At 46.2% G+C, this 121896-nt stretch overlaps 1 protein-coding gene across 1 annotated transcript; it reads right to left on the minus strand.

Moving 5' to 3' along the window:
• Nucleotides 1-4848: 4848 nt before the first annotated feature.
• Nucleotides 4849-101813, minus strand: LOC141091562 (uncharacterized). Its single transcript, XM_073577227.1, has 5 exons — nt 101684-101813; nt 56927-57265; nt 36479-36584; nt 8435-8489; nt 4849-5513 (listed from the first exon to the last, which is right to left on the minus strand). Exons 1-5 carry the CDS (start codon nt 101739-101741, stop codon nt 5430-5432), a joined length of 642 nt encoding a protein of 213 aa, XP_073433328.1. The 5' UTR covers nt 101742-101813; the 3' UTR covers nt 4849-5429.
• Nucleotides 101814-121896: the final 20083 nt, after the last annotated feature.

The raw sequence follows: 121896 nt of genomic DNA on the forward strand, positions 1-121896 counted from the left end.
CAAAGATCTTACAGATCGAAACGCGTTGCCGTGTCCGTGTGTATGGCATTTACTATGAAGATGACATAATTTTAATGTTGAAATAAAGAAGAAATTTTTTACACGCAGCTGGAACTAATTGCTTTTTCCTAGTGTTTAGTGGTACCTTCTGGTCACTTCAGGCTCATTTCAGGCATTATTTCAGATATTATCCTTAGACGACATCCTTGGACGGACAGACAGACCTTAAGGGCATGTCACACTAAGAGATGTCGCTAGCAATATCGCTATAACGTGTGACGTTATAGCGATATTGGTAGCGACATCGCTGTGTCTGATACTTACCTCCGACCCGCTCCCCCGCTGGTTATCTCTGATCGCGCGAGAACTTTCAGGACTGTTTCTCGTCGTCAGCTTCCTGCGGCGCTTCCTGTGGAGAGACGAGCGACACGTGGAGCCGGGCGGGAGGACGCAGGATCGCCTGGTGTGACAGGTAAGTAGCGACCCCCGACCCCAGCGATGTCGCTGGTGAGATCTGCCTGTGACCAGTTAGCGATGTACCAGCGATCCTGACAGCGTCATATCGCTGGTACATCGCTAAGTGTGACAGTACCCTTAGAGTCTGAATTTATAAGAAGTCAATTGCACATCAAACAAGCCAGGTGTGATCTGAAGGAGGGAGGAGCAGTAGGGAGACTGGTCAGACACAGGAGACAATTAGTTAGAACTCAGAGAAAAAAAAAAAAAAAATAGCCAAATGGACAGATCTAAAAGGACAGATAAAGCATTGATAGGAAACAGATACAGGGGTGATTGATTGGGGTTCAGGAGAGATGGGTGATGAAGGTATTGCAGCTAGGACACATAGAAGCAGATCGATTGTCAGATTGATAGTAATAGTGAAGTATAGTAATAATAATAATGAAGCATCTATAGCAGGGAGATATTTTTCAGGCATTATTTCAGATATTAACCTTAGACGACATCCTTGGACGGACGGACAGATCGAGGCAATATCGCTGCTGCGTCACAAAAATCAGCGACGTTATAGCGATATTGCTAGCGATATCACTTAGTGTGACAGTACCTTTAGTCCCTAATAGGGTCACTTATTGATAGCCAACATTGAGCGGGGACGCCGTGTTGAGATTAGGGTGCCCACATCTGCGGCAAGGTAGAGCGAATGAGGGCGAGTACACTTCCACCACCCTGTGAATAGCAAGATATTTCAATAAGAGTTATAATTACAAGTGATCCTACAGAGTGTTTTTTGATTATATGGTAATATTAAGTGTATAAATAAAAGTTCTATATTAGGATTTTTTGCCCCTTTGGTTATGGTTATCACTATGTGAAATGATGAGAGGTTTTACCATCAATGGTTAAGTAATTAATGCACCTTCTTTGAATAAATGCATCTTGAAGTCCCTCTATGCTCAGTTAATTTTTTCCTAATGGATTCAGGATCTGATCTTTTATTTTGCGGCAGGTAAAGAATTCAAATATTTCAATTCCTGTTCTTCATGAGACCATCGACCAGCCCGTAGGTTGGAAACTCCCTAAATATCCTCTAGTTCTACTTAAATTAACAGAGAAAATACCAAAAACATGAAAAAAATAAAACATTAAAACGTATTAAAAGGCAAAAAATATTATTAATAGATATAAATGAAATATGACTGCACAGATTTAAAAAACAAGACATGAAAAGAACTGTTCAAACCTGCAAAAATGATGTATTCCTGAAACATCCGCCAAGGATTTACTTTTATATAACCGATGAGCAGTCACTGAGGGCGCTAAAAGGAGCAAAAATGAATGAGAGGGGACACTTTCTAAACTCATTTATCCTATAGCCAAAAAATGCATATCGTCTCATGGAAAGCAGCCTACTAGATCAATTGTCAATGGCACCAGCTGCTTGGTATTACGAGCTCCTACAATTGCTGGCATGTGCATTGTATATCAGTGCAGTGGAGCCCGTGTGTTGGTCACATCACCTCTAGGTCAATCAAGTCTTCAAATTAAGTAAACCAAGAATAAACAGACAGTTCTTTAATTAGCAAGGCCAGTGATAATTCACAGATACAAAGAAGTCAAGTTATTAGTAGGAGTCATCTGGCATTTGAACACCACCACTAAAAGGGAAGAATTCGAGACTTCAATGTTGAGCTCCAGTTCACTGACTGTTCTGTTCACCAAAAGTTAGGAGATGGGGCAACCAATGACACTGTTAATTCCTAAATGTTACCGAGGATTCCTGTGTCGCGAACCAGCCTTAAAACCATTAATGAGGTGTACTACAAGGACAGCTGCAAATTATTGCTGCCATTTTGATTCTCACATTCTGATATTATATTATTTATGTTGAGATGTTTTTATGAAAAGATCAATAGTATTTAGGGAGCAACGATGGGTGCAACACCCACCCCCTCAGTTGAAGCAAGGTACTGAACATTGCGAACTGCATGTTGGAGACTGTCTGTAGGCTGGACTTTGACATTGGTTCATACATCAGCCTTAACTATGGGTATGAATTTGTGGCATATATGATGATTTATTCCTCTTACCAGCTTAAAAATTCATGATTACTATAACTATGATGTCTTTTATAGGTGCCCTATGTGTCTACTGATGGGGATTGTTATACTTGTAAGCTATATTTGGTCAATGTACTGATATTACGATACATAGACTGTGCTATACATTCAACTGATCATTTGGTCTAAGACAGCTTAAGGCTATTTATATACTTATATCAATCTGTTTGCGTCAATCAATATGGCTCACCTTTTTGTACTGCGTTTTCTCCTTTTAGAATGAGTTTTTATGTATTTCACTTGACACTTTATAGTATGTAATAAAATGAAATGTGATCATTAAATCTTTGTGTTGATTTATGATGCCTGTGTACTGGCCCTTTTATGTTTGCCCTTCTCTTGAGATATTCTGGTATCATTGTTACTGTTTGTTCTGACTTTTATGTGGTTATCATGTTGGCGTTACTATAGATGAGCCGTCCTCTGTCGCTGTGACACGCACTAACTTACCAGTACCTCAGATCATATCAGCGCTGTGTAGTCTTTACTCAAGTCGTGAGGAGGCTTCCTGTGGTGACTTCTTATTTTCAGGAAATGGCCATCACAAAAATAACAAATCCTCCGCAATTTTTAACCCATTTCTTACTGGTGATTGTCAACTTCTTGCATTAAAGATAATGATATCATCATTATCTGCCAGTGGATAGAATGAAAAATTAATTATTACAATCAAATATTTCTGAGTATGATTTATTTTGTAAACTTAAGACATAGAGTTCCTTTATATAACTAACTTGGGGCCGAATTAGAAAATCCTGGGCTCCACTGGAAACTTTTGAAAAAGTCAAATAACAAATAAATAATATATAAATCCAACAATGTAGACCAGCTCACTGCCAAGAACTGCTTGGACCATTGTATTTTATTTTAATGGATTTATGAATAAAAAGAAAGAAAAATTTTTTAACAGCATCCTGGATTGCTCACGTTATTGCTGGACCTTGCTTTGCCGTTGAACAAATAAATAATGTAACAAATAATGTTACAATAGAGTGCCCAAAAATCAGTACTAAAATAGTGCCCAAATAATACTGTGTCTAAATAATGCTACAATAGAGTGCTCAAACAACAGTACTAAAGAAAGCCCAAACAATACTGAGTGTCCAATAATGCTACAATAGAGTGCCCAATTAATACTGAGGTTGCCCAAATAATGCTAAAATAGAGTGACTAAATGCTGTTAAAATGCAGTACCTAAATAATTCCACAATAGGTACAAAGTAATACTGAGTGCCCAAATAATACTAAAAAAAAGTTCCCAAATAATGTCAAAATAGAGTGCCCAAATACTACTAAAACAGAGTGCCCACATAATACCACAATGGAGTGAAAAATAATACTGAGTGCCAAAATAATAATGCGATTGTGTCCAAATAATTATTAGAGTGCCCAAATACTGCCACAATAGAGTGCCCAAATACTACTAAAACGGAGTGCCCACATAATACTGAAAGAGCCAAAATAATACCACAATGGAGTGAAAAATAACACTGAGTGCCAAAATAATAATGCGATAGTGTCCAAATAATGATTAAATAGAGTGCCCAAATACTGCCGCAATAGGGTGACCAAATAATACTGAAACAGATTGCATACTACAATAGGGTGCTGGAATATTACAATGAGTGCCCATATGAAATTGTCATACAGCGTCCACAACAATAACCGAAACAGACAATACACATAAACCTTGTACACGGACACATGTGCGCTACACACATACAGTGTGCATAGCCACTGCATACATCACTCCAAACATGTAACACACATACAGATAGCGCTTATAGATACACATGTATGGCCAGCACATGCGCACACCCACCCATGAGCACTTTTGAATACATGCACACACATACACACGTTCACCTTCAGACTTATATCTGTCCATGACAACCTTCTTCCATGCACATAGACCCTACATAGTTCATTATATGCAGTCACTCACTAACTGCAGGGGCGCGAACACCCACACATACCAATATTATCTCCTCTATCTCTTTCTGCTGAAAGTTTTGTTGTATCTAATATCTCACCTCTCTTTTCTTTGCTAAATTGTACAAAGGCCATAGATCCAACCTTCTGTAAACCAGATCTCCAAAGAAGTAAAAAGAGATATTATATGGCTCTTTGGGGGTGGTCTTGGACAGAGCAGAGGTGGGGCTTACACTTACATATCTAGATTGAGTCCATATGTTTTGACCACGATCAGATGTTCTGTACGTCCTGCATGTGCTCACGACGACCTTCAGCAGTGAATTGATAACCACAATGGTGAGCAAATTGCCCCATGGTTTAATATTCACATGAACTATAGTTACAGAATATATTATAGAACATATAATACAAACAGTGATGTGTAAACCTTTTAGTACAGGGTGGTTGTGGCGCATGCCCAAATCAGGGATAAAAGTTTCCAAAATAGGCTCATTGGTGCTTCCGCAGGCACCAAACACATGGGCCACGTTCCCTCCTCATTACGCCCCTGAGGGTCACCTTTTCCAGTACATACTCTGCAAGATCATGGTCACTCAGAAAAGTCAAGGAGCTCATGAATGTTCTTGACCTTCTTGATGTTCTGTGCCGTCTTCAGAGACTTGTGGGGACATTACCGAGTCACGATGGGCCCCCGGTGTACTTAACATTCAGTACAGAGAAGGCTTTGTCTCAACCACCCAGAGCGGCATGTAGAGTTCCTGTATTGACCAATTTTTTAAAAAAAAAGTCAAGACTCACATCCCAGAACATAATAAATATATAATCTTCATGCAAATGATTCTCAGCATGATGAGGATCCTTCTGTGGTTCACATTGCGGCTTCTATCGTCTCTTGCGCTATGGGTCGTTCGGTCTTCATTCCATCGGAACGGCCGGTGTCCGATCGTACAGAGTGTTAAAATGGAGGAAGTAATCGTCCTGGATATTATCATACACCGGCTGGGGGGAGAACACAAAAACACACATTTACAGGGGCAGTGCATTATAGAGTTTTATATGATGAGTTAGTGGTGTAAGCGTTAGGCCCGGGACAACCTCTAGAGTGACCTAAGCGGGAAGTCACCACTAATACATAAGTATCTGTCTAAGTAAATGTCTTGTGTGATTAGCTTCAATCATCGATTCAATTTAATATAAAAACAAATTAAATTTACAAATACTTTTCATTATAAATCTCCTCCTTTCATGAGTATACAGCTCATATGCACAGCTGTGTGTCCCCATGGTTACAGACTGCAAACGATTCTTGTGTAGTCTGATCTTACACTTTATCGAAGCAATCACGGAAAACGCGCGTCAGGGGTCGCAGGAAGGCTGTTTTTGGTCCGGACTTATCATGCAGGCATTCTATCCTATGACGTTACATTATGGTGGAATGTAGGAATACCTTACAACCATCCACAGCATCTGCCAGTCTGTGTTACTTCTGTGCTCACTTACTGTGATTATTCCTTTTCCTGCTTGCCCAAGTCCTATTCTGACCTACAGCCTCTCCCTTGCCTACCTTCATGTCTCCTCTTTTTCCCTTATATGTATTTGTTGTCAGGAACACCGCACTGCACTTGTTCACTGAGCCAGTGCGCACGTCCTGAGTACAAAAACAGTGCTCAAAGATACCTGTGGAGCGGGACAGCAGTGGTGATGATGCATGCTTCAGACTATCAGGACCTGAAGCACATGACTGCTGGGGGCGTGGCCTAAGCTCCACAGAGCTAGGAACTGAAGGAAAACTCCTAGAAAGGTAACTACGGGACAATGTTACCAAGGGGCATAGACAGGGACGAAAACCAGAACAAGCCAAGGTCAAAGCACGAGATAGCAGGACAGTACCAAAGGGATAGACAGAGTGAATAGTCAGGACGTAGCAATAGATCAGAAAACCAGAATGGGCAATAGACGGTACAATAGGGACAAACTGCAACGGAGTAACAAGAGCCAAGCCAGGAGGTCAGAACTAGAAAAGACAATAGTACCAAAGCGAGAGACGGAGTTCAGAGTGAGGGGACAGACTGGGTCATACACGGGAAGCAAACAAGCAATGCAGTATACACGCACACCAGGGGGGTCAGACACACAGCCAGAATAACAGTATAGCTGACAGGGAATCATAGTTTGGAGTGAGTATAAATACCCCTCCCCGATCCAAAGAGAGGCCAGCAAAAGTTATCCCTGTGAGAACAGGACATTAACCATGTCCAAACCATGACATTTGTATTATGTCAAGTCTGATTTTATGTGTTTAGTCAAAAAACGTTATCTATTTATTTGGTGTTTTTCTTGCTACTCTTTTTTGTTTTGGACTTTACTGTATATGTTACACTCACATCTGTCTCCTGATGTCTGTAGACTATCGAAGTGTATGGGAGCAAAACATCACTGCAGGATAAGACTACAGGGCTGGTGTGTAGTTCATTACCATGGAGACACATACGTAAGCAGAGGGGCTGTAAACACAAAACGGTAGGTGATGGTTACACGGTCATCATTGTCAGGTATGTTAATCCAACAACCTGGACCTTATTTACCCCAAAATCTGCAGTCATTGAGGCGTAAAAAGACCTCCATACACATTAGATGATGGATCAGTCTCTCAAAAATCCTCAAGTTTGGCCTAATTGGATCTAATTGGATTCTTCCTTGAGATTAAAAGAGGTAGAGCGCCCCCTCTGTCACCCTATTGCTCCCCCTATACCCTGCATTTATAGGCCTGATAATGGCTTCTCGGTCTACAAGGAATGGACACATCAGATTCTACCACAAAGAGCATCTAATAGGCTGAATGTCAGTAAATCACAGATAGTCAGGCATGATACAGTGCACTATATAGGTAGTGCAGGGCATTATCTAAGGGTCACATGCTAAAGTCGCATTATTACAATAAAACATTGTAAAAAATTTCAAAAATGTTTTAAAAAGTGTCCAAAGTATAAAAAAAAACCCTCAAATGATTTATATTCAAAAACAAGAACACATTCCCTAAAACAACAGATGCAGCACTGCCACATCCGTAACGATGCATCGTATAAAGTGATTTCATTATTAATTCAGCACCGTGAACGCTTGCGACAAATTAAGCAAAAAGTAATCAAAAAGTCACGTGTATCCCAATAATGTACAGATTAAAAGATATATCTTAACTTATGCAAAAAAACAAACAAACGAAAAACAGCCCCTCACACCACACCGTAAAAAGAAGAACAATAACTTTACGGCTCACAGAATATGGAGACTAAGAAATAAAAAAGATTTGTTTTAGAAAGTACGTGTCCTCATGCAAAAGTAGTAAAAGAAAAGTTACAAATTGGGTTTTACAGTAATTGTATCAACCTCCAAAATAAAGTGGAAATGTTAAATACGCTGCACTGTGAATGCTGTAAAAAAAAAAAAAAATGAAAAAAATAACAGATTTATTACATTTTTTTCATCCTAAATAATAAAAAAAGGGAAAAAAGTGATCAAAAACTTGTCAGTATCCAGAAATCGAGCAAGTGAAAATGACAGATTGTCCTGCAGGAAATGACACCGCTCTGTCTGCAGACACTGAAGAGAGGATCGGTCTCAAAAAGTGATTTCTCTCTACAGTGATCCACAGACTGAGGAAACAATGAACGACGGAAGGTATAAAATATAAAAATAGAAACAGGGCAGGAACGCAGATCGCAGTATTTATAAAGAGTTAATAAATGGTAATAAGTTACATGGATCCCAATACTAAACCCCCGACAAACACACAAGAGAAGAAATCATCAGCTACAACCACACAGATAATAGAAATGAATGGCTTCTGGAAGGCAAAGATAAGAGAAGCTGCATTTGAAAATGGGCCTGAACCGAAAGGGTTAATGTGTAATGTGACTCACCTCCTCCTTCTCATTATTATCTGTGCTTGTTTGGTGAATCTGAGAAGGAATCGTCCTGTAAAAAGAGAAGAAAACATAAAGGAACAGGAGAGCGAAACGTATCACGTCTAGAGTTGAGCGATACCGTCCGATACTTCAAAGTATCGGATCAGAATGGATCGGCCGATCTTTAAAAAAAGTATCGGTATCGCCGATTCCGATACCGGAAGTCCCATTCAAGTCTATGGGACTTCCGGTATCGGAATAAGAAAAACCCTGTTTTTGCCTTGTACAGCCTCTCTGGGGTCTGTACGGGCCTTTCGGGGGGCTGTGCCGGCCTGCCAGGGGGTCTGTGCAGGCTCCGGTGGTCTGTGCCGGCCTGCCGGGGGGCTGTGCCGGCCTGCCGGGGGCTGTGCAGGCTCCGGGGGGCTGTGCCGGCCTGCCGGGGGGCTGTGCCGGCCTGCCGGGGGGCTGTGCAGGCTCCGGGGGGCTGTGCCGGCCTGCCGGGGGGCTGTGCCGTCCTGCCGGTGGTCTGTGCAGGCTTCGGGGGTCTGTGCAGGCATCGTCCGATGGGACTACAAGTCCCATCGGGCGATGCCTGCTACCATGACAGTGATTGACACATTAGCCAATGATGGGACAGTAGTAGTCCCATCATCCGGCTAATGTGTTGAATGTAAAAAAAAAAAAAATACTACATACATGCTACATACATGCTACATACATACAACATAAATACTACATGCAACATACATACTACATATATACTACATACATACTACATATATACTACATGCTACATACATACTACATGCTACATACATACCACATATATACTACATACATACTACATGCATGCTACATACATACCACATACATACTACATACATACTACATGCATGCTACATGCATGCTACATACATAACACATATATACTACATGCATGCTACATACATACTACATGCTACATACATACCACATACATACTACATGCATGCTACATACATACTACATGCTACATACTACATATATACTACATGCATGCTACATACATACTACATGCTACATACATACTACATATATACTACATGCATGCTACATACATACTACATATATACTACATGCATGCTACATACATACTACATGCTACATACATACTACATATATACTACATGCATGCTACATACATACTACATGCTACATACATACTACATATATACTACATGCATGCTACATACATACTACATGCTACATACATACTACATATATACTACATGCATGCTACATACATACTACATGCTACATACATACTACATATATACTACATGCATGCTACATACATACTACATGCTACATACATACTACATATATACTACATGCATGCTACATACATACTACATGCTACATACATACTACATATATACTACATGCATACTACATACATACTACATGCTACATACATACTACATATATACTACATGCATGCTACATACATACTACATGCTACATACATACTACATATATACTACATGCATGCTACATACATACTACATGCTACATACATACTACATATATACTACATGCATGCTACATACATACTACATGCTACATACATACTACATATACACTACATGCATGCTACATACATACTACATATATACTACATGCATGCTACATACATACTACATGCTACATACATACTACATATATACTACATGCATACTACATACATACTACATGCTACATACATACTACATATATACTACATGCATGCTACATACATACTACATGCTACATACATACTACATATATACTACATACATACTACATATATACTACATGCTACATATATACTACATGCTACATACATACTACATATATACTACATGCATGCTACATACATACTACATGCTACATACATACTACATATATACTACATGCATGCTACATACATACTACATGCTACATACATACTACATATATACTACATGCATGCTACATACATACTACATGCTACATACATACTACATATATACTACATGCATGCTACATACATACTACATGCTACATACATACTACATATATACTACATGCATACTACATACATACTACATGCTACATACATACTACATATATACTACATGCATGCTACATACATACTACATGCTACATACATACTACATATATACTACATGCATGCTACATACATACTACATGCTACATACATACTACATATATACTACATGCATGCTACATACATACTACATGCTACATACATACTACATATATACTACATGCATGCTACATACATACTACATATATACTACATGCATGCTACATACATACTACATGCTACATACATACTACATATATACTACATGCATACTACATACATACTACATGCTACATACATACTACATATATACTACATGCATGCTACATACATACTACATGCTACATACATACTACATATATACTACATACATACTACATATATACTACATGCTACATACATACTACATGCTACATACATACCACATATATACTACATACATACTACATGCATGCTACATACATACCACATACATACTACATACATACTACATGCATGCTACATGCATGCTACATACATAACACATATATACTACATGCATGCTACATACATACTACATGCTACATACATACCACATACATACTACATGCATGCTACATACATACTACATGCTACATACTACATATATACTACATGCATGCTACATACATACTACATGCTACATACATACTACATATATACTACATGCATGCTACATACATACTACATATATACTACATGCATGCTACATACATACTACATGCTACATACATACTACATATATACTACATGCATACTACATACATACTACATGCTACATACATACTACATATATACTACATGCATGCTACATACATACTACATGCTACATACATACTACATATATACTACATGCATGCTACATACATACTACATGCTACATACATACTACATATATACTACATGCATGCTACATACATACTACATGCTACATACATACTACATATATACTACATGCATGCTACATACATACTACATATATACTACATGCATGCTACATACATACTACATGCTACATACATACTACATATATACTACATGCATGCTACATACATACTACATGCTACATACATACTACATATATACTACATGCATACTACATACATACTACATGCTACATACATACTACATATATACTACATGCATGCTACATACATACTACATGCTACATACATACTACATATATACTACATGCATGCTACATACATACTACATGCTACATACATACTACATATATACTACATGCATGCTACATACATACTACATGCTACATACATACTACATATATACTACATGCATGCTACATACATACTACATATATACTACATGCATGCTACATACATACTACATGCTACATACATACTACATATATACTACATGCATACTACATACATACTACATGCTACATACATACTACATATATACTACATGCATGCTACATACATACTACATGCTACATACATACTACATATATACTACATGCATGCTACATACATACTACATGCTACATACATACTACATATATACTACATGCATGCTACATACATACTACATGCTACATACATACTACATATATACTACATGCATGCTACATACATACTACATGCTACATACATACTACATATATACTACATGCATGCTACATACATACTACATGCTACATACATACTACATATATACTACATGCATGCTACATACATACTACATGCTACATACATACCACATACATACTACATATATACTACATGCATGCTACATACATACTGCATGCTACATGCATGCTACATACATACTACATGCTACATACATACCACATATATACTACATACATACAATACATTCATACAATACATACATAGACATACAGTACATATAACATAGAGTAACATACTTACCAATACTTGTCACATTGTTCCCCGAAGCCATTGTCTTTTCCGGAATAAATATTAACATAACAAACCACAAAAATACTCACCCACGATCCGAAGCAGTCCACGAGTGTGTCCCATGACGATCTTGGGTAGAGAACTGCAGCATCAGATGATGCTGCCGTTCTCTACGGGCTGCAGGAATCCAATGACGGAAGGTAGGTATCCTTCCGCACTGTATTCCTCCGCCACTTAAAAAAAAAAAAAGTCCCTAGTCTCACTTTATGCCATTGCTGCATGGGACATTCCCACACAGCAATGGCATAAAGTGAGACTAGGGACTTTTTTTTTTTTTAAGTGGCGGAGGAATACAGTGCGGAAGGATACCTACCTTCCGTCATTGGATTCCTGCAGCCCGTAGAGAACGGCAGCATCATCTGATGCTGCAGTTCTCTACCCAAGATCGTCATGGGACACACTCGTGGACTGCTTCGGATCGTGGGTGAGTATTTTTGTGGTTTGTTATGTTAATATTTATTCCGGAAAAGACAATGGCTTCGGGGAACAATGTGACAAGTATTGGTAAGTATGTTACTCTATGTTATATGTACTGTATGTCTATGTATGTATTGTATGAATGTATTGTATGTATGTAGTATATATGTGGTATGTATGTAGCATGTAGTATGTATGTAGTATGTATGTAGCATGCATGTAGCATGCAGTATGTATGTAGCATGCATGTAGTATATATGTAGTATGTATGTAGCATGCATGTAGTATATATGTAGTATGTATGTAGCATGTAGCATGTGTGTAGTATGTATGTGGTATGTATGTAGCATGTAATATGTATGTAGCATGCATGTAGTATATATGTAGTATGTATGTAGCATGTATGTAGTATGTATGTAGTATGTATGTAGTATGTATGTGGTATGTATGTAGCATGTAGTATGTATGTAGCATGCATGTAGCATGCATGTAGTATGTATGTAGCATGCATGTAGTATGTATGTAGTATGTATGTAGTATGTATGTAGCATGCATGTAGTATGTATGTAGTATGTATGTATGTAGCATGTATGTAGTATGTATGTGGTATGTATGTAGCATGTAGTATGTATGTAGCATGCATGTAGTATATATGTAGTATGTATGTAGCATGTAGTATGTATGTAGTATGTATGTAGTATGTATGTGGTATGTATGTAGCATGCATGTGGTATGTATGTAGCATGCATGTGGTATGTATGTAGCATGCATGTAGTATGTATGTAGCATGCATGTAGTATGTATGTAGCATGCATGTAGTATGTATGTAGCATGCATGTAGTATGTATGTAGTATGTATGTAGCATGCATGTAGCATGCATGTAGTATGTATGTAGTATGTATGTAGCATGCAGTATGTATGTAGCATGTATGTAGTATGTATGTAGTATATATGTAGTATGTATGTAGCATGCATGTAGCATGTATGTAGTATGTATGTAGTATGTATGTAGTATGTATGTAGCATGCATGTAGCATGCATGTAGTATGTATGTAGTATGTATGTAGCATGCAGTATGTATGTAGCATGTATGTAGTATGTATGTAGTATATATATAGTATGTATGTAGCATGCATGTAGTATGTATGTAGTATTTTTTTTTTTTTTTTTTTAACATTTAACATATTAGCCGGATGATGGGACTACTACTGTCCCATCATTGGCTAATGTGTCAATCACTGTCATGGTAGCAGGCATCGCCAGATGGGACTTGTAGTCCCATCGGACGATGCTTGCACAGACCCCCGGACATCAGCACAGCCCCCCGGCAGGCCGGCACAGCCCCCCGGCAGGCCGGTACAGACCCCCACAGGGGGCACAGACCACCGGCAGGCCGGCACAGCCCCCCGGCAGGCCGGTACAGACCCCCACAGGGTGCACAGACCACCGGCAGGCCGGCACAGCCCCCCGGCAGGCCGGTACAGACCCCCACAGGGTGCACAGACCACCGGCAGGCCGGCACAGCCCCCCGGCAGGCCGGTACAGACCCCGGGCAGTCCACACAGCCCCCCGGCAGGCCGGCAGAGACCCCCGGAAGGCCCGAAATGACGGCGCATCATGATGCGCACACACCACGCATCATGATGACGTCAGGCTGTCAATCAACTTTGAACTTCCGATTCCGATGCCGAATTCCGATATTGAAAAAATATCGGAAGTCGGTATCGGAATTCCGATACAGCAAGTATCGGCCGATACCCGATACTTGCGGTATCGGAATGCTCAACACTAATCACGTCCCATAATCCACTCACAGCCAAACAGGAGGTAACTCAGGATCAGTAATGTATGTACACAGTGACTGCACCAGCAGAATAGTGAGTGCAGCTCTGGGGTATAATACAGGATGTAACTCAGGATCAGTAATGTATGTACACAGTGACTGCACCAGCAGAATAGTGAGTGCAGCTCTGGGGTATAATATAGGATGTAACTCAGGATCAGTAATGTATGTACACAGTGACTGCACCAGCAGAATAGTGAGTGCAGCTCTGGGGTATAATACAGGATGTAACTCAGGATCAGTAATGTAATGTATGTACACAGTGACTGCACCAGCAGAATAGTGAGTGCAGCTCTGGGGTATAATACAGGATGTAACTCAGGATCAGTAGTGTAATGTATGTACACAGTGACTGTACCAGCAGAATAGTGAGTGCAGCTCTGGAGTATAATACAGGATGTAACTCAGGATCAGTAATGTAATGTATGTACACAGTGACTGCACCAGCAGAATAGTGAGTGCATGTTATGATGAGTCACCGAAGGAGGAAAAAACAAAATACCAGCTAAGTCCAGAAAAAACAGAGGTTGGCAGCTATCGGATTGCAGACCCCTGAACCTATCCACAACAACTAGCAGTAGCCGTGGGGGTTCCTACGGTGCCCTAGACCCCTCAATCACAGCCAGAGAACTACATAGCCTAATGACAGAAAGGGGAAAAACTAAACTGCCCCAGAGCAGACCCCTAAGCAATAGGCAGCCCCCAACATATAATGACGGTGAAGCAAGATGAAAACACTAACACAGATAGAAAGATAGGCTGAGAAAATGATGGGGCCCAAGCTAACTAAATAGGACAGGATAGGAAAGCCGCTGTCTGCCATCCGCAAAAACCCTATCCAAAATGTGCCAACCGACTGATAGGAAAAACAGGCCCTGAAGTCGCTAGGCTTCAAAAAACTATATCAGCACTCAGGTATATTCTGAAGACAGAGCAAAAGATCAACAGATCAGAGACAAAAATGGAATTCAGCTCACCCCCGGCCGGGGATGGCAGAACTCCCAAAAAACAAGGCAAAACAAAAACAAAACTGAAGTGTACAAAGCAGAGCAGAAAAACTTAGCTTTGAGACGCAGGAATTAGACTGGTCACCAAGAATCCAGCAGGATCAGCAGCAAGGCAGAAGGGCGTCGGCGGCCTTATATCCAGTCCTCAATTCCAGCCACCCAGTCATCATCTAGCTGCCCAGGTGTCTGATAATCAGCCTCACTACCTTCCTTCACCAGAGGAGGGAGTTCATCAGACCTCAACGGTGAAGGGAAAAATGAACTCACAACAGTACCTCCCCCTTGAGGAGGGGTCACCGAACCCTCATCCATGCCACCAGGGCGATCCGGGTGAGCCCGATGAAAGGCACGCACCAATCTTTCGGCATGAATATCAGAGGCAGAGACCAAGGAATTATCCTCCTGACCATAACCCTTCCACTTAACCAAATACTGGAGTCTCCGTCTAGCCAGACGGGAATCCAGTATCTTCTCTACCTCATATTCCATGTTACCTTCAACCAATACAGGGTCAGGAGGTGCCACCACAGGAACTACTGGTTCAACAAACCTCTTCAACAAGGACTTATGAAACACATTATGAATTTTAAATGTGACAGGAAGAGCCAACCGAAAAGAGACCGGATTAATAATCTCCAAAATCTTGTAAGGTCCAATAAATCTAGGCTTAAACTTAGGAGAAGCCACCTTCATAGCGATATTTTTTGATGACAACTAAACCATATCCCCCACCTTAAACTGGGGACCAACGGTCCTACGCTGGTTGGAAAACCGCTGGGCCTTTTCCTGGGAGAGAGACAACTTATCCACTACTTGGTCCCAGATCTGGTGCATTCTCTCCACCACAGTGTCAACACCTGGGCAGGCAGAAGGCTCCACCTGCCCTGAAGAAAATCGAGGGTGAAACGCAAAGTTACAAAAAAAAGGTGACATCAAAGTGGCAGAACTAGCTCTATTATTTAAAGCAAATTCGGCCAAGGGCAAAAATGAAACCCAATCATCCTGATCGGCAGAAATAAAACATCTCAAATACGACTCCAAAGTCTGGTTTGTTCTCTCCGTCTGCCCATTGGTCTGAGGGTGAAACGCAGAGAAGGACAACTGAATTCCCAGCTTGGAACAGAAAGTCCTCCAAAATCTAGACACAAACTGAACTCCTCTGTCAGATACAATGTTCTCAGGAATCCCGTGCAAGCGAACCACCTGTTGCAAAAACAAGGGCACCAACTCAGAGGAAGATGGCAACTTAGGGAGTGGTACAAGATGGACCATCTTAGAGAATCTATCACCCAAATAACAGTCATTCTCTGAGAGACAGGTATATCAGAGATAAAATCCATTGAAATATGGGTCCATGGCCTCCTGGGCACCGGCAAAGGCATCAACAACCCACTAGAGCGAGAACAAGGTTTAGACCGGGAGCAAGTCCCACAGGACTGCACAAAATTCCTGACATCATGAGACAAGGAGGGCCACCAAAAAGACCGACTCACCAGATCTCTAGTACCAAAAATACCTGGATGACCAGCCAATGCAGAGCAATGAACTTCAGACATCACTCTCTTCCTCCACTGTTCAGGAACATACAACTTTCCACTGGGACAACGCTCAGGTTTGTCCTCCTGAAACTCTTCCAGAGCACGTCTCAAATCGGGCGAGATGGCAGAAAGAACTACCCCCTCGCCTAAGATGGTAGCAGGCTTAGTCACAACAGGAGAATCAGCAAGGAAACTCCTAGAGAGGGCGTCTGCCTTGACATTCTTAGCGCCCAGAAGAAAAGAGACCACAAAATCAAAACGTGTGAAAAACAAGGCCCACCTAGCCTGTCTAGGATTCAAGCGCTTGGCCGACTCCAGGTAAATCAAATTCTTGTGGTCAGTAAGGACCACGACTTGGTGTTTGGCTCCCTCCAACCAATGTCTCCACTCCTCAAATGCCCATTTCATGGCCAACAGTTCCCGATTCCCCACATCATAGTTACGTTCGGATGGGGAGAACTTTCGGGAAAAGAAAGCACAAGGATTCATTTTAGATGTCACAGGATCTTTTTGGGACAACACCGCTCCTGCACCAATCTCAGAAGCGTCCACCTCCACCTGAAACGGGAGTGAGACATCAGGTTGCCGCAAAACTGGAGCAGAAGTGAATCTTCGCTTCAGCTCCTGAAAGGAAGAAACAGCCTCCGGAGACCAATTCAGCACATCAGCACCCTTCCTAGTCAAATCAGTCAATGGCTTGGCAATACCAGAAAAATTAGCTATAAATTTCCGATAAAAATTAACAAAACCCAAAAACTTCTGGAGGGCCTTCAAAGAGGTGGGCTGAACTCAATCATAAATGGCCTGTACCTTGGCCGGGTCCATTTCAATAGTTGACGGAGACAAAATAAATCCCAAAAATGACTATCGACTATGAGACGCAGACTCATTCTCACTAAATACATCATAAAAGTCAGCCAAATAGTCAGGAATAGAGTTGAGCGACTTTTGGTTTTTTAGGGTCGAGTTTCGTTTCGTGAAACCCGACTTTTCCAAAAGTCGGGTCGAGCAAGATCGGCCGATTATAGGGAAAAGTCGGGGTCGTCCCGAAACACGAAACCCAATGTAAGTCAATGGGGAATAAAAGTCGGCAGTGAGAGGAGGACAGGAAACACACCTACAGTGCTCATTTGAATGCCAAAAGCATCAATTCTTCTTACTTAAGCTTGTCAACCTTAATTAACTTCATAATACAAGTTACGCACTGAATATGGAGGTTATTTGGCTAAAGTTGTGGGGGGGTAGGGCTGGCTCCAGGTTTTCATGTGCCCTGGGCGAAAGAGCGCCCCTTTAACACATACCACAACTCATCATGCTCCGATACGGCAGAGAAATAGCGGTTTAGTACAATGAAAAATGCTTCACTTTTTACATCTCATGACGAGGCCCATCTATTTCTCCATAAAGAATCATTGGTCCCATATAATGTTTGAAACAGTATATGATGAGCTCCACATAATGCTACAGTATATGTTGGTCCCCATGGATGAAGCTCCACTGTCTTATGGGCCCAAATAATGCTCCAAACATAATGGGCCCCATTTCTAATGCTCTAGTGTATAATGGGTCCTGTAAATGCTGCTCCAGTGTCTGATGTCCACCTTTGGAATGTTCCAGTGTATGGTGGGCCCCATCTATCATTCTCCAGAGTATAGTGCTCCCCAAAAATTGCTGTCCCAACACTGAAAACAATCAAATAAGTCTCCTCGCTAGGGAATCCCTGTACTAGTCTGGACTCCTCGTCGTCCCCATCTTCCATCTCACTGCACAGTATTTCAACCTTGCAAGTGCTGTGATCCTGAGCAAGCAGGGGGGGCCCACTCGTTGGCGACGGCACTGGCACAGGGCCCCTGATAGTACGGTGGTGTGTCTGATGGCGGGTGGGCCGAACCTGCACTTTCATCTGCAGCTTCCTCTTTGTCACCGTGTAAGATGGAACTGTATATGGGAAGGGTAACCTGAGTTTCATCAGGGTCAGATTCAGGCCGTGTAGCGTGCGAGGGGAATGTAGTCTGGTCTGGTCTGGTCTGGGTCAATGTACCAGCAGATTCATTGAGCAGTGGCTGGGCATCAGTGCACTTGTGTCGCCCCCAGGAGTACGGTCGCCACAGTGGCATTACCTTCCTCCTAGGGAGTGTGATGTCATGCTTGGGAGCAACGAAGGATCTCTCTAGCAGGTTAACTGATTGGGCGGCGTTATTCCCACGAGTCATGACCCTCCAAACAGCGTTCATGAAGGCAAAGTGTTTGTTTTACGTGGGCAGTATGGTTGCAAAGCTGAACCTTAAAGGAATGTCCAGAAGGGCACCACCAGGAGTGGAGCCTACGGTTAAATTCGACTCCACCTGGGAAACCTCAACCATGCCAGCTACAGAACAGATGCACACATTGCAAGCTTAATTCCGCTAACGAACGAGACTCCGTCATGCCCCGCGGTCCGAGTCCGGCTTACTAGAGGGACACGTGTTGTGAGTTCATTTTCCCCTTCATTACTGAGGCCTGAGGAACTCCCTCTTCTGATCTATTCTCCAGAGTTAAAGGTGCTTGCTGGTTTACCAAGCTTGACCTCAGGGGGGCGTATAATTTTATTCGCATTAAGCATGGGGATGAATGGAAGACGGCGTTTAATACTCCGGAGGGACATTTTGAGTACCTGGTGATGCCTTTTGGGCACACTAATGCCCCTTCTGTCTTCCAGTGCTTCATGAACGATATTTTCCGAGATTTTGTCGATAAATTTTTGATTATCTATCTGGATGATATTTTGATCTTCTCCAAGGATTGGGATTCTCATGTGGAACATATTCGGACTGTGTTCCGGATCTTGAGGGAGAATTCCCTGTATGTCAAAGGATCTAAATGCCTTTTTGGAGTACAGAGGATTTCTTTTTTGGGATTTATTTTGTCCCCGTCAGCTATTGAAATGGACCCGGCCAAGGTACAGGCCATTCACGATTGGGTTCAGCCCACTTCTTTGAAGGCCCTCCTGAAGTTTTTGGGTTTTGCTAATTTTTATCGGAAATTTATAGCAAAATTTTCTAGTATTGCCAAGCCATTGACTGATTTGACTAAGAAGGGTGCTGATGTGTTAAATTGGTCTCCGGAGGCTGTTTCTTCCTTTCAGGAGCTGAAGCGAAGATTCACCTCCGCCCCGGTTTTGCGGCAACCTGATGTCTCACTTCCATTCCAGGTAGAGGTGGATGCTTCTGAGATTGGTGCAGGAGCTGTTTTGTCCCAAAAGGATCCTGTAACATCTAAAATGAATCCCTGTGCTTTCTTTTCCCGAAAGTTCTCTCCATCTGAACGTAACTATGATGTGAGGAATAGGGAACTGTTGGCCATGAAATGGGCATTTGAGGAGTGGAGACATTGGTTGGAGGGAGCTAAGCATCAAGTCGTGGTCCTCACTGACCACAAGAATTTGATTTACCTAGAGTCGGCTAAGCGCTTGAACCCTAGACAAGGCTAGGTGGGCCTTGTTTTTTACACGTTTTGATTTTGTGGTTTCTTTTCTTCCTGGAACAAAGAATGTCAAGGCAGACGCCCTCTCTAGGAGCTTCTTTGCTGATTCTCCTGTGGTAACCAAGCCTGCTACCATCTTAGGCGAAGGGGTAGTTCTTTCTGCCCTCTCGCCCGATTTGAGACGTGCTCTGGAAGAGTTCCAGGAGGACAAACCTGAGCGTTGTCCCAGTGGAAAGTTGTATGTTCCTGACCAGTGGAAGAAGAGAGTGATGTCTGAAGTTCATTGCTCTGCTTTGGCTGGTCATCCAGGTATTTTTGGTACTAGAGATCTGGTGAGTCGGTTTTTTTGGTGGCCCTCCTTGTCTCGTGATGTTAGGAATTTTGTGCAGTCCTGTGGGACGTGCTCCCGGTCTAAATCGTGTTCTCGCTCTAGTGGGTTGTTGATGCCTTTGCCTGTCCCCAAGAGGCCATGGACCCATATTTCAATGGATTTCATCTCTGATATGCCTGTCTCTCAAAGGATGACTGTTATTTGGGTGATTTGTGATAGGTTCTCTAAGATGGTTCATCTTGTACCACTCCCTAAGTTGCCGTCTTCCTCTGAGTTGGTGCCCCTGTTTTTACAACAGGTGGTTCGTTTGCACGGGATTCCTGAGAACATTGTATCTGACAGAGGAGTCCAGTTTGTGTCTAGATTTTGGAGAACTTTCTGTTCCAGGCAGGGAATTCAGTTGTCCTTCTCCTCTGCTTTTCACCCTCAGACCAATGGGCAGACAGAGAGAACAAAAAAGACCTTGGAGTCATATTTGAGATGTTTTATTTCTGCTGATCAGGATGATTGGGTTTCATTTTTGCCCTTGGCCGAATTTGGTTTAAATAATAGAGTTAGTTCTGCCACTTTGATGTCACCTTTTTTTTGTAACTTTGGGTTTCATCCTCGATTTTCTTCAGGGCAGGTGGAGCCTTCTGCCTGCCCAGGTGTTGACACTGTGGTGGAGAGAATGCACCAGATCTGGGACCAAGTGGTGGATAAGTTATCTCTCTCCCAGGAAAAGGCCCAGCGGTTTTCCAACCGACATAGGACCATTGGTCCCCAGTTTAAGGTTGGTGATATGGTGTGGTTATCATCAAAAAATATTGCTATGAAGGTGGCTTCTCCTAAGTTTAAGCCTAGATTTATTGGACCTTACAAGATTGTGGAGATTATTAATCCGGTCTCTTTTCGTTTGGCTCTTCCTGTCACATTTAAAATCCATAATGTGTTCCATAAATCTTTGTTGAAGAGGTTTGTTGAACCTGTTGTTCCGGGGGTGGCACCTCCAGACCCTGTATTGGTTGAAGGTAACATGGAATATGAGGTAGAGAAAGTACTAGATTCCCGTCTGGCTAGACGGAGACTCCAGTATTTGGTTAAGTGGAAGGGTTATGGTCAGGAGGATAATTCCTGGGTCTCTGCCTCTGATATTCATGCCAAAAGATTGGTGCGTGCCTTTCATCGGGCTCACCCTGATCGCCCTGGTGGTGTAGTTGAGGGTTCGGTGACCCCTCCTCAAGGGGGAGGTACTGTTGTGAGTTCATTTTCCCCTTCATTACTGAGGCCCGAGGAACTCCTTCTTCTGGTAAAGAAAGGTAGTGAGCCTGATTATCAAACACCTGAGGTTGATGATGATGACTGGCTGAGTGGAGTTACTGACTGGATATAAGGCTGCCGACGCCCTTCTGCCCTGCGGGTGATTTCTCTGTGGGATCCTTGGAGACCAGTCTGAATTCCTGCTCCTCTAAAGCTAAGTTTGCTGCTCGGCCTTTTGCTTTGGTGCTTTGACTTTGTTTTGCTTTGTTTTTCTGGATTTCTGCCATTCCCTGCTGGGGTGTGCTGAATTCATTTAGCTCTGTCTTCTGAAAATACCTGAGTGCTGATTTAGTTTTTGAAGCCTAGCTGCTTCAGGGCCTTCTTCATATCAGCTTGTTGGCTTATGTTTTTGATAGGGTTTTGGCAGATTGCAGACAGCAGCCTTCCTGTCCTTTCCTATCTAGGTAGTTTTGGGCCCCGTCTTTGCTCAGTTTATCTTTCTGTCTGTGTTAGTATTTTCATCTTGCTTCACCGTCATTATATGTTGGGGGCTGCCTATTGCTTTGGGGTCTGCTCTGGGGCAGTTTAGATTTCCCCTTTCTTTCTTTAGGCCTATGTAATTCTCCGGCTGTGATCGAGGGGTCTAGGGCATCGTAGGAACCCCCCACGGCTACTGCTAGTTGTGTTGATAGGTTCAGGGGTCTGCAATCTGATAGTTGCCAACTTCTCTGGTTTTCTGGACTTAGCTTGTATTTCTGCTTTTGCCTCCTACGGTGACTCATTCATAACAGACACGTGAAGCTCTGGCACATGAGATTGGCCAATAACTGGTGTGTCATGCCCTTACTTTTCCGTGGCTGCATGTGCGCTACACTGAAAAGGCCAGCGTTTGTCGCTTACAGGTGCAGATAACCCGCTGAACAACGTTAGTGATGGGGATCACTGATTACAATTATTACCCGCGAACGATGATTTCCCAGTAAGTGCAGGTCAACCGCAGTTCCGGAATTAGGCCTAACCGTCATTCCTGAAAAAATGAAAAACTTACGTGTGCAAACCACAGGTGCTGTAGCTTGCTTAACAGCTCGCCAGCCGTTCTCACGCCCAGTATGGATTACACGTGATTGCACAAAGGTGAGAAAGGGTACCGCATCCCCGGATAACATGTATGGATAGCGTACACATTCAAAATATATGTCTATACATCAGGAGGCAGGCTCAGACGGTGTTAGGCCCAGTATGGCTTGCACGTGATTGCACAAAGGTGAGAAAGGGTACCGTATCCCTGGATAACATGTATGGATAGCGTACACATTCAAAATATATGTCTATACATCAGGAGGCAGGCTCAGACGGTGTTAGGCCCAGTATGGATTTGACGGCCCAGACTACACAGTGGAGGAGCAGGGAGAGGTAAAGATTGCAAATGCTGGGGCCCTGCCCAAGCAAGGGGGGCCCACTCGTGGGCGTCGGTACTGGCACTGGGCCCCTCATAGTACGGCGGTGTGTCTGACGGCGGGTGTGCACCACCACCGTCAGAGACACTTGATTGCACTATGAGGGACCCTGTGCCAGTGCCCGCGCCCAAGAGTCGGCCTACCCACCTGTCCAGGGCAACGGCACTCGCACGGTGTCGTGCGCTAGGTGGTGACCCCGGCCATGGGGGGGGGAGGCAGCACAGTTAGGGAGTTTTAGAAAGTGGCATATGTTGATGTTGGACATTCAGCTGATGCAAAAGGCGAAATAGGTCAAGTCCCAGGAAGAGGTGGACCAAAGCAAGCCATTTTTCTGTCACCCTATGTGTCATCAGGGGAAGGTGGGACAAAATCCTTGGAAACCCATGCATGGTTCATTTTAATGAAGGTTAGATCATCCACATTTTGGGTTGACAGACGGGTCCTTTTTTCTGTCAGGATTGATCCAGCTGCACTGAAGACTCTTTCCGATAGCACACTTGCAGCTGGGCAAGCGAGCTCCTGTAAGGCATATTGTGCCAATTCAGGCCAGGTGTCCAGTTTAGCGGCCCAATAGTCAAAGGGGAATGACCTGTGTGGGAGAACATCGATATGGGAGGAAAAGTAGTTTGTAACCATAGTTGACAACTGCTGTCTCCTGTCACTTTCCATCGATGCAGTATTACCAGTTGTGTGAGCGGTATTTGAAAAATCAGTCCACAACATTGTCATGAAACCCCTGTCTCCAATGCCACTTCTGCTGTGTGCACCATGAACACCTCTGCCAAGCTGCCTCCTGCCCGTACGGCTCGTGTGAGAACCATCACCGCTGCTGTGTGCTGGGAATGCCTCAAGCAACCGATTTACAAGAGTTGCTTGTTTATTAGCCAATATTAGGTCAAGGTTCTCCTGTGGCATGATGTTTTGTAATTTGCCTTTATAGCGTGGATCCAGGATGCTGGCCAACCAGTAGTCGTCATCGTTCATCATTTTGGCAATGCGGGGGTCCCTTTTTAGGATCTGCAAGGCATAATCTGACATGTGGGCCAATGTTCCCGGTGTCAATGATGCACTGCGAGTGCTGGTTGGAGGAGCACTTTCTGGCAAATCCACATCCCTCCAGTCACGCACAAACCCTGTACCAGACCTTGCCACGCCAACATTTTCACTTGCCCCACGAGATGCATCCTCCTCCCCTAAGTAATCATCCCCATCATCATCCTCCTCCTCCTCTTCTTCCTCCACCTCATCCAGGAGAGGTCCCTGAGCAGACAATGGCTGAATGTCATCAAGGATTCCCTCCTCCTCAACATTGGCTGCAGACGCCTGCTCCTTAAGGTGCGTCAAAGTTTGCATGAGCAGACGCATAAGTGGGATGCTCATGCTTAGGATGGCGTCGTCTGCGTTTACCAGCCGTGTGCATTCCTCAAAACACTGAAGGACTTTACAGAGGTCTTTCAGCTTCGACCACTGCACACCTGTCAACTCCATGTCTGCTCTCAAAGTGCCTGGCCATGTATCCTCCCACAAATGCATTATGGCCTGCCTCTGCTCGCACAGCTGCTCCACCATGTGCAGGGTGGAGTTCCACCTTGTTGCAATGTCGATACTGATACAATGTCGGACTGAGAGAGGGTTGATGATGGTGATGGAGTTGGTGTTCTTTCTGATGGCCTAGAATCAGTCTTTCGTTGATATAACAGTGGGATTCCCTGACTGCTGTGGTCTTGCAACGACACCTCAACAATTGCTGCTGTGCTAACCGGTGGGCTTACAGTGGGGGAAACAATGTAGCGTTGCTGACTACCTTCGTTGTGATCAGTTGCACATGTGGCACTTGAGGTTTGGTGTTGTGTCCACGCTTGCAAGTGCATGCTGGTTAAATGTCTAAGCATGCAAGTGGTATTCAAATTTTTCAGATTTTTCCCTCGGCTAAAGGTCTTTGCGCACTTCTTACAGATAACCTTGGCCTGATCATGAGGATTTTGTTCAAAAAAGTGCCACACTGCACTCTTCCTACTTTGGCAGACATTTTGCGGCCTAGCACGCTGTGATCTTTTGACCCTCTGGACAAGCTGTCCAGCAACTCTTTTGATTTTTGGAACCTGTCTTTGGAGTGCTCCGGGCCTGCCAGATAACAGCTGTTGCGATGTCGATGTCTGCTGTGGATGCTCCTCATCTGAGCTATTGGAAGCAGCACCCTCTTCCCCCAATGGATGCCAATCTGGGTCAACAACTGGGTCATCCATCACCTCCTCTTCAATGTCATGTGCACCTTCCTCTGTGTCACCGTGTATGGTGGTATAGTGTGCGGGAAGGGGCACCTGAGTCTCATCAGGGTCAGAATCTGGCTCTGTACACTGCGAGGACAATGTAGTGCTCTGAGTGAATGTACCAGCAGAATCATCTATCAGCGGCTGTGCATCAGTGCACTCCATGTCAGATTCATCTTGGCCTGGGTAATTCACCATTTCACTTGATAATCCAGGCATGGTATGTGAAAACAGCTCCATGGAGTAATCAGTAGTATGGCCTGCGTCATCCTATAATCTTGGTTGGGGGTGAAGGACACAAGGAAAGGTGTGGTTCATGAACATGAGCCTCCAATGACGACTCAGTGCTTTTATTTTTTACAACTTCAGAAGAGGAGGCGTTAGAGCTGGAGGCTGAGTCAGCAATGTAAGACAAAACTTTTTCCTGAAGCTCTGGCTTTAAAACCGGTTTGCCAACTCCTACAAAACTAAGCCTTCGAGGCCTTGTGGAGCCAGACGATGACGCAGGCTCAACACCTCCTGCATTCGGTCCTATTTTGCTTTTGCCACTACCATCAGATCCACCACCAACACCATCATTACCAGCTGCCAACCCCCGCCCAATTCCACGGCCTCTTCCTCCAGCCTTCCTCATTTTTGGTAGAAATGTAGACAAAATCCAACAAACTATATAGTAATGTAAAACAAGGTACAAGGTGTCTATAGGACAGGGGAGATTTTGAATTTCTGCAGACACTTGTGGACACTGGACACTTTTGGATTGTGTGAGGCCCACTGAATATCAGAGCGCTATGTCACAGGCTCGATGGCACAGGTGTGAAAAAAGTGACTACAGGATAAGGGAGATTTTGAATTTCTGCACACACTAGTGGACACTGGACACTTTTGGATTGTGTGAGGCCCACTGAATATCAGAGCGCTATGTCACAGGCTCGATGGCACAGGTGTGAAAAATGTCACTAGAGGATAACGGAGATTTTGAATTTCTGCACACACTAGTGGACACTGGACACTTTTGGATTGTGTGAGGCCCACTGAATATCAGAGCGCTATGTCACAGGCTCGATGGCACAGGTGTGAAAAATGTCACTAGAGGATAACGGAGATTTTGAATTTCTGCACACACTAGTGGACACTGGACACTTTTGGATTGTGTGAGGCCCACTGAATATCAGAGCGCTATGTGACAGGCTCGATGGCACAGGTGTGAAAAATGTCACTAGAGGATAACGGAGATTTTGAATTTCTGCACACACTAGTGGACACTGGACACTTTTGGATTGTGTGAGGCCCACTGAATATCAGAGCGCTATGTCACAGGCTCAATGGCACAGGTGTGAAAAAAGTGACTACAGGATAAGGGAGATTTTGAATTTCTGCACACACTAGTGGACACTGGACACTTTTGGATTGTGTGAGGCCCACTGAATATCAGAGCGCTATGTCACAGGCTCGATGGCACAGGTGTGAAAAATGTCACTAGAGGATAAGGGAGATTTTGATTTTCTGCACACACTAGTGGACACTGGACACTTTTGGATTGTGTGAGGCCCACTGAATATCAGAGCGCTATGTCACAGGCTCGATGGCACAGGTGTGAAAAATGTCACTAGAGGATAACGGAGATTTTGAATTTCTGCACACACTAGTGGACACTGGACACTTTTGGATTGTGTGAGGCCCACTGAATATCAGAGCGCTATGTCACAGGCTCGATGGCACAGGTGTGAAAAAAGTGACTACAGGATAAGGGAGATTTTGAATTTCTGCACACACTAGTGGACACTGGACACTTTTGGATTATGTGAGGCCCACTGAATATCAGAGCGCTATGTCACAGGCTCGATGGCACAGGTGTGAAAAATGTCACTAGAGGATAACGGAGATTTTGAATTTCTGCACACACTAGTGGACACTGGACACTTTTGGATTGTGTGAGGCCCACTGAATATCAGAGCGCTATGTCACAGGCTCGATGGCACAGGTGTGAAAAAAGTGACTACAGGATAAGGGAGATTTTGAATTTCTGCACACACTAGTGGACACTGGACACTTTTGGATTGTGTGAGGCCCACTGAATATCAGAGCGCTATGTCACAGGCTCGATGGCACAGGTGTGAAAAAAGTGACTACAGGACAAGGGAGATTTTGAATTTCTGCACACACTAGTGGACACTGGAAACTTTTGGATTGTGTGAGGCCCACTGAATATCAGAGCGCTATGTCACAGGCAGAAATTTCTCTAGTGTATCACAAACTGCAAGGTGTATGTAGAATTGGGCAGAATTGGAATCTCCCTAGAGTGTAGGTCTGTAAGAACGGAACAAGTCCTCCACTTATCCTTCCACAGTGACACACAGATAGCTTCACTGTGGCTGTGATAACAGCCGTTACACGGTACTGTGTGAGGAGCGTACACCGCTGTATGGTGTGAAAAAATGCACGCTCAGTACCTCAGCAGGACAAAAAAAAAATTGGGATTGCTTTTAAAAAAGCATTTTGCAGAGCAGTGGGTAAACAGCAATGCAGCTGTCAGGAAGCCTTAGAAGGCAGCCTAACAACCAACACCGCTGATCCACCACAATATAGCCTCCCCTTGCACTGCACACACAGTGACTGGTGTGTTGTACAGGCAAAATCGCTAGCAGCAGAAGCAGTTTTTTTTTCTTCTTCCCTGCCTAACGCTCTTCCTACAGAATCAGCAACCTCTCCCTATGCTAAGATCGGCAGAAGTAAGATGGCGGTCGGCGTGCACGCCCTTTTATAACCCCTGTGACGCCCACCAAAGCAAGCCAATCACTTGCATGCCCTTCTGAAAGATGGTGGTGACCCCTGCCTATGTCATCACGTTGCCCACAGTGTCCGTGGATCCTGATTGGCTGAAAAAGAGCGCAAAACAAACTTTTGAAACGCGACTTTGGCGCGTAAGTCGCCGACTTTGTGGCCGACCTCATCCTAGGGTCGGGTTTCGTTTCATGAAACCCGACTTTGCCAAAAGTCGGCGACTTTTGAAATTTTTCGACCCGTTTCGCTCAACTCTAGTCAGGAACATCATGCGACTGGGGAGAGGTGGAGAAAACAGGAGCATCACTAAGGGCACACCGACAACCCCAACTCACCACAGACAAAGATTTCCAATCCAGAACTAGATTATGGATTTGCAACCAGGGAAACCCCAGAACAATGGTATCATGCAAATTATGCAACACCAAAAATCTGCAATTTTCTTGATGGTCTGGGGCGACCCGCATTACCACCTGGGTCCAAAACTGAGGTTTATTCTTCGCCAAAGGAGTAGCATCAATACCCCTCAAAGGGATAGGCGTCTGCAGAGGTGTCATAGGAAATCCACAACGTTTAGCAAAATCCAAGTCCATCAGGTTCAGAGCTGCTCCTGAATCCACAAAAGCCTTGGCGGAAAATGTGGACAGGGAGCAGATCAGTGTAATTGCCAGAAGAAACTTAGGTTGAACAAATGATGGGGCCCAAGCTAACTAAATAGGACAGGATAGGAAAGCCGCTGTCTGCCATCCGCAAAAACCCTATCCAAAATGTGCCAACCGACTGATAGGAAAAACAGGCCCTGAAGTCGCTAGGCTTCAAAAAACTATATCAGCACTCAGGTATATTCTGAAGACAGAGCAAAAGATCAACAGATCAGAGACAAAAATGGAATTCAGCTCACCCCCGGCCGGGGATGGCAGAACTCCCAAAAAACAAGGCAAAACAAAAACAAAACTGAAGTGTACAAAGCAGAGCAGAAAAACTTAGCTTTGAGACGCAGGAATCAGACTGGTCTCCAAGAATCCAGCAGGATCACCAGCAAGGCAGAAGGGCGTCGGCTGCCTTATATCCAGTCCTCAATTCCAGCCACCCAGTCATCATCTAGCTGCCCAGGTGTTTGGTAATCAGCCTCACTACCTTCCTTCACCAGAGGAGGGAGTTCATCAGGCCTCAACGGTGAAGGGAAAAATGAACTCACAACAGTGCAGCTCTGGAGTATAATACAGGATGTAACTCAGGATCAGTAATGTAATGTATGTACACAGTGACTGCACCAGCAGAATAGTGAGTGCAGCTCTGGAGTATAATGCAGGATGTAACTCAGGATCAGTAATGTATGTACACACTGACTGCACCAGCAGAATAGTGAGTGCAGCTCTGGAGTATAATACAGGATGCAACTCAGGATCAGTAATGTAATGTATGAACAGTGACTGCACCAGCAGAATAGTGAGTGCAGCTCTGGAGTATAATACAGGATGTAACTCAGGATCAGTAATGTAATGTATGAACAGTGACTGCACCAGCAGAATAGAGAGTGCAGCTCTGGAGTATAATACAGGATGTAACTCAGGATCAGTAATGTAATGTATGTACACAGTGACTGCACCAGCAGAATATTGAGTGCAGCTCTGGAGTATAATACAGGATGTAACTCAGGATCAGTAATGTAATGTATGCACACAGTGACTGCACCAGCAGAATAGTGAGTGCAGCGCTGGGGTATAATACAGGAGGTAACTCAGGATCAGTAATGTAATGTATGTACACAGTGACTGCACCAGCAGAATAGTGAGTGCAGCTCTGGGGAATAATACAGGATGTAACTCAGGATCAGTAATGTAATGTATGTACACAGTGACTGCACCAGCAGAATAGCGAGTGCAGCTCTGGAGTATCCTACATGAAGAGGCGGAGCCTGCTTGCCGTGTGCTGTGTGTGTGCGCGCTGTCTGGAGAGAGCTCCTGGGAAGGGTGGTAAAGTTTTCCATCCAGGACTTTTTGTCTGCCCCCTTCCCAGGAAAGAATGCTCATTTTGGGACTGGTCTCTGGGGCTGGGCCCCCAGCACCCACCTCCCGGTCCAAGCCAGCGGGGTGTGGGATGACTCCCATTCCGGCTATAGTCACAAGATCTAGCCAAATATCAGGCAAGGGATCCAGCATGAAGACCCGCAGGACCCCGGAGGCCATGGCTGCGGCAGCTCCTTCCCCCGGAGGCATGCCGAGTACGAGCAGGGGTGCTGCAGTGGTGCACCTTGATTGGCGCCCCAAGGTGGTGAAAGAATCCACCATGGGCTATGGTTCCCGCATCCACAGGCACCTCTATGAGTATGAGGACACCTCAAGGAAGCCAAGCTCCCTCGGGGGGAGTTGAGGGTAGTTAAGGAGAGGTTGGACAGGGCCTCCGGCAATGAGAAGGCTGAGCTATCCGCCACGGTCAGAAAGATAAAAAAGAGATGTGAGATCCCGGTTTAGAGCCATGACCAGTGGGGCTCCGGAAGGGTCACGGAGCTCCGGCCAGGCGGTGGAGGAAGATGAGGAAGAGGAATGCGAGGAGGAGGTCGTGCCCTTCCACCGCCTGGAGATCTCCAGGCGTCGCACAGTGGGATAGCCCCTGAGCAAGTGGCTCTCCCGTCAGATTCTGGCCCTTCAGAGGGCAGCGGAGCGAGAGGGAGGATGAGGATGGTGGTAGTAGTAGTAGTGAGGGGGGCTGCCTCGTCATGCAGCAGATCCGGCAGATTGAGTCCCCGATCCGTTTTAACCAGCTTAGGTTCGGGGATGAGATCTGCGAAGATGAGGCAACCAGGAGGGAGATGAAGAGAAAGACTAAGAAAAGGAAAGAAGAAAATATCTATTGTGCAGAAATTTATGTATGTTCCCTTGTTTAGGGCCCCCAGTCCCACTGTGCGGCACCCGCTACCCACCCCGGCTCAGGCTCTGTGGATCCGCAGCAAGGGAGCGGGGAGATTACATGCCATGACACGCAAGGCGCTGCCTCTGTGGTAATGGAGGGGATAGTGATGTGTCTGATATGGAGCATGATGTGGAGGGTGGTCCGGTGGTGGGCAAGAGAGTGACAGCTGGGACCGCATCTCCGGCGGTGAGCGCTGGGGTGTCTGGGTCCCCCACTTAAAACTGGATCGCTTCTAGGGACCCAGGCACATAGTAAAGTGAAGGGGAAGGGGCCTGTGGCTCCGGCAGAGCCAGCTCATAAAAAGAAGATGGTGGAGCCTGCTCCCCTGAAGGGGTCTACGTTGAAGTCGTGGCTGGGGCCCTGCCACCGGTGGATGCTAAGGAGGATTGGCCTAGCCTGGGGCCAGCCACCGGAGTTGCTGTGGGCAGGTTGTTTGTGGCCCAGAGTGTGGTGGTGGGGGGCACTGTGCCCCAGGAGACTGGTACCGCTGGGGGGGCCCCTGGGGGTGGACCCAGCTCCGGGTCAGCTCTGGGGGGTCCCGCTGTGGCCGGTCTCGGGGAGCGTGGCCTCCTTGGCACCTGCTGCCCATGTGGGTGTGGCTGGAGGCTGGGGGTGTGACTTCTCAAGCAAAGGAAAAAAATTTATCTTAGCTGCAGTCAGCAATGCAGCAAAGACTGCAGCTGCAGCAGACAGCAGCAAGGGCGCTTGCATGGCAGGGCCCCTGAGTCTGGGGGCTTACCTGCGGTGGGGGCGCCAGCGACAAGGCAGGATAGTTGGAGGTGGGACTGCTCCTGGCTTCATCCCTGCCAGTGATGGAGGAAGCCCTGTGCATGCTGTGGGGGCAGTGCTGCTTAAACCCTATGGCAGCATAATTCTTAAAGGGACAGCAGCACTGTGTGTGCAGAACCCCCCCCTGCAGGGAAGATGCCACCAGTAGATGGCGGTAGCAGTGGGGAAACAATCAAACCTGGAAATACCCGAAAAGTGAGGAAAAATGATATTGACCCCAGTGTGCATGTGAGTGAGAGTGGGGTGAGTAGGGTGACTGATGGAGTGGATGAGGAGGGTGCGGATATGGAAGTGTCTGTGGTTGAGGATGCAAGTGGCAGTGTGTCTAAGGTGGCAAGTGTGAATGGGGTGTCGGATGGTAGTGGGAGCATGGGGGAGGGGGCCGGTCCACCTGCCCCCCTGGCCACCGGTCCACTGAGTTATTCGGGGATGGTGGCTGGAGCCTCAGGGTCTAGTCAGGGGCTTTCCTCACCTCTGGACCTCGGGGATAGCGTCTTGCGGTGCCGTTTCCTGGAGGCCCTCAAAAAGGGAGAACGGACGATCGAAGTAGAGGGTAGAGCGGTATGGCCTGGCTGCCTTCCAAGATAAAAGGGAGGGGGAAGCGGTTTGGTCCCTCCTGACAGCCGGGCAGGGGGTGGCCAGGCGAAATGTGGTCCATCTTCGGTGGAGGGGCAGTGAAGCGTGCCCGCCAAGGGCGAGGGTTGTGGAGCTCCTTCTGAAGATAGACTTCAGGGCAACAGACATCTTTGCCCTGATTCATCTGTTTGGCACCTCCTTCTTCGATGTCAGTTTTGTTTGACCAGAGGGCTTAGAGCTTTTCTGGTCGGATTTTGAACTGGCAAAGGGGGAGCCCAGCTGCCGAGACTTTGCCGTACAGGCGGTGTCTCGCCAAAATAGTGTAAAGAGGGTGACCGTTCTGACAAGTAACGAGTCACTCTCTGGGGTCAACATCATGACGTGGCTTTCCCATTATGGGGAAGTCACGGAGGTTCCTAAGAAAAATAGGGACGAGTTTGGCATTTGGTCAGGAGGCTGGACCTTCATGGTAAAGTTGAAGGTTTCAGGAGGTACGTTCACCCACATCCCCTCCTCAGCATTTCTGGGGAGGGACAGAATCCAGATCTTCTACCAGGGGCAACCAAAGGTCTGCAGGCTGCTATCTTCCCATGACCTGTGGTGACATTACGTGTCACCTGTGTGGTGACCTAGGTCACCCGTACAGCTGCTGTCCCCTTTCCTTTTCCAGCACAATCTCTGGCCCAGCAGGGGGAGCCAAGGGGGGTCCCCGGTGGTGCAACTTCTGCTGGGGCTGAGAGTGTAGGCGTTAGGGGTCAGTGAGGAAAGGCGAGGGCTGGTACATCTGCCCACCAGTGGCAACAGGTGAGGTGCCGTAAGGACAGGATAAGCCTCAGGCAACTGGGGTGATGGCTGCCCCCACCCTGGAGGCGGCAGCAGAAGCCTCTGAGGCCCTGGGGGAGAAGGCGTTGAGCGAGAAGATCCGGAGGATAGAGAGGGAGGAGATGGCTACTTCTGATAACTCTTCCCTATGAAAATCTGGATGAAGAGGTGGAACAGCCTAAAAAAACGGGTGACAATTGTACCGGTAGGAGTCGGAAGAAGAGGAAGAACAAGGCTAAAAAATCTAATGCCCCCCCCGACCGCTAGGGTGACTACGGAAGGGCTCACCGGCTCCCCTCTGATCCCCTTCTCAAATCCCTCGATGGCTCTGCTGTGTCGGGGGGTGAGGGGCCGGACGCATCATCTGGGGTGCCTTCAGAGAGTAGCCAGGTCCATCCTCTGAGGGATTCACATTCCTCTGCAGGGGGGAACTACCTCGGGGTCCAGGAGTGAGGAATCTAGTTCTGAGAAGGAGGTGTCCAGTGTTGTAAAGGAGGATATGGACACCTCTGTGTCTTTAAAGCGGAGGGGTGAGTCGTGCTCCTCCTCAGGTGGGGAGAGGAAATCGGGGGGTACGGTTAAAAAACAAGCCGTCTAACTCAATCACCCATGATGGTGGAACCTACTCCGTTGACTCTGGTGTCGATTAATGATTAATGTCGCCAGCATAAAGTCGAATATGGCTAGATTTACAGCCTTTGATTTTTTCATTTTTTGGGTTGAGGCTGATATTTTATTTTTGCAGGAGACCAGACTAACGGACCTGGGGTCCATCTACAAAGCAAAGAGGGAGTGGAGGAGTGGGCCCTCATACTGGTCTGTTGCGGCCGAGCCGTATAGTGGGGTAGCGGTCCTTTTTAAGACCGCGGAGGTGGAATGCAGATCGGTGATCAAGGTAGAAATGGGGAGATGTTTGGTCCTTGACGTCTTTATGAGGGGACAGAAGCTTCGGCTCATCAATATCTGTGGCCCGCAATCTAAGTGGGACCATAAGTGTCTCTTCCTGAGGATCAAGCCCTACCTTTTTACAAGCCGGCAGGTGGTCTTCGGTGGGGATTTTAATAATATAACCAGACTCCGTGATAGGGGAGGTTCACATTTGCGGTTGAGTGCACAGCGTATCGTCCGCAACCGCATGCAAGCGTTTGTGGTTGCGGACGATTGGCAAGTGCTATTTTCCCGGCAAATTTTTTAATGTACACAAGCCACGCCCAATGGGCGTGTCTTATGTAAATTATTGCGTATGCAAACGCAAAGCGTACCCATGTGCTTGTGTATGCATGCGTTCCCATAGACTAATGCGTTCTTTAGACGCATTCCTTCTGCAAGCGTTAGGAAGCGGCAAATTGTTGCGTTAGCCACGCCCCGCAACAACGCATGCATAAGCATAAGATTTCTATACCAGCCTCTCATGTTAATATTCTAATTCCTGGTTTGTGACTGGATCATGGTGACTACCAATGAATACATTATTTTTTCTCTGAACACTCTTTGTGTAAACTTTCTTTCTCATAGCAAATATACAGTGTCAGGCTGCAATTTGGCATCTCCCTTCAAAGGCACCAGAAGGTGTGAAATGTCTCCAATTCTGTGTTATAAGTTTATACTAGAGTTCTATGAAGCCCGATGACGTGGGTCAGAAATTAAGACAAAACACGGTATATCACAGTTCAAGATGTATATATCTATTGAAGAAATAGGCACTTCAGCTGACAGATGCAAAGCAGGCAATAAGACAGTCTCAGTAGTATGCACAAGTAGTGGTACAGATCGAGGGTGCGAATACCAATCCAGCAATGGGGAATCCAGGACCCAGAGCCCGGGCCTAATGGAGGGCAGACCATGGCAGAGGTGGGGGCAGAGCAGGTATAGCAGCAGAGTCCTTCCGTGCTACGTAGATCCGGAAACAAGCGGGGTATCCCGAAGAGTAGAAGAGGCAAGCAGGTTGCTAGTCCTTCCAGCTTGGCAGCAAGTAAAGAACAAGATACACAAGCTATGCATAGTGTGCAGAGTTCCCTTATGTATACAGCAAACAGGAAACAAGGAGTCTCAGACAGGAAACAAGATGGCCCCCGTGAAGCCAGCAACTCCATTTTGGTTAAGGGCAGAATTCATCAGAAGTAAGGGCAAGACTAGACAAAACCTAGACAAAACAGATATGCAGTCCCAGTCCTTATATTCTGTGTGCTCTCAGGAAGGCACCCTGGGGTCTAAAATTGCCTTTTCTCAGGATAACATATGCTATCACCTTTGTGAGACCTGCCGCCTAAGGACAGATGCTAGTTAACTGCCGGTCATACATTGCCTACAAATACATATTTCCACTACAGGTATTGATGTTTGACTTCGTAAAAGTACAAGTGGCTCCATAGTGGCTGTAAATTATGCCACGTGGAACTGGTCCTATCGTCCGATTTCTTGTCGGGGAGCCAGTGCGTGCTCGATGTACACCGCTTACTGGTATTTAGAAATGTTGGAGGCCACTGGTTATTTTCCCCTTTAGACCCCTCACAGGTATGATGATTAGGGGTTCACTTACTTGTGGTTTGTGCAGAATTTCCAATAAATGATGCCAGCTATGATAACCAATATAATTGCTCCCGTTACGGAACATAATATAGATATGAACTTGTAGCCGGACGGCTCTGGAAAAAAAAAAAGAGAGAGCAATTAGACACTTGTTCTGCAGAGTGGAAGCTACAAGGAATCAGACGATGTCTCCCGGAATGACCGGATACCAGCCCGGTCCCCTCCGCTATGTGGTCGGTACGTGCAGCAGAGTCTACACGGAAGGGACAAACATCACAACGTCCCTGAGAAACCACAGAAACCGCTCATACACGCTCTGACCATGAAGACTGCCATCACCGACTCCATCCACTGCAGGCTTCTACAAACCATTTGCAATTTTATACCACATAGGCAGTAGCGTAGTTATTGGGGGGGAGAGGGGGAGCAAGGGGCCCACCCGGAGCTACGCTACTTCTACGCTTCAGAAGACAAGCTGGCGCTGTGGAGACTAGAGCAGCGGAGGAACGGAGAGGAGAGGTGAGTATTGTAGGCCTTTTATGGGATAGTGTTAAATCCCCCTAGGGTTCTGCTGTTATATTGCAACGCACCACCGTCTTTGCTCTTCACTGGTAGTTGAGGGGCTCTCTTAGTCACGCCATTTTCTTCTTCTTCCCTATTTTCCCTAATCTATTCCTCTCCTCCTTCCAATCTCATGTTATTGCTTGAATTGTTCATTTGGTTACAGCTCATGAGTGTATTTGTATAAGGTTTCCAGTCCCGGACGGGAATATATGACAGAATCTTGTGGCTATCCATTGTGTCAGTGCTGGTAGGAGATTGTCAGCTGGATTTGTTATGGACAAGCGCACTGGATACTTTCCGGACTTGCTCTCGAACTCTCGATTTTTGGACTAATTTTGACCCAATTGATATAACTACTCCATTGATTCATATTTGAAAAACTGAAATATGATCTTTAGGTGGTGATAGTAACCAAAGGAGGAATGTTCCAAGGACGTGCATATCTTGTAACCTTGTGTATATTTACATTGCTTGTCTTCTTTTGCTTGTTGTATTAGAACCAATAAAAGGAGGATTGAAAGAAAGAGAGGTGAGTATTGTATTTTATTGGTTTTCAGAACACTGTGTGCGGATAAAACTATTGAGGTCTGGCACTTTTCCACTCCATGTTAAATCTGCATGTTTTAACCAATAAAGGATATTAAAGGACGGTGAGCGCCATTTTGCCACTTTTTTTTCCTGCTCAGGATCTAAAACTGTATTGAGGGCCATGGGGGGGGATGTATTATACTGTATAGACAATGAAGGGGGGGTGCTTTATACATGAGGAGGATGCTTTATACTGTATGGACCATGGGTGTGTATTATACTGTATGGACCATGGAGGGATGCTTTATACAGTATGGATATATTATGCTGTATGGACCATGGCGGATGCTTTATACTGTATGGGCCATGGGGGGATGTATTATACTGTATGGACCATGAGGGTATGTATTATGCTGTATGAACCATGGGGGGATGCATTATGCTGTAGGAACCATGTGGGGATGCATTATGCTGTGAGGACCATGGGGGGGTGTATTATGCTGTATGGACCATGGTGGGATGCATGATGCTGTGAGGACCATGGGGGGATGCATGATGCTGTGAGGACCAAAGGGGATGCATTATGCTGTATGAACCATGTGGGGATGCATTATACCATATGAACCATGTGGGGATGCAATATGCTGTATGAACCATGTGGGGATGCATTATGCTGTATGAACTATGGGGGGATGCATTATGCTGTGAGGACCATGGGGGGATGTATTATGCTGTATGAACCATGTGGGGATGCATTATGCTGTATGAACCATGGGGGGATGCATTATGCTGTGAGGACCATGGGGGGGTGTATTATGCTGTATGGACCATGGTGGGATGCATGATGCTGTGAGGACCATGGGGGGATGCATGATGCTGTGAGGACCAAAGGGGATGCATTATGCTGTATGAACCATGTGGGGATGCATTATACCATATGAACCATGTGGGGATGCAATATGCTGTATGAACCATGTGGGGATGCATTATGCTGTATGAACTATGGGGGGATGCATTATGCTGTGAGGACCATAGAGGGATGTATTATGCTGTATGAACCATGTGGGGATGCATTATGCTGTATGAACCATGGGGGGATGCATTATGCTGTGAGGACCATGGGGGGATGCATTATGCTGTATGAACCATGGGGGATGCATTATGCTGTATGAACCATGGGGGGATGCATTATGCTGTATGAACCATGGGGGGATGCATTATGCTGTATGAACCATGGGGGGATGCATTATGCTGTATGGACCATGGGGGAAAACATTGTGCTATATGGGACATTCGGTACATTATGCTGTATGGAAGACTAAGTGGTGCTATTAAAATATTTGGAGGCTTACGTGGGAGTCTTTAAACTGCAAACTATTAAACAGTGTGAAAGTTTGTGCAGGGTCCATCATACTGTGTGAGGGCAATATACAGTGTTCAACTGTGTGGAGCCATTATACCATGTGGAGGGCTGTATGGGGGATCATACTGTGTTGGGGTCACCATACTTTTCCGGGACAGTTGCGGGGTGGGGTACACTAGGGTCATCATACTGTGTGTGTGGAGAGTACTGTGGAGGAATTCACTATGGGGGTATCTTAGTGTTTGTGGGCCACTTGTGTTGACATCATACTTTACAAGAGCAATGAAAGGGAAATCTAGGGCTTCAGTAGGAGGAAAATTAGAGGACACACAATACCACACAGTAGGTGCAGTAATAGGGACACATATGGCAGCAGTGGCTCGGCATTGGGATATCAGCAGGATGAGGAGGTTGTGGATAAATCAAGATAGTGCAGTAAATGTGAGACGTCTCATGTGTCTTTGTTGCAATCTCTGCAGACGAGTGCTGGCTGGAGAATTTGTCATGTTGGTCTGGGCCAGATGGAAAAGATGGGAAAAGTGAACAACTCCACCAGAAAGATCGCCACCTCTAAGTCACCATTGTGAGGCAGTGACCAGTATCACAGGTAGGGGTAGCTGTTTGTGCTCTCCAGGGTGCGCACGCAGGCATATTGAGGTCATGAGGGGGTATTGCAGTTGCAGGTGTAGCTGTGATTGCAATGGTTAAGCAGTGACTGATGTCAGAGGTAGGGGTCACTGTATGTTCTCCCCAGGTTTTGTATGGTGGCATATGAAGGTAATAGGAGTGCATGGCAGTCATGGGCGTAGCAGTGGCTGCAATATAAACTAGAAGTAATTAAAATAAGTGTGGTCTTGGGCATGCTAGTGTCCAAGGTGGATGTAGGGAAAACCTGCTCTGGGATGTTGTGTTGTGAAACAGACTGCAGGATGGTAGTCGTACGGTTTGTTTCATCCCAGGCCCTGATTTTCCATGTGGCTGAAGGCCACCGGTTTCTTTGTTAAAAGCCCTGCAGTAAAGGGTATGGGTGTGTGAGTGTCAGGTGTAGTGTCAGGGCCAGTTTCAGTTTAATATAGGTGAGAGTGCAGAGCAGAGGCTCTGCAGACCTTTGTGTAAAGAGACACAGGACAGAGTGGAGCCAATAGGCCTGGCACCCGCAGCGTACACAGCGGTGCTGCTGTCCACGGTAATTGGACTCGGAGATGGAGGTCTTGTGCCCAGAGGTGAAACGGAGGATGGACTGTCCTGTGCCCGAAGGAGGAATAGCATGTGTAACAGCTGCAAACCTAGGGATATCAAGGACTGTGTACGGCTGTAAGTAAAAGACATTGACACGGCAGTGCAGTCGCCCATGGCTACTGGTCAAAGGGAAGGCCAGCGTGTTTGATGACTGTGTAACCCAGAGTATATGTGTCTGGCTGCTATCCGGAGGATACTGGGTAGTATATAGTGCTATGAACTGGACATCAATGCTATGCACTTTTGTGAACTGAATAATATTGCTAAGCAGTTGTGTGAATTGGATCTTAATGCTGTGAAGTAACTGCATTAAAGAGACTTGTGTTTGAACTTTGTTGGGTCACTGCCTCCTCACTGCATAAGTGTGCTACTGCTGTACTACATATGGTGGAGAATGCGGGCAGTGTGAACTGAGGCATACCACAAAGCGTGCTGCAGATCAGTGATCAAGCCAGCATCGCTACAGCTCAAGTCTGTTGGAGAAATGGAGGAGCTTTTGAAGGAGTTGGTCCTCATGCAGCAGCACAAGCAAGAGGTGCTGCAGTGGCAGCAGGAGAAAGACGCACTGGTGTTCCAGCAGCAGCAAGAGGTGCTGCAGCAGCAAGAGGCCTGGCAATTAAGTGGCAGCAGCAAGAGGCGCTGCAGTTTCAGCCGCAGCAGCAAGAGGCGCTGCAGTGGAAGCTACCAGAGCTTCAGCAGTATGAAGCGGAGACCCCTAAGGTGAGGGGCGGTCAGTAGGGTCAAGAAGAGACCCCAAAGGTAAGGGGTGATCAGTGGGTGTACCAGTGGTCCTATATAGAGTCAAAGTCCGCCAGGTCTCAGGCAAATGACTTGTTGCAGTTGGTGGAGAAGTGGCTCCAACCTAAGTTTTTGACCCCGACCGAGATGGTTGAGAGTGTGGTGGTTGATCGGATGGTGTGGGCTCTGCCGGCCGCCATTGTCACGATAATCTGGAATACGAGTTCCATTCCTTACACTTTTTCTAGAACTTTCAACTACGCAGAGGTAAGCGACCCCCCTCCTTCCTCACTTCCCAGCCTGCAAATTTCTTTCACTCACTGCCTGCAACCTGAAACTACCACTCACTCCTTCCTCTCGCCCCCACTTCAGGAATGTCATTACCTTCAGACCATGCGGGAATGTCCCATAGCATATAATGGGAATTTATTCATTCGGACATAATGCAATGTGAGATTGTGATAGAAAAAATAAAAACTACATATCTGTGATGTGCCTCGACTAAGTGTCCTAGCTCATGTTTTTTCCGGTTCCAGCGCTAACCGAACCAGAGAAATGGATTTCTCCTGAACCGAGGGGAACCCACAGCGCGTGTTTGGAGTCATCACAAAGCTAATTTCAATATAAGATGACTGATAGGTCTGCCGTTAATTTGCTAGGTTCTCAAGCCCAGTTAGATAGCCGAGAAGGTTTCAGAACCAAAATTGCAACTTAGAGACAAGAGGAGGACCCCGGTAACTCAGCCCCTTTTATGATGTCACGACCCAGAACTATAGAGTACACCCACTCAGTCGGGAGGTCAGTGTGCAGAGGGAACCTGAGATACACAGCCACACTGACATGCATGGTGACATGTGGCCCATTCCCTTCCCCCAGCCTGATTCGCCAGAATGATCTAAGTACCATGTGAGTGTTTTCTTCTTTAACCCTGTTTTATTTTTAATTGCTTGTACATATTTTAATTGTCTCAGATTGTTACATCTTTTTTATACCTTGTAAACACTGCCTACCTTTTGGAGTAAAATATATAAAATTACTAGCTCTGTCTCTATGCTCTAAGAACGAATATACACGTGCCTGAAGTAATTACGCAACTAATTCAGGTTTGCTATGGACCCTCTTAATTAAATTATTGATTAAGAGAATCGTAAGCTGGTGGCAGCGAAGTGTGGTCCCGGTTGGGTGGGTGAAGCTGGCAGCGACGGAAGGGGTTTTATAAGCTTTTGTGTGGCTGCGGCCAGAGCATTTATAATTCCCCTCGCTGCAGCGCGCCTAACCGCCAGTCCACAGTGAGCGGCCCTTCCGGCGACCAATTATCCCAGGTGTAGTTCCCTGACTAACCTGAGGGTAAGGGGGGACGCCAGAGAGCTGCGAGTTCCAAAGTGGAACCAGAAAGTGGGATATACATAAATTCCTGCAGTTTGTGGTATATTGTAGCAGCGGTGGGATAAATCAAATAAGCCCCTGCAGTAAATTGATAGGTCAAGACTAGCTTGCTGTTTTTTCATCACATTGTTGGCAGCAGTGGGATAACTAAGATAAGCCCCCTGCACATGTGATAGCCGCGTGCAGGCCAAAAGGGTCAAAACCCTTGGTCCATGACAGCCATGCAGCGTTGGGTCAAGCTAAGGGACTTAGGCACCCTGGACTTGTTGATAGGATTGATTGAGTGGTATAAACCCACTCAGGACATTGTACCAGAGCATGGTAAAAGTCAACAAACCACTGATGGGGCTAACCAGGACATAGCCTGTGATGTGGGGTAACCCAAACTGAGGGTGACAAAATTCCCGTTTCCCCTAAAGCAACTTTAAGGTCTAGTCGGGCTGCAGTTGTTGAGTGTTGGCAGTGTCAAGAGCCCGGGCATGGGGTTATCAACTGTTCTGTGACATCTGAGCCCATGGACTGTGGGAATACTCGCCATGTATCTATGTATGCCCAGCCAGTCTGTACCATCCCTATGGGCACTGCCGGCAGCGAACCGTGGCTGTGCCAGGTACTCGTGAACGGGTGCTAAACGGACACTCTCCTGGACTCGGGGAGCTTAGTGACTCTGGTACATGGGTCCCTTGTTGCCGGGGACAAACCCAAAGGGCGGAAAGTGGAGGTGATGGGTATCCATGAGGAAATCTAGGAGTACTCGATGGCAAAGGTTAATTTTTCCACACCATGTGGGGACTGTAAACATGTGGTAGGAGTGGCAAAGACCCTTCCATATGGGACTGTGTTGGGATGAGACTTTCCTCTGTTCTGGTCCCTATGGGAGAACAAGGGTAACCCTCCCATGATAAATGTTGTTCTGGGTGTAGAACCCAAAGATGTCGAGTCAGAGATACCTGCCATAGGGGTCGCCAACCTAGAGTAAGAATGTAATCCCGATAGGATCCGCCTAGAGGTATTGGCAGGAAAGGTAAAAAATGTTGTTTCGGGTGTAGGACCCAAAGATGTTGAGATATCTGCCACAGGGGTCGCCAACTTAGGGACGAAGTGTAACCCCGATAGGCTTCCCCTAGAAGTTGTGGCAGTAGAGGTCATGGAGACCCCACTGAACCCAAAGCTGGAGGTGTCCCCTGGTAAGTTCGGGACAGATTAGTTCCAGGGTCCCACGCAGAGAAGCAGGTGTAAAAACCGCAGGTTTAAAAAGAACGCCGGGAAGAACCAGGAGTGTATGGTCACGAAGATGACTGGGGACATACGCTCGAGGAACCCTCTGGCACTAGCCAAGGATGTGGCTGGGGGTCAGGGTAAAATAGATAGAGCACTCGCTAGACAGCCATGTCAGGAGACTCGGGTTCGGGTGCTACGTAATGCGGATGTATGCTCGGAGTTGCTGGGGAGGACTGCGGCGTTCCAGCATGACGTAGTCACCGAAGCATGGGTAAGGGTACGGAGGAAATGGTACCAGAAGGCAGGTACTTAGGTGACAGGATGAGCTGCAGGGTTGTTGAGCCCAAAATAAACAAGGTCGAGACCACCCAAAACCGGCCCAAATCTACAGTTAAACATGAAAGTGGGCATGTCGTCCGCAACAGAGAAGGGGGAGGTAGGTGGTCCCGTAATGAAGTATGGAGGAGAAAGGCAAAGGAGAGGGATGCATGTGCCGATTGATGGTTCCAGTCCCTGCTTTGGTTTCTTAGTGCAGTGTCGGGCGGGGATGTCACAGGGTCATGCGAATGCCCTGTCTCACACGCATATGAAGTGACAAGTGTTCAACCCCACAGGTATGAACAGGGGGATATGTGAGGCAGTGACCAGTGTTACAGGTAAGGGTCGCTGTTTGTGCTCCCCAGGATGCACATTGAGGTCATGAGGGGGGCATTGCAGTCGCAGGTGTAGCTGTGATTGCAATGGTGAAGCAGTGATCGATGTCACAGGTAAGGGTCACTATGTGTTCTCTCCAGGTTGTGCATGGTGGCATATAAAGGCCATAGGATTGCATGGTAGTCACGGGCATAGCAGTAGATGCAATACAGACTAGAAGTAATAAAGAATTAATTGTGGTCTTGGACATGCCAGTGTCCAAGGCGGATGTAGGGGAAACCTTCTCTGGGATGATGTGTTGTAAAACAGACTGGAGGATGGTAGTCGTGCAGTCCGTTTCATTCCAGGCCCGGGATTTCCTTATGGCTGAAGGCCACAGATTTCTTTGCTAAAAGCCCTGCAGTAAAGGTTATGGGTGTGTTAGTGTCAGGTGTAGTGTCAGTTTCATTTTGGTATAGGTGAGAGTGCAGAGCAGAGGTTCTGCAGGGTTTTGTTTGTGTAAAGAGACACAGGACAGAGCGGAGTCAATAGGCCTGGCACCTGCAGCGTTCACAGAAGTGCTGCTGTCCACGGTAACTGGTCTCGGAGGTGGAGGTCTTGCACCCAGAGGTGAACCGAAGGATGGACTGTCCTGTGCCCAAAGGGGGAATAGCAGGTGTAACAGCTTCAAACTGAGGGATATCAAGGACAGTGTATGGCTGTGAGTAAGAGACACTTACACAGCTGCTGGTCAAAATGAAGGCCAGCGTGTTTAGTGACTGTGTAACCCAGCGTATATGTGTCCGGCTGCTATCCGTGGGATACTGGGTAGTATATAGTGCTATGAACTGGACATCAATGCTAAGTACTTGTGTGAACTGAACATAATTGCTAAGCAGTTGTGTGAATTGGACCTTAATGCTGTGCAGTAACTGCATTAAAGACTTTGTGTTGGAACTTTGTAGGGTCACTGCCTCCTCAATGCATAAGTGTGCTACCGCTGCACTACACCATCTATAACTGTGCTGTAGTCTTTAATGTTCTGCAGTGCTGACATCTACCACTGTCACCATATGGCAGTAATATCAAGGTTTGTCTTTGTATAGAGATTTTTTTTCAGTAACAGCGCTTTCTTTCTTCTGACTAAGTGGCTGCCGGATCAGACGGAAGTCAGGAGACAGTTCCCGGGGAACTGACAGAAGGCGTGGTAGTCTTGTCTATTTTGGCCACGTTCAGTCAGGAGTTTCAGGGAGTGTTGGAAACTGACGACAGCCTGTAAGCTTTCAAGGAGCAGGCAGCACAGCCTCACTCGGACTCAGACCTCGAGAGGTTGGTCTGGGACCAATGATGGCTGTACCCGGTAATGGTCCAGCAGAGTTCACCGGAGGCATGTCCTAGGGACCGACAGTTGGTGGTACCCTATCCATTCAGGGCGGAGTTGTTGTAGATTGCACATGAGATTCCAAAGGCTGGACATCTCGGGATCACTAAAACAAAAGCCGGGCAAGCCTAGCATTTCTCCCGGGGAAGGCGGAAGGCCTTCCATGTGAACATGATGAAGGCACATGATGAGCGGGAGGCCTGCAACCTGCCAGAAGATAGAGAGCCAGAAACCATCCCTTATATGCTAGCCCAGGCTAGGGTGGGTGGGACCATCTGTTAGGCGTCGGGTTCCTGTGACTGCACAGCGGGAATCCAGAGCCTTGCATCCAGCGGTCTCCCATTCTCCACCGACCGCTCAGGGGCCTGCACAGCAGTCTCGGCATCCCAGGCGCTCTTCTCAGACCAGCTCTGTAGGACTGGTTGTTGCTGCCACCTCTGGGTCAGCAATAGCAGCGCAGGCTGCCCTGCAGCAAGCCACTCCAGTGGCTAAGTCCTCTCGTCACGCTACTGGGCATGCTCATGAGACGATCACCCATTGGAGATCGGGATGTGGGGAAGGTGACTTGACGGACAGACGTGACTGGTAGTAGGAGGGGACGGTTTGTGCACTAGAGACGGAGATTGACAGGATAGAAGGGTGACAGCTGGAAAAGGTGGAAAGGAGAGTGCAGAAATTAGAAATGAACACAAGATGGCAGGAGGGAGTAGCTTAGGACTTAACATCAGCTTACGGCTTGAGAAATGCTTAGTCATGGGGGGCGGGGAGATAGGAACCCAGGAGGGGAATTCCCGGTGAGAGAGAGGGGATAAATAGGACTGGTTAGGGTTCCAGACAGGCTAGTCCCGGGAGGAGCTCGGTAGAAGACGGTGAAGAGAGAAGAGCTCGACCAGGGGACGGACAGCAAAGAGACAGTCAAGGGGGTGGCCATGACCCGACGGACCACAGGACAGACGAGGCCCCGGGGGTACCGATTGGACGACGACCTCGGGCAGGTGAAGCGCTGGCGGTAGATTGGTCTAGGACAGCCCCAGCGAAAGATCCGCGAGGGACGTTACTTCGACTGGAGCAAAGGTGGAGGTACCCAGGCCTGGAGACAAAGAACTGTAAAGAGGCTGCGGTGCATGGTTGTGGTCGTCAGGAGGGCGACGAATAAATCCGGAACTGTTACAACTGAAATCTGTCTCCGCCTCGTCCTTGCATCGCCTGGTGTCTGTGTCATCCGGACAGGGAAAGCAGTGGTCCACCCCCCAATCCCGGCCCCTACCACAGGGAGTTACGTGCTCAGGTCCTTCTCCTGATCTGATTGGTCCATCCCAGAGATCTGGAACGTCCCGCACGGCTATAAAAGGTCCGCATGGCCGCTCGGCCATGCACTAGTATAGACTTTTCTTGCTATATGTGTGAATGGTGATGGATGTATGAGATTGGTGACTGACTCATTATGATTCCCCTCCCTCTGATATTACGCATGTGGATAGGGAACTAGAGAAAGAATCAGCGCCAGCCGGTGGCAAGCCATAGGCCACAGTGGAAACCGCACCTCTACACTAGCGTCTGGTGGTGCCACGTCTCACACGGCACTATCGCATTGCGGCCGTATCTGCCGCCGCGCCGCAGCCAGCATCACTTACAGGCGTCCGCGGTAGCAACGCCGCATGCACTGTAGGTCTAGACAGACATCGACCCCAGTCTTGGGCCCGTGTCCTGTGACCGGACACCGTGCATGCAATTCCGCTGAGACCTGTGAGTCTTACAGGCTCAGCGTTTATGTTTATGTTACTGCGCCTCTGTGAGCTAACAGAGTCCGCTCAGCGCACATCGGGTGACGTTGAACCCGTGCACGTTATACCGCCATATTGGGCGTCTGCCATCTTACTAGCAGCAGTTTAACACCTCTGCACGGTGGACCCCGGGCGGCGAACGCACTTCCTATTATTATTAGTGCGTTCTGCCGTCCCTAACATTATACTAGCGCCAGGGTCTGGCTAGTAATGGCGGACCTGCAGCAGCTACAGTGGTACATTCGGCAGCTGGAGAGCAGGTTGGTGGCTATTGAGAGCTCCACCTCAGCTGCGAATGCTATTATGGCCGCTGCCCAGACAGTCGCTGAGGCTGTCTCGCATGTGCCCACATCCACGCCTGTGCCGACAATGTCCCGCCTCCCGTTGCCCGATAAATTTTCTGGTGACAGCGCCACCTGCAGGGGTTTCGTGAGCCAGTGCTCTATCCAGCTTGAGTTACTGGCCGAGTAATTTCCTACAGACCAGACGAAAGTGGGGTTTATCGTCTCCCTCTTGTCGGGCAGGGCGTTAGAATGGGCCACGCCGCTGTGGGAGCGTGGTGACCACGTGGTTCTGAGCGCTGCTCAGTTCTTAACCTCTCTAAAACAGGTCTTTTTGGGACCACGGGTCACTCACGACACCTCCCTCCAGTTATTAGCTTTAACACAGGGCTCCCTCTCGGTTAGCCATTATGCCGTCCGTTTTCGGACACTGGCTTCCGAGTTGGAGTGGCCTGATAAGGCACTCATCCCTGTGTTCTGGAGGGGTTTGGCGGGGCATGTCAAAGATGCCTTAGCCACTAGGGAGGTTCCTGTAACTCTGGAGGAGCTGATTGCTATCTCCACCCGCATTGATCTCCGTTATACTGAGCGTGGGTTGGAGCGAGCTCAATCCAGACAGAAGGTTAGGTTGGCTCCAACCTTCTCTGTACCTCTTATACCCACGGAAGTGTCTCGCACTGGCTCCAAGTCGAGTTTGGCGCGAAGCTTCACACGCTGTTACCAATGTCGACAGTTTGGTCATCCGGCTAACAGGTGCCCGCAGCGCTCGAAAAAAAAAAAAGAGCATGTACCATGGTAGTAGGTGGGGGGCTACCTGATTTGAAAACCTTTTCCCCAAAACCAATATTCCGAGGGACGTTAGATAGCGGTGCTTCCACCTGGGAGGTAGAGGTCACGGTGGACTCCGGGGCAGAAGGAAACTTCATGTCCTCATCCTTTGCCCAAAAGCACGCTATTCCACTGGTACTGATTGGTCTTCGGGGAGTATGCTGGGTTGGAGCAAGGACTGTGAGGGAAGGCGCTTGAGGGGCAGTGTTCAAGTAGCATCCACGGAGGTGCCCGCGGATCTTTCCGCGCTCCCTGGACACTACCGGCAGTACGCGGACATCTTCTCCATAAAAAAAAAAAAAATCGGAGACGCTTCCGCCGCATCGTCCTTACGATTGCCCGATAGACCTATTGCCAGGCGCGGAGCCTCCTAGAGGCCGCGTGTACCCTCTATCTCTCCCAGAGACAGAGGCCATGTCACAATATATCCGGGAAAACCTGGCAAGAGGGTTTATCAGAAAATCGGTGTCGCCGGCTGGTGCAGGGTTCTTCTTCACGCAGAAGAAGAGTGGGGAGTTGCGTCTCTGCATTGACTACAAAGGTCTCAATGCCATTACCGTAAAAACAAATACCCTCTTCCTTTGATCTCTGAGTTGTTTGGCAGGTTGCGAGGGGCCCGGATCTTTACAAAATTAGAGCTACGGGGGAGTACAACCTGATCCGCATATGCGAAGGAGACGAGTGGAAGACAGCCTTTAATACCAGGGATGGCTACTATGAGTATCTGGTCATGCCCTCCGGCCTCTGTAATGCTCCTGCTGTCTTCCAGGACTTCGTAAAGGATGTCTTTCACAATATGCTTTCCACCTCGGTGGTGGTCTATCTGGATGACATTCTCATCTTTTCTCCAGATTTGACCTCTCACCGGAGAGACGTGTGCAAGGTCTTCAACCATTTGCGGGCGAATTCTCTCTTTGCCAAGCTGGAGAAGTGCCAGTTTGAGCAGGAGTCCTTGTCATTCCTGGGCTATATCATCTCAGTCCAGGGGTTGGCTATGGATCCTGCCAAATTGCAAGCGGTAATGGACTGGCAGAAGCCCCATTCTCTACTAGCGGTGCAGCGCTTTTTGGGGTTCGTTAACTATTACCGCTAGTTCATTCCCCACTTTTCAACACTGGTAGCTCCTTTGGTTGCTCTCACTAAGAAAGGAGCCAATCCTAAGGTTTGGTCAGAGCAGGTCTCCACTGCCTTTTTGTCTCTGAAAACCCATTTTGCTGGCGCTCCCATCCTCCACCGTCCCGATGTGGATAAACCCTTTATCCTAGAGGTAGATGCCTCGTCCGTTGGTGCAGGAGCAGTCCTTTTCCAGAAGGACGCTCAAGGTCGGAAGCATCCCTGCTTCTTCTTCTCAAAGACCTTCTCACCGGCGGAGAGAAACTACTCCATCGGGATCAGGGAGTTGCTGGCCATGAAATTGGCCTTTTCCGAGTGGAGACATCTCCTGGAGGGAGCCCGGTTTCCCTTCCAGGTGTACACTGACCATAAAAACCTGGTTTATTTGCAAACGGCCCAGCGCTTGAACTCTCGTCAAGCTAGGTGGTCGCTCTTCTTCTCCAGCTTCCGCTTCACCTTGCACTACCTGTCTGGAGAGAAGAACGTCCGTGCAGATGCTCTTTCTCGCTCGGTGGTCTCAGCAGAGGAAGAGGAGGCTGAGCCTCGGCTAATTGTTCCCACGGAGAGCCTGAGGACCGTGGCTCCGGTCGCTCTTGAGGCAGTTCCAACGGGCAAGACCTTTGTCACTCCTCGCCTGCGGACGGAGGTCCTCGCGTGGGCACACGCGTCCAGGGTGGGTGGTCACTTTGGCATTAAGCGGACCACAGAATTCCTGGCAAGAACTTATTGGTGGCCGCACATGGCTCGGGACACGAAAGAGTACATTCAAGCATGCGTCTCTTGTGCTCGGAACAGGTCCTCTAGGCAGAGGCCGGCTGAGTTACTGTATCCCTTGCCGGTGGCAGACAGACCCTGGGAGATGGTCGGCATGGACTTTCTGGTCGGTCTGCCCAAATCTGGTGGCAACACGGTCATCTGGGTGCCACTTGCGCGGCTGCCTTCCTCTCGTGGTCTCACCGCACTGTTCATAAAGCACGTATTCCATTTGCACGGTATGCCAGACAAAATTGTCAGTGACCGAGGTCCCCAGTTTGCGTCTTGATTTTGGAGGGAGCTCTGCAGACTACTCAGTATCGAGCTCAATTTGTCCTCCGCATATCATCCTGAGACGAACGGGTTGGTTGAGAGAGCCAATCAAACTCTGGTCACATACCTGCGACATTTTGTCTCTGCCAGGCAGGATGACTGGGCATTCTTACTACCGTGGCCTGAATTTGCCCTGAATAACGCAGTGGCTGATTCCACTGGTCAGACGCCGTTCCTTCTTAATTACGGCCAGCATCCGCGCATCCCTGTCCCGATGCCAGTGTCTTCCACTGATTCCAGGGTGGCAGACTGGGCAGTGGAGGCTCGCGACATTTGGGATCGCACCCAGGATGCTATTCGTGCCTCTAAAGAGAGAATGAGAGCATCAGCTGACACACATTGGCGTCCCGCTCCAACTTTTGCCCCTGGCGACTTGGTGTGGCTACCTGCTCGTAATATCAAACTGCGGGCTGAGTTCTTCAAGTTCGCTCCGCGATACATTGGTCCCCTCAAAGTCCTCGAGCGCATCAGCTCAGTGGTCTACCGTCCGGCTCTTCCACCACACTTGGCCATCGCTGACGTCTTCCACGTGTCCCTTCTCAAGCCTGTTCACATGGCTCGGTTTTCCAAGTCATCTGCCGGGACACCAAACTTGTCCTCGGATGAGTTTGAGGTCAACACCATTGTGGGACGCAGGATTGTGCGTGGCAAAAAATGTTATTTGGTGGACTGGAAGGGTCATGATCCAGAGGCCCGGACCTGGGAGCCAGTGGAGAACATCCATGCCCCGCTCCTGATTGCAGCATTTGAGCGTACCAAGGCTCAGAGGGGAGGGGGCCCTGGGAGGGGGGGTAAAGTTAGGCGTCGGGTTCCTGCGACTGCACAGCGGGAATCCAGAGCCTTGCATCCAGCGGTCTCCCATTCTCCACCGACAGCTCAGGGGCCTGCACAGCAATCTCGGCATCCCAGGTGCTCTGCTCAGACCAGCTCTGTAGGACTGGTTGTTGCTGCCACCTCTGGGTCAGCAATAGCAGCGCAGGCTGCCCTGCAGCAAGCCACTCCAGTGGCTAAGTCCTCTCGTCACGCTACTGGGCATGCTCACGAGACGATCTCCCATTGGAGATCGGGAGTCACGTGCTCAGGTCCTTCTCCTGATCTGATTGGTCCATCTCAGAGATTTGGAAGGTCCTGCACGGCTATAAAAGGTCCGCATGGCAGCTTGGCCATGCGCTAGTATAGACTTTTCTTGCTATATGTGTGATGGATGTATGAGACTGGTGACTGACTCATTATGATTTCCCTTCCTGATATTACGCATGTGGATAGGGAACTAGAGAAAGAGTCAGAGTCAGCGCCAGCCAGTGGCAAGCCATAGGCCACAGTGCACACCGCACCTCTACACTAGCGTCCGGTGGTGCCACGTCTCACACGGCACTATCGCATAGTGGCCGAATCTGCTGTCGCGCTGCATTCAGCAGCACTTACCGGCGTCTGCGGTAGCGACGCTGCACGCACTGTAGGTCTAGACGGACATCGACCCCAGTCTTGGGCCCGTGTCCTGTGACCAGATACCGTACATGCAAATCCGCTGAGACCTGTGAGTCTAACAGGCTCAGCGTTTATGTTACTGCACCTCTGTGAGCTAACAGAGTCCGCTCAGCGCACATTGGGTGACGTTGAACCCGTGCGCGTTATACCGCCACATTGGGCATCTGCCATCTTACTAGCAGCAGTTTAACACCTCTGCACGATGGCCCCCGGGCGGCAAACGCACTTCCTATTAATTATTAGTGCGTTCCGCCGTCCCTAACACCATCGAGGATGTGGAGGTTTGCAACCAGCTCTTGTTCGACCAACGGTCCCAGCTGTGGACAACTCTACACCCCTTCCACGATTTGTTCAGCAACAAGCCCGGAAGGACAGAGTCGGCCATCCATCATGTGGATGTAAGAAGAAGGACCGAGTCGTGGGTACCTCTTTTACGCCGGGTTCGGAACTGTCAGGGCCATCTCCTTTGTTGTCCGGGGGAAATGTTAGAGGCCTGAACCGACCTTTGAATTTATTTGGCAGGGGGTGTGGCTAGGTTTAACAGGAGAGAGCATGCGTGGAAGCGTTCAGTCTTGGCGAGAATAGACAGCGCACGGCAGGGAGAAGCAAGTGCTGCGTCCCCTGAGTACTGGAGCAGTGCAGGCCCGCACCGCAGCATTCTCGCTAGCATTGCCAGAGACTGTGATCGAGACCGTGCTTAGCGTACGCCGCCTCCCAAAAGGCGAAGTGACAGGGACTCCGCGCCGCGCGCTTGCCTCCTAAAAAACACTGGGCCCGCTATTGGGAACTGTACCCTGACCTTAGGTTTATACCATCCAGGCCACGTTAAGCTCTGGTCAGACGCTGAACTTTATTCCTCTGCTGACCCTGCTTTCCCGGAAACTGGAACCTGCAACAGACATCAAGGACTCGCTGCTCCCTCTGGACCCTGGGATTCAAAATTAAAAGCAACAGATGTGATATACACAATAAAATGGGAAAAAGATCACCTATTAAAACGGACAAAAAATGGTTCTACACCATATTAAGACTTAATCATATGAAAGAGGGGATGTATAAATGAACCAATACAAAAGGTATAAAATATATATATCTTTATTATTACATGTAAATTCAGATAATAAAATGTTAAAATATTAGTCCTCACAGTGAAAAATCAAAATTTAGCCACAAGATGGCGCCATAATTAGTAAAAAGCACAATAATATACAGCCTGATGGTAACACAAAAAAATATATATGAGCGTGAATATATATAAAAATATCAACAATTGCATATAAATATATATAAATAAATCACCTTGTACTATCAATAAGGTGCATAAGTTTTCAGAAATGTGCAATAGAATCAACAATTGTGTAACATAAGCAACTGTGCAAAATAAGCAGTGAAAAAAAGTGGCGTGCACAATGTGCTACCAACTGCTCCTTTAAGGAGATGTGTAACTATGTGAACACTCTGCAATAGAAACGCAAATAAGCTGTGAAAGTGACAGTGCTCAAAATAAATATATATAGATATAATAAAAATATAAGAAAGCATAATCAAATGTAAATATAGTAGCTATATGCAATATATGGTGCAAAAAGATCATGTACCTCTATATATAATTGCGCAGATACAACATTATAAATAATAAAAACAAAAAAATATTAAATATATGATAATATTAATTAATATTAAACCTATATATATACAAATATACAATAAATATATCAATGATAATTAATTACAAGAAATCCAAAATGTATATTTATATATTGATATCACACCAAATACAGAGACACAGGAAAAAAATATATTTTTTCATAAAATTGTGCGATGATAAATCCACAATAGGACTGGTCCAAAAAGATGAGGAGAAGGTCCGGCAATATATATACTGTAATCTTAAAAGAGAAAGAGTATAAAATTTTTAAACATAGATAAAATATTGTAATACACATGCATAAGCGTCACATGACCGGGACACCGCCGTGACGCTTCAGCGGATGGGGGCGACAGGCTGTGATGAGTCACACATGCGCCCTGCACAATCCAGCGCATCTGCGAGCAATTCCTTTCATTGGTCAGCCATACACTTAGATGCAGCTCTGACGCTCTGCACATTCCCCTGGAAGAAGGCCGTCATCGGCGAAACGTACCCAGGGAAGCCAGGCGCCATAGCACTTTGCAGGTATTGTCCTTGCCACAGCCGAATTGCACTTTATCTGCACTTTGCTTATTTGCACACTCCCTCAAAGGAGCAGTTGGTAGCACATTGTGCACGCCACTTTTTTTCACTGCTTATTTTGCACAGTTGCTTATGTTACACAATTGTTGATTGTATTGCACATTTCTGATAACTTATGCACCTTATTGATAGTACAAGGTGATTTACTTATATATATATATATATATATATATATATATACACACAATTGTTGATATTTTTATATATTCACGTTTTTTGTTTTTTTTGTGTGTGTGTTACCATCAGGCTGTGTATTATTCTGCTTTTTACTAATTATGGCGCCATCTTGTGGCTAAATTTGTGGCTAAATTTTGATTTTCATTGTGAGGACTAATATTTTAACATTTTATTATCTGAATTTACATGTAATAATAAAGATATATATATTTTATACCTTTTGTATTTTGGTTCATTTATACATCCCCTCTTTCATATGATTAATTCCCTCTGGACCCTGTTCATCCACATCTGGCGGACCACGCTGGAATTACCACATGCTGACCGTCGTTGGCGCCATCTTACTGCTCGTGGATATTCCCCTCTGGGAGTTTCCTGAGCCGGCTAAGTTATACGTTTAAGAACTGTTTGTTGCTCCCCTTCCTACCTGCATCATACCCTACTATTGCACACCCATACTCTGCCTTACTCCTATTTACCATACTTCTCCCTGCCTGGAGTACAAGTCTGTTCATAGTAAAACTGTTAACCCTTGCTCTGCCTCCTGTCCGTTACTGCATCCCGCTCACACTGACACCTGGGATCACCCACCAATCCGCGTTCAGCATATCGGGTCTCCCTGGAGGTGCAGCAGCACATGCGCCAGGAGACTGATGAGATGCGGAAGCTGGGCGTCATACAAACATCAAGCAGCGCTTGGGCCTCGCCTGTAGTCCTTGTCCCAAAGAACCAGACATTCCAGTTCTGTGTGGACTACAGGGGGCTAGACGCTGTCACGGTCATTGATGCATACCAATGCGACACATCAATGACCTACTCGATCAGTTGGCCGGGGTCAAGTACCTGATCATCATGGATCTGAGCCGGGAATATTGGCAGATTCCCCTGACCCGCGATGCGCAGTAATGTTCTGTCTTTATCACCCCATTTGGACTGTACGAGTCCACAGTGATGCTATTCGGCATGAAGAATGCCCCTGCCATTTTTCAGTGGATGGTCAAAACGCTGCTCAAGGGACTCGAAGTGTACGTGGCTGTGTACCTGGACGCCATTGCCATTTTCATTTCCACCCTAGAGGATCACCTAGAGCATCTGGCACAGTGGATGACGCTGTGTTATGAGGAATCTGGGGATGATGTGGGTCGCCCTCCCAGGGCAGTGGGGTACTCGGTACCGGGCCGGTCTCTCAGATGGGAATGTCACAGCAGCGGTGACCCGGTCCGTGGCCCTGGGCGCCCAATGTAAAAAGGGGGATTGAATGGTGGAATGTAGTGGATTAAATGAACAGTTCGTGACGCCACCTGTGGTATTTGGCAATAGAGATGTTAAGCCGATGCTGCAGACAGATCCTCTGGGACAGATGGTGTGGTGCATCAATGATGGTGTAGCCCTCCACAGGTAGGGCTGTAGTCCCAGGGCAGAGTAGGAGAAGTGACACTTAGATGGTGTAGTGTCTGGCGCAAGGGATGCAGCAGTGCTGGGCAGGTTGGCGCAGGAATAAGTGGAGGACACCAGGGCATGTAGTTCCAAAGCTTTACTCACAGTCTGTTGTACAAACAGGTGCCGGCCTCCGTGCCGTGTCCTCCGAGTCAGGGACTCAGTCAACCTCCAGGCCAGATGGAATGCTCCTTTCTAGAGTTGAGCGACTTTAGTCGGATCGGGTTCGATGAAACAAAATTCGTTTCAGATGAAACTGGTCCGACTAGGGCAAAAAAAGTTGGAGTTTCGTCCAAAACACGACCCCAATGCAAGTCAATGGGAAATAAAAGTCGGCATTGAGTGGATGAATGTCGACTTTTATTCCCCATTGACTTGCATTGGGGTCGGGTTTCGAAAAAAACTCTGACTTCTTTTGCCCTAGTCGGACCAGTTTCATCTGAAACGAATTTTGTTTCATGAAACCCGATCCGACTAAAGTCGCTCAACTCTCTCCTCTCCAACTCTCTAACCAACTGACCTCCTATCCTAAACTCTTCCCGCTCCTTGTAATGTAAACTCCACCCACCTCCCAGCACGTTTCATGTTCCAAGCAGGGAGCCACCAATGGGTGCTTTGCTATACTCCAAGCAGGGAGCCGCCGAAGGTGCTTTGCTACACTACTTTGCGGTGTGGGGTGCAGGTGTTGGAGTGTGGTCAGGAGTCTCCACCTTACCTGGATGTGGGGTGCCACACCTCAGGAGGAGGTGCAGTACCTCTGTGGCGAGTGAGCCTCAGGGGTGCCACAGATGCACTGTTATGGGGGATCTTCGAATGATGCACTGTTATGGGGGATCTGTGGATGATGCACTGTTATGGGGGATCAGTGGGTGATGCCCTGTTATGGGGCATTTGGGGTTCTGTGGATAACATACTCCAATGGACGATCTGATATTACGGTGTTCTGGGTGAACCTGCATTTAAATAGTTATAAGATACCTGCAATGTGAAGTCTCCAGGATTTGTGAAATATTCCAGTAGAGGATGCAGTAATCTCACAGGTGTAATTCCCGGTGTCCTCGGGTCGGGCGTCTCTTATTTGGAGCATCGGGGGGATTTCAGCGCTCAGGAAGGAGATTCTGGAGTCTGTGAAGTTTGATAAATGTTTTCCTCCGTCTGATGTAAAACGTAGAACGTGAGATCCGTTTTCTTTCCTCCAGACGATCAGTGAAATCTGTGACACATTTCTGATTGTGTTGTCTTCAACTGAGCAGCTGAAAGTCACCGAGTCCCCAGAGGAAAATGACAGAACCGGAGCGACGGAGGCGGGAGAAGAGTCTGGAAGAGAAAAGGAGATCAGCGTCACTGCCACACCTTATAGATAATGGGGTCATGAAATGTGACATTACTACTGAGTCTCCTGTACAGTGCCAGCCACGCGGTCCATATATATATGAGTGAATAGTCTATATGCGGATCTGCAAGAAATACAGCGGTCCCCGTGTCATGTCTTCGCTTACCGAACTTATCCCCTTCCCACTGAAACCAGTTTTCACCTTCCTGAAAGAGCCAAATTTTTCTTAAACCTGACCTGTGTCCCCCTATGTGATAATAACTCTGAAGCGTCTATGTATCCAGTGATTCTGAGATTATTGTTTTTTGTCACACATCGTGCTTTATGTTAATGGTAAATTTAAGTTAATATGATTTATTTATGAAAATAGTGGAAATTTTTGAGCATAATTTATATGACCTTACACCAGATAGTCATACCACAGAAAATAAAAACTATATTATTTTTAAATATCTTTTTCTTCAGTAGGATGATTGAAGGGTTAAGAGTTTAGCAGCAATTTTCACTTTTTTTTTTTACAGAAAAATTTTGAAAATGTGTTTTCCTAGGGGCCATTTCATTTTCTAATTGACTTTAGGGGCCTAAAAGTCAGAAAACTTCCAAACAAAAACCTATTTTACAAACTACACTTCTGAAGGTATTTAAATGGCATTCAGAACATTTGTTGATCCCTCATGATCTTCACAGGAATTAATGCAAAGTGGAATAACAAAATGACAAATTACCGTATTTTGCAGTTTATAAGACGCACCCCAAATTTTGAGGTGAAAAATAGGAAAAAACACTTTTTTTTAAGAAAATGATTGTGCTTCTTACAATCCATACGTCTTATTGCTTACCGGGGGGGGTGGCTGCGGTGAAGCGGGGTCCCAAGGTCACTGCTAGCGGAGGCAGAAGTGGGGCGATGCTGCTGACCCCAGACTGGGAGAAATGGGTGCTCGGATGTGCGACGCTGCGGGTATTCGGTGGTGCAAGGGGCTCCACCGACATTTCGTGAAAGCCTGAAGTCCTTCCATGGTTTACTTTGTGGTGGACTCTGGGAAAATGGCCGCCGGGGGCAGCGCATACGCAGATGGAGATCTTGGCGCTGAGATTTCATCTCCCGAGATCTTGGTGCCAAGATCTCCATCTGTGCATGCGCTGCCCCCAGCAGCCATTTTGCCGGAGTACACCGCAATGTAAACTATGGAAGTGTGGGGTCCCGGGCTTTCACAAAATGTCGACGGAGCCCCCACTGAACACCCCTCATCCCAGCCCGCAGCCTGTAGAAACTTGCCGCTCTTGCCTCCTCTGCGACCCTGCTCCACCGTGGCCAGTAAATTCGAATTAAGAGACACACCCCCATTTCCCCCTCAAATTTGGGGGAAAAAAGGTGCCTCTTATAATCTGAAAAATACGGTACTTTTTTTTCACAAAAATGTTACTTTAGCTCAAAAATTTTCATTTAGTACACGAACACCCCATATGTGGTCAGAACACAGTCAGGCTTGGAAGGGAGGGAGCGCCATTTGAATTCTGGGGCATAATTTTAGCTGTAACAGATTGTGAATGCCTTGTCACATTAGTAGCGCCCCCGAGGTACCAAAACAGTAGAAACCCCCAAACAAGTTGCCCCATTTACATCCCTCAAAGAAGTCACCTGAGGGTGTGAGGAGCATTTTTAACTCACAGGTGATTCACAGAACATTTTTAACATTGGGCTGTGAAAATTTAGAAAATATATATTTTTTTTTTACCAAAATATTATTTTAGCGTCAAATTTATCATTTTTACAAGAATGAACAGCGCAGTTTGCTGAGCGGTGTCTCCTGAGTACACCTATGCCTCTTATATGGTCGTAAATTACTGTTTGGGCGCAGGGCTCAGAAGGAAGGGAGCGCCAATAAATTTGGAATATAATGTGGATGCTATGTTGATTTACAGAGCTCCTGAGGTGCAGAAGCATCAGAAAACCACCCACAAATTACCCAATTTTGGAAACTCCACCCCTCGAGAAATTCATCTATGGATGTAGTGATCATCCTGATCTCTGTAATGAGTGTCTTGAACCTGCAGGCGACTCATTTACTTGTATAAGACTTGAAAATGAAAAATTGCATTTTTTCCACTAAAACGTTGCTTTAGCTCCAAATTTTCCATTTTCACCAGGAAACCCAAACCCTGGATGTGGAAGGCGATGGAAAATAAAATAAAAATTATATATAAAATAATATGAAAACAGAATGATGCATGGAAAAATGGGGGACAATATTAATGAGGATGAAAATGCCTTTATTAGAAGTGAGCTGGCAAAAACATTGGCACTACATGCAAAGGTGCCCACACACGTAAAAAATAACAATAAAAGATAGAAAAAACACATGTGAATAAATGCAACAAAATGGGGACCACATATAAATTACTAGGCATAAGGGAACTGGATTTTTAATAGAAAATATTAATAATGCATCACAGTAAAACTGGAAATATCAATTAGGTCCCACATGATACCTGGATATTGTACCACACTGATTATATAATCAATAAATACACTTAGGGATTAAGTATCCAACACAATATATATAGTATATTATAATAACATGGCTGCCGCTCAAAATCTCATGATCCACGGACAAAGTCCCATGGAATAATACCAGGAGTCATGGACTGGACTGGAAATATAAGAGAGATTATATGCGTCAGTATGCACAAAAAGTGACAAGGAGCGGTGTTAGGCCGGTTTCACATTTGTGCTTTTGAGAGCAGCAACGGCCTGTGCACAGCCGCCGCTAAGCCCCGCCCCCTGCCGGGCCTCCGCCGGTAGCTCCGCCTACCGGCGCATGACACTGCATGCGTCCTGCATCCCCTATCTTTATCACTGGGGGCGCAGGCCGTGCGCAGTATGCGTTTGGCGGCGCATGCGTCCTTTTGACGGTGCGCCGACCAGCGCTAAACGCATACTGCACACAGCCTGCGCCCCCAGTGATAAAGATAGGGGACGCATACAGCGTCATGCGCCGGTAGGCGGAGCTACTGGCGGAGGCGCGGCAGGGGCAGGGGCACAGGCCGTCGCTGCACTCATAAGCGCAAATGTGAAACCGGCCTTACATGTCAAATAGAGTGGTGGTGGTCCCGGAAGAGGTGCGGTGAACAAATTTAACTAGACTTCATTTTTAGTGCCAGAACAGCAGAAACACCCCCTCAAGTGACCCCATTTTGGAAACTACACTCCTTTTGGAATTCATCTACGGGTTTAGTGGCATTTTTGGCCACATTGGTGACTTCCATACATAAACAGCAGTGGAATACTGCATATATACTATGGTATACATTGTAGTGCCCCCATACATTGCAGTGACCCCATACATTGTGGCGCCCTTACATTATAGTGTCCCTATACATGGTGCCCAGCTTGTGTTTCTGGAGACACGTATCCTGTAAATTAAGTGGGCTCTCCCAGTTACAGCTGTAGCACTGCTACCGGTGCCCCTGCATGGTGTCCCCTTCTCGCTCCATGCAGGGACACCGACTTCCGTGCGTGCGCCTAGCAGGTTCGTGCTTGCACTTCCCCGTTCTTAGAGGGGCAGAGCACGCATTTTGCTAATTGCTTTTAGCTTGTTGCTCAGAGACATTTAGCATAAGTAGTGCACCTACAAGATGGCTCCCAGCTAACAGCTGAGAGGTATAATGTATAAAACAAACCCCCTCTCCCATAGGGAGAGGTCAAGCAACGAGTAGAATCATTAGTCAGTAAGGTGTACTACTAGTGAGTTGTTAGATCCCGTGTTCCTGGTGTGGCTAATGTCCCAAACCTGTATCCCTGATCCCGGTGTGTGGCCAGGCCTGTATCTGTAGGCTCCTAGTCCCTGTGTGGACAGTCCTGTATCTGTAATCCCCTGATCCCAGTGTGTGGCCAGTCCTGTATCTGTAGACTCCTAGTCCCTGTGTGGACAGTCCTGTATCTGTAATCCCCTGATCCCGGTGTGTGGCCAGGCCTGTATCTGTAGACTCCTAGTCCCTGTGTGGACAGTCCTGTATCTGTAATACCCTGATCCCGGTGTGTGGCCAGGCCTGTATCTGTAGACTCCTAGTCCCTGTGTGGACAGTCCTGTATCTGTAATCCCCTGATCCCGGTGTGTGGCCAGTCCAGTATCTGTAGACTCCTAGTCCCTGTGTGGACAGTCCTGTATCTGTAATCCCCTGGTGCTGGTGTGGCCAGTCCTGTATCCATAGTCCCCTGATCCCGGTGTGGCCAGTCCTGTATCCCCTGGTTCCAGAGCAGCCAGCTCCTGAACCTCGTCTCCTGGTCCGAGAGCAGTCTGTGCCTGAATATTGTCCCCTGGTCCCGGATCGGCCAGTGCCTGAACCTTGACCCCTGGCACTGGCATGGCTCATTCACATATGGGTTAAAGGGGTTCCTATCACATCGGACCTACAGGTCTTCCTGGTGGCCTTCCATAAGTTCTTCGACCAGCCAAACCCAGAATCTCCTAAAAAAACATCCCTTCCCAGTTTCCAGGAGTAGACCAGACGGGTGACGCATGTAAGGAAACCATCACGTTTGGCCCTCTCCTCTCAAAGACTACCCGTTTGCCATCCTGTTGAGGTAGCTACCTGTGCAGAGTCCATGAAGGGCGACCTTGTTTGGCAGGCTAAGCAGAAAGACCAAAAGAAAGGATGATCAAAGGGCAATATAATCATGTATAAAACACAATTTATTAATACAAGATTAAAATCATATAACCAATTACTGGTACAGATAGATCAGTGCAAAGTGTGAATCACTCAAAAACACTCAACGACGCTTAGGTCCGAGGTAGTGGACACCCCAGATGAAGCAAAGGGGTTAAACAGGCACTGTAGTATAGCATTTATATCTATTAACCTCGGTAAACACCATATATTTTTATTGTCAAATAGTTATAAAGTGCTGCTGTATGGCTAGATTGATACATACATCTCATAATGGCCATAATCTAGAGAGCACGCAGGTAAGGCACAATCATCTAAATAATTTATAAGTACAAATTAATGTCACCATCATATAGTGCCTATATCCTGTGTCATGCAATGATTGAACAGCCTAGCGGTGCCCAGTAAAAACACTCATACCAATAACTGACATAACATTATAGCATATTGCGTGGTATCACCTAATGGTGTCACGTATAGGGTGCCACAATCCTCAGGCCAGCGCATCCTCCCCGACGCGCGTTTCGACTCCTTTCTCAAGGGGCTTAACATTCAGCAGTGTCCCTCCATTATATATCTCCCGGCCGTAGCGTGCATAATCACCCGGCCGGAAGTGACGCGCTCTGCTGCCTGGCTACCAGCGATGCCAGTGGGCATTGGCGTCACAAGGTGGGCGAGGCCAAGGCAGGCCAGGTCCACTGATTGACGCCGAGAACCGGCAGGCATGAAGGCAACCAAGCGCATGCGCGTGCAGGATGGGAGCGCAAGGACACATAATCATACATACAGTGAATAGACAGTGCACATGCAAATTTAAAAACATACGTTCATAGTGGGACCTGGAGGGGACTTAGTCACACATGTAGTATCACCAAAAGAAACACGACTATGTATCAATACATCACCTCTAAAGATAAAGCGGTGCATGTTCAAAATCACACCTAATTACCACATCAAACATCACTAACACACATGTGACAGGATATATTAATATTGGCGGTAAATACAAATATTACAAGCAATGATCATTACTAAAAATACATATACATATTATGAACACATATATATCCATAAATCTCATATCTTGAAAGATTCAGTAGAAAATATATTGAAATTTCTTGATCATTCCGAAAACTTCATCAGCATCCGTATGACATCCATGACATCACCACCACCAGGTCTCCGAAAAACAGAGTAATAGCAATGTTCTAAAAGCAACAATCAAAAAATAATAAAAAGTTAAAATAGAGGTAATTGAGTGAAGCACACATACCCCAACATAGGGTGGAAAACCGTGATGGAAATTACAAGAATGGAGTGAAACTAATATTTTCATTGAGTCCAGATGGATGGACCGTGCCAAGGGTCCATATCCGCCTGGACTCAAGTTGGGCCAGCCTTTTAGAACTACAACCCCCACGTTGTCCCAAATCTCACATATCTATCCCCCTAAACCTAAGGAGTGTCCCATCACAATCATATAAGAAATATAAGAGGTTTCCATGTTATTGGCAGCATTCCAAATAAAATCCACTGACATCTTCACTCCCAAGTACAAATTCCCCTTCTAAGGCTACTTTCACACTTGCGCCTTTTTGCACAGCGTATCGAGCGCACATGCAAACGCTTGTAAACATTTGTAAACGCTGCGTTTTTTTGTAGCATTATTGTGCGCATTACAACAAAAAATTGCAGCGTTTTTATGCGTTTGCATTTTTTATGCGCAATGGTGTCACATCACAGGATGAAAAATCCTTGAAAAATTCTTGCAACACACTCCACCAATGGGACACCAGTGGGCGTGTCTTCTGGAAATTCTTTATATAGCCCCTCATTTGGCCAACTTCAACGGATGACCTGAGAGGGTGCTGAGTAAATTCTGGCAAAGGATTAGGAGCATCATCATCAAGATCTAAGTTCGGGTGCTCTCTAGCAATTACAAAATTATGTAGAACGACACACGCCTTCACCACCTCATCCACTGTTTCCAGTTTCAGATTAATGGCTGTGCCAAGAATGCGCCATCTCGATACAAGTATACCAAACGCACACTCTACTGTTCTCCTGGCCCTGGTCAGCCTGTAATTGAAAATTCTTTTGTGGAGGTCCAAGTCCCAGCTGGAGTAGGGTTTGAGGAGGTGTTGGCACATCTGGAATGCTTCATCACCAACCATTACAAATGGCTGTGGCGGACCTTTGGTGTTGGGAAGAGGCCGTGGCATGGGGAAATCGAAGTTGTTGCCATACAACCTCCTGCCCATGTCCGAGTTCTTAAAAGCCTGGCAGACATTCCCATGGCCAAATGCCCCAATGTCCACAGCAATAAACATACAGTCTGCATCCGCAATGGCCATCAGTACAGTAGAAAAGTACTTTTTATAGTTGTAGTACTCTGATCCAGTTCTTTTGGGCTTGATAATCCGGATGAGTTTCCCATCCACCGCTCCCAAACAGTTAGGGAAATTGCAGACAGTCCAGAATCTTTCGGCGATTTCCAACCACTTTTCTGTGGTGGGCAGGGGCATGAATTCAGGACAAAGAACGCTCAACAAAGCCCGACAGGTGTCCGCTACAATTCCAGACAACGTGGAGATTCCAATCCAGTACTGGAAGTGCAGTGAGGAGAGGGTCTCTCCAGTAGCCAGGAATCTGTAACACAAAGAAAAAAAAAATTAATATTCGTGTATAGGGATTTTTGTACACACCTAAAATTCAATAAAAATGTATATATATATATATATATATATATATATATATATATCTGTAGCCTTTTGTTCAATACATGCCATAAAAAAATTACCGCAGCCTTTTGTTAACTACATGGCAGATCTCTAATTCTGCCAGATTTGGAAGAGTACATGTCACAACAAAGAAAATTCTGCAGGCATTGGTTTTGCAAAATGACATACCGTAATGTGACCAGGAGCCGTTCCTCAGGAGTAATCGCACGCCGGAGCTGCGTGTCCTGTCTCCGGTTGACTTCTTGGACACGACCAAGCAAATTGTTAAAGGTTTCTTTGGTCATCCGGGTATAATCCGTAAATTTCTCCGGGTTTGCCTGGAGCTCGCTGTAGAGGGTGTGGTACGCTCCACGGCTCTCCCGGAGTTCAATAATGGGATGTATCCACATACGCCGCCGCTGCCGTCTTCACTGTCTCTCTCTCTCCCTCTGTTCATGGCAAGCAACTGCATAAGCCCGAGCCGTCCTCATGTCCAGATCCAAGTCAAAACTCTACCAGCGCAGATCCATGTTTCTCAAGTCAAATGCAAGCAAATGTGAAGAATTCAGCTGGAAACAGGGGCTATATAAAGAATTTCCAGAAGACACGCCCACTGCTGTCCCATGGGCGGAGTGTGTTGCAAGAATTTTTCAAGGATTTTTCCTCCTGTGAAGTGACACCATTGCGCATAAAAAATGCAAACGCATAAAAACGCTGCAATTTTTTGTTGTAATGCGCACAATAATGCTACAAAAAAACGCAGCGTTTACAAATGTTTACAAGCGTTTGCACGCGTTTCATGTGCGCTCGATACGCTGCGCAAAAAGGCGCAAGTGTGAAAGTAGCCTTAGAAGGGGAATTTGTACTTGGGAGTGAAGATGTCAGTGGATTTTATTTGGAATGCTGCCAATAACATGGAAACCTCTTATATTTCTGTAGCAGATGAACCTGCGTGGGGGATTTTTTTTGTGGGTTCAGATGAAGCTTTTATTGGTCTAATCTAAATCATCATCTTCTTCATGTGACTCACCTTCATCACACCTTGGCTTTCTGAATTTTTCAGTTCTAGTTCTGTTTTCACTGTATTCTAATATTCCACATAATTGTGGCTTAGCAGCTGTGGAATTCTTTCTATCTCAAGAGAATCTATGTCCTTCTCACAGATTGTATTTTTATTAGGAGGTATACGTTTCATATTACATCATAAGGTTTTTTCTTTTGACAAAGTTATTTTGCAGCAGACAAGGGGTGTGCAATAGCAACTTGCTTCTCCTCTAGTTGCGTAAATTTATACATGGCGCCTTTTGAGTTCCTTTTCTCTGCGCAGTCACCTTTAGCTGCCAGACATATATTATTTTATGAGCGATTTATAGACAATTTATTTTTATTTGGTCATTTGTTGATTCATATTCCTGGGCCCTTTAAATTACTTTTAACTACTGTGAAGCAGTGACTGATGATACATGTGAGGGTCACTGTATGTTCCCCCCAGGATGCACACAAAGGCCTAGTGAGGCCATAAGAGGGAATTGCAGTCACAGACGTAGCTGTGGTTGCAATGCAGACTAAAGTGTGTATAGGTCTTGGACAAGCTAGTTGTCCAAGGCAGATTTAGGGAACACCTGCTCTGGGTTTGTGTTTTGAAACAGACTACAAGATGGTAGTGTTGCAGTTTGTTTCATTCCTGGCCGGGTTTTCCATGTGCCTGATGGCCACAGGTTACTAGTTAAAAACCCTGCTGTATAGGGTTTGGGTGTGTCAGGGTCAGAGTCAGTGTCAGTCTGGTGTTTGTAGGAGTACAGAGCAGTCGGCTATGCAGCGCTCCACCTGTGTGAGGCAACACAGGCCAGCGGAGCCAAACAGCCATGGGAGCTGAAATGCCTGGTACCCACAGCTTGCACAGCGGTGCAGTCGCCCACGGCAACTTGTCTCGGAGGTGGACTGTCTTGTGCCTGACGGTGAATTGAAGGTAGACTATCCTGTGCCCAAAGGAGGACTGGCATATGTAGTGACTGTAAACTTGGAGGATATGGTTCCCGGCTGCGATCCGGAGGATATCGTCTGCTGTGTTTATATGAGTTGAACATTAATGCTGAGACGTAAACGCATTAAAGAGACTTTTGATTGGAACTTTGCTGGGTCACTGCCTCATCACTGCAATAGTGTGCTACCGCTGCACTACATATGCTGGAGAATGTGGGGAAGTGTGAACTGAGGCATGTCACAATAATGTAAATATGAAGTATGGTTTTCTTTATCATCACACATTTCTAGAACGTTCCATGGCTTTTTCGGAAACAGACATGCTGCAGATTTGACCCCCCCCTCACAGCCCCCTGCACCAGGGGAGCTCTTCTTCACACTATGCCTGCGTGTGTAATCCTATACTCCTTCCTTTCCCTCCCTCAAGAATGTGCTGGGGGATCAGAATACAATCCTTTGTCTGGAGACATGTGCTTTCTGTGTATGTGGGAGGGCATAGCTTGACCCCAATTAGTGATATAAGTGTAAAAGTTACATATTTGGAGCCTACACTTACCTAGATGCGTCACTGGTGAGTCAGTGTGTTACCTGTACAATGACACTATACACAGAGTGCCTTTGCACAATGTCACCAGTGATCACTGTATTACCTGTACACTGACACTATATACAGAGCTCCTGTGCATAATGTCACCGGTGATCACTGTATTACCTGTACACTGACACTATATACAGAGCTCCTGTGTATAATGTCACTGGTGATCACTGTATTACCTGTACACTGACACTATATACAGAGCTCCTGAGTATAATGTCACTGGTGATCGCTGTATTACCTGTACACTAGATACAGAGCTCCTGTGCATAATGTCACCGGTGATCACTGTATTACATGTACACTACATACAGAGCTCCTGTGTATAATGTCACTGGTGATCACTGTATTACCTGTACACTGACACTATATATAGAGGTCCTGTGCATAATGTCACTGGTGATCACTGTGTTACCTGTACACAGACACTACATACTAAGTACAGATCTCCTGTGTATAATGGCACTTATGGTGATAGTAGTATGTTTTTTTTTTTTATTAATAATCAGTATTGTAGTATCCAGTCACCATGTGCTGGTAATATGTGGTCTAGACATGGTGCGGTGGTATTTGTCCCTTGTATGTGCTATTATTCTGTCACTGGTGGTAATATGTGGTCTGGTCATGGTGTGGCTGTATTTGATCCTTGTATGTGATATTATAGGTCACTATGTGGTGGTAATATGTGGACTGGACATGGTGCGGTGGTATTTGTCCCTTTGGATGTGATATTATTGGTCATTTTAAAAATTAATAAAAAATATACCTAAATTGTATTGGATATTTTAGCAAATGTTTAATAGCTTAGAGTAGAGTAGGGCCCGACCAAAAGAGTCTACCTTGTCGTGGTGGCAGATTTAAAAAATCTTTTGGCCAAAACAAGAGCTGCTGGCTATGTGTGTGATCTGGAGATGGGAACTGTTAATGTGTGATTGGTCAGAAGTGGTGTTTTTCCAAGAGAGCACGGCGGGGCTGTGGACAGTTCAAGGGGTGGAGGGCGGGGCTGTGGACAGTTCAAGGGGTGGAGGGCGGGGCTGGGTGGAGCCTGGGCAGAAATTCCTAGTGGCAGCCCTGCGGTCAAACATAGAAAATGAATAAAGGTATATTTGTGAATCCTAATTTCAAAGGCGTCTCAAATCTTGGGGAGATAATACCTTAGAGAATGCTCAGCTTACCCATATTTCCCTGCCAGTGTGTGTCCGATGCAGCCCCGACATGCGTTTTGCGTGGTCTTCCTCGGGGGGCTGTGACTATGTGTATCCCCTGCGTGCTTATAAAGAGATGTACTAGGTGTTTGACATCATCAGTGAGGTAACCGGCGCATGCGCGCTGCGTCGCAGGTTCACAATGCCACTGCCACGGCCTCTCATGTGATTGGACGGGTAAGAGGGAAATCCCTCGTGACGTCAGAAACCAGCCACGTCACTTCCGGACGCCGAGAGAGATGCACCACGGACACTGCATGCCCACGCCGAGGACACCATTTTCGAAAAGGGCATATGAAGAGGCAAGCTATGTACAGCAGAAGGTAACTTATGCCCCAAACTATCGTCCAGAATACAACAAGTGCATGACTAAGTGTATCTCATCCCCAATGAGCCAATGATTTAAAGTGACATGTGCAAATATACAGTACAATTCAAGCATTACATTAATAAAATTTAAAGAGAAAATAAGTGAATTGGGAAAAACAAAATGGGGACAATACAAAATATATATATAAATATTATCCTATGCAATACCGTGCCATATATGAAAACAAAAATAATAAATAAAAATAAAAAACTATTTAAATAAATCGATAAATAAAAATAAAAATAATGACTAATATTCATAATTATATACAAAGTGCATAATATATATCAATTAGGCTGCTGCATCAATATAGGGCAATAATCACAGGAGGACTGCTTGTTCTTGTCATCAGAGGATGTAAGAACGTTCTATAGATGGTATAGCATCACTTTTCCAGATATTCACACGCATTCCAGAGGACTAGACAGTAGATGGAATAACACAATGAGAAGATAGTACTAGATTAAATTAAACATAAGACACACAGAATTAAAATATAAAAACAGGGAAAAGACCTTATTAAACAACCAAACAGTAATACGTATTACAAAAAGGATGCAAAGCTCAACTGCTCGTTCAGAGCCTTCGGAGTCATAGTGTCACGGTCCATGCTGGATTGTGACAGATAAAAGCACATGTAACCTTTTTTGTTCCTTTAAGCTGTTTGCTTAAAGTTAGTTTTGCCCCCAGTGACCATTAGGGTCATTACACAGTGGTGTCTTTAGTTCTAGTTTTGGCCCCGGTCGTGGCTAGTATTACACGGGAATCACTAGCAGGTGTGATGGCTCTGGCTCTTGCCTATAAAGAATAGTCAGGTGGTCTCACTCACTGTTGGTGATATTGGTCATTTCCAACCATCCTTGGTGGAGGAAGGAGCTAGAGAAGAGTTCCTTGCAGCTCAATCAGAGTCCTGGTGGTGAAGGAGCAGCAGTGAGGAGTTCCTTGCATCTCTGACAAAGCTTTGGTGAAGTAGCAGCTATTCAGGAGGAAAGCTGCACTCAGGTGCTGGACTCTGTTGCTGGGAGCAATAGCAACAGAGCAAAGCTAAGTGGTCTTTCCCTGTTTGTAACTTTCCTTATGTGTGTTTTAGTGCAGTGGTGGGATTAGTTTCTGCACCGTCCAATTCATTAGAAAGGGATAGGTGCAGGGCGAGCTAGGGTTTTTAGGTATCCTGCTCGTTGCCAGGTGCGGAACCTGCCTAGGGACCGTCAGGAGTGTAGAGACACTGACTCAGGGGAGTGCAGCAGGTCTCCACGTCCCCTTTCCCTTTTGCAGGGCCCTCCATTGTATCGGTTTCCCTGGCGTTTCCCTTAACTCTGTAAATTCGCCCTGCTGGAGGCGGTGTATCCAGGGTCACGGGTGTCATAGAAATTCGCCCAGCTGGAGGCGGTGTAGCCAGTCATCTGTGACATCACACATAGTACCTAAAGTTGTTATCCAGCGGCATTCGAGCTGTGCTAAAGTGCATTTTGTATCCCCACCCCTAATGCCACATCATACCCTGTCAATGCCAAGCACCTGGAGATCTTTTGGGTTACATTTATGGTGTAACCTAAAGTGGCGGGGGAATGGTCTTTAAAGAATAATAATAATAATAAATTTTATTTTTATAGCGCCGACATATTCCGCAGCACTTTACATTTCAGAGGGGATTTGTACAGACAATAGACATTACAGCATAACAATAATCACATACAGTAGATTATAACAAATAACAAGAGGAGTGAGGGCCCTGCTCGCAAGCTTACAGTCTATGAGGAAAGAGGGAGACACGAAAGGTGGGTGGTAACAGTTGCTCTGATTGTATGGACCAGCCATAATGTTAAGTGTGTAACAGTACAGACACAGAGGGCTAATGGATGCATAAAGCATGTGGGAACATGATGCTGGGAACCTGGTTATGGTAAAACTTTTGGCTGTGCCACACAGGGATAGGTTAGGTTAATGTGTTGAGGCGATAGGCCAGTCTGAATAAATGCGTTTTCAGGACACGCTTAAAATTGTGGGGATTGGGGACTAATCGTATTGACCTGGGAAGTGCATTCCAAAGAATTGGCGCCGCACGTGTAAAGTCTTGGAGACGGGAGTGGGAGGTTCTGACTATTGAGGATACTAACCTCAGGTCATCAGCAGAACGGAGGGCGCGGGTAGGGTGGTATACTGAAACAAGGGAGGAGATGTAGGGTGGTGCTGAGCCATGGAGGGCTTTGTGGGTGAGGGTAATAAGTTTATACTGAATTCTGGAGTGGATGGGTAGCCAGTGTAATGACTGGCACAAGGTAGAGGCATCGGTGTAACGATTGGCGAGGAATATGATCCTGGCTGCAGCATTCAAGACAGATTGGAGAGGGGAGAGTTTTGTAAGAGGGAGACCGATTAGAAGAGAGTTACAATAGTCGAGACGAGAATAAATAAGAGAAACAGTAAGAGTTTTTGCAGAGTCAAAAGTAAGAAAAGGTCGAATTCTAGAAATGTTTTTGAGGTGCAGATGACAAGAGCGAGCCAGTGATCGAATGTGGGGGACAAAGGAAAGCTCGGAATCAAGTATGACCCCAAGACAACGGGCATGTTGCTGGGGAGTAATGTCATCCGCATCGCTTGCGGACAAAATATCCCTGACGTGTTCACGGGTACGTACCCGGAGTTCTCGTGAGGTTAGTCCGATAAAGGACATTTTGCATGTGCATCAAGCCATGTAGACCACATAGGTAGTGCTGCACGATATGTAGTCAGTAATTTTAAAATCTCTAAGGCCATCAGCAGAGGCGAATGACATTGCACACAACGTAATTGCGACACGCCAAACAGTCGCCACATGGGTAAAATCCCCATTTACGTTTGCCATCTCAAAACACATCAGATGTCTTTGCCACATAGTGACTCCTTACCAAAATGTCCCTCAAATTTTTGCCCCTTCTGGCTGTCATGAGGGGTGAATCAGAGAGACCATCACTGATTGTGGAAACTTCACACTAGACCTCAAGCAGCTTGGATTGTGGCCTCTCGACTCTTCCTCCTCATTTCCAAGGTCTAGTGTGAAGTCTCCACAATCAGTGATGGTTTGGAGAGCCATGTCATCTGCTGGTGTAGGTCCACTGGGTTTTATCAAGACCAAAGTCAGTGCAGCCGTCTACCAGGACATTTTAGAGCACTTCATGCTTCCATCTGCCAACAAGCTTTATGGAGATGGAAATGTCATTCTCCAGCAGGACTTGGCCCCTGTCCACACTGCCAAAAGTACCAATACCTGGTGTACACACAACAGTATCACTGGGCTTGATTGGCAGCAAACTCTCCTGACCTTAATCCCATAGAGAATCTATGGAGTATTGTCAAGAGGAAGATGAGAGACACCAGACCCAACAATGCAGACGAGCTGAAGGCTGCTATCAAAGCAACCTGGGCTTCCATAACCCCTCAGCAGTGCCACAGGCTGGTCACCTCCATGCCACGCCGCACTGATGCAGTAATTGATGCAGAAGGAGCCCGACCAAGTATTGAGTGTATTTACTGATCATACATGTCAGTAGGACAACATTTCAGATTTTACAATCATTTTTCAGGCTGGTGTTATAAAGTATTCTAATTTACTGAGATAATGACTTTTGGGTTTTCATTGGCTGTAAGCCATAATCATCAACATTACCAGAAATAAACCCGTGAAATAGATCACTCTGTGCGTAATGACTCTATAGAATATGAGAACTGAAATAAATTCACTTTTTGATTATATTCTAATTTTGTGAGATGCACCTGTACATTAATTATCAGATTTGCATAGAGTCTACACACATTTATAACACAGCAAAAAAAAATCAATTATAATTTTTTTTACAATTTTTTTTCAGGATTTTTCATAAACGCAAAACATGTTTTTTTTTTTAAAGGGGTTGTCCGGGAACATTTTCTTTTTTTTCCTCATGGATTTAACTACATGTCTGTTGTGCCCTGCACCGACTCCGCATGATCACAGTCAATGAAGCAGCTCTTCCTCTTCCAGGATACTCTGATGACAGGGCAGTCAGGCAGTGAGGAGCCGGCTGTCAATCAATAGGACGTCGGCAGTCTCGGACTGTCAACAGCGCAAATCGGAAGAGAAGCAGCTGCTCTCTAGAAGTGACGTCTACAGAAGCCACAGAATCAGCACAACTTGTGACAAAGATATTGCCAATTTGCTTTGATGTGAAAATTAGTTATTCCCTGAAATATTCACATATCAAATATATAAAGACTAAAAGGGTCCAAGGAATCAGACAAAATCACCTGGAATCACTAAACTCTGCTCACAAAGTGGAAGAAGCAACCAGATGTGCACAAAAATCAGATCTCAGAAAAGGTGCAAAAAGTAGAATGAGTACGGTGCAAAACACACAAAACTGGAGAAGAACAGGTGCAAAGGCAATGATGAATCGGGGCCATGGGGATAAAGCCCTCCCGGTGTGGAGGGATGGGCATGAGTAAAGTGTGGGATGAAAGCAGGGACGGGCTGGGCAGAGGGACAAATGCCCCCCGGGGCCGATCTGATAGTAACAGTGCATGGCTGCCGGGAGCTTCAGCGATGCTGTACAGTGCATGAAATCACCTTCCTTCACTATTTGTAAGATGCTGTCATGATGCGATCACGGGTGATTTAACGTAAGGTGCCACACGGAACCAGGCGACCCCGAGCAGGGACGTAGCATTCTTTGTTGCGCAGGGTGACATTAGCGCCTATTTCACTGGGATCCTTGGATCCACATTTGCACTGCAGAAACCTAAAGCTCCCAAATGTGACGCTCTGTAGCCCCATCCTGGATGGAGTAATGGAGTAAAGATGCGCATGTTCGGCCTTTGCTCCATTCATCGTCTATGGGACTGCCGGCAATAGCCGCGCGCTGTACTCCACAATCCTATAGATAAAGCATGGGGCGGAGGCTGCATGTGTACACCTGAGGGTCACAGGCACAGGATTTTTTGGCACATGTGTAGGGAAGGTGACCTGACGGACGGACGGACTAGTCAGAGTGAAGAAAGATAGGTTTGCACAGTGTAGGTAGGAGACAGTGATTACAGTGGGGAAACAACTAGAAAAGTGTAGTGGACGTGCAGTACCTTGGGATGACCATTAGATGGCAGGGTGGAGTGTGAGCAAAGGACTTTACAGCAGCTTAGGGCTTTAGAAACCGTTGGTCATGGGGGGCGTGGTGACAGTTAGAGTGACAGTTTCAAGGAACCGGGGAAGTTATAAATACTGAGGGAGGGTTCCAGAAAGTTCCAGTCCCCAGGGGGAGCCCAGGTGACAGGAGGACTACGCTAGTCTGTGTGCCCTGAGGAGAATTCGACCAGGGGGACTGAGGAGAGGAAACGTCAGGGGGGTGGTCCTGACAGGGAAGGACCGCAGCAGAGACAAGGCTCTGGGTGGAAGACACCGTATGTGTTACGACGAAACTGACCAGTAAAGTGCTGTTGGTGTACGGGCCTAAGGCGGCCACAGTAACCGAGCTGTCAGGATTGTCACAGTGTGAGACGGGACGTGACGTATAAATACGTCCCTAGTGTAACATACGGTGTTGGAGCGGCCCTGAACACGGAGGGCAGAGAGAGATATCGCGGTGTACCGCGAGGACCGTCAGTCGGACGGTGAGCAATAAACTTGGACCTGTTGCACCCAGAATCTGCCTCATCGTGTCTCTGTATCATCTCTGCGCGGTAAGAAGTGGGACCACCCCCTATTACCCCCCAGCTCGGCCCACCGACACTACATTTGGCGTAGTCGGCAGGATCACCGCCGCTAATACATCATCTTCTGCAGCAGACCTGCCTCAAAAAAATGGAAAAGGACTTAGTCTACTCAGTCTGGAATATAATTACCGGTGGATTACAATTTGTTTACCAGTGGATTATAAATGAGGAGTGCAGTGACGAATCTGTGTGGCCAGTAGAGGATCCGGGGCGGTACCAGAGACAGTGCAGTATGGCAGCGCTCCTTCAACGCAGAGGTGAGGTCCGGGTGTTCGCAGTAGTTCCGAATGGATTGGGACCCCCTCCAACGTACCCCCGTGGACAGCAGTATGTGTCCGGAGGCCGACGTTTCCAAGCATTGGACCCTGACAGGTGGGTGGAGAGGCCTGCCAACGCTCCACCCCGCAGAGGGAGTGACACCGAAGAAAAGCCTGGGAGCGACTGTTTGGCGCCCTTCGAGTGCTGCCCAACGGACGGTATGAGATGCTGCAGGTGTCGGGGCATCGGCCGCCTAGAGTGGCAATGGCGGCGAGAGATGGAGCTGCACCAGAAGTCATCTTCAGATTTACGGGCAGGCAGCGGGATGCTGAGCCGGGGAGCGGAGCCTGAGGGGAGTCAGCGAGAACGGCTGCCACCAATACCAGCAGAGGACTTCTCAGCGGAGCCCCCGAGTCCGGAGGGAAGGCCCGCAGGACAGTGGAGCAAGGAACGGAGGCTGCGGGGGAAACTGCGTGATGATGAAACGGAGGCCGCAGCGCCGGGGAAGGTGAGAGTACCCCCGGCCCTACCAGTGCCTCCGCAAGCGGCCCCCACCATTCTGCTGCAGCACGCGGCCCCCTGCGCACCGGAAGGCCTAGTTACCACGGGCACCGTGGTGTATGCAGAGCTGAGCGAGGTCCCCGCTCATATCCCCGAACTACCCCGCCCGGAGTCACCAGTGCAGAGCTCACCCAAAGAAGATGCTGCTGCGCTTTCCCTGCTAATAGCAGCTGCATTGTTGAAATCGGCCATTACTCCGGCTCCGTTGGAAGTAGTGGATGCGGCCTGTCCTGAGGCCGCGGTTATGCCGCTGCTGGAGTCGGCTGCGACTGATTTAGCGGGCCCTGTGATTCCAGCCCCCGAGGACCCGGTTCTCCCCATTTGCCACCTGACCCCAGCGGCTGCTGGGCCGCAGAAATCTTCGGCCGTTTCTGTCTTGCGGTCTTTTTCAGCGGAGTCCCGCCCACCGGACTCCAGGGCCCGTGCTGTACCCTCCGTGTGGGAAGCGGAGGTGATCAGGAAGAAAAAGGCCCGGGAGCAGGAAGTGTGGAACCTGCTCCACACTCAAGGAGAGGCCGTCATGGAAAAGAAGAGGACTTGAATGGACACCCTCAGTATCCCCGTGGAGCCCTCACCTCTGTCCATTGAGAGTGGTATAGACTGTCAGGAGTTCGATGCACCGTTGTGCAGATTATAAGGACAGTTGCATTTAGAAAAAAGTTTTGTTGTTGTTTAACTGATGCAACTATTTTCTCTCTCTTTCTTTCTTCTTTCTATGTTCTTTATATACGAAAATATGTTTACCTGACAGAACGGGGATACGGAAAAGTGGAGGAGTGTCCAGGTCCAAGGAAGGGGGGGAGGAAGAAAGAGGAAATGCAATGTTATGTTATATTTTGGTTTTAAAAGCAAGAGAAAATGAAAAAAAAAAATTATAAAAAAATGGGTACTTGTGCTATTATAAAGTTGTTTATTGTATGATATGCCAAAGTAAAATGCAACAGGTCCGGGTAAGGGAAGGTCTGCGGGACCAAAGGAAAGTGTGAGATCCGGTAGGGATCTAAGAGTTGAGGAGGTCTGGGAGACCGGGACGCCGACCATGACATGTAATTGAAAGAAGGAAAATGAGTTGGAAGACGTGAGAAAGACAGCCGTCCTAGGTCAGGTCCCCCGACACCACGGACACCCCTGAAGAAGGAAAGGCGGGCGCCGGCAATGATCTGGTAGGTGAGTGGCCTCGATCATGGCGTACCGGATAGTGAAAGGTAACAGTAGGGGAGAGTAGGGGAAAGATACACGCCGTAGAGAGAATACGGGTGTACCTTGCCCAATTTGAAAGACGTTGTCATGTGGCGTGCGCGCTGGTGAGTAGCAGTAGGCTGCTCAGAGCATAGTGCTCCCAGTATAGTTCGGCCCCCGCAGATAGTGGGCTTGGCTCAACTTCTGGTCCGACAACAGAATGTAGGTGTAGATTCAGAACGACGAAGGCAGGGATGACGATTGTCGAGGACGACAATGGACAAAGGAAGGAGGAGTGTAGGGAAGGTGACCTGACGGACGGACGGACTAGTCAGAGTGAAGAAAGATAGGTTTGCACAGTGTAGGTAGGAGACAGTGATTACAGTGGGGAAACAACTAGAAAAGTGTAGTGGACGTGCAGTACCTTGGGATGACCATTAGATGGCAGGGTGGAGTGTGAGCAAAGGACTTTACAGCAGCTTAGGGCTTTAGAAACCGTTGGTCATGGGGGGCGTGGTGACAGTTAGAGTGACAGTTTCAAGGAACCGGGGAAGTTATAAATACTGAGGGAGGGTTCCAGAAAGTTCCAGTCCCCAGGGGGAGCCCAGGTGACAGGAGGACTACGCTAGTCTGTGTGCCCTGAGGAGAATCCGACCAGGGGGACTGAGGAGAGGAAACGTCAGGGGGGTGGTCCTGACAGGGAAGGACCGCAGCAGAGACAAGGCTCTGGGTGGAAGACACCGTATGTGTTATGACGAAACTGACCAGTAAAGTGCTGTTGGTGTACGGGCCTAAGGCGGCCACAGTAACCGAGCTGTCAGGATTGTCACAGTGTGAGACGGGACGTGACGTATAAATACGTCCCTAGTGTAACATACGGTGTTGGAGCGGCCCTGAACACGGAGGGCAGAGAGAGATATCGCGGTGTACCGCGAGGACCGTCAGTCGGACGGTGAGCAATAAACTTGGACCTGTTGCACCCAGAATCTGCCTCATCGTGTCTCTGTATCATCTCTGTGCGGTAAGAAGTGGGACCACCCCCTATTACCCCCCAGCTCGGCCCACCGACACTACACATGTAGTGCACTTGTTTTTTCCATTGATGTCCTTGGGACAGGTGAAAGAGATCAGTGGTAATAGTGGGTATGTGGTGCAGTATATGTGAGTCTATAGGACCCTCCATGTATCTCTACTGTTTGTATGATGTTGTATAACTGGTAGGACGTGTTTTGCCTCATTTATATGTTGATGGGTCATAATAAAGACGACCTCTGCTAAGGCCTTTTCCACCATAATCGGAGTTGGTGGTTTTGGAGGTAGGAAGTGGTAGATGCTAAACAAGTGATAAGTAAATGGTTGAAAAGAAAAGGGGAAGACAGGGCGCTTCCAATGCGTAGGTCTGTATGAAAAGTAGATGAGTGCACAGCAAGTGTTAGGCTCACCTGATAGGGTTGTGAGAGTCACAACACCTATAATCACATAAAACAGCTGCAGCAGTCTGCACGAGGTCCAAGGACTTGGTACAAAGAGAAGGCTGGTAGTGCAATAAGAGACTGCGCTGCTGTGGTAGAATTCAAGATATCTTTATTGCCAACGCGTTTCTTGAGCCAGTCGCAGCTCACTTCATCAGGGCATCAACACCGACAGAAGAGGCTCCTATTCAACAACAATATAAGGGCCCTTTGTATCCATTAGTTTATCATAATGCACAAAGATACCTGCTTTGGAGCTGGAGGTGGCCCCCTGACCTCTTGGGCCCCAGTGTGGCTGTACAGGTTGCCTCAATGATACGTCCACCCTTGGGTTGAGAGATAAGGAGAAGGTGATGGAAGTGAATAAAGCCCCCTTTACATTTAGCGATGCACCAGCGATCCCGACCACGATACGACCCGATCAGGATCACTGGTGCATCGCTAAGTGGTCGCTAGTGAGCTGTCACACAGGCGGATCTCACAGCGATGTAGCAGCGGTCGTTACTTACCTTTCAGACGTGGCGATCCTGACGTCCTACGTGTCGCTCGCCTGCGCCAGCAGGAAGCGCCCGACGAGAAATGGAGCTGCACGATCTCGCGCGATCAGCGACAGACAGCGGGGGAGCCGGTCGGAGGTAAGTATCACACATAGTGATATCGCTGCTGCGTCACAAATTGCTAGCAATATCGCTATGTGTAAAACTCCCTTAAGTCTAAAATTGACCCACAAGTCGCGTCATTACTTACATTCCATGGTGCGGTTTGCAATTAATCATTCAAATCAACAGGAATATCCTTCTAACCCAAGTTTAAAAACACCTGTGAACACCTTCAGTCTGCATTCACCATCCAAGAGAAATGGACAGATGTTTGTGGTGTCCTCCTAGTCGAATCCTAGTTGATTCAGTTTCTTTCTTATCCCTTTTATCCCTGAAGCAGGGACACTGTTTAAACCTTTTTAATCCATTGACATACAATGTGTCTTGGTCACGTGTGACTGGATACACCGCCTCCAGCAGGACAAATTTAGATGACACGCGTGACCCTGGATACACCGCCTCCAGCAGGGCGAATTTAAATAATAGAATGTGCAGCCGGATACACCGCCTCCAGCAGGCGAATTTCAGTAGTACACGTATGTCTGGATACACCGCCTCCAGCAGGCGAATTTCAGTAGTACATGTATGTCTGGATACACCGCCTCCAGCAGGGCGAATTTCAGAATAAAGGGGAGAACCGGGAAAACAATTACAATGGTGGCCGCCCTGCAATAGGGAACGGGGACGTGGAGACCTCCTGCACTCCCCTGAGTCAGTGTCTCTACACTCCTATCGATCCCTAGGCCGGTTCCGCACCGGGCGCCGATCAGGATACCTGAAATCCCTTGCTCGCCCTGAACCAATCTCTTACTAGTGAAGTGGACGGTGCAGAAACTAATCCCACCACTGCACTAAAACACACACTGAGGAAAGTGACAAACAGGGAAACACCACTTAGCTTTGCTCTGTTGCTAATGCTCCAAGCAACAGAGTCTGACACCTGAGTGCATCTTTTCCTCCAACCGAATCCAACACCTGAGTGCAGCTCTCCAGCAACAGAGTCCCGCATCTGAGTGCAGCTTTACAGCAGCAGAGTCCAGAATCTGAGTGCAGCTTTCCAGAAACAGAGTCCAGCATCTGAGTGTAGCTCTCTTCCAGCAACAGAGTCCAGCATCTGAGTGCAGCTTTCACCATAGCTGCCACTTCACCAAGCTTTGCAAGAACTCCTTGCTGACACCATAGCTGCCGCTCCACCAAGCTTTGCAAGAACTCCTCGCTGACACCATAGCTGCCGCTCCACCAAGCTTTGCAAGAACTCCTTGCTGACACCATAGCTGCCGCTCCACCAAGCTTTGCAAGAACTCCTCGCTGACACCATAGCTGCCACTCCACCAAGCTTTGCAAGAACTCCTCGCTGACACCATAGCTGCCACTCCAGGATTCTGACTGAGCTGCCAGGAACTCTCTCTAGCTCCTTCCTTCACCAAGGATGGTTGGAAAACACCAATATCACCAACAGTCAGTGAGAACACATGACACACCTTTATAGTTAGGAGCCAGAGTCTGACACCTGTTAGAGATTCATGTGCAATAACGCTCACCACCACCGGGGGCAAACTAGAACAAAAGACACCACTGTGCAATAACCCCAATGACCACCAGGAGCAAAACCAACTCCAAGCAACCAGCTCAAAGAAAAAAATAGGTTACTTATTCAAAACCTGTCATATCCAACCTGGATCATGATACAATGGATGTAACTCGGAAGTACACCATCCGTCATCCTAGCCTCATAGATCCTCATAGACTTTATTGGCTGAGTCTTATCCTCAAACTCTGATGAGAGTAGAATGTCCTGAGACTCGCAGACTGGAGACATAGACTGATATGGGAATGGCTCAATGAAAGTCTATGGGTCCGAGAAGAAATGGAAGCATTAGGATGTGTCACACGGATGTGTGAATGTAGCCTTAGAGAAAGTATCCAAACCATAGGGCAGTGGACCCTTCAAGAAATGTTTTTCGTGCAATGTGGACCTGTTGGGTCAGGGATTCTTGGCAGGTGTACAGATTCTGTGAGGGTAATATATGATGACTATTTGTTTGTGTGATTTGATGTCCATCTCCCTCCTTAACTATTATTTAAAATTTCCTAATAATTTTATTTCTGGGGTTTTGGTTACTGTGGGTAGGATGTGGTATCTCTAAACATGACTGTTCTCTCTTCCACTTCCTATTTCTCATGGTCCTAAACTTGTTTTTATGTTCAAAAAAAGCAGCTTTATGATAAGCATTTATTAAAAAATCTCCTACTGTGTGGTATAAATGTGGCACCCCTGAGGGTCCAGTCGCCACAGAGGTACTGAACCTCACCCAGAGGTGTGGTATCCCACAACCAGGTAAGGTGGAGACACCCGACCATCATTCCAACACCCACATCCCACACACCAGTATTGTAGCAGAGCACCCTTTATGGCCCCTGCTTGGAACACGAAGAGTGCTGGGAAGTGGGCGGAGCATAGCTAGAGAGCGGGAGAAGGGTAGAAAGCAAGATTAGATTCCCTCTGAGGGAGGGAAGGAGAAGGACGGATCTGCAGCAGCTCTACAGATTAGCGGCTGCTGGACGGATTGGATATAAGGAAAGTTCCCAAAAGGAAAGAAGGTTCTTCTGGGACACGGCTGGAGCATACTCCCCGTGGGTCCCTTCGCCACGCTTACTAAAGATCAGATGGAGGAAGAAACTCGTCGCAAAGGGTCACGGCCCCTAGCCTAGTGAGCGTACCTCAGGGCGTTACTAGCAAGCTGATAGCTTTGGTTACTTTATGGACCATCGCCCCAACCACGGTTAGTCCAACTGGAAAGGCAGCTACATAGGATCACAGAAACGGAAGATTTCATGTTGTCTGACAGAATTCGCAGCTGCTGGCCTGGGACGTTAACTGTGAAGTGCTGGAGAGGAAGAAAGGAGTTAAAGCAACATATTGTGTGGAGATGGCCAAGGAAGGTACATACTGACGGGGAGAGCTGGAAGGGTGTACTTCATCTTATTTGGAAGTTGTCTGGACCCCTCACCTGGAGAACACAGCACTGAAGCGGCACCTGTACTGCAGACAGACTGAGTAAAGCCTTGGAACTACATGCAGTTGTGTCATCTACATTATTCCTTCGTCTTCAACTCAGCACTGCTACATCCTCCACTCCACTCCACCTCACCAGCTACAAACTCATCTCAACTGCCCTGGGACTACAGCTCTACCTGTGGAGAGCTTCTACAACTCGACTGCACCACAACATTTGTCCCAGAGAAGCAACACTGGTCACTCTGACGAGAAACCACAGGTGGCGTCACGAATCACTACATAATTTTTATCCCTAATCAACACTGCCATTTTACATAACCTCCTGGGGCCACGGACCGGGTCACTGCCACTGTGACATATCCCTTTAAGACGACCAGCCCGGTACCGAGTATCCCACGGCCTTTGGGGCGCGTCATATACAGCTTAGAATCAGAACAGTGTGTCTCCAAGGTTACAGACTACAAGCAAACCCAGTGTAGTCTGGTGCCACAGTCTTGAAGCTGCATTTACACCGGACGATAACCAGTCAGATTCTAATGCTAACAGCTCAACATTTCCGATAACTGTGTAGTGTGAATGTGATGAGTAACTGAGCCATGTGTCCAAAAATGCTTGTTCACCATGTGTGAAATCGTTTAGGCGAACTAAAAAATTCTCTATCAATGTTTAAAAATTGGGTAACGTAAGTGGAGAATGTTCACTCGTCAAACAATTTGACCGGAACAAAGGAGCAGAGGAAATTCAAGTTCTAAATATGTGTAATCGTGATCCAAGCCAAAAAATAATTCCGGAGCAGTTGGAGAATAGGAATCAGTGATCACGGTCCAGGATATTATGACGTAGCGATCATTATTCCACCGTTTCACTCCCGACTCTTGTCCTGTGTAAATACTTGTCTGACAACATTTCCTTGCGTGAGTTACAATCATATAAAGCCTTAGCGCCTTCCTGAAACGGGCAATTTCCATTTTTGTTTTTTTCTCTCTTCTTCCAAGAACCATGACTTTTTTTTTATTTTTCAATCCACATTGCCATAGGAGTCCCTCTTTTTTGTGGGATGAGTTGTATTTTTCAATTACACCATTCATTTTACTACGTAGTCAACTGGAAAATGGGGGAAAAAAATCCAAGTGCAGTGAAATTGTGAAAAATATGTAATTCTAACATTGTCTTTTGGGAATTATTTTTAGCACATTGAGTGGAAAAAATGATCTGGCAATATGATTCTCCACATCAGGGCTCACTCCCACGTGAGATGAAATCAGACGAATGCAATTCGATTAAAAATCAGTTTGTATTCGCACCAATGTTATTCTATCATTATGTGTTCAACTGTGATATTTTTTCCAGCTCGGATCGGATCACGATCGGACTGCGATTGAAATTGGAAACCGGCTCGCATCCCGCAATACAAGTTAATGGGTGCGAGAAAAAAATCTCACTGCACTCAGACCATGCGAGTACTGTCCGATTTTTAAACATCAATGTCCTTTGAAAAGCCGGCAATTCATGTGCTGTCTATAGTAAAATCACAGCAAGACCTGATAGGAAAGAATAGCTAGATTACATACAATATACAGTATACACATATAATAGAAAGATATACAGATGTCAGTGATGTACACAATTAGTACAGTGTGTGCAACTTACTGTACATGTATTTAATTATTAAAAGATTATTTTTCTGAAAAAAATGGCATGGGCTCTGGCGTAATTTTCTTAACCAGCAGAGGAAAAGCAGATGGCTGGGGGCTGATGGTTATAGCCTGGGAAAGGGTTAATACCCATGGAGCTTCCCAGTCTATTTACATCAGCTCACAACTGTATACTTAGCCTTTACTGGTTATTAAAATGGGGGACCCCAAAAAAATGATGTAGGGTCCCCCTATAATTAATGACCAGCAAAGGCTAGGCAGATAGCTGCAGACAGATATTAATAGCCTTGGAAGGGACCATGGATCTTGCCCCCCCCAGGCTAAAAACATCAGCTCTCAGCTGCCCCAGAAAAGGTGCATATATAAGATGTGCCAATTTTGGCCCTTAACTTCTATCTTCCCACTTGTCCTGATGCGGTGGCAAGTGGGGTGATAGCTGGGGGGGTTTATGTCGCCTTTGTATTGTCAGGTGATATCAAGCCCAGAGGTTAGTAATGGAGAGGAATAAAGTCCTTTAATTGAAAGAATGACACAGACTCTTTTAATGAATCTTAATTATACAATACTTGCGACATCACCAATAGCAGTGAAGCAATTGCTCCCTGCAAGAGAATTGAAACAGCAAACAATAGTCCTCACCTGTCAGCTAAGAAGATGATAATCCATTTGTCCCACGACGAGTCTAGCTCTGCTATATCTAGATGGCAAGCTGCATGGTTACATGATGTGACCATACAGCCTGCCATACAGCAGAGACACTGAGTGGCATCTGCTTAATTTTATATTTTGACAGTTCAGACTTTTCTGGATGCTGCAATACCACATATGTATATTTTTTCCTTTTTTTAATATATTTATTTTTAATGAGGAGAAAATGGGGTAATTCAAACTTTAGGATTTTGTTACTGTATTAATTAGTTTCTTTAGAGGACACAAACCTGCAATTCCTGCCATTTTCTAAGAGCTCACAGGACTGGCAACGGGGCAGAAACACTCACTCCTGTTATAAAACTGGCAGGAAAAAACTGTTTTCTCATAAAGGAGCAGCTGTGAGCTCATGCTGTTTCATCTATATGCTCCCCCTGATTTGGAGCAACTGACCATGATTTGGAGCAGCTCTACATGGTAGGGCACAGCTATTACACAGTCTACAGCAGGGGCACTTTTATAAGATTATTTCAGCACAAAAAAAAACATTTTTCAACACATTCAATTGTGGAATTTATTTGTACTATTATTCCAAAATCTATTAATTAAAATGTACTTTGATGGTAAAACCTCGTTATGGTTCGTTTACACAATCAGATAATTGTATCAACAATCAACTGTTATGAGCTCATTTTCTCCTTCACCTCTGATGTCCGATGAACTCCCTCTGCTGGTGAAGGGAGGTAGTGAAACTGATCTGGATGGGAGAGACTTGTCATCGGATCAGGTGGAGTGTGATTGGACATCCGGAATCTCTGAGTGGATATAAGGCTGCCGATGCCCTGCTGGGTTGCTGGTGATACCTCTCTGTTCAGAGCTCTGGCCTCCAGTTTATTCGAGTCTGCTAAAGCGAAGTTTTGCTTTTCTGTTTTTGCCATGAGATTTTGTCTGTTTGCTTAGTGTATGTGTTCAGCCTGCCCTGGCTAGGACAGGCTGAACTCCATTTTTGTCTCTGATCAGTTGCTCTCTTTTGCTCTGTCTTCAGAATATACCTGAGTGCTGATGTAGTGATTTTGAAGTCTAGTGACTTCAGGGCCTGTTTTTATCAGACGTGTTGGACATTATTTTTGGCAGGGTTTTTCGCGTGATTGCAGACAGCAGCTTTTCTGTCCTGTCCTATCTAGTTAGTGAGGGCCCCATCGTTTGCTCAGCCTGTCTTTCTATCTGTGTTTGTGCTTTCATCTGTTTTCACCGTCAATACATGTTGGGGGCTGCCTATTGCTTTGGGGTCTGCTCTGGGGCAGTTTAGATTTCCCCTTTCTTTCTTTGGGTTTATTTAGCTCTCCGGCTGTGATCGAGGGGTCTAGGACCACCGTAGGAACCCCCCACGGCTACTGTTAGTTGTGGTGTATAGGATCAGGGGTGTGCAATCCGCTAGCTACCAACCTCTCGGTTTTCTGGACTTAGCTTGTATTTTTGTTTTTTCCTCCTCCGGTGACTCATTCATAACAATCAACGATGTGATCATAACTCTCGGCAAGCAAACAATGTCTGACAAGTGTTTACCCAGGACGAGACTCATGAATGAAATGGTTGTGATAGTGATTGTCACATTGTAACATCAATACATTAATTCATAAAGCATTGCACAGACATTTACGTTGATTTGGTACAAAGTAAATTAATAGCAAAGTGAAACATGATTCTATGATCACGAATATGTCCAAAAAATAGAAATCAGCGCTAGACACAAAACATTAACATCAGGGAGAAAATAAGATCTGCCAGGGCTAGGAGGGAAAAGCAGTGGCGGCGTTCAGTAAATGCCGTACAAATAGATAAAGTTTAATAATAAGAAAGAAAAAATTACAGCACTCACCGAGCTGCATAAAAAACCTTCATTTACAAAATAAGTGCATATCATGAGAGAGAGTTACATGGTGTGGAACTGGGTAACAGCTGTTTCACGTTCACTTACGAGTCATCTGACCCAGATTCATCTGACTCAGATGAAGCATACAGTGGGTACGGAAAGTATTCAGACCCCTTTACATTTTTCACTCTTTGTTTCACTGCAGCTAATTGGTCTGACTTGCACTGTGAGCTGTGACGTGTTACATAGACAGGTGTGTGCCTTGCCACAATTCTGTCTCTGAGCTCTTTGGCCAGTTCCTTTGACCTCATGATTCTCATTTGGTCTGACATGCACTGTGAGCTGTGAGCTCTTATATAGACAGGTGTGCGCCTTTACAGATCAAGTCCTATCAGTTGAATTACACACAGCTGGACTCCAGTGAAGGAGTAGAACCATCTCAAGGAGGATCACAAGGAAATGGACAGCATGTGACTTATATATGAGTGTCTTAGGAAAGGGGCTGAATACTTACGACCATGTGATATTTCAGTTTTTCTTTTTTAATACATTTGCAAAAATGTCTAGATTTCATTTTTTTTTCAGTCAAGATGGGGTGCAGAGTGTAGATTAATGAGAAAAAATGAACTTTTTTGAATTTACCAAATGGCTGCAATGAAACAAAGAGGGAAAAATTTAAAGGGGTCTGAATACTTTCTGTACCCACTGTAAGTGAAGGTGAAACATCTGTTACCCAGCCCCACACCATGTATCTCTCTCGTGATATGCACTTAATTTGGAAATAAAGGAAAAGTCTTTTTCTCCGCTTGGTGAGTGCCGTAATGTCTTCCTTCTTATTATTAATAACGAATATCTATTTGTTTCCATGCTTCATCTGCTACTCAGCCATTTATTGGCTTGGAACCCGATCAATCTTATTTAGGACTTGAATTTTTTCTCCTCCTTATTGTCGGTCGAATCGTTAAAAGAACGAACAATTTCTATTTTCATTACACAATTTTTGAAAGTTGAAAGAACTTTTCCGCTCGACTAAATGATTTGACACAAAAAGAAGAAGCGTTTTTGAACACATGGTTCAGTTGCTCAATGCATTCACATGACGCCAGTACCGTGAAGGATGGGTCGTTAATGTTAGAATCTGACGGATTATCGTGCCATGTAAATGCAGATTATCTGCCTCCTGTTTCATGGCCTATAGGGGCAGAGGGCGTGAGCTCACACCCAATCTGAAGAATCTACAGACAGTAAAAGAGGAGGCAGATGTAACAAAGTCAGAGGAAGACATGGCTGCAGTATCAGACTACAATGGGTACGCGTGTTGTCTGTAATCTTGGAGACACATCAATCCGCATATGAGCTGCATCCTCAAAAAAGGTTGGAGGCTACACAATCCTTAACTCCTTCTCATACTAGGTACAAAACCAGAAAATCTGTAACACCAATGTCCTTGTCCCTCCTCCCAGCAGGGACGCCAACAAACCCACCGCCCCAGCTGTGCGGCTGTGTTCACATTCCCTGCTGTGGCTTCCTGGGCCTTCGCATGTTGCTAGCGGTGTACCTAGTGCATGCTCTCCAATTCTTTAGGGCCCCATTACATTTAGCGATGCAGCAGCGATCCCGACCACGATACGACCCGGTCAGGATCGCTGGTGCATCGCTAAATGGTCGCTAGTGAGCTGTCAAACAGGCAGATCTCAGCAGCGACACAACAGCGGTCGTTACTTACCTGTCAGACGCGGCGATGATGACGTCCTCCGCCCGCATCCACGCGTCGCTCGTCGGCGCCAGTAGGAAGCCCAGCAGGAAGCCGCCGATGAGAAACGGCCCAGGACGTTCTCGCGCGATCAGCGATAGCCAGCGGGGGAGCCGGTCGGAGGTATCACATGTAGCAATATCGCTGCTGCGTCACAAAATCGGTGACGCTTTAGCGAAATTGCTAGCGATATCGCTATGTGTAAAGCCCCCTCAAAGGGGCAACAAGCCTACTTTGGAAATTCCTCAGCCAATAGCTGGGAGGCATCAATATATAAGGCACGCTCCCCAGTAAGGAGGTGCCTGAGCAACGCTCCCACCTTAATTTTGTTAGTGTTGTGCAACTAGTCAGTTGCCAGTATACCACAAGACGGGGTGACAATATTGTACGGGAGTTTTGATTACAGAATAAATACCAAAAATTTTTTAAACTAACCAGAAAAAACTAATAAAATATAATTCATCTTTATTAAATAGCAATAATAACATACAGACATATCATAAAAACTAAGTTTAAAAGGAGATTGTTTTTCCAGAGATAGAAGTGGTCAATCATATACACACAAAAGTGTATGCATGAGTTTATAACTATTGGGATAAGATGATAGGTATTTCAATCAAACAATACAAAAATCTATGTAAATCATGCTAGAATGTAGACAAAACAGGCACATGTTAGATACTGTGACTCCATCTGGTGGTTACGTGCAAAAGTGCAATAATGAGGTAAGTAAAAAGTACCTATCAGGTTTAAATATATAGATTTAACGGTGATCGCAGTGTTGTTTGTGATCACTTTTATTCAAAGAATAGCGGCAACCGCAAAAAAAAGTCATATTTACCATTTATTTCTCTCTCTTCGGATATGATCTAGCACATCAGAGGAGATTAAATGGGGTCCCCCGAGCCCCCCTGATACATGCTATATCCCCCAGTCCCTCTGGCTGTGTACCCCGGCCCTCGGTGTCTTCTTCCGTGAAAAAAATGGCGGGCGCATGTGCAGTGCGCCCACCGAGATCTGCCGGCAGGCATCCGGTAACAATAGATTTTTATCATTGGTTCATTTTGATCACTGTGATAGACCTTATCACAGTGATCAAAATAAAAAAAGATAGTAAACCACCCCCCTTTATGAACCCCCTTAGTTATGCAAAAATAATAAAATAAAAAAAATTGGATTTATTTCCATTTTTCCATTAAGGGTAGGGTTGGGGTTGAACGGCTTATAGTTGGGATTATAGCTACGGTTAGGTTTGGGCTAGGATTAGGGTTGGGCTAGGATTAGGATTGGGGTTAGGGTTGGGGCTAGGGTTAGGGTTATGGTTGGGGTTATAGCTTGGGTTAGAGTTGGGCTACGGTTAGGGTTGGGGCTAGGGTTAGGGTTGGGGTTATAGTTGGGGTTATAGCTAGGGTTAGGGCTGGGGCTAGTGTCAGGGCTGGGACTAGGGTTAGGGTTGTGTTGAAGTTAGGGTTGTGGTTAGGGTTATTGTTAGCATTGGGATTAGGGTTATGAGTGTGCTGGGGTTAGGGCTGTGTTAGGGTTGGAGTTAGTATTGGCGGGGTTCCACTGTTTAGGTACATCAGGGGTCTCCAAACATGACATGGTGCCACCATTGATTCCAACCAATTTTGGGTTCAAAAAGTCAAATGTTGCTCCCTCCCTTCTGAGCCCTGCCATCGCCCAAACAGTGGATTTCCCCCACAGATGGGGTATCAGCGTACTCAAGAGAAATTGCACAACACATTTTTTGGTTCATTTTCTCTTTTTACATTTGGGTTGGGGCTAGGAACAAAGTTGGGGTTAGAGCTAGGGTTAGTTTTAGAGCTGTGGCTAGTGTTGGGCTAGGGTTAGGGTTGGGGTTAGGGTGGTATTAGGGTCAGGGTTGTGGTTGTGGTTAGGGTTGGGATTAGGGTTAGGCGTGTGTTGGGGTTAGGGTTGGGGTTAGGGTTATGGTTGTGGTTAGGGTTGGGATTAGGGTTAGGGCTGTGTTAGAGTTGGAATTAGAATTGTTTAGGTACACCAGGGGTCTCCAAACGTGACATGGCGCCGCCATTGATTCCAGCCAATTTTGCGTTCAAAAAGTTAAACGGTGCTCCTTCCCTTCTGAGCCCTGCCATGCACCCAAACAGTGGCTTTCCCCCACATACTGGGTTTAGGTGTACTCAGGAGAAATTACTAAACAAATTTTGTGGTCCATTTTCTCCCGATACCCTTGTGAAAATAAAAAAGTTTGCTTCCAAATTAAATTTTTTGCGAAAAAAGTAAAACGTTCACTTTTTCCTTCCGCATTGCTTTAGTTCTCATGAAGCACCTGAAGTGTTAATAAACTTCTTGAATGTGGTTTTGAGCACTTCGAGGGGTGCAGTTTTTAGAATGGTGTCACTTTTGGGTATTTTCTGTTATATTGACCTCTCAAACTCAGTTCAAATGTGAGGTGGTCCCTAAAAAAAATGGTTGTGTAAATTTTGTTGGAAAAATGAGAAATCGCTGGTCAACTTTTAACCCTTATAACTTCCTAACAAAGAAAAAGATGTTTCCAAAATTGTGATAAATATAAATGATTATTTCATTTTTTTTGTAAATGAGCAACTTTACCTTTCACAGTTCAGCTTAAATAATTTGATGTCTTTATCCTTATTATTTGGGTTGTGATGATTGGGTGAGACCATATGATGTATGGGCATCATTTTGATATTTTTACTAAATAAGTAAGAATTAGATGACATCACAGTTCAATTTTTGATTTTATCACACACGTGGATCGTGGACCCATTGTGCCATGATCCAGGATTATCTTGGCGTGGCATGGCGAAGCGGCTCTCTGGAGTACACTAGAGCTCCTTACTGCGAAGTTAGGCTTGCGCTGCAGGTAGCCACCTGGTACCACTTCTGGGCAGAACCAAGTACTGCAGTAGCTGACCCCAAGGGTCAGGAATCGCAGTGATGGAGATGGACTGAGAGTCACTGGCAAGACATTCTGGTACAGATAGTGTGGATTTTGGTCCAGGTACCACCGAAGCAGCTTCAGGTTCAGGTACCATCTGTGAAGCTTCAGACTCAGGTACCACTGGAGCAGCTCCAGGCTCAGGTACCACCTGTGAAGCTCCAAGCTCAGGTACCACTGGAGAGGCTTCAGGTTCAGGTTCCACCTGTGAAGCTCCAGGCTCAGGTACCACTAGAGCAGCTCCAGGCTCAGGTACCACCTGTGAAGCTCCAAGCTCAGGTACCACTGGAGCGCTTCAGGTTCAGGTACCACCTGTGAAGCTCCAAGCTCAGGTACCACTGGAGCGGCTTCAGGTTCAGGTACCACCTGTAAAGCTCCAGGCTCAGGTACCACTGGAGCAGCTCCAGGCTCAGGTACCACCTGTGAAGCTCCAAGCTCAGGTACCACCTGTGAAGCTCCAAGCTCAGGTACCACTGGAGCGGCTTCAGGTTCAGGTAACACCTGTGAAGCTCCAAGCTCAGGTACCACTGGAGCGGCTTCAGGTTCAGGTACCACCTGTAAAGCTCCAGGCTCAGGTACCACTGGAGCAGCTCCAGGCTCAGGTACCACTAGAGCAGCTCCAGGCTCAGGTACCACCTGTGAAGCTCCAAGCTCAGGTACCACTGGAGCGGCTTCAGGTTCAGGTACCACCTGTGAAGCTCCAAGCTCAGGTACCACTGGAGCGGCTTCAGGTTCAGGTACCACCTGTAAAGCTCCAGGCTCAGGTACCACTGGAGCAGTTCCAGGCTCAGGTACCACTAGAGCAGCTCCAGGCTCAGGTACCACTAGAGCAGCTCCAGGCTCAGGTACCACCTGTGAAGCTCCAAGCTCAGGTACCACTGGAGCGGCTTCAGGTTCAGGTACCACCTGTAAAGGTCCAGGCTCAGGTACCACTAGAGCAGCTCCAGGTTCAGGTACCACCTGTGAAGCTCCAAGCTCAGGTACCACTGGAGCGGCTTCAGGTTCAGGTACCACCTGTAAAGGTCCAGGCTCAGGTACCACTAGAGCAGCTCCAGGCTCAGGTACCACCTGTGAAGCTCCAAGCTCAGGTACCACTGGAGCGGCTTCAGGTTCAGGTACCACCTGTGAAGCTCCAAGCTCAGGTACCACTGGAGCGGCTTCAGGTTCTGGTACCACTAGAGCAGCTCCAGGCTCAGGTAACACTGGAGCGGCTTCAGGTTCAGGTACCACCTGTGAAGCTCCAAGCTCAGGTACCACTGGAGCGGCTTCAGGTTCAGGTACCACTAGAGCAGCTCCAGGCTCAGGTAACACTGGAGCGGCTTCAGGTTCAGGTACCGACAGAGCGGTTTCGTTCTCAGGTACCGCCGATGCAGAAACGCAAAGTGTACAAATCTCTAAATGCCTCATAGACTGTAAGCTTGCGAGCAGGGCCCTCACTCCTCTTGGTATCTGTTATAATCTATGTGATTATTGTTATGCTGTAATGTCTATTGTCTGTACAAATCCCCTCTGAAATGTTAAGTGCTGCGGAATATGTCGGCGCTATAGAAATAAAATTATTATTATTATTATTATTATTATTATTATTATTATATGCCACAGTGCAAAAGCAAAAAATAATAAAAATAATCACCTGGTCCTCAAAGTCAAAAAGGTCAGTCCTGAATGGGTTAAATGAGAATGTTCTTCATTAGAGAAATAATAGAATTTTAAGAGGATGAGAGCAGAGAGCTGCGGTATACCACTGCACTTATGTCCGCACTGCAAGGTTGAGCTCAGCGACACCCACATATGTGTCAAACCATAAGACAGTGATCGGTCGCAGCTACACAATGCCATACAGCATGGTGGAAACAAACACCAAAATTACCTGCACTCTCCAGTCTAGACAATGCTCTGTGAGCTAAATATATCTGTAGTGCAAATCTTTCTGCTAGCGTGCTACGATGTATCAGTCTGCAATCCAAGCTGCCAGTCCACAGAGCATTGCCTAGGTGGGACACAACTGTATTTTCTTTGTATTAGAGAGCAGGACCGGCCATGTTCATGTTTACAGCCTCTGAACCAGAGTGTTATTTACTGACAGCAAGCAAAGATTTATATTCGTCTACACAGCGACTAAGAGTTACAGAAAAGTGCTAACACTTTGCCACTTTGTGGAGCTGGAAGTTTATGTTCTATTTTCCTGCATTGCTGATACAGGAGAACTGAAGTATTTACACAACAGCCTGAAATGCGTTGATGTGAGAGAGACCCCTAGCTGCCTTCTCCATTCTAGGTAATAATGAGGGTCTTGTATATGGGACACCAATATTAATACATTATTCTCTTATCAGTTTTCTAAAAGTTGTACATTCAGCGCATCTTTTCATCCATTTACCAAATTCACTAAAAACACTAGAGCAGTAATTCAGTAATAGAACCATGTTCAGAACATAATTACAGCACCAGAACAAAGAAAGTGTATAAATACTGCAACACGAACAAGCTCAATTTATAAACACAGTTCAAGAATTAAGATTAGTACATAAACACAGTAAAAGAATAGAAAGTACACAAATACAGTACCAGAAACAAGATCAGTACATTAATACTATACCAAAAACCAAGCTAAAACACATTTAGACTACTGGTAAAAAGCTCGGCACCAGAACCAACTTCAGTACATAAATACAGGACCAAAGCCAACATCAGTATATAAATACAGCATCATAACCAATCTCAGATTACACATATAGCAACGGAGCCTAGCTCAGTTTATAATTACAGTTCCAGAGCCACATTCAATACATAGAACCCCAATTTCACAAAAGTTGCTAAGCTGCATGGGCTCAGGATTACTTTCAGAAAACATTTTAAGTGAGCACAGTTCACCGTACAATCCACACTCCTAGTTAAAGCTCCATTATGTAAAGAAGAAGCCATATAGCAACACAATCTAGAAACACTGTCATCTTCTCTGGGTCAAATTTCATTTATGATAGACAGAAGTAAAATGGAAAATTGTTCTGTTTTCAGATAAATCAAAGTGTGAAATTCATCATGAAAACCACGAATGCCGTGTCCTGTGGACTCAAGAGGAAACGTATAATCCAGCTTGTTATTGAGGAGATGGATCTTCCAACTTGTTATTGAGGAGAGGGACCATCTAGCTTGTTATCGAGGAGACGGACCATCCAATTTGTTATCTAGGAGATGGACCATCCAGCTTGTTATTGAGGAGAAGGACTATCTAGCTTGTTATTGAGGAGATGGACCATCCAGCTTGTTATTGAGGAGAGGGACCATCTAGCTTGCTATCGAGGAGACGGACCATCCAATTTGTTATCTAGGAGATGGACCATCCAGCTTGTTATTGAGGAGATGGACCATCCAGCTTGTTACTGAGGAGATGGACCATCCAGCTTGTTATTGAGGAGAGGGACCATCTAGCATGTTATCGAGGAGATGGACCATCCAATTTGTTATCTAGGAGATGGACCATCCAGCTTGTTATTGAGAAGGACTATCTAGCTTGTTATCGAGGAGACGGACCATCCAATTTATTATCTAGGAAATGGACCATTCAGCTTGTTATCGAGGAGAGGGACCATCTAGCTAGTTATCGAGTAGAGGAACCTTCCAGCTTCTTATCAGCGCAAAGCTCACATCTCTGATGTATGGGAGATTTTAGTGCTTATGGCAGGGGAAGCTGACTCATGAGAGGTGCTATCAATGTTGAGTGTTATATAAAGAGGATAGAATACTATCTGCTCCATCCAGAGAACGTCTCTCTTTTGGGGAAGACCTTGAATATTTCATCCAGACATTGGTAGACCACATACCTCAGAAAAGTCAGGACATGAGACACATTTACCATTGTAATAAAAACGAACACATGGGCCATGCACATACAGTGAACAAGTCGGTAAGACAGTGTTCACACCACCAAGAAACTGGGACACAGAGAAACACGGTACAGCAAACGTGAAAAAATACTCTGCTGTAAAAAAAATTCCAACAATGAACAGCAAGTGCTAGTAAAAAGATGATAACAAAACAGGGTATTTAGTTGATACGGTTTTTTTTTGCAAAAAATGTACGCTAAGCCACACTACCAACGCCAAGGTATACTGCTCAGAGCAGTCCTATCCAATGTATTTAAAACCTAACCATGTGAACAGTACCTATATGAGCAGGGTTCAGAGAGGTAATGTCTGATGTGGGCATGCTGTGTGAGACGGCTTTATACGTGCATGGCCCACATGGGAGGTGTGGAAACCTCCCAAAGACTTATTTGTTATACTTATATGTTATCATCTTTTTACTAGCACTTGCTGTTCATTGTTGGAATTTTTTTTACAGCAGAGTATTTTTTCACGTTTGTTGTACCGTGTTTCTCTGTGTTCCACATTTACCATTGTGCAGCTTTCAGTCTTTTTTTACCGCAGTCTATGAACAACAGGGATGTTAGGAGACAATTGCTGGAGTTTTGGAAAAGGAACTTTGTCTGATGTCAGATTCTTGCTGCTTCTCAGTTCAGCGTCAAACTCTGACTGCGGCATTTAACATGCAATTCCGGCAATCGCGCCGGAAATCCTCCCACCTGTGACCTCCGTCACTTGATCAATACCTAAAAGTAGGGGCAAAGTTTTTGGCATTACTAGGTCACTCTTGTATCTACAAGCCTGAGCCTGGGTCACCTTAAAACCCTGTAGGCTCTGTGTGTTTGCAGATGTGCTCAGCCCCCGTCTTTTGTGGGAGATGAATAGCAAAGCTAGATAGGCTAGTGTTAAATCCCAGCTCTACAAGTTCTGATTAGGTACACCTGGCTGTCTCTGCATATAACCAGGCTATGTGTTCACCTTAGTCAGTCAGCTGGGAGAAGCTGACCAGACTGGATGTGTCATGGAGCTGGAGAGAGAGAGACAAGCCAGGATCTCTCTGAGGAGAGTCTGCACAGGCCGTGTAGACCAAACATAAAGTCTCAGTGGTTGCTATGGACAATAGACGTTTTGTTTGACCAAACTAGGGCTAGCTCAGCCGTGCATGATTAGCCAGGGTCTATTTTGCTTTGTTAGCGCCTGGACAAGGCTAGAGAGTTTGAGCTTATGGTTTTGTTTTTTGGTGCTGTGCAACCTGAGGAAATAAACTTCACGTGGCTTTGAGTCGAGAATCCAGTGCTTGTGTGAACGCTGCCTAATCCCTACACACCATACACACTCCAAATAATATCAACATAACAAGCCAATTTAACCCCTTAGTGACCGAGCCAATGTTTACTTTTCTGACCACTCTCACTTTATGAGGTTATAGCTCTGGAACACTTCAACTGATTCCATTGATTCTGAGAATGTTTTTTTCATGACATATTGTACTTCATGTTAGTATTAAAATTTATTTGATATGACTTGCATTTATTTATGAAATAAATTGAAATTTGGCAAAAATGTTGAAAATTTTGCCATTTTAAAACTTTTAATTTTTGTGCCCTTAAAACCAGAGAGCCATATTGCACAAAATAGTTATTAAATAACATTTCCCACATGTCTACTTTACATCAGCACACTGTAGGAGCGATTTCTCATTTTTCCAACAAATTTTATAGAACCATTTTTGTTAGGGACCATCTCATATTTGAAGTGAGTTTGAGGGGTCAATATCACAGAAAATACCCAAAAGTTACACCATTCCAAAAAGTGAACCCCTCAAGCTGCTCAAAACCACATTCAAGAAGTATATTAACCCTTCAGGTGCTTCACGAGAGCTAAAGCAAAATTTACTTTAGACCCAAACTTCTTATTTTCACAAGGGTATCAGGAGAAAATAGACCACAGAATTTGTTGAGCAATTTCTCCTGAGTACACTGATACCCCGTATGTGGGGGAAAGCCACTGTTTGGGTGAATGGCAGAGCTCAGAAGGGAGGGAGCATCATTTGACTTTTTCAGCGCAAAACTGGCTGGATTCAATGACGGGCACCATGTCACGTTTGGAGACACCCTAATGTACCTAAACAATTATAACTCCAACCCCAACACAGCCCTAACCCCAACACACCCATAACCCTAATCCCAACCCTAACGACAACCATAACCCTAAGCACAACCCTAACCCCAACACACCCCTAACCCTAATTCCAACCCTAACCGTAATCCCAACCCTAACCACAATCATAACCCTGACCCCAATACCACAATAACCCTAACACAACCCTAACCCCAACCTTGTTCCTAGCCCCGACCCTTACCCTAGCCAATCCCTAACCCTAGCTCTAACCACAATCCTAACCATAACCCTTGCCTCAACCCTAACCCTTATGGAAAAAAATACATTTTACATTTATATATATTTTTGTTATGAATGGGTCACCGAGGAGAAAAAAGCAAAACAAGCTAAGTCACAGAAAACAGAGAGGTTGGTAACTATGCAGGTTGCAGATCCCTGATCTTACCACACAACTAGCAGTAGCCGTGGTGCGTGCCTACGATGTTTCTAGACGCCTCGTCACGGCCGGAGGACTAAATAAGCCTAAAGCAAGAAAAAGGAAAACTAACTGCCCCAGAGCAGACCCCAAAGGAATAGATAGCCCCCACACATGTATTGATGGTGAAACAAGATGAAGGCACAAACACAAGCAGGAAAATAGGCTGAGCAAATGATGGGGCCCAAACTAACTAGACAGGAGAGGAAAGGAAAGACACTGTCTGCAACCTGCAAAAAACCCTACAAAAATCATGTCCAACACTTCTGATAGCAAAATTAACCCTGAAGTCACTAGACTTCTCCCACTATATCAGCACTCTGAAATATTCTGAGACAGAGCAAAAAGAGACTGAACTAGTAAGGGACAAAAAGCCATTTGGCAAAATACTGATAAATAAGAGTGGAAATTCAGCACAGCCCCCAGCAGGGGCTGGCTGACCACACCAAAAAACTGAATAGAGCAACAAAATCAAGTGTGAACATTAGCAGAAAAGCTTAGCTTTAGATGACTGGAACAGAGCTGAAAACCAAGAGCTGACAAGCCAGAAGGAATCACCAGCAACTGAATAGGATGTCGGCTGTCTTAAATCCAATCTGAGACTCCTGAGATCCAATCGTCATCCTCATTCTCAGGTGACAGATCTACACTGATCAAATCAGCCTCTCTACCTCCTGTCACCACCAGAGGGAGTCTGGAAGGAGAACTCACAACTGGTGAACCAGAGAATGAACTCACAACAGTACCCCCCCTTAAGGAGGGGGTCACCTAACCCTCATCTATGCCACCAGGCCGATCAGGATGGGCCCGGTGAAAAGCACGAACCAATCTATTGGCATGAATATCGGAGGCAGAGACCCAAGAATTATCCTCCTGACCATAACCCTTCCAACATATTTTATTTTTATCTAACTAAGGGTAGTTTTATTTACTTTTTTTTTTTAATTTCTCTCTCCTCTGGTATGCTAGATCATATCAGAGGAGAGAGGAATGAATGGGAAATTAGACTTTTTTTTGCGATCGCTGTTATTTGTTGAATAACGGCGTTCACAAAGACTGGGGATGGTAAAAACTGACCTGAATCATGTTCTCCGGATGTTCTCGGAGATTTTCTGATGCTGTAGGGTGTTATACCATTATTGCTCAGCGACGGCGCTGAGGAATAAGGCTGGAGTCACACACAACCATTAAAAAATCGGTCCGATTTTAACGGTACGAAATCGCACACAGATTTCTTGTCCAGGGATCTGTCTGTCATCCCATTTTCCGGGGATGAACCGATTTTATTCGCATCTAAGCATCAAATTGACATCCAATGCCTGATGCTTTTTCTTGTTGACCTGGAGAAGTCTTGCGATTTAATCGCAAGTCACACGTGTGGTGCGTTTTCAATGCGATTTTTAATCGCATCCATAGACTTGCATTGGCGAATCCGATCTGAAAATCGGTGACAATCGCAGCATGCTGCAATTGTCTCGGTCTGAGGACCGAATCCGATAAAAAAACGCATGATGGGAGCAGCACCATAGAATAACATTGGGACGAATGCAATGCGATTTTTTATCGCATTGCATTCGTCCGATTTAATCGCTAGTGTGACTCAGGCCTAAGGCCTCTTAACTGCCGCTGTTAAAAGGCGTATCAGCGGTCAATAAGGGGTTAACCCTACATACCACCATACACAGCATAAATTATATAACCAAACAAAAATGTATACACCATATGAAGCCTAAAAAAATAACATCTAATAATGCCTAAAAATAATCAACATACGGCACTGAAATAATACCAGAGCGCTGACATAGCACGTCTCTTAATTAATGCCTCAGTATAAAGGCAAATAATGCCACCATACACTCCAAATAATATCACCAAAATGCTACAGTGCTAAATAATACCACCATACACAGCTTAAATGATATAACAAAAGAAAAAAATGTATACGCCATACAAAACCTAAAAAAAAAATCAAATAATGCCTAAAAATTATCACCATAGTGTACTGAAATAATACCAGAGCGCTGACATAGTACATCTCTTAATTAATGCCTCTTTATAAAGCGTAAATACTTCTATAAAAAGGCCAAATATCACCATACACTCCAAATAATATCAAAATAACGAGCCCAGTTACTACTGCAGTGCTTAAATAACACCAAACATCGCTTACCTAATTATACCGTTTAAAGACTGAGGATCTGATCCATTATTGCATTTGCTCCTGTTTTGTGTCGATCTTTTGGTGTTTTTTGCCTTTTTTGTTTACACCAAATTCTTTTAATCATTTGTGCCTCTATTTTATGTATATTATTTTTTTTTAGTCCATTACTGTTTGTGTGTTTTAGAGCTTCCACATGTTTTTGCCTTATTCATCATTTGTGAATTTTTAAAAAAGTCACAAAATCTGTCGCAAATGTGCTCTAGTCTCCCCCTGGAGGGTTTTTATGTGTTGCAGAATTTTTTTTTTATTTTTAGATGCAATTTTTGCAACACTTTTTGCAAACACATGCATCTTTTTGCCCTAAAAAAGTTGCAAAAATGGTTAAAAACAGAAAAAAAAACATAATTTTTTTTAACTTTGGCAAAATTCATGAACTGTGTGCTCCATCTTGATGAATTTGGCACAAAAAACTGCAACATATTCCACAACTTAACCCCTTCACCTCCGGGACATTTTCTGTTTTGTTTTTTTTCATTTTTGTTTTTCGCTCCCTTTCTTCCCAAAGCCATAACTTTTGTACTTTTCCTGAAATATGGCCATGTGAGGGCTTGTTTTTTTGTGGAACAGGTTGTACTTTTGAACTGGTTTTACCATGTCATGTGCTGGAAAACGGAAAAAAAAAATTCCAACTGCGGTGAAATTGCAAAAAAAGTGCAATTCCACAATTATTTATTTACTTATTTTTTTAACATGATCACCAAATGCTAAAACTGCCCCGCCATTATGATTCTCCAGGTCATTACGAGCTCATAGACACCAAACATGTCTAGGCATCTCACGATCATGTGACAGGTTCGTTATTGGGCAGAGTTAGCGACGCGCTTTCGGCACGATCATGTTAAATGCCGCTGTCAGACATGTTAACAGCCACGGGTGGATCGGCTGCAGCCTGGACTTCCGCTTCATGATCGATTTGTCCATAGGCGGTGCTAGTGATGTCAGCGTTGATTGGGCGCCGGCGTCATGTGTCACAACACTTAATAAGAGCCCTGGGGCGAGCGAGTGGGAATGGCGCTGGCACAAGAGGTGATTATATATCCTGAGATATATATATATATCCTGAGATTTGAGTCAGTCATTCCTCACCTGTCATAGTGATATAATGATATGTTCTGTATTAGTTTCTATGGAGAATAATACCACCATACAGAAATGAAATAATGCCACCATGCAGAGAGTAAATAAAACCTCTATACATGACATAAATAATAATACATGTAGAATAAATAATACCACCATACAAAGAGGAAATAATGCTACTATACATAAAATAAATTATACCGCCCTGCAGAGAATAAATCAAAATACAATGCATAAAATAGATAATACTACCATACAAAGAGTAAATGATACTACTATTCAGAGGATAAATATTAGCACTATACATTAAATAAGTAATAACGCCATAAATAGACTAAATAATAAAATCCTATAGAGACTAAATAATAGCACCATACAAAAATTAAATAATACCGCCCTACAGAGAGTAAATAAAAACACTGTGCATTAAATACAGCTCTGGCAAAATGTTCAGTTTGTCTGATTTTTCTCTTTATATTTTTGAGTAAAATGTAAATACTTATGTCCCCCCAAAAATTGAGAGAAGTATTCAAGGAGTGAAACCTTTATGGGCTAACCAGAGAAATTATATTTGCAAGCTTTCAGGGCTCAGAAGGCCCCTTCATCAGGCTGGATTACAAGTGAATTACTGAGAAGAGACTTGTAATCTAGCCTGATGAAGGGGCCTTCTGAGTCCTGAAAGCTTGCAAATATAATTTCTCTGGTTAGCCCATAAAGGTATCACTCCTTGAATACTTTTCTCAATTTTTGGGGGACATAAGTATTTACATCTATTTTTCTGGCTAACACGGTGCCACAATATTATTTTGTATTGTACATCGTATATTTTTGAGTAAAATGTAAATTGCTCTTTTATTCTATAAACTTCTGACCACATGTCTCCGAATTTCCAAGCAATAAAATTTGTATTTATTTTCAGAAAATGAGAAATGGCCTAAAGAACAAAAAAATGCAGACCTCAAATAATGCTAAGAAAACTAGCTCATAGTCATTTAGAAACAACAATACTAATGTTTTACCTCAGGAAGAGTTCAGAGATCAGTATTCTGTGGAATCCCCATGATTGTTACTCCCAGCTTCCATGCGCAGGTACCCTCTAGAATGACTGAGTTTGTGTCATATGTGCCGTTTTATGACCTTTTGCGACTTTCGTACCACTGTGGTGAAAACTCTACAACCTGAAGGCTCCGTATCCTGCATCACATTCCAGCAGGTATAGTGATATAATAATGACACATCCTCTGTGACTTTACATACGACTGCAGGTAAATCTCGCTGCTCACTGACTAATCAGCGTGCACTACATTATACCTTCGTAGAGGACAATGACAAATCCAAATCTGCTACATCTGAAGAACATCCATCCTGTGCAATGAAACATTGCTGTGACCTCCTTACTGACGGTCTCCTTACCTGTGAACAGCAGCACACACAGGAGCATGCTGAGGGCAGTGGCAGGAGCGGGCAGCATGCTGCCTCATCGCTGGGAGGCACTGAGCGCAGTACGAGGGGCTCTCCGCTAGCCCAGATCTATACAGATAAGATAGGAAGTGGTTTGTGAGAACATTGTCAGCAGCTACACCACGTTACTGAGACATTTATCTGGGGCGGATCTGCTCGATAGTTTGTGCAATGATTCCAACAGGGGAAGTGAAAACTGTCATCATATCTCCGACATCCCGGGGACTGTCACATGCTCCCTCATGTGTCACAAGTCAGTCGTCTACTTGGCACAGAAAGAGGTCACATCAAGGGGCGGGGTCGCGGGTGGCCCGGCTTGTCATACCGATCAGGGTTATCCTACACACTACACTGACTGATGACATCAGAGCATTGGTATCAGTCCAGATCCAGTGATGACGCCATCAGTGACTTCAGTAGGATGCCTCCCAATTGTCGCAGATCCAGTGGTGATCCTCCTTCAAACACGCCATTGTTACTCCATTACTAAAGAAACCTGCTCTCGACCCTGCACAAACAACTACAGACCAGTCTCCAATCTCCCCTTCATCTCTAAACATTTGGAGCGCCTTACCCGTTACCTCTCCACTCACTCCCTTCTAGACCATTCACAGTCTGGCTTCTGCCCCCTGCATTCGACTGAAACTGCACTCAAAGTGACCAATGACCTTCTGACAGCAAAACGTAACGGTGACCACTCTCTGCTCGTTCTTCTTGACCTATCTGCAGCATTCGACACTGTTGACCACCATCTCCTCCTCTCTAGGCTCCAGTCACTAGGCATTAAGGACACTGCTCTCTCCTGGTTCTCTTCCTATCTCTCTGACCGCTCCTTCAGTGTTTTGTTCTCTGGCTCCACGTCATTTCCTCTTCCTCTCGCTGTCGGGGTACCTCAGGGCTCAGTCCTTGGCCCCCTTCTTTTCTCTCTCTACACAGCCCCAATTGGACAGACCATCAGCAGATTTGGCTTTCAGTACCAGCTTTATGCTGGTGACACACAACTATATGTGGCGCCCCTGAGGCTCAGTCGCCACAGAGGTACTGCACCTTCTCCTAAGGTGTAGTGCCCCACCAACTAGGTAAGTTGGGAACTCCTTTCCACATGCCAACACCTGCACCCACACACAGGATAGTTCAGCAATGGACCAGATTGCGGCTTCATGCTTAGAGGGTAGCAGAGCACCTTTCGTGGGTCCTTGCTTCGCAACACGAGATGTGCTGGGAGGAGGGCGGAGTTAGATATAAAAGAGTGGGAAAGTTTAGAATTACAGATCAGTCTGGGAGAGCAGTCTGACAGAAGGTCAGTCTGAGGGGAGCTCAAGGCGGAGGAAGACAGTCAGTCAGGCGAGGCTGAGGACTGGTCTTAGTGGAACGAGCTCCCTAGGAGAGGAGAGAGGAAGGAGTGCTGCAGCCGCCTCAGTGATCTGAGCCAGCTGGCACGGGAAAGAGACGAGAGGGAGAAAGACGTAGAAATGCAACCTAAGCTTCCATAAGAGAGAGAAGGAACAGCGCGGAACGAAAGAGTAGGAGAACAGAGAGGAGTTGTAGGTTGGAAGAGGAACCCTGCCTATAGGTTCTCAGCGCAAGGCCGGGGCCCGGTCCCCGAGGTTGTATGGACACTTATGGTTCTGCAGCAGACACCAGTGGAGTAGTTGGCTGTAAATGCACTACTCCCATCTAAGACTTGGGACACAACAGCAACACGGATAGAGAACCGGGATCCAGGAGGTCCCTGATCAGGCTACAGCTGTCTGTCATACAAGTAGAGTTGTTAGGAACTTCAGAGAACCACGGTGCTGGAGCTCTTCAAACTAAAGGTGCAATAGAGGAGTCGTTCAGGAAAGGTACATGTTGGTGGAGTGTTGGAGAGGAGAAGCCTAACTTGCCCGGGAGGTTGATTGAGTCTCTGCCCCGGAGGACATGGCACGGAGGCGGGCACCAGTGGGTACCACGAACTGTGAGTAAATCTTTGGAACTACAAGTCCTGGTGTCTTCCAGTCATTGTGCGCCAACACCGTCAGCACCGCTACATCTGGGTATCATCCTTTACACTACCTGTGCCTACACACTGCCCTGGGGCTACAGCTTCACCTGTGGGGAGCTATACCATCTATGCTGCAACACACCATCAGCCCCTTAGGATCTGCACGCAGCGTTGGCTTAACATCTTGCTTGCCAAACACCACAGGTGGCGTCATGAACTATTCAATTCCATTAACCACACACCACCATTGACATTGGGCGCCCAGGGCCACGGACTGGGTCACTGCTGCTGTGACACATCCCCCTGACACCAGCCCGGTACCGAGTACCCCACATCCCTGGGAGGGCGACCCATATACACGTCATCCCCCGACCTTACCCCCGCTGTACTACAGAACGCCAGTTCCAAAATCTAGACACAAACTGAACTCCTCTGTCAGATACAATGTTCTCAGGAATCCCGTGCAAGCGAACCACCTGTTGCAAAAACAAGGGCACCAACTCAGAGGAAGATGGCAACTTAGGGAGTGGTACAAGATGGACCATCTTAGAGAATCTATCACAAATCACCCAAATAACAGTCATTCTCTGAGAGACAGGCATATCAGAGAGAAAATCCATTGAAATATGGGTCCATGGCCTCCTGGGCACTGGCAAAGGCAACAACAACCCACTAGAGCGAGAACAAGGTTTAGACCGAGAGCAAGTCCCACAGGACTGCACAAAATTCCTGACATCACGAGACAAGGCGGGCCACCAAAAAGACCGACTCACCAAATCTCTAGTACCAAAAATACCTGGATGACCAGCCAATGCAGAGCAATGAACTTCAGACATCACTCTCTTCCTCCACTGGTCAGGAACATACAATTTTCCAATGGGACAACGCTCAGGTTTGTCCTCCTGAAACTCCTCCAGAGCACGTCTCAAATCGGGCGAGATGGCAGAAAGAACTACCCCCTCACCTAAGATGGTAGCAGGCTTGGTCACAACAGGAGAATCAGCAAAGAAACTCCTAGAGAGGGCGCCTGCCTTGACATTCTTAGTGCCCGGAAGAAAAGAGACCACAAAATCAAAACGTGTGAAAAACAAGGCCCACCTAGCCTGTCTAGGATTCAAGCGTTTGGCCGACTCCAGGTAAATCAAATTCTTGTGGTCAGTAAGGACCACGACTTGATGTTTAGCTCCCTCCAACCAATGTCTCCACTCCTCAAATGCCCATTTCATGGCTAACAGTTCCCGATTCCCCACATCATAGTTACGTTCGGATGGGGAGAACTTTCGGGAAAAGAAAGCACAGGTATTCATTTTAGATGTTACAGGATCTTTTTGGGACAAAACAGCTCCTGCACCAATCTCAGAAGCGTCCACCTCTACCTGAAACGGGAGTGAGACATCAGGTTGCCGCAAAACCGGAGCAGAAGTGAACCTTCGCTTCAGCTCCTGAAAGGAAGAAACAGCCTCCGGAGACCAATTCAGCACATCAGCACCCTTCTTAGTCAAATCAGTCAATGGTTTAGCAATACCAGAAAAATTAGCTATAAATTTACGATAAAAATTAGCAAAACCCAAAAATTTCTGGAGGGCCTTCAAAGAAGTGGGCTGAACCCAATCATAAATGGCCTGTACCTTGGCCGGGTCCATTTCAATAGTTCACGGAGACAAAATAAATCCCAAAAATTAAATCCTCTGTACACCAAAAAGGCATTTCGATCCCTTGACATACAGGGAATTCTCCGTCAAAATCCGGAACACAGTCAGAACATGTTCCACATGAGAATCCCAATCCTTGGAAAAGATCAAAATATCATCCAGATAGATGATCAAAAATTTATCCACAAAGTCTCGGAAAATATCGTTCATGAAGCACTGGAAGACAGAAGGGGCATTAGTGAGCCCAAAAGGCATCACCAGGTACTCAAAATGTCCCTCCGGAGTATTAAACACCGTCTTCCATTCATCCCCATGCTTAATGCGAATAAGATTATACGGCCCCCTGAGGTCAAGCTTTGTAAACCAGCAAGCACCTTTAACTCTGGAGAATAGATCAGAAATCAGGGGTAACGGATACTGATATTTAACAGTAATTTTGTTGAGGGAACGATAGTCAATACAAGGCCTTAATGACCCATCTTTCTTAGCCACGAAAAAAAACCAGCACCTAAGGGTGAAGAGGATGGTCTAATATGACCCTTCTCCAACGACTCCTTAATATAGGATCACATAGCCTCGTGTTCGGGTACAGATAAATTGAAAAGTCGACCCTTGGGAAATTTACACCCAGGGCTCAGCTCAATTGCACAGTCATAACTCCTATGAGGAGGCAAAGACGCAGACTCATTCTCACTAAATACATCATAATAATCAGCCAAATAGGAACATCATGCGACTGGGGAGAGGTGGAGAAAACAGGAGCATCACTAAGGGCACACCGACGTCCCCAACTCACCACAGACACAGACTTCCAATCCAAAACTGGATTATGGATTTGCAACCAGGGAAACCCCAGAACGATGGTATCATGCAAATTATGCAACACCAAAAATCTGCAATTTTCTTGATGGTCTGGGGCGACCCGCATTACCACCTGGGTCCAAAACTGAGGTTTATTCTTCGCCAAAGGAGTAGCATGAATACCCCTCAAAGGGATAGGCGTCCGCAGAGGTGTCATAGGAAACCCACAACATTTAGCAAAATCCAAGTCCATCAGGTTCAGAGCTGCTCCCGAATCCACAAAAGCCTTAGCGGAAAATGTGGACAGGGAGCAGATCAGAGTAATTGCCAGAAGAAACTTAGGTTGAACACCACCCACAGCAAATGTGTGTGCAAAACGTTTCTCTCGTTTAGGGCAGACAGAAATAATATGCGAGGCATCACCACAGAAGAAACACAGCTTATTACGCTTTTTGAACTCCTGACGTTGCGCCCTAGACAAAACTCTATCACATTGCATAGGTTCAGACATTTGTTCAACAGGTGGCAACACCTCTCGTGCGGTTTTGCGTTCACGCAAACGCCGATCAACCTGAATGGCTATTGACATAGAATCGTCAAGACCAGAGGGAACAGGAAATCCCACCATAGTATCTTTTACGGTTTCTGACAAACCCTTCCGAAAGAGAGCTGCCAAGGCACCATCATTCCAGGTAGTAAGGACCGCTCACTTTTGGAATTTTTGACAGTACAACTCTGCAGAATCCCGACCCTGGCTCAATGCCAACAGGGCCTTTTCAGCCTGATCAATAGCATTAGGTTCATTATACAACAACCCCAAGGCCTGAAAAAATGCATTCACATCAGTCAGAATAGGATCATCAGGTTTCAAAGAAAACGCCCAATCCTGGGGATCGCCGAGCAGCAAAGAGATGACAATTTTAACCTGCTGCACAGAGCTCCCCGATGAGTTAGGCTTCAAGGCAAAAAATAATTTACAATTATTCTTAAAATTCAAAAATTTAGACCGATCCCCAAAAAAACACATCAGGATTAGGGATCTTTGATTCAGCAGCATGTGAATGAGCAACATAGGCGGAAATTCCCCACACTTCAGCAGTGAGCTGCTCCACATGATCAGACAATTGCTTAATCTCCATTGAGAAAAAACTCCTACGGCCTCAGAGAAATAGAAGAAAAAATATACACACAAAAAAAAAAAAAAAAATTCTGACACTTTTCTTTTTTTTCTTTTCTTTCTTTTACAATTCCTTCCTGCTATTGAGTACCCTAGAATCTGCGGTATGGCTGGTGATTCTGTTATGAATGAGTCACCGAAGGAGGAAAAAACAAAAATACAAGCTAAGTCCAGAAAACCGGAGAGGTTGGTAGCTATCGGATTGCAGACCCCTGATCCTATCCACAACAACTAACAGTAGCCGTGGGGGGTTCCTACGATGCCCTAGACCTCTCGATCACAGCCGGAGAACTAAATAGGCCTAAAGAAAGGGGAAATCTAAACTGCCCCAGAGCAGACCCCAAAGCAATAGGCAGCCCCCAACATATAATGACGGTGAAGCAAGATGAAAACACTAACACAGATCGAAAGATAGGTTGAGCAAACAATGGGGCCCAAGCTAACTAAAAAGGACAGGATAGAAAAGCTGCTGTCTGCAATCTGAAAAAAACCCTACCAAAAAATGTCCCAACCGTCTGATAGGAAAAACAGGCCCTGAAGTCGCTAGGACTTCAAAAAGACTATATCAGCACTAAGGTAAATTCTGAAGACAGAGCAAAGAGACAAACTGATCAGAGACAAAAATGGATCTCAGCACACCCCCGACTGGGGATGGCTGAACTCCAAAAAACAAGGTAAACAAAACAAAACTAATAAGTTCAATAGCAGAGCAAAAACTTATCTTTGGGAAGCAGGAATCAGACTGGTCTCCAATAGAGTTGAGCGAAACGGGTCGAAAAATTTCAAAAGTCGCCGACTTTTGGCAAAGTCGGGTTTCATGAAACGAAACCCGACCCTAGGATGAGGTCGGCCACGAGGTCGGCGACTTAAGCGCCAAAGTCGCGTTTCAAAAGTTTGTTTTGCGCTCTTTTTCAGGAAATCAGGATCCACGGACACTGTGGGCAACGTGATGACATAGGCAGGGGTCACCACCATCTTTCAGAAGGGCATGCAAGTGATTGGCTTGCTTTGGTGGGCGTCACAGGGGGGTATAAAAGGGCGTGCACGCCGACCGCCATGTTACTCATGCTGATCTCAGAATAGGGAGAGCTGCTGCTTTGTAGGGAGAGCGTTAGGCAGGGAAGAAGACACCAAAAACTGCTTCTGCTGCTAGCGATTTTGCCTGTACAACACACCAGTCACTGTGTGTGCAGTGCAAGTGGAGGCTATATTTTGCTAGATCAGCGGTGTTGGTTGTTAGGCTGCCTTCTAAGGCTTCCTGACGGCTGCATTGCTGTTTACCCACTGCTCTGCAAACTGCTTTTTTAAAAGCAATCCCAATTTTTTTTTTTGTCCTGGTGAGGTACTGAGCGTGCATTTTTTCACACCATACAGCGGTGCACACTCCTCACACAGTATCGTGTAACGGCTGTTATCACGGCCACAGTGAAGCTGTGTGTCACTCTGTAAGAATAAGTCGAGGACATGTTCCGTTCTTACAGACCTGCACCTTCTAGTTTTGTCTAGTTTTCAAACAGTTAAATATATTTGCTGTTTGATCACATTCAAAACTATAGAGAGACAGCGTGTGTCAGTCCGTATACTTAAAAATCACGGAGCTTGACAATTTTACGTACACCGGACAGTGGTGTACGTGCACGCTCCTCTCTCAGTACCGTGTAACGGCTGTTATCACGGCCACAGTGAAGCTATCTGTGTGTTGCTCTGTAAGGATAAGTCGAGGACTTGTTCCTTTCTTACAGACCTACACTCTAGGGAGATTCCTATTCTGCCCAATTCTATATACACCTTGTAGTTTGTCATAAGGTAGCCAATTTCTGCCTGTGACATAGCGCTGTGATATTCAGTGGGCCTCACACAATCCAAAAGTGTCCAGTGTCCACAAGTGTGTGCAGAAATTCAAAATCTCCCCTGTCCTATAGACACCTTGTACCTTGTTTTACATTACTATATAGTTTGTTGGATTTTGTCTACATTTCTACCAAAAATGTGGAAGACTGGTGGAAGAGGCCGTGGAATTGGGTGGGGGTTGGCAGCTGGTAATGATGGTGTTGGTGGTGGATCTGATGGTAGTGGCAAAAGCAAAATAGGACCGAATGCAGGAGGTGTTGAGCCTGCGTCATCGTCTGGCTCCACAAGGCCTCGAAGGCTTAGTTTTCTAGGAGTTGGCAAACCGCTTTTAAAGCCAGAGCTTCAGGAAAAAGTTTTGGCTTACATTGCTGACTCAGCCTCCAGCTCTATCGCCTCCTCTTCTGAAGTTGTAAAAAATAAAACAGTGAGTCGTCATTGGAGCCTCATGTTCATGAACCACACCTTTCCTTGTGTCCTTCACCCCAACCAAGATTGAAGGATGACGCAGGCCATACTACTGATTACTCCATGGAGCTGTTTTCACATACCATGCCTGGATTATCAAGTGAAATGGTGAATTACCCAGGCCAAGATGAATCTGACATGGAGTGCACTGATGCACAGCCGCTGATGGATGATTCTGCTGGTACATTCACTCAGAGCACTACATTGTCCTTGCAGTGTACAGAGCCAGATTCTGACCCTGATGAGACTCAGGTGCCCCTTCCCGCACACTATACCACCATACACGGTGACACAGAGGAAGGTGCACATGACATAGAGGAGGAGGTGATGGATGACCCAGTTGTTGACCCAGATTGGCATCCATTGGGGGAAGAGGAGGAGGAGCATCCACAGCAGACATCGACATCGCAACAGCTGTTATCTGGCAGGCCCGGAGCACTCCAAAGACAGGTTCCAAAAATCAAAAGAGTTGCTGGACAACTTGTCCAGAGGGTCAAAATATCACAGCGTGCTAGGCCGCAAAATGTCTGCCAAAGTAGGCAGAGTGCAGTGTGGCACTTTTTTGATCAAAATCCTCATGATCAGGCCAAGGTTATCTGTAAGAAGTGCGCAAAGACCTTTAGCCGAGGGAAAAATCTGAAAAAATTGAATACCAGTTGCATGCTTAGACATTTAACCAGCATGCACTTGCAAGCGTGGACACAACACCAAACCTCAAGTACCACATGTGCAACTGATCACAAAGAAGGTAGTCAGCAACGCTACATTGTTTCCCCCACTGTAAGCCCACCGGTTAGCACAGCAGCAAATGTTGAGGTGTCGTTGCAAGGCCACAGCAGTCAGGGAATCCCACTGTTATATGAACGAAAGACTGATTCTAGGCCATCAGAAAGAACAACAACTCCATCACCATCATCAACCCTCTCTCAGTCCGCCCTGTCCACCGCTACTTCCACCATATGCAGCTCTCAAGTCCAGCTCACCCTCCCAGACACTATGAGTAGGTCAAGAAAGTACTCAGTCTCTCATCCGCGTACACTGGGTTTGAAAGCCCACATTGCCAAACTAATCTCGTTAGAGATGATGCCCTATCGGTTGGTGGAAAGCGCAGCTTTCCGCGAACTCATGGCCTATGCAGTACCACGCTATGACCTACCTGTCACCACTTCTTCTCTCGCAAAGCCATCCCAGCCCTCCACCATCATGTGAAAGACCGCATTATCCATGCACTCAAGCAGTCAGTGAGTGGAAAGGTGCACCTCACAACTGATGCCTGGTCCAGTCGGCATGGCCAGGGCTGTTACGTGTCCATCACTGCTCACTGGGTTAATGTGGTGGATGCAGGGTCCACAGGGGACAGCGGTGGTGGGACAGTGCTGCCTAGCCCACAGTATAGGAAACAGTTGGCTGTAGGCGTTCGACCCTCCTCCTCCTCCTCCAGAAGCGAAAGCTCGTCCACAGAGCGCAGTCGTACGAGCACTCCATCTGCAGCTGCCACTGTTGCACACGAGGTGTCCCCCTATCGAGCAGCTAGTGGAAAGCGTCAGCAGGCTGTGTTGCAGATGATGTGTTTGGGCGACAGACACACCGCCGAGGTGCTGGCCAAGTACTTTCAGTGACAAACTGAGTCATGGCTGGGCAGTGTACATCTTGAGGCAGGCAAGGTAGTTAGTGATATCGTCTGTAATTTTTGTGGCAGCCATAGCCCTTTCAAAACTCAGCCACATACCTTGCTTGGCTCACACCTTGAACCTGGTGGTGTAGTGCTTCCTCAATAATTATCCGGAGTTAACAGCCCTGCTCCAGAAGGTGCGAAGACTGTGCGCGCACATCCGCCGGTCGCCTGTACAGTCCATTCATATGCAGAAGCTGCAGCGATTGCTCCACCTTCCCAACCACCGCCTCATTATCGACATTGCAACAAGGTGGTACTCCACCCTGCACATGGTTGAGTGGCTGTGCAAGCAGAGGCAGGCCATAATGCATTTGTGGGAGGATACACGGCCAGGCACTTTGAGAGCAGACATGGAGTTGACAGGTGTGCAGTGGTCGAAGCTGAAAGACCTCTGAAAAGTCCTTCAGTGTTTTGAGGAATGCACACGGCTGGTAAGCGCAGACGACGCCATCCTAAGCATGAGCATCCCACTTATGCGTCTGCTCATGCAAACTTTGACGCACCTTAAGAAGTAGGTGTCTGCAGCCAATGTTGACGAGGAGGAAGAGGTGGAGGGAATCCTTGATGACATTCAGCCATTGTCTGCTCAGGGACCTCTCCTGGACAAGGTGGAGGAAGAAGAGGAGGAGGAGGATGATGGGGATGATTACTTAGGGGAGGAGGATGCATCTCGTGGGGCAAGTGAAAATGTTGGCGTGGCAAGGTCTGGTACAGGGTTTGTGCGTGACCGGAGGGATGTGGATTTGCCAGAAAGTGCTCCTCCACCCAGCACTCGCAGTGCATCTTTGACACCGGGAACATTGGCCCACATGTCAGATTATGCCTTGCAGATCCTAAAAAGGGACCCACGCATTGCCAAAATGATGAACGATGACGACTACTGGTTGGCCAGCATCCTGGATCCACGCTATAAAGGCAAATTACAAAACATCATGCCACAGGAGAACCTTGACCTAATATTGGCTACTAAACAAGCAACTCTGGTTAACCGGTTGGTTGAGGCATTCCCAGCACACAGCAGCGGTGATGGTTCTCACACGAGCCGTACGGGCTGGGGGCAGCTTGGCAGAGGTGTTCGTGGTGCACACAGCAGAAGTGGCGTTGGAGACAGGGGTTTCATGACAATGTTGTGGACTGATTTTTCACGGACCGCTCACACAACTGGTAATACTGCATTGATGGAAAGTGACAGGAGACAGCAGTTGTCAACTATGGTTACAAACTACTTTTCCTCCCATATCGATGTTCTCCCGCACACGTCATTCCCCTTTGACTATTGGGCCGCTGAACTGGACACCTGGCCTGAATTGGCACAATATGCCTTACAGGAGCTCGCTTGCCCAGCTGCAAGTGTGCTATCGGAAAGAGTCTTCAGTGCAGCTGGATCAATCCTGACAGAAAAAAGGACCCGTCTGTCAACCCAAAATGTGGATGATCTAACCTTCATTAAAATGAACCACGCATGGGTTTCCAAGGATTTTGTCCCACCTTCCCTTGATGACACATAGGTTGCCAGAAAAATGGCTTGCTTTGGTCCTCCTCCTATTCCGCGAACTTGACTTATTTCGCCTTTTGCAGCAGCTGAATGACCCACATCTCCATATGCCACTTTGTAAACCTCCCTAAGTGGGCGCCCCCCCCCCCCATGGCCGGGGTCACCACCTAGCGCACAAAACCGTGCGAGTGCCGTTGCCCTGGACAGGTGGGTAGGCCGACTCTTGGGCGCGGGCACTGGCATAGGGTCCCTCAAAGTGCAATCAAGTGTCTCTGACAGAAGTGGTGCACACCCGCCGTCAGACACACCGCCGTACTATGAGGGGCCCAGTGCCAGTACCGACGCCCACGAGTGTGCCCCCCTTGCTTGGGCAGGGCCCCAGCATTTGCAATGTTTACCTCTCCCTGCTCCTCCGCTGTGTAGTCTGCTGTCAAATCCTTCACTGGGACTGCCACTACAAATTCATTGTACTGAAAGATGATGGTTAAGATGTAGCTATGCCCTGTCCTGCTGGCCGGGCTCTAGCTCCAGATGATCAGTGGCTTCCATTTCTTATGGACGTCGACTCACAATTACATGCAGTGGTGGTTTATCATCAGCTTTCACAGTTTTCCTACACAAACGTGTGACATTCCAGCGCACATTTCAAAATGTGCCCTCTCATGCCAATCAAATAGAATCGCCTACGGCCTGTGGCTTCTGTCTTTTGCACTCCAAAGTTACGTGACAGATCATGATAACCAGTGAGCACCATGTTTACATCGCTCCCTGTGATAAAAATTGGATTGAGATGAGTAACAGTGATGGAATCAACGCAAGTGCGATACAGCAAGACTTTATTCACAAAAAAATGTTTTCACTGTCTCAACACACAAATTAATTGAGGGTCAGCATCGCCTATGAGAATTGTGACGGAAGTTTTTCCCGTGAATAATAATTCCTAGAGTTCTGCAATCAATAGCCTTTATGTCACTAATTGTATGCATCTCATTTCCTATTGCAGAGAGGCTGGACTGTATTACTGAGACAGAAATATATATGAAGATTTAAAAATAACACCAAAAGTATATAGTTGTGTACGCCTCAAATGCATTTCCTTTTTTCCACTTTTTAGATTGCTGTGTAATCCATACTGAGAACACTGAGATTTTACATGTTTAAACTATGCTATATATACCTCCTATCCAGTGATAAAGTACCCTTTCTCAACTTTGTACAATCTGGTCAAATCCATACTGGACCTGAGAACATCTGAGTCTGCCTCCTGATCTATAGATATATATTTTTACTGTGTAAACTAGGCTACATATATACGTGTTATCCGGTGAAACTGTACCCTTTATCAACTTTCTACAATGTTGTTGAATCCATACTGGGCCTGAGAACGGCTGCCAAGCTGTTAAGCAAGCTACAGCACCTGTGGTTTGGACACGTAATTTTTTCAGGAATGACGGTTAGGCCTAACTCCGGAATTGCGGTTGACCTGAACTTACTGGGAAATAATCGTTCGCGGGGAATAATCTGAATCCCAGATCCCCATCACTAACGGAGTTCAGCAGGTTATCTGCACCTGTAAGCGACAAAAGCTGGTCCTTTCAGTGTAGCGTGCATGCAGCCCCGGACATGTACTGGAATGCTAGACCTGTTATTGCTCGATCTCACGTGCCACAGCCTCGCGTATCTCTCTAGTAAGCTTGACGCGTACCGCGGGGCCATGCCGGAGTCTCGGTCGTTAACGGAATAAAGCTGAGAAATCGCTAGCACAACTACAAACGGACATACCACACCACACACAGAATCGACAAAGCTTGCAATCTGTCCATCTTTTCTGTAGCTTGTATGGTAGTGGTTTCCCGGGTGCAGTCCAATTAAGCCACAGGCTCCACTCCTGGTGGGGCCCTTTTGGACATTCCTTTAAGGTTCAGCTTTGCAATCATACTGCCCCCGGAAACCAAAAACTTTGCCTTCAGGGACGCTGTTTGGAGGTTCGTGGGAATAACGCCGCCCGATCAGCAGTCGGCATATGGGTCGCCCTCCCGGGGCTGTGGGGTACTCGGTACTGGGCCGGTGTCAGTGGGATGTGTCACAGCAGCGGTGACCCGGACGGTGGCCCTGGGCGCCCATGTAAATGGCGTGGTATAATGGTGAAGAGTTTATATAGATAGTTTGACGCCACCTGTGGTGTTCGGCAACATAGATGTTAGGCCGACGCTGCATGCAGATCCTCTGGGACTGATGGTGTTGTGTAGCAAAGATGGTGAAGATCCCCACAGGTGGAGCTGGAGTCCCAGGGAAGTGCAGATGTAGTGATGGGGGAAATGCAAAGGCGGTGTAGGTGCTGGTACCCAGATGTAGCGGTGCTGGAATAACTGTAGGACACCAGAGCGTGCAGTTCCAAAGCTTTACTCACAGTCTGCAGGTTACACAGATGCCTGCCTCCGTGCTGTGTCCTCCGGGTCAGAACCTCTGCCAACCTCCGGGACCGGAATGGAAAGCTCCCTTCCAACACTCCGCCAACATGTACCTTCCTGAACGTCTCCTTTCTAGCGCTTGTGGGGGGGGAAGCACTCACAGGACAGTGGTTCACTGAAACGCCTACTGTCTAACAGATGTTCCTCAGACTTTACTTGTATGGCAGACAGCTGTAGCCTTTTCCTTCTGCCTTGCACACGTCGATGCTGGGGCCTCCGAGCCTTAGTTGGGTACAGAGCATTTATAGCTGCTACTTCCCCCGGTTTCTGCTGCAGGAACGTCATTGTCCCTACAAACTCGGAGACCGGAATCCGGACCATGCGCTCCAGCTAGGAGTGAGCGTCAACTCTGCTCATCCTCCAGCTCCCCTTCTCACGTCCACACACTTCCCCTTCCCTGCACAGAGTGCCCAAACTTACCTCCTCCCGACCACAGAGAGCAGCTCCTCAGCAGTCAGGTTCAGAGGTCTCCCTGCTGGCCTGGAGTGGGAAATGTGTTGTGTGTTGGTTTCACTGCTAGAGAGATCCTTTGTTGCTCCCAAGCTTGACAACACACTCCCTAGGAGGAAGGCAATGCCACAGTGGCGACCGTACTCTTGGGGACGCCACAAGTGCACTGAGGCCCAGCCACTGCTGGATGATGCTGCTGGTACATTGACCCAGACCACTACATTCCCCTTGCACTCTACACAGCCAGAATCTGACCCAGAGGAAACTCAGGTTCCCCTTCCCGCATACTATACCACCTTACACGGTGACAAAGAGGAAGGTGCAGATGAAAGTGCAGGTTCCTTGAGCATGTGGGGGGCATACTCATGGGCGATGGCAATTGGCACAGGGCACCGCATAGTACGCAAAAGTGTCTCTGCCGGTTGGAGGACCTAAACAGCCAAGTGCAGTGAGATGGAAGATGGGGACGACAAGGAGTTCAGAGTAGTGCAGGGATTCCCTAGCAAGGAGACTTATGTAATTGTTTTCAATGTTGGGACAGCAATTTTTGGGGAGCACTATACTCTGGTGAATGATATATGGGGCCCACCATACACTGGAGCATTCCAAAAGTGGACAACAGACACTGGAGCAGCATTTACAGGGCCCATTATACACTAGAGCAGTAGAAATGGGGCCCATTATATATGGAGCATTATTTGGGCCCATAAGACAGTGGAGCTTCATCCATTGGGACCAACATATACTGTAGCATTATGTGGAGCTCATCATATACGGTTTGAAACATTATATGGGAATAATGATTCCGTATGGAGAAATATATGGGCCTCATTACTCTGTATAGCGAACTAAGCGCTGGCCATAATACTGTATGGAGTTATATACTGTCCGTTTTTGGAGGTATTGGAGAATTTAAAATGGATATCAGTCATGAGATGTAAGAAGTGAAGTATTTTTCATTGTACTATACTGCTATTTCTCTGCCGTATCGGAGCATCATGAGTTGTGGTATGTGTTAAAGGGGCGCTCTTTGGCCCTGGGCCCACGAAAACCTGGAGCCAGCCCTCCCCCCCACAACTGTAGCCAAATAACCCCCATTTTTCAGTGCGTAACTAGTATTATGAAGTTAATTAAGGTTGACAAGCTTCAGTAACAAAAATTTATGCTTTTGGCATTCAAATGGGCACTGTAGGTGTGTTTCCTGTCCTCCTCTCACTGCCGACTTTAATTCTCCATTGACTTACATTGGGTTTCGTGTTTTGGGATGACCCCGACTTTTCCCTATAGTCGGCCGATTTTGCTCGACCCGACTTTTGGAAAAGTCGGGTTTCATGAAACGAAATTCGACCCTAAAAAAACAAAAGTCGCTCAACACTAGTCTCCAAGAATCCAGCAAGGAAATCACCAGCGACTCAGAAGGGCGTCGGCTGCCTTATATCCAGTCAGAATTTCCTGTTACCCAGTCATCATCTTCCAGATCAGGTGTTTGGTAATCAGCCTTACTACCTTCCTTCACCAGAAGAGGGAGTTCATCAGACATCGATGGTGAAGGGGAAAATGAACTCACAACAGCCAGTGACTGTCTGTTCAACATCATGTCCGCTCTCTATCTGATACTCAACCTCTCCAAAACTGAACTTATTCTGCTCCAGCCGTCTACTAACCTCCCTAAATCTGACATTTCCTTCTCCGTGGGTGGTACCACATTAACACCCCGGCAGCAGGCGCGCTGTCTGGGTGTTATTTTTGACACCAATCTCTCCTTCACATCCCATATATAATCTCTTGCCTGCTCTTGCTGCTTACACCTAAAGAACATCTCTAGAATCCGCCCTTTTCTCACCATGGAAACAAAAAAAACCCTCACTGTAGCATTGATCCACTCCCGCCTGGATTACTGAAACGCTTTATTAATTGGCTTCCCCGTTACTCGACTTTCCCCTCTCCAGTCCATCTTTAATGCAGCAATCAGGGTCGTCCATCTGGCTAATCGGTACTCGGATCCATCTGCTCTTCGCCAGTCCTTACATTGGCAGCCCATTCATTATAGAATCCAATTCAAAGTACTTGTTCTCACCCACAAAGCTCTCCACAGTGCGGCACCCCCCTACATCTCCTCCCTCGTTTCTGTCCATCGGCCTTACCGACCGCAGCACTCTGCAAACGACTTTCGACTAACCTCTGCACTAATCTGTGTCACGGTCACGTGTGTCTGGACGCAGCGAGTACCGCAAGGCGAACCCATTTGACACACATGACCCTGGATACACCGCCTCCAGTTGGGCGAATTTAAATAACACGTGCAGCTGGATACGCCGCCTCCAACAGGCGAATTTAGGTAATACACGTAAGTCTGGAAACCCAGCCTCCAATAAGGTGAATTTAAATAATAAAGGGGAAACCTGGGTAACAATAACAATGGAGGGCCCTGCGATAGGGAAACGGGGAAGTGGAGACCTCCTGCACTCCTCTGAGTCAGAGTCTCTACACTCCTATCGTTCCCTATGCCAGTTCCGCACCGGGCGATGCACAGGAACCTCAAAATCCTGACTCACCCTGCACCTAAACCCTCACTAGGGAATTGGTCGGTGCGGAAACTAATCCTACCACTGCACTAAATACACATAAGGAAAAATGACAATACAGGGGAGCACCATTTAGCTTTGCTCTGTTGCTTATGCTCCCCGCAACAGAGCCCACCACCTGCGTGCATCTTCTCCTTCAACTGGATCCATCACCATAACCGGATCCATCACCATAGTGCAGCCTTGGAGCAGTGTCCACCACCAGTTGCAGCTGCCCAGTAAACAGAGTCCCAAAGATGAGTCCAGCTTCTGCTAAAAAGTCCAGCATGCTTGAGTCCAACTTTTCTGTCAATAAGTCCAGCATGCTTGAGTCCAGTTTTCAGCAACCAAGTCCAGCATGCTGAGTGCAACTCTCACCATAGTCGCCACTCCACCAAGCCATGCAAGCACTTCCTGCTGACACCATAAACTGCGACTCCACCACGCTATGCCAGGCCTTCTTGCAGACCCCATCATTGGACTCCACCAATCCATGCCAGCACTCCCTGCAGACTCCATAGCTGCCACTCGTCCCCTCTGGCTGGGCTGCCCAGGACTCTTGTTCAGCTCCATCTTTCACCCAGGCTTACTTGAAAATGAAGACCTATCACCAACAGTGATCAAACACACCTGAGACTCTTTTATAGAGCCTCACACCTGATTTGTAATTACGTGCATATTAAATCAAAGAACAAAAGTGCACTACCGCTCACCACCACTGGGGCAACTTAGAACAAACGACACCACAGTGCAATAATTCTAATGGCCACCGGGGGGGCAATCACACCACACTTTGGCACACAGCCAAAGGAAAAAAGTTTAATTGTGCATTTAACCTGTCAGATCCAACCAGGATCATGACAATCTGCACCTCCCACTCCACACTGCTCCTATCCTCTGGAATGCTCTACCCCAAGAAATTAGGACTGTCCACAATTTGCATAGTTTCAGGCGCTCCCTCAAAACACATCGGTTCAGAGCAGCCTATCACGTTCACTAATCACAGTCATTCTATGTGTAAGTGTGCGTGTGTAGCCCATTCACTATCTCCATCCATCCCTCACTCCCTCAAGATGGCTGGACCATCATTGTACATACACCATTGTAAATACAGACCTGCACTCTGTATCTCCCCACCTCATTGTAGAGTGTAAGCTCTCACCAGCAGGGGCGGCTTATTGTGCTTTAATTATTGTATTGTTAGCGTTGTTACTTATGATTTGTGTTTTGAAACTGTTAAACTGTAAAGCGCTGCAGAATATGTTGGCGCTATATAATTAAAGATTATTATTATGGTGATGTCATCAGTGACATCACTAGGATGCCTCCCAACTGTCACAGATCCAGTGGTGATGCCTTCAGTGACATCACTAGGATGCCTCCCAACTGTCGCAGATCCAGTGGTGATGTCATCAGTAACATCACTAGGATGCCTACCAACTTTCGCAGATCTAGTGGTGATGCCTTCAGTAACATCACTAGGATGCCTCCCAATTGTCGCAGATCCAGTGGTGATGCCTTCAGTGACATCATTAGGATGCCTCCCAGCTGTCGCAGATCCAGCGGTGATGTCATCAGTGACATCACTAGGATGCCTCCCAACTGTCGCAGATCTAGTGGTGATGCCTTCAGTAACATCACTAGGATGCCTCCCATTTGTCGCAGATCCAGTGGTGATGCCTTCAGTGACATCACTAGGATGCCTCCCAACTGTCGCAGATCCAGCGGTGATGCCATCAGTGACATCACTAGGATTCCTCCCAACTGTCGCAGATCTAGTGGTGATGCCTTCAGTGACATCACTAGGATGCCTCCCAACTGTCGCAGATCCAGCGGTGATGCCATCAGTGAAATCACTAGGATGCCTCCCAACTGTCGCAGATCCAGCGGTGATGCCTTCAGTGACATCACTAGGATGCCTCCCAACTGTCGCAGATCCAGCGGTGATGCCATCAGTGACATCACTAGGATTCCTCCCAACTGTCGCAGATCTAGTGGTGATGCCTTCAGTGACATCACTAGGATGCCTCCCAACTGTCGCAGATCCAGCGGTGATGCCATCAGTGAAATCACTAGGATGCCTCCCAACTGTCGCAGATCCAGCGGTGATGCCATCAGTGACATCACTAGGATGCCTCCCAATTGTTGCAGATCCAGTGGTGATGCCTTCAGTGACATCACTAGGATGCCTCCCAACTGTCGCAGATCCAGTGGTGATGCCTTCAGTGACATCACTAGGATGCCTCCCAACTGTCGCAGATCCAGCGGTGATGCCATCAGTGACATCACCAGGATGCCTCCCAACTGTCGCAGATCCAGTGGTGATGCCATCAGTGAAATCACTAGGATGCCTCCCAACTGTCGCAGATCCAGCGGTGATGCCTTCAGTGACATCACTAGGATGCCTCCCAACTGTCGCAGATCCAGTGGTGATGCCTTCAGTGACATCACTAGGATGCCTCCCAATTGTCGCAGATCCAGCAGTGATGTCATCAGTGGCATCACTAGGATGCCTCCCAATTGTCACAGATCCAGCAGTGATGCCATCAGTGACATCCCTAGAACGCCTCCCAATTGTCGCAGATCCAGTGGGACAGTCCCGTATTTGGAGAGCTTCCCCGGGAGGTCGGCAGAATGTCCTATTTTCCATTGTTACTGGGGTTTCTGGACACAGATGTGGTTGAATATGACGGAACGGGCAGCATCAGCTCCACTGCTCCACCATTCTCCAGACTATCAGAGGCTCAGTGCAGGAGGAGCCATGATGTCACTACATAGGTCCACTGCGCCGAGGACAGATGCAGCAAAGAGCGGAGAGCTGCAGCCATCATGGCAATGAGTTACATTGTGTGTATGTATATCTGTATGGGCCTTTTTCTATCAACATATCTTTTGCTCCCTGGTGACCTTTTACTGTTCTATGATGACCCCAATATCTGACAGCTTCAGGAGCTGCGTCCTCGGCAAGACTTGTGCCAATTTGTGACTTTTCAAAGTCAGTTAAATCTCTTTTTTGGCCCATGTAACCTGAAGAAAACAAGGTTCTAATAATTCTGTACAACTTGATACAGGGCGGGGCATCCTTAGACCACACCCCAGCATTACACAATTATACATCACTTGACCTGCTTCATCCAATCAGCATTCATGTTTACACAGCTTGGAGCAGAAAAATCTGAATAAAAATTATAAAACCTAACTGTCTAATAATTCTGCACATAATGTGTATATACTATGGGTGAAGTAAGTATTGAACACGTTGCCAATCTTCTAAGTAAATCTATTGCTAAAGATTGCCATAAAATTCTCATCGGATGTCAGTAAATATTCATTCAATCCAGAATTCAAACCATAGATGTCCATAAATTATGTGTAATAATGAGTAATGACACAGTGAAAAAGAACATGAGGTGCAAAAATCCCTGGAAAGTCCTGACACCGGCTCAAATCTATCAGTAATTATAAAGCAATGCTGCCACTAAAATAATATCAGCTGGTTCATCTGATGGCTGATAAATAGGAGTCTCATTACCAAGGTTCCACACAAGAAACATCTCATGATGGGTAAAACCAGTGAACT

The sequence above is a fragment of the Dendrobates tinctorius genome, unplaced genomic scaffold (genome assembly GCF_039654945.1).
Source record: "Dendrobates tinctorius isolate UK_male_01 unplaced genomic scaffold, ASM3965494v1 ptg000054l, whole genome shotgun sequence".
Classification (NCBI taxonomy): Eukaryota; Metazoa; Chordata; class Amphibia; order Anura; family Dendrobatidae; genus Dendrobates; species Dendrobates tinctorius.

What these genes read in the sequence shown, in the direction of transcription:
- LOC141091562 (XM_073577227.1), bottom strand. Translation starts at nt 101,741, where the DNA reads ATGCTGCCCGCTCCTGCCACTGCCCTCAGCATGCTCCTGTGTGTGCTG. An exon ending in GTGTGTGCTGCTGTTCACAG is followed by an intron (nt 57,266 to 101,683) that starts GTAAGGAGACCG and finishes TTTCTCTTCCAG; the next exon opens with ACTCTTCTCCCGCCTCCGTC. An exon ending in AAATTCTGCACAAACCACAA is followed by an intron (nt 8,490 to 36,478) that starts GTAAGTGAACCC and finishes CTCTTTTTACAG; the next exon opens with GACGATTCCTTCTCAGATTC.